The sequence below is a fragment of the Ovis canadensis genome, chromosome 6 (genome assembly GCF_042477335.2).
Source record: "Ovis canadensis isolate MfBH-ARS-UI-01 breed Bighorn chromosome 6, ARS-UI_OviCan_v2, whole genome shotgun sequence".
NCBI classification, from domain to species: Eukaryota; Metazoa; Chordata; class Mammalia; order Artiodactyla; family Bovidae; genus Ovis; species Ovis canadensis.
The window spans coordinates 64,100,885-64,245,063 of NC_091250.1; positions in this window are offsets into that span (position 1 = coordinate 64,100,885).

Genomic DNA, 144,179 nt, shown 5'->3' on the forward strand with positions numbered 1-144,179 from the left:
CAAAATATCAACTTAGAAATGCACTAAAAATCAACTTCTGAATCTTTATTTTTTAATTTTTTAAACTAACATCAAACCCACATAATGTGTCTGGCATTCTTGATTACTTTCCTTAAAAAGTTACTTTTCCACTCAGCTTACCTTGAAATATTCTTGCCAATCTCAATATCATTTTTATTTATTTATTTATTTATTTTTTGTGTGTGTACACTGTGGGACTTGTGGAATCTTAGCTTCCCGACCAGGGTTTGAACCCAGGCGGGTGGCAGTGAAAGTGTAGAATCTTAACCACTGGCCCCTCAGGAAATTCCCTCATTATAATTTTTAAAGTGAAGCAACAAAGGACCCAACATTTAAATACTTTTAACATTGAACAATAGAATTCAAACCCAGAAAGTTGGAACACATGATAAGAATTTTCATACTATATCATGCTTATATCTTTTTTTTTCAAATATTTACTTTCAACAGACCACCATATTGAAGCAAGAATTTTGTTGTTTCTTTTAAATTTTAGTTATATATATACATATATATTAAATGTCAGAATAAGAAAAAAATGTCCATGTGGATATCATAAGTGATGACAGGATATGGAACTTAGAATGGCTTGACACCTGATTTTAAAGAATTTGGGTTGTGTGTGACTCATTCTGAAAGTGTACCAAGTAGAAGGTAGAAAACTATAGTGAAAATTGTTATAAAAGATCTATAACTGGGTTTCCCTGGTGACTCAGTGGTAAAGAATCCACCTGCTAATGCAGGAGACACAGGTTTGATCCCTGATCCAGGAAGATCCCACATGCCCCAGAACAACTAAACCCACATGCTACAACTACTGAGCCTGTGCTCTGGAACCAGGGAGCTATGAATACTGAAACCCATGTGCCTAGAACCCATGCTTTGCAACAAGAGAAGCCATGGCAATGAGAAGCCCTGGCACCCCACCTGGAGAGAGGCCCCCACTCATCACAACTAGAGAAAAGCCCACAAAGACCAGGCACAGGCAAAAAACAAAAACTACTACCATTAGAGGGTTTGTTGTGGGTGCTATCTTGCAAGTTAAGGGTGTCAGGACAAATTCTGGTTTAGGGTAAGAAATATTTATTTGCTTATCTGTTTAGCAATTGGTTAATTAAATCAAACTTTCTTGGCTATCTTAATTTAGAAAGATCAATGACACTTTTTAAAAAATTATCTTGTTTATATTTTATAATTTTTAATTAATGTGATGAGTGGTTGCATGTTTAATGTATATCTTTTTAAGCATTTCTAGACATTATAATTATATTTTGCTAAAATAATAAACCAAGTTATCCTTTGCATGATATAGAGGATTATTGTGAATGTATTTATAAATTTTTAAAAATTGTCCCTTAGGGGGTCAGTGTAACTGCAATTAGAAGGATGTACCTTATTTTCAGAGCAAAATGCTACAGAAATTTTTTCAAACTATAATTTAATGTGTCCATTGAGCTGATCTTGACATAGACTCTAATCTCTGTCTCTTCTTTTGAGATAGATGGAATAGTTTAAGATAAGATAGACAGGAGAGGACAGGTAGAATGTGACAGGGCAGACTAAACTGGGATAAAATAGAGTAAAAACAGAGTAGAAGGTATTATAATGACGGCTAGTATTATTTTGTGAAAGAGTCATTTAAGTTGTGTATTCATGGCTTATACATCAGAAGGAATTCTGTCCCAGGACGTAGAATCTGGGGCAAATTTCAGTGTGTAGGAGGATGTTTACAAGGGAATGCCTTTGGGGGAGCAGTGTGAGAGACACTTGGCAAAGGGAAGAAATATACATGGTAGTTGGAAAGATCAAGATGTACAACGACTTCAGTAGAAACCTAGGTTGACCCTGCACAGAGAGATGAAGATATGAAGTGCCTTGTGAGCTATATTGAGTATACTGTGTCTTTAGTGAACTCCAGGAGTTGGTGATGAACAGGGAGGCCTGGTGTGCTGTGATTCATGGGGTCGCAAAGAGTCGGACATGACTGAGTGACTGAACTGAACTGAACTGAACTTAACCCTTCTCCCTGTGTTAATCAGCCATTGGATGCAATCTACTTAGGGATTGTTGGGGGGAAGCGACTGTTTTCAGCTGAAGTGGTTTCTGGATATTAGTTTTACTATATTTGAAGATTATCTGCCAGCACCACACCCAGTAGGCCCTTCATTCATGAAGGGAGATCGTAGTGGCATATTACAAAATCTAACAAATCTTGTAACAGTTCTAAAATATTCACCTTTTGGATTAACACATGCAGTGTTCCCTCCCAATTCATGTCCACCTGTGATCTCAGAATATGAACTTATTTAGAAACAGTCTTTGCAGATGTAATAAAGGTAAAGGTTGAGATTAAATTATACTGGCTTATTGTGAGTCTTAAATCCAGCTTTATGAAAGACAAAAAAGAACACACGGAGACAGAAGGAAGGAAGCCATGTGATGATGGGGACAGAGATTAGAGTTAAGTAGTCACAAGATAAGGAAATGCCTGCAGAGATCAGAATTTCGAAGAGGTAAAGAAGATTTCTTATCTATATCTTTTAGAGGAAGTATGGACATTCTGAAAACTTGATTTTGGACTTCTGGTCTCTTGATTACAGAGAGGATAAATTTGGTTGTTTTAAGCCCCCAAGTTTGTGGCTAATTTGATATGGCAGCAATAGGAAACTAACAAACATATATATATCATTTTTTTTTGGTTTCCCTGTTCCTAAACCCTAGCTAATTATCCCTAACTCTAAACCCAAAATTTGTGTGTAATCTATTGAATATGGTCATAAAAAAGTAACATTAGTTTCTCACTATTAAACTAAGTAGGTTAAATTTTAAAATCTCATATAATTTATATATTTTAATTTTTAAAGGTATGTTTATTAAGAAAATACAAACTAGTAGCTGTAAATTAATATTTTGACCTTGATCTTGAGACAAATGAATTAAATTTTACGTGAAGGAAACTATCGAGTACAAATCCTTGGCAGAGACAAATCTTCATTCTTGCACCATAAATACTCAACAACAGCAGCATAATAAATTTTTTCTAGAGTGTTCTTCACATACCACTACTTAAATGTTTGTTGAATGAAAGAAGGAAGGGAAGAAGGAAAAAGTAAGTAAAAAATGACGGAAAGAATAAAAGCTAAAAAGAAGAAAGGATGTATTTTACAGTCCATAAAAATTTGTTGTTGTTCAGTAGCTAGTACTCTTGCCTGGAAAATCCCATGGATGGAGGAGCCTGGTAGGTTGTGAAGAGTCGGACATGACTGAGTGATTTCACTTTCACTCTTCACTTTCATGCATTGGAGAAGGAAATGGCAACCCACTCCAGTGCTCTTGCCTTGAGAATCCCAGGGATGGGGGAGCCTGATGGGGTTGCACAGAGTCGGGCATGACTGAAGCGACTTCGCAGCAGCAGCAGCTCAAGAGTGTCTGACTCTTTGCAACCCCACGGACTGCAGCATGCCAGGTTTCCTTGTCCTTCACCATCTCTGAGGGCTTGCCCAAACAAATGTACATTCAGACAGTGATGCATCCAACCATCTCTTCTTTGTTGTCCCCTTTTCCTTCTACCTTCAATCTCCCTGAGTGTCAGGGTCTTTTCTAATGAGTTGGCTCTTGGCATCAGGTGGCCAAAGTACTGGAGCTTCAGCATCAGTCCTTCTAATGAACATCCAGGACTGATTTCTTTTAGGATGGACTAGTTGGATCTCCTTGCAGTCCAAGGGACTCTCAAGAGTCTTCTCCAACACCACAGTTCAAAAGCATCAATTCTATGGTGCTCAGCTCTCTTTATAGTCCAACTCTCACATCCATACATACTAGAAAAACCATAGCTTTGACTATATGGATCTTTGTCGGTAAAAAGAAGAAAAGAGGTATTTTACAATCTATAAAAATACTTAGTGCATTTCACCCTTATAGGAAAATGATGCTGGGAGCTGGACAAAGAAAAAATGTAAAACATATGGGGAGATTCTGCAGAGACCTTTTCCTGATTCTTTACCTTCTTAATTATTTTTGTCTCACTAGTGGGTCACAAAGAGATACCAGGGAAGGTAATCATTTTTTTTTGTTGTTCCTGGGTGGACAATACTCTCAGTAGGAAAATATTTCTGAGAGAGGCAAATATATATATTGCAGATTGAAATTGAAATATTTAATTAATAATAATATAGTTGTACAGACATTCATAATATCTTTAGTGACTTTATTGCCATACACACATGAAATAGCCTACGTAAAAATTTAGCACAATCTATCTGCTCAGGTGGCACTTACTCAGTATCCTTTATTGCATTTTTCATGCCATTTCATTTCCTATTTTTGAAAGATGCTAGGGTGTGATTTTCTGCCTTTACACTGTATTTCACTGAACTAACTCATGTGACTTTAACATGACTGAAGTCACAGGAACTAAGGCTCTGCAGATAACACAAATTTTTGTTTGCATGTAAGAAATTTGCTCCCCTGGGACAAAATCACAGATTCACAAATGCCCAGAGCACTCCAGCTTCTCCCAGGAGGTCTGGCTTACACCTCCAGAAGACATTTCTCGTAGTGAAGGGCTTTTTAAAGAATGCTTTTAACCTTTGCTTTTGCTCACAATGCAGCTCTAAGCTCCAACTTTTCTCTTCCTATTGTAGACACTACTTGGCTGACCACAGCCAGGTAAGCAATACTCCTATGAGTGTTTGAATAATTCTAAATCCTATTTATCTAAGAAGGTAATAGGGAAAATCAAACTGTTGTCATTGTCTAAGTGGACTGTTGTCTCCTGGTAGGCAACAGGAAAATCTCCATTCTCTGCTAGCCAGATCACACTCACTAATTCACGTAATCCTTTTTTTTTTTTTAATTTAAATTACTCCCTCAACTCCTTGTTTTAACTACATATTTATGTACTAAAGAATACTTGATACGGGTACTTCTCTTCACTCTTTTGTTAAGGAAGGCAATACAGAGGCTATGAATGCTGGTGAGATTCATATGATTTTGCACGTGCGTGCACACACACACACACACACACACACAACCAGGATGCAGAAACTACTCCATGCCAGTAACGAGAAACTACAGGAAGGAGTGAGTTTTGTGGATTAAACCAAAACAGTTATCAAAATACCAAGAGTCTAGCACTGTGATTTCCACTGGGAATAAACGACTTGCCTTCTTGCCCCTACCAAATGCATCAGAGACTTTGAATATTCATCTGAAGTTGTTGTTCCTAAAACACTTTGCCAAGTCCAGGAATCTTTTCAATTGACAGAGATATTTTCCTCTACAAAGCAGAGTAAGTATGGCTGACTATTCCACCATTTTGTCAGGTTCATTGTGGTGATATATTTCTTCCTTTTATAGCTGAAGTTAGTGCTCCTCTTCAGAAAGCCACTGAATTTCTACTAGAGTATAATATCCATGACTCCATGAGACTAGATAAGTGGTCTATTTTGTTTACTGCTGTAGTCCCAGAACTTAGAACAGCATCTGGCATATAATAGGAATTTAATACATGTATGTCAGATGAATAACTTGTTAGGGCTAAGGTGTACTTATACAAAATCTGCTCTAAACTTTGGTGAATCAATACTTATGCTAAAATACACACTTGACTCACCCTTTAGAACAGACTATAGAACATTCACAATGCAATCTGAATAAAGGAAATGCTCTCATATTAATCATTTTATCCATGATTCAAAAAGTAGTTATTTTTTTCATGGTTCTTATTTGCTGAGCAATGTCTACGGTGCTATGATGCCTGAAATTGAAATATTAAACTTGCTGTGTGCAGTATGTAGCCTATATTTCAATTGCAAATATAAGAATGGAAATTTAAAAATACTGATATAAATAAATACTTTTAAGTAAGTGCCTAATATCAGGCATACATGTAAGTAAGCATTACTCACTCTAGTTGTGCCTGACTCTTTGTAACCCCATGGGCTATAGCCTGCCAGGCTCCTCTATCCATGAGATTCTCCAGGCAAGAATACTGGAGTAGGTTGCCATTTCCTTCTCCAGGGGACCAGTTCAATCCAGGGATTGAACCTGGGTCTCCTGTATTGCAAGCAGACTCTTTACCATGTGAGCCACCAGGGAAGCCCAATGTAAGACATAGATCAGTACAATAGATGTGGGTGGACAATTATAGATTTTCTGTCAAGAAAGGATTTGTCCTGCCTCCAGCTGTTGGCTCCTTCAGCCTACCCGAGGATTTGCCTCAAGTGCAGAGAGACACCTCACTGGAGGTTACTCTATGGCTTTGACAGCCCATATCTAGTAGACTGGATGAGTTAAGCATATAAATATTTGGAATTTTGGCACAACAAAAATGAGCCCCACTCCAGATGCACATAGGAGATTGACCAAAGTTTATTAAGCCTGTGTTGCAATTCAATTTCTCTTGTCCAATTTTTCTTCTCTCCCCTTCCTATCACAAGTTTGGATCCCTAACAAATATTAATCTCCATCTCAGTGTCTCCTGAGAGAAAACATAACCTGTGACCTTTAGAATGGCTCAAGGATATAATAAGAGGTAAATAAACAAGCAAAAAGGAGAAAAAACCTGGGAGAATAAAAGGCCAGTAGATTTGGAACTGGGAGCATCACTGGGGAAGCGACATACAGAAAACAACAGTAAAAGCTATACTACTGAAATAAGATTCTGTGCCTTGCACTATGCTGAATGGTATATACAGTTTATACATACTGTTATACATATTATTCATTTAATATCCAAAGCAACACAATGTCAGGCATTAATAGCCATATTTTATTGACGAGAAAAGTTATGCATAGAGAAGACAACTTATTTTCCTATATTAATGAGTGTCAGAGTTGCTTTTAAAACCATTTTGCTGAATTCAGAATTAGTTCATTTAACTAGTTTTAAAGTTCAAGTTGGAATTAGTGACAAGAGAATTTAAATGGTAATCATTATTTATAGGATTTATAGAAAAAAGATTTAACAGAATACTCTCAAATGCAGGCTTGTCATTTTTCTTATCCTTATTTCTCATATCCAGGACCTTAGAGCATAGGGTCTTTTTATTGGGTTAGCATTTTTACTGGATACTTCCTTTCCAGTTCTAGACTGCTTTTTGCAAAAAATCTTTTGAAAATTACATCTCCTAATGATATCAATTCCATCCCATCCTCACCATTTCTCCCTCATACATTTTGGCACTTGAATCATAAGTTAGCTCCAACACTTTGCTTTAATGATTGGTAACATTAAGACATATGCAAAGGAACCATTTGAGAATATAGGTTTTCTTAATCTTTTCTTTTCACCCACTTCTACTCTTTTCCACTTAAACAATTTATTCTTAGGATAACATCCTAAACAATCTTACTATCTGAATATGTAATATCTTTCATATCTTAAAATCTAATATTCCTCTGACTGATTCTAAATCACTACTCTTTAAAGTCCCCACCTTTCTCCCTCTAAAGTTGGTGTTCAGCTTAACCTTACCAAAATCACACTTTAATTTCCCATTTTTAACTCATAAAAATCCATCTGGCTTCATGTTTCCTTCTAATTTAACCTAGAAACTTTGCTTAGAATTTCAAGGATATTCTCACTAATATCTATTATTCTTATATTTTTAAATGTAGGCATTTCTTACGTGTAGCCTATAAATTGTCAGTGCTATGCCATCCAAACACAATTGTTTTCTGTGATGCAAGGATGAGGCATGTCTAGAAATAACTCTAATGCTTCCTCTAGGTTTATTGGATGACTGGGCTATCAAGACTCCTTCTCCAAGCAAAACAGCTGCACTCAAGCTAGATTTTCCATGGAGTCAATGTTTTTCCTTTCTTCACAGATGATGGGAGAATTTTACAGGTGTCCTGGTCTCTAAATAGTAGATTCCTGACTTCCTCAGACCAAATCCTGGAAATACCTGCTCCAAAGCTCAGATTGCTTGTCACTTCAATGATCGTTTTATTTTTGAGCTTGACCTGAAAATAGAAAAAGCAATAACACATAGATGTTACATCATGTTTCTAATAACCATATTTATTCCTCTTTATTTTGAGAGTAGACCCGAGTTTTCGGGCACTGAGGGAGATTATTACTGTTACAACAATAACCACACTGATTCCTTGTAGGCTCAATTTTTCTCTCTTCTAGAGCAATGTGATGAAAGCTAGATATCCTCCTCATATACTAGGGTCTGTATTATAGAAGAGAAACCCTGAAAATATGAATCTTGCATATTAATTGTATCTTATCTCCTTCACCTCTTGAAAGAAGGAGAGAGCTTTTCTCTCTCTACTGACAACAAATTTTCCTGGGGAAGAGAAGGGTAAAGACTCTGGGTTCTCAGCCTTTGGAATGGAATCAATGTCTCCAGAGGGGAAATAGCACAAGCCTGCAGGTTTACAACCCCTGAAATTTCTCCATGACTCCTGTGGAGAGATAAGTTTTGTTACCTTTTGTACAAGAGTAGGTGGCTCTAGATCTATCATGCTTGAAAATACGAAAAGCAAATAAATCTGGGGTAAAGAGGTATTCTTCAATATATCAATTCAAGTTGCTCAAGAAGCCAAAATGCAGAAAAAAAATATCTTTAAAAATCTCTAGAGTTCCATAGTACTTGGTAACATAAATACATTCTAAGGGTTCAAATGCACCTGGTTCCACTCACATAATGAAAGAGCAGCAGACTTTTAATCCCTCTTGTTTATCTTAAACTTCTATGATTCTCTGATGAAATTGGATCTGTACCCCATTCCAGGTGATATGATGGAGATTGGCCAGGGACTGGTACCCTCAATGTGGTGACTAAAGAATCAGGCTTGCACAGATACTTTCCTGGGTTTCCTGCTCCTGTATGCTGATATTTTCCACCAGGTAGTCTCTCAACATTGTTCTGCAAATATTTTGCTCAGTTTTAACCAACTGCATTACTGACTCCCTATAATGTCTGCTTTGCAGGTTTTAAATCTTCTACATTTCAACACTATTTCAGACTTAATAAGTCCCTTCCATTTTTTATTACATACACACACATACACAGTTATCAATAAATATTCTTAACCTTCCATCCCTTCATCATTACTTAGCTCCAACACTGAGCCTTCCACAGGCCCCTTGATCCTAACTCCGTCTATCAGGCACATGAGCATTTTAATAAAGACTTTTATTTTTTGGTCTAACAAAATTTCATTTAAATAACTTTTTACAATGTGTTAGCTATGTGATCTTGGTCATATAATAAATGTTTCAGTTTCCTCTTTGGAAAGCTGAAAGTATTAATAACTACTCTCTGGAGAAGGAAATGGAAACCCACTCCAGTACTCTTGCCTGGAAAACCCCATGGATGGAGGAGCCTGGTAGACTACAGTCCATGGGATTGCAAAGAGTTGGACACGATTCAGTGACTCCACTTTCTTTCTTTCTGGGGGAAGATTACAAGAGATAAAATATATAAAGTACATGTCCTTCACTTACCTTAACCCCATTAAAAAAAAAAAGAAGAAGAAGAAAGTCTTATTCTTAATAGATAATTCTTTGGCTCACACCACTCTCCAATTGCATGACTCCTTTTCTGTTTTTTCTTTCATTGCGAAACTCCTGAAATCTTCGTATTTATTTACTCATTGTGCTCACTGCACTCATGGCTCCATCTTCAATTGCTTTCTCCTTTCCTGATTGTTTCGCGTTCAGTCACTACTTTCTAATGACTAAATTCACATGACCTCATCTCAGTTCACATTTCTGTCACTATTCTGTCACTATTCTGTAACATTTACAAGGACTGACCACGCTGTTTTAAACTTGTCTTTTCCCAAATTTTCTAAGCATTTTGTCTTCTAACGCTTCATCTACTTCACTGAGCCCTCATTGGTATTCTCTCATGTTAGCTACTTTCTGTTGAGTATGTGTGTCCCCTGGAAGCATTATCTTCCTTGTTTGTCCCTTGCTATAGTCAGTACCTGTGAGCTGATCACTAAGGACAAGGCTTCTCTTTCCTTGATTTGAAAATGTCCCTGCACATACTTTGTTTTGTTTGTTTGGTTTGCCCATCTTGTAAACTATTGGCTTTTCAATCATTTTCAACCTTAACTAGATAACCCCAAATCAAATGTATAACCTAAGATAATAGAACTCTTTTATCAAAGGATTTCTTGTGTAACCCAATTGGGCAAAGAAATAAAAAAAGGAGAAAAAAAATTAGAGAAGAAAACAGCATAATTCTATAGTCTATCCTCTGAATTGCTGTGTATGTTTGTTTTGTAAAATTAAGAGAAAAAAAGTGGTACTCTTTAAGATGTTCATACTGTCTTAAATCTTTTATCCTCACAAATCCTTCCGAAAATGCTCTGTGAGTTCTTAAGATGTTAAAATAACACTCTGCTATTCACTAGAAGAGCAAAATGATTACATAGAAAAGATAGAAAGGACATTTTTTTAAAATTTGATTTTTCCCAGGGTGGGGGTGGGGAATAGTCTCTAAAACGTCACAAGCACAAAAATGCATGTATCCATGACTCTGAAGAGGTCTTATTCATTGTTCCCACAATTTGCATCTATTTGACTAGTTTCATGAATCCTTAATTAAGCCTTTATTCACAGAAAAATAATATTTGGTGAATCTAATTATTTCTTGATTTGATATCATTAAAAAAAAAAATTCTTGCCTCTATTTTCTCTCGCCTACTTTTCCTCCCACATGAGCTTCCATCTTCCTACCACACAACCAACATTGCCTAAAAGCTACCTCTTCTACTAAAGCTGGCTTTTCCCACATTAGCCTCACTTCCAGCATTTTACCTGGTACTCTGCTCCCTGGTTCTTCTGTGACCCTGGCCTGCCTCTCCAACAGCTTCTACTGGGTAGCCCATAGCTTCTCCCTCCTCCCAAAAGCTGCCTCCTGGCAAAATCTTCTTTCAATTATTCAGAGCTGCTGTTTAGAAACAGACATGTACACAAGTGAATAAAGACTACAGTACAAATTTTACAGCCATGAAATATAAGATAGATCAGATATTCAAATGCAACAGTATTAATTTTTTTTAAGCCCTAAGAAAAGATAAAATTTTCATCTTTAGCTAAGAATCAGACAAAGGAAAATATCACATTTGGGATGGCTTTACTACAGCTCTTTTTTTTAAATTGAAAATGGGTTCTGGCTGCCCACTGCTCAAAAGCCAATAAAGGTACAAGGTTTGTGGAAAGTAAAGCTTGCTTTATTTTGAAGGCTGGCAATGGGGGAGGGGTAGCAAAGTAGATTCGTGTCCAAAGATCTATCCTCTGCACTGACAATCTGTGGGCAAGAGATTTTGTAGACCAAGGGAAGTGGCTACATGCAGAAACAACAGTCAGCTCTGACTATAATCTTGAAATTGGTCATGCAGTGGTCTGGCCAGTGTCATCTTGATTAAGTTAATCTTCAATTTCAGAGTCAGTTTGTTCCAATTTCCCTGAGGACAGTTCTTGGAATTATGGCAGCTTATGTCATAGCTATAGTCTGGTCATCATGTAGGTAACTTTTACACCTGGTGGGGGTTTCAATATCTACAAGACGGCTCACAGGATATGGCTCAAAATATTATCTACAGCCCTAATGTGGAACTAAAAGGTCCTTGACTTTGTTTAATGATTATTACTATTGGTCTTACTTAACTATTTTTCTTTGCTTCAGTATTTCTCACTTCTCTGATTAAACTTTTTGTTTGGCTAAAGTTTCTCTATAAGACAAATGGCAAGTAGAGGACATGGGGTGGGAAGAGGACCATAATGTCCTGCTTCATTTTATTTTTTCTGCTTGGAATGATTTTTACTGAGATATCTATTTGGTTCATGCCTTCATTTCCTTCACATATTTGCTCAAATCTCAACTTGTCAATGAGATCCACTCAGACCACTCAATTTAGTATTTAACCCTGTTTCAGCTGCCTCTTCTGGCATTCTGGATTATCTTCACTTTTTCTAATTTTACTTATTTTCCCCAAAGGAAAATCTGATAATATGTTAGATCATTAATTTACTACATTTTCATTTTTATTTTAAATTCTCCACTATAAAACTTAGCTCAGCCTTCAGAATGGGAGAAAATAATAGCAAATGAAGCAACTGACAAACAGTAATCTCAAAAACATACAAGCAACTCCAGCAGCTCAATTCCAGAAAAATAAATGACCCAATCAAAAAATGGGCCAAAGAACTAAATAGACATTTCTCCAGAGAAGACATACAGATGGCTAATAAACACATGAAAAGATGCTCAACATCACTCATCATCAGAGAAATGCAAATCAAAACCACAATGAGGTACCATTTCACTCCAGTCAGAATGGTTGCGATCCAAAAGTCTACAAGCAATAAATGCTGGAGAGGGTGTGGAGAAAAGGGAACCCTCTTACACTGTTGGTGGGAATGCAAACTAGTACAGCCACTATGGAGAACAGTGTGGAGATTCCTTATAAAACTGGAAATAGAACTGCCTTATGACCCAGCAATCCCACTGCTGGGCATACACACTGAGGAAACCAGAATTGAAAGAGACACGTGTACCCCAATGTTCATCGCAGCACTGTTTATAATAGCCAGGACATGGAAACAACCTAGATGTCCATCAGCAGACGAATGGATAAGAAAGCTGTGGTACATACACACAATGGAGTATTACTCAGCCATTAAAAAGAATACATTTGAATCAGTTCTAATGAGGTGGATGAAACTGGAGCCGATTATACAGAGTGAAGTTAGCCAGAAAGAAAAACACCAATACAGTATACTAACACATATATATGGAATTTAGAAAGATGGTAATGATAACCCTGTATGCGAGATAGTAAAAGAGACACAGATGTTTAGAACAGTCTTTTGGACTCTGTGGGAGAGGGAGAGGGTGGGATGATTTGGGAGAACAGCACTGAAACATGTATAATATCATATAAGAAATGAATCGCCAGTCCAGGTTCGATGCAGGATACAGGATGCTTGGGGCTGGTGCACTGGGATGACCCAGAGGGCTAGTACAGGGATGGAGGTGGGAGGGGAGTTCAGGATGGGGAACACGTGCACACCCATGGCGGATTCATGTTGATGTATGGCAAAACCAATACAATATTGTAAAATAAATAATAATAATAATAAATAAATGATAAATGGTTAAAAAAAAAAAAAGAAAAAAGAACTTAGCTCCAGTAGGGCAGAGACTTTGCTTTGTTGGATCCCAAACACAAAAGCCTGGAAATACTAGACAGTTAAAAAATGCTCTAACAGTGAATGTAAAGAAGAAAGGGGGGAGAAAGAAACCAGGGAGAGATGGAAGGATAGAAGGAAAAATGAATGAAGGCTAGCAATTATAAGCCAAATAAATGAGACATTTTCTTCTTTCTGCAACTTCAATACATATTTATTTCAGTTCATTTCATCAAATGTTTGCTAAATTCCATCATAATTTAGATATTTCTGAGTGTTACAATACATAGATAAAGGATATATTTGTGTTAAGTTTAAGGAGCTTGTAATGATTTGGGAGTACAACCATCTGTTTATAGTGCAGTAAAGTATTACAGAGGGCTTTCCTGGTGGCTCAGATTGTAAAGAATCTAACTGCAATGTAGAAGATCTGGTTCAATCCCTGGGTAAGGGAGATCCCCTAGAAGAGGAAATAGCAACCCACTCCAATATTCTTGCCTGGGAAATCTCATGGGCAAAGGAGTCTGGTGGGCTATAGTCCACGGGGTCACAGAGAGTTAGACAGGACTTTGTGACTAACACACAAAGTATTATAGATGTTGGAATATTAGGTAATGAAAATGTTATGATACATTTGTACTTTAATACATCCAAGTTGATTCTAGATAATATGGTGGCTGGGATGGGGGTGCTATGTGAAATGCAACAATAGAGGCAGGGAGACAAGTTAGGAGACTCAGGAAACAGCCAAGTTAAGAAAGATGTGTATCTGAACTAGAAAATTAGTAATAGTGACAGGAACAGGTTTCTGAAGTATTTAGGAGATAAAATCAGAGGAACAGGGTGAATGATTAAGGATGAGAGATTTGCTGGTAGTGTGGCATGGATTTAAGAATAAGCAAATTAAATCAATTCATCATTGTGGCAACCATGATTTAATACTGCTACATGAGAATAGAGAGATAAACACAACCCAGTGATCAGAGCAAAAGCATCAGGAGAACACGATACAGAGAAAACCCAATTTGAAATGTTTGTAGTGTTTCTGCTGCTGCGGCTGCTAAGTCGCATCAGTCGTGTCGGACTCTGTGCGACCCCAGAGATGGCAGCCCACCAGGCTCCGCTGTCCCTAGGATTCTCCAGGCAAGAACACTGGAGTGGGTTGCCATTTCCTTCTCCAATGCATGAAAGTGAAAAGTGAAATGGAAGTCGCTCAGTCGTGTCCGACTGTTAGCGACCCCATGGACCGCAGCCCATCAGGCTCCTCCGTCCATGGGATTCTCCAGGCAAGAGTCCTGGAGTGGGGTGCCGTTGCCTTCTCCTGTAGTGTTTCTAGTCACTGAAATTTAACTGATGCTATCAAAACCAGGCAATGGGAAGTAATCAAGGGAAATGTCAGCTCAAAATATCAACATTTATTCAGTTTCATCTTATGTGTTTATGTATTTTGTTTACTCTAGGAAAGAGTACTAATATATACTTTTTAAAATTCCCTGAATAATAAGAAAGGAGGATATGTCAATCCAGGCCATTTTCCCTGAGACCAAAGACCATGAGAAATAAGTTGAAAAAGATGCATGAAAATTATGGCATTTATTTAAAACAAGAATGCCATTAAAAGATTCAACACATTAACTTATGTGATTTCAGAAATATCTATTAGTTACATATTTTCAATGCATTCCATGAGAATGGACATGTCACCAGTTTTCTTCTCTGGTTCTGGTGTCTAGTTCAGGTCTTGGTGAGTAATAGAATCTCAACAAATATTTTTCTGATGGCTGAATAAAAGAACGGGTAGAAAGATGATCAACAATGTGGATTTTGGAATTAGAAATATTTTAATTCCTAGAACTGCCACTTACTAGTTGAGAAAGCTACTTTATTTTCTGAGCTCAGTGTCCTCATACATAAATGGAAAAAGAATAATAACTCTGCTTCACAGAGTTCCTGACATTTAAAAATAATAATCAGTTATTATTTAAAACACTTAGCATAGTGACTAGCATGTAGTCTGTGTTCAATAAATGTTCATAATTACTATAATGGTTCTGTATCTATGCCAGGTAGACCTTTAAGCCACAAATAAATTTGAATTTTTCAAGGCAGCCTTCAAAAATGTTACCATTGTGTAGTTAGTAAGCCAGAGGCCAAATCATTTTGTTGGCGTCTCCATGAGGAAAACACACCTTCAACTCCTTTCCTATAATTTCTCAGTTGCATTATTTCACCATTTTTTTCTCTTGTGACTGCTCTTATTAAGAGATATGTCATATAATGAAATGTTCAAAAATGAAATTATTTACTTTATGGGTGAAAAGTGCTTGAGAAGTGACTAGACATTTTTTAATATATTTTATTCTCTTTGAAAATGTGGTTGAATTATATTTCTGCAAGAGATGTATTTAATGGCTTCTACAAACTTAGAGATGTCTTGGGAGTGTAATGCAAGTTTCACTGTACTCCCTGGAAACTGATGGGATCCTATATAGTTAACAATGTGGGTTTTAATAATCTTTAGTTATGTTCCACAATCACAATAAACCTAAAACACATTCTAACTGTTAATGGGATGGGTAAAAACTGCATGACCAGGTACAATTTTGCTTTTAAAAAGTCATATCATTTACTAACAAGGCAAGTGTGGAGAGAATGTAAGAGAAACTAGTGTTAGACTCAGTGACCACACGGTGGATCAAGTGAACAAGATCTAGACTAAGAAACATAAGGGGAACTAAAGAGTTCTGGTAAAGGAAATGAAAACTAGCAGCCAAAATGGACTCATAAGAATGAGTCATATTTGTGTTTTTCATACATTCATTCAGGCACTTGGATATTTGGTCAGTTATGCCACCCATATAACTAAATGCCAAATAAATGTCAGATCTTTTGCTAGCTACTGTCAAAGGTAGGTGATGGCTATGGAGAAGTCTTCTATCCAACTAATGAATTAATGCAGTCATCCGGTTAACTTGACTCTTCTGTGAAACTAGTAATAATCAGAGCTACCTGATTGCTAGTGCTACCTACATGACTAAATTCTGAATTCTGATAAACAATAATCAGTTCTGTTTTTGCCCCCCACCCTCAAGAAATGGTATACTGGGAACAGATACTCAAGAAGCAGAGAATTCCCTCTGAATGTTATAAGGTATTAGAAATAAATAAATAAGACAAAGTTTAGAAATAATTTATGTTTATGAGGTGCTGCCTAAAGGCAAGAAAACTTCCCTAAAAGACTTTCCTTATAATTCCTTTTGTTACTAAGGATTATTGATAGTATTTTGATATATATATTGATATTTGAAAACTTGACATTATGCTTGTAGAGTACTTTTTTTAAGGTAGTGGTTTGCCAAGAATTCTAAGGAAGATTACTAAGGCCACCTATGCATATAGCAACAATTTGATATTTATAATTGTCCCTCGGGCTTCACTGTATGTAAAAAAAACATTCTTATCTATCAGATTTATTATTCTGTTTTTCACTGCTCAACATGGGGTGCAGAATTAGAATTCTTCTCAACCTATCAAAATTAAAGATAAATCCTATTTGTCTCCCTTATTTCAATAAATAGAAAAGCTGACTAGGAATCTGGAAAGTTTATGTCATTGATATACTCTATCACTTCCCTAGTGGTTCAGATGGTAAAGAACCTGCTTACAATGCAGGAGACCTGGTTTGATCCTGGGTCAGGAAGATCCACTGAAGAAGGAAGTGGCAACCCACTCCAGTATTCTTGCCTGAAGAATTCCACGGACGGAGGAGCCTGGTGGGCTATATTCCATGGGGTCACAAAGAGTGAAACATGACTGAATGACTTTCACTTCACCCACTCATTAATGTAAATAAACCTATATATTTAGTATGCTGCTAAGTCACTTCAGTTGTGTCTGACTCTGTGACACCCCATAGACGGCAGCCCACCAGGCTCCTCTGTCCCTGGGATTCTTCAGGCAAGAACACTGGAGTGGGTTGCCATTTCCTTCTCTAATGCATGAAAGTGAAAAGTGAAAGTGAAGTCACTCAGTCGAGTCCGACTCTTCACGACCCCATGGACTGCAGCCTACCAGGCTCCTCCGTCCTTGGGATTTTCCAGGCGAGAGTATTGGAGTAGGGTGCCATCGCCTTCTCCAACATATTTAGTATAGAGAACTACATAAAGCTCATTGTTCAATGCTTTAAAATTAATACTAAATGCAATTTTTGGTTGATTGAATATGTCAACAGTCTGTTACAATGTATGTGTGTGTGTGTGTGTGTGTATTTAATGTTAGAATGAATGTCAGAAGCAATGAATTTACTAAAGTGTTTGCGATTTTTTATGTAATCTAAAACTCTATGATTATTTGAAAAACATAAGAAAAATGACTTAGATGATATAGGCAAATTTACTTTCCATTTCTGAAGGAAAGATAAAATGTAAAGCTTGGAATTAATTCTTTCAAGCATAATGTTTCCTAAATAACTAGCTTTTTAGTGTTAAAATATATTTACTTCTATAAAGCATACTTATCTAAATAAAAGAAAAACTTTAAAACATAAATCAAATACCAAACTTCTGTGATTAACATTCAGCATTTTCTAAGATAAATTTTGACTAATCAGGTGGACAATATCATAAAATAAATCTATTGTATAGTTTTACTCTTGAAACCAGGGAAATATTAGGAATTCAAGTGAAAAATAAATTTAAACACTACATTGAATTAGTTGTATTTCAGACTGGGGGTGGAACAGGCACTGCACATATTTATACTCAATCATGTGTACATATATGATTGACTGATATGTATGATTGATGCACATGTTACATAATCAATGTGCATGTTACATGTGTTCTATGGTTTGTTTGTCAAAATGGAGGCCAAAAACTGCCTAAACCAATGGCAAAAACTTGTAATGAAGGGTCAGATTCCTCTATTTCATTCTCAGGTAGGTGACCTTAGAAGAAACAATATCCATAAAGTACTTATGTATGATATATAGTTTTGTTCTTCCTTAACCAATTACTTTCAATTAGTAACTATATTTTTAATTACATTTACTATAAACTCTAGACACCTCAAAAACATGTAGAGAGGTTACCAGCTAGTGGGAAAAATTATAATAAAAGCTTGGAAGAAACTGATTGTTTTGAGGTTCAGGGTTTTTAAGTCTCTGTAAGCTTAGATACACATTAAAGTAGAAGAATATGCGTATTAGATATAGGGAAAACTAGTTTAATTAGCAATTCCAGGTGGAAGTGCCTGGTAATCTATATCTTTTATGTATATCTGATGCAATATTGATGAATAATCAACCCTGAGGAGACTTGAGGTGACAAGACTTAGATAAGATCTAGCCACTGAACAGAATGCTATTAACATCATGGTTTACCATGTGTAACCATTGGACAAAAGCTACTCTTAACTGTTGCGGTCCTTAGCTTATCTATTAAAAAAGGTATTGGACTAAAAATAATCTTCAAATATCTCTCAATACTTAATTAGGATATGAAAACAATTTTGTGTACTGTGACAAATATTTTTTGTTGTTGTTGTTGTTGTTCTTTATTTTTTAAATTTTAAAATCTTTAATTCTTACATGCATTCCCAAACATGAACCCCCCTCCCACCTCCCTCCCCGTAACATCTCTCTGGGTCATCCCCATGCACCAGCCCCAAGCATGCTGCATCCTGTGTCAGACATCGACTGGCGATTCAATTCTTACATGATAGTATACATGTTAGAATGTGTGACAAATATTTTTAAGACTAACATAGAGTAGACTAGAAGAGAAAACACCATAGGAGCGTCACACATACTAAAGGTTAATACTGCATCACGAAACTTTATTTTTGGTTAAGTGTATATAAATATACTGAAATATGATTTTGTTGACAGTGAGTTATGGTCAAAAATTTCAAAATACTTAATCATTTCTAAATTCTTTTCCTTTGAAAGTATTAAAAATATGTTGATATTTTTTCCCTGATCTAAGGACTTCAAGTGCAGAATCACCAGCATTTAAAGAGGAAAATCAATTTACATATCATTTCTGTATCTGATATGTATTTTAATACATCAGGCAAAAAACTGCAAAAACTTTTTTAAAATTGCCCAATTCCAGATCAATATATTTCTCTATTATAAGAGTAATGAATTAAAAAAATAGGGAATAAATAGTATCTACTTTAATGGTAAATGAAATATGAACATTGATGAATATATAACACATTTATAGATTCTATTTAAATTAACTGTTTTAAAAAGAAAATAAATACAATATGAAAATACTTAGAAAAACATAAAAATGCCTGTTTCAAATTATATTCAAACATTAAAGAATTAACAGTAATTCAAATAATATACCAGAAAAGAAATCAGTAGAACAGAAAGTCAAGAAATAAACATGTAACACTTACGTAAATATACACATACATATGTGTGCTGTGTGCTAAGTCACTTCAATTGTGTCTGACCCTTTGGGACCCTATGGACTGTAGTCCAAGAAGCTCCTCTGTCCAAGAAGCTCCTCCATCCTTGGGATTCTCCAGGCAAGAATACTAGAGTGGCTTGCCATGCCCTCTTCCAGGGGATCTTCCTGACCCAGGAATTGAACCTGCATCTCCTGTGACTCCTGCATTGCAGGTGGATATTTCAGTGCTGAGTCACTGGGAAGCCCACACAAACATATACATGCTTTAATAAATATATAATACCGCTCTGAAACAGTGATTCTCAGCTTTAGCTGCACATTGTAATCACCTGGGGAGCTTTAAAAAGTACTGCTAACTAGATGCCAACCCCAGAGATGCCAATTTAATTGCTCTGGGGTGTGGTTTGAGCACTGGGATTTTTAAAGCTCCCCAACTAATTATACATAATATTCAACCAAAGTTGAGAAATATTGCTTAAGGGAATTGACGCCTTTATTTACAACCACACATCAAAATTTGAACTTTGACAACAAACCCCCCAGGTGCATAAAATGAACTAGATTACATATTCTAATTCAACTTGATTGTCATCTTCATGGATTTTTCTCTCCCCAGTTGTCATTGTCAATTGTTACTTTGATATATAAGGAAGTAGAACAAAAACAGTTTTTATAAAATATTTATAAAATAGTTTTTATAAAATATAAAAATATATATTCCAAGGAGAAAATTTTAAATCACCTGTATTTAATTTGCAACTAAAGCCCCTAGAAGTGAAGTTGCTCAGTCATGTGAGACTTTTTGCGACCCCATGGACTGTAGCTTACCAGGCTCCTCCATCCATGGAAGTTTTCCAGTTAAGAGTACTGGAGTGGGTTGCCATTTCCTTCTCCAGGGGATCTTCCCAACCCGGGGATTGAATTGCCCGCATTGCAGGCAGACGCTTTACCTTCTGCACCACCAGGAAAACCTCCCCAAGAAAAGTCCTCCCAAAAGCCTTGGGGGCTTTTCGGTCTTGGTCTTATTTCATTCTTTATTTCCCATATTTCTCTGACATTTGACAGTTTTTAATTAAGGCCAAGGGAATATATATTTTTGCCCACTATGGGTCTTTTTACTTTGCTCATTTTTTTCATTTCTCCTAATAGTCATTCATCTTTTCAGGTGAATCAAACATATCAATGGAGATATTTTTATATATTAAACATGTTTTTCCTCATTATAAGGTCAGTAGTATAGTATCATGACAATACATTTCTTATAAACACACACACTTGGATTTTCAAAAACTAAATATAAAAATAGCTTAGAATGCTTTCAAAATGAGAGAGGTTAAGAAAAACTAGTTTTCCATAAAAACCATTTAAAATTTTAAGAAAATGAAGCTAATAAACGTTAGTATTGGTTACTAGAGATCAGTGAGGAAGGAATTCAGACATGATTCCTACTGCTCACCAAAATAAGTTATAATGATATTAAAATTGAGTGAAAGAAACAACAGAAATATCAAATATTAAACTAAGGGAAGTTACAGAGGACTTCAAGTTAATAATCAACTGACCTTAAGATAGGGAGATAAAGGAAATAAACTGTATTATACAAATTAACCAGTGTAGTCACTTGAGCCCTTACAAATAGAAAAGATGGCAGAGCTATGTAAAAAAGATGAGGCAGAGAGGTCTGAGAAGTGCGAGAAGTAACTGACCAGCCGTTGCTGGCTCTCAAAGGGGCCATGAGTCAAGGGATATGGTTGAGACTCTAGAACCTGAGAATGACCCCTAACTGGCAACCAACCAGGAAGCAGGGACTTCAGTCTACCACTATGGAAGTGAATTCTGCCATTACCTTGAAGAAACTGGAATCACGAAAGGAACACAGTTCTGCTAACGCTGGATTCCAGCTTTGTGACCTCTAAGCACACAACCAACTGGACCACACTGTGAACAGACTTCTGACTCATGTAAATTATGAGATAATGAATAGATGTTAAGTTGCTAAATGTGTGGCAATTTGTAATGGCAGCAACATAAAAATAATACCTCTCTTCCCCTCATTCTATATCAAGAGGTTACTGATAACTGAAGTATATGCAATGACTCCCAGTTGTTCCCAGCATGAGGACCTAGTTCCTCATGTGAATTATAAAGCATTTCAAGATTCGATTCTCTCTTAACTTTACTTTTTACCAACTGAGCCATGAGGGAAGCCCGTTTTTTATTCCTTATCATCTCCCAATGTCCAATTCCCAGTGTATTGTTTCTTTATATGGCTTATAAATCTTTCTCCAAATTTCTCAATGCTTTCTCAATTTCCCAGCCTTGATTAGTCAGTTCTGCTTATCTTTTATATCCTTGTTTATACACTCTGTAGAAACAGGGAGTAGGTTAGGTTTAACATTTTTATTAACTGTTATATAATCTGTACATATACCATCATAGTACTTTTCAAAATTATAAATGTTTGTTTGCTTATTTATAGTTCCTGTAGACCTATTTCTAATTCCTACAAATTGAAATCTTACTAACATCTGCTACTGCTAAGTCGCCTCAGTCGTGTCCAACTCTGCGACCCCATAGACGGCAGCCCACCAAGCTCCCCCATCCCTGGGATTCTCCAGGCAAGAACACTAGAGTGGGTTGCCATTTCCTTCTCCAATGCATGAAAGTGAAAAGTGAAAGTGAAGTCACTCAGTCGTGTCTGACTCTTCACAACCCCATGGACTGCAGCCTACCAGGCTCCTCCATCCATGGGATCTTCCAGGCAAGAGTACCTGAGTGGGTTGCCATTGCCTTCTCCAGTGCATGAAAGTGAAAAGTGAAAGTGAAGTCGTTCATTCGTGTCCGACTCTGTGTGACCCCAGAGACGGCAGCCCACCAGGCTCCCCTGTCCCTGGGATTCTCCAGGCAAGAACACTGGAGTGGGTTGCCATTTCCTTCTCCAATGCATTCACCCATTTATACTGTTCAACAAACTTACAAGGTATTCCAGTTGATAATATTCTGGAAGGTAAGGAACTAAGAAAATGGAGTTACCAGAGATGATTTTTCTGTGGAAATGATATTTAAGAGAAAATTTAAAGTATTGGAAAGGACTAGCCATTAAAATCATTGTGGAAATGAGGACAGGCAAAAGGAATGGTAAATAACCTACATAGGTTGGAGGCAAAAATATCTGAGATTAAATTTGAGTTCCTTTTGACTTCTAGAACAGAATTTGTATTTCATCCTCATTTTAATGAAAGTTTTTAAAGCTAGTAGTGGGCTTTATAGAGAGTGGATTGGTGAAACGTGATAGGAGAGTTTGAATTTATTTCCTTAATCTTAGAGGGGATTCACTAACAAGTGAATAAGTCTGTCAGCCATGGACAAAGGAAAAATAATTTGGATTAAATCAAATAAATTTATTGATTATTTTAATGTATGTGTAATGGAGAAAAGTAGATCATTTCAGGCTTACTATTCACTGTTATATACCTAACAAATAGCATAATGCTTACCACATAGTAGGCATATAATAAATAATTATTGAATAAATGAATGGGGGAAACATAACAAAATTCTTATAAGACTAAAAAGTGATCTCTTAGAGGAAAGGAAATATATGTCATCAAAATTTACACAAAGTAGTGTCCCTATCATTTATTTGTTGTTATCATTTAGTCACCAAGTTGCATCCAACTCTTTTGCAACTCCATGAACTGTAACCTTCTAGCCTCCTCTGTCCATGAGAGTTTTCCAGACAAGAATACTGGAGTGGGTTTCCACTTCCTTCTCCAGTCACATATTTGATGGTCAATAAATGTCTATGAGAAGAATACATACACTTTCTGCAGAGTTAAATGTTACTTCAATTCCAAATACTCACTTTCTATGCTTACATCTTTTGTCAAACGAGTCATGAAGTGAAAGTATGCATATATAGTATGTATACATATATATTTAACATAATGGGTATTTAATAAAGTGATACAAAGCTGAGTAATTTTAATGAAATGCCATTTTCTTTCTGATGTCTATTATGTTAATTTTCTCATTTGCTCTTTTAAAGTGTGAAAGGTGAATAACAATGCACATTTTAATCATAACTTTTGTTTTCAATTTTTGAAGTCAAAGACAGAATTCTAAATAAGCAATTGAGCAATATTTTAATATTGCAATGATTCAAAAATATTCATAGTTGAAGTCTTAACCTAATTTATGATTATTACAATGTTAATATTTCTAAAGAGATTGGGAACCATTTGTTCTATAATTAAGTAACATCTTTAAAAGCTATTTTATTTCTTTTTTTACTTAAATGGACTTAAATTTTTCTTGGTTTAAGATTAACAATGCCTAATATTTGTTTCTCAGATGGTAAAGAATCTGCCTGCAATCCTGGAGACCTGGGTTTGATCCCTGGGTTGGGAAAATCCCCAGGAGAAGGAATGGCAACCCACTCTAGTATTCTTGCCTGGAGAATTCCATGGACAGACCATAGGGTGCAAGCAGTAGGACATAACCGGGCAACTAACACGTTCATCTGTTAATTTGTAGGCTATAAATTCTATTTATACGTATAAAATATCTAGCTAGCTGTGTTGTCACTTGAATGTGGTTTGAATAACATTCTTTACTTTTCCTCTTTCATTAATTATGATATATGTAAAATTATTTTTCTCACAATGTTAATGTAATGAATATTAAGTATGCTTTATAATTTCCTTTGAGCCATATAATGGATATTTTACATAAAGTATTAAAAAAGAATTATTACATGAAATCAGGCATATCAAATGGAGCTAAAAATAAATGTTTCATTACACGAAATTTTATGCTTCTGTGTAGGAAAAAGCAAGTGCTTTATAAGACTCCATCTAGGTCAAGCTTTACTTCTATTTCCAATAGGCAACCTGACAGTTTCTAATTCCCAGTGTAAATCCTCCATTTTTGAGTATTTGTAAAGGAGAAGGACTGACCTGGGCCCTTTTCAGAATATAACTTTAATAAGGTATTCCAAAAAGGTTATTCTCAAGACATGGGAGTAGCATAACAGATACTAATCATCTTTCAATGTGTCAATGAACTTCTTTCACTGTCTATCCATCCCTTATTTTCTTCAATAATCAGTTTATTTGTCCAACATACATTGAATGTTGACAATGTCATTGGCACTTGGACTTATAAGTACTGCTCAAAATGATACATATGGTATTTGCTCTCATAAGCTTATCATCTAACCTGGGGCACAAACAAAAACATATAAACACAAATTAGAAATTATAAAAGATGAAAAAATCTAATAAATTAATTTTTATGGAACTCCTTTACCTCTGATTTCATATCTACAATTAATACAGAATGTAATGTAAAAATATGATACTTTAGGCATTAGTAAGTCACCAAACCATTAATTGTAGCTCCTCCCCTACCACCTAAAAAAAATGCATCCACCTGGAATCTATATTTCTGACTTTATTTGGGAAGAGAATCTTCACAGATATAATTACATTAAATGTTTCAAGATAAAGATATCCTTGAATTAGGATGGTCCCAAAACATATCAACAGATACCTTTATAAGAAATGGGCAAAGGGGAATTTGAGATGCACAGGGAGAAAGCCATTCCCTTCTAAAGGGGTCTTCCTGACCCAGGGATCAAACCTGGGTCTCTTGTATTGGCAAGCAGATTCTTTACTATCTGATCCACTATGGAAGTCTCATAATAACTGAGGATGAAAGCAATGCCCTACCACTCCCTTTTGAGGATAACACCAATGTTCCGTGACTCTTCTCTGTTTCCATCCTTTAAGACAATAAATATTTATAAAGGTGGAAGTACAAAGCACATTTTTAAAGTCAAACTGATGGGGGAAGGGTTCAAACTTGAAGGAAACATCATCAATAAGAGCATCTAGATTCAATTTTTTAGATCCAGTTTCTCTCTCTGTCTCTGATAATTTGAATAGTGAGCTGTGTCCTAGGTTATAAAAAGACAGTCTCTTGAAAGGATTTTAAAATGTTATTTTAAAAAAAAAGGAGGAAATGTTCATTCTATTTTGTGTGGTAATAAAGTGTTATTTAATTTAATGAAGTTTCATGAATTCCTATCAGGTATAAACGGTCATCCCTGGTGGCTCAGCTGGTAAAGAATCTGCCTGAAATGTGGGAGACCTGGGTCAATCCCTGGGTTTGGAAGATCCCCTGGAGAAAAGAATGGCTACCCACTCCAGTGTTCTGGCCTGGAGAATTCCATGGACTGTATATTTCATGGAGTCACAAAGAGTCAAACACGACTGAGTGACTCTCACTGCTACTACTATCAGCTATAAATAGCCTTTTAAATTGTGAGGTACAAAGATGATGAATATTCTTAACTTTCAGTAGCACAAATCTGAGTCACAAAAAATAGCTAATGGATTTTAATTATCAGACTATAATAGAACATAAGAAAGAGATTTAAATAATTTTATTTCAGAAATTATGTACGCTTGCTGGGCAAAGGATGGTGCTAATTATGACCATTGGGGGCTGGGAAGCCTTCTTACAGAAAGCTGATTTTGTAGAAAATGCTTGGGATTGTGGAGAACTGGGAGCAGGATCACAGCATCTTTTGATGAAGGAATCTCAGAATGACAAGGTGATTGTCCTGAGTATCAGAAACAAATTTTTGAACATGCTGGTGGAATCAAAAATTTTGTCTTCTCATAAAGTCATGCTCTTGATAGTACTTAAAAACCTGCTAGCATGGGGATGCTGGAATAAGTTGTCCTGCTTCATAGCTTCCTTCACATTTGCTAACGCAGCCTTTTACCTTTCTCTTTACCTATGTCTTAATTATAATTCATTTGTTTATTCATCAGATTGAAGGGTTTTGCTGCAAGTTACTATCATCAGAAATTTAAATAATATAAGGTGAATTTTTTGGATTATATTACTAAAACATTCAGAGGGTAAGAAGGCTTCAGACTCTGTTGAATCTCATTGTTCAAACCATACTAACCTTTCTTTTTTTTGTGAATTTCTTAACTCATTTCCCTTAACGTGAATCCTAATCTCATACAATTATTCATGTCTCAGATAGTTACCTGAGGTCTCAGCTGTAGAGAGTCCCACAGTCAATGTTTGTTCCTGCATATCATATATTCTATCAATAGAAATTCATTTCCCCTGATTATCCAAAAAGAACAACAACAACAACAAAAACCTCCAATTTTTGGTCTGATTTGATCAATTTGGATCAAGTGCTCTTCCCTGAACAAATTCCTGGGATTAGAAATGTTAACATTAAACCTGTACAATATCTGTACCCTTTTCAATATCTGTACTACTGACATTTCAGCCAGATAATTCTTTCATGAGGAGATGGACTATCCTCTGCATTGGAGATATGTGATAACTTCCCCGGCCTCTACCTGCTCGATGACAGTAGCAACCAATGCCACTACCTCCCCTTCCTGAAAAAAAGGTCTCCAGATATTTCTGAAGATCCCTAGAAACAAACATGCTCCTAGTTGAGGACTACTAAATTAGGTTAATGAAGTTAACCTTGACTCTAAGCCAAGAGTAGAGAGGGATTTCCCTGAAGCTAGGTCCTGGAAAGATAATGGTGTAGAAAGTCTGTACTTTTTATTCGACAATAATTAAGAGAAAGGGGGAAAATGCTAACAGCCAAATTATTCACTAAAATAATGTTCTCATTCATTTACTGAATAGATATGAACTGCAAACCTGACATGGATGTGATAATATAGGAAAAGTGAAAAAAGAGATAAGTCTGGCATCTATGCCTAATGGCAGAACAATCTACAATCAGTCTTTATTCCAAGTCACAGAACTTTTGGAATTAACAAACAATCCCACAAACTTTTGTCCCTATAGCTTTCTGAGCATAAATCTGGCATAATTCTGATTATACTTTTTAATCAAAGATTTATCTCTTATTTTGTACCTGAATACACTGTAATCTCCTCAAAAGGAGATATTATTTATCCCTGCTACATATCATCAGTGCCTAGAACAAAATAGGCTCTCATTAAATTTTATGAAAGAAGGAAGCTCTTTTTATGCAATGATTATCATTCTCATTAATGCCAAGAATTCTTGAACAGAATATCCATATCTTCATAATCATTGCTTTGTTGCAAAAACTGATGATTAATAGTAACAGACCCTATCTTAAATTTTTGTTTACAGTTTGATTTTACATAAACTGTAATAAAATATGGAGGAGCAAGAATTATGAGCTCCCACACAGCTGCCGTAACCTGATCTAAGAGATATTACTCCAAAGCTTCATCTGACAGGGACATAATTTATATTAGCCAACTATAATAACTTTTATATCACTTGTACATATTAAGACCTGCCTTTGAAAAAAAATATATATATATGTTTTCTTATATGTAACTTCAGTTCAGTTCAGTTCAGTCACTCAGTCGTGTCCGACTCTTTGCAACCCCATGAATCGCAGCACGCCAGGCCTCCCTGTCCATCACGACTCCCGGAGTTCACTTAGACTCACGTCCATCGAGTCCGTGATGCCACCCAGCCATCTCATCCTCTGTCATCCCCTTCTCCTCCGTCCCCAATCCCTCCCAGCATCAGAGTCTTTTCCAATGAGTCAACTCTTCGCATGAGGTGGCCAAAGTACTGGAGTTTCAGCCTCAGCATCATTCCTTTAAAAGAAATCCCAGGGCTGATCTCCTTTAGAATGGACTGGTTGGATCTCCTTGCAGTCCAAAGGACTCTCAAGAGTCTTCTCCAACACCACAGTTCAAAAGCATCAATTCTTCAGTGCTCAGTCTTCTTCACAGTCCAACTCTCACATCCATACATGACTACTGGAAAAACCATAGCCTTGACTAGATGGACCTTAGTTGGCAAAGTAATGTCTCTGCTTTTGAATATGCTATCTAGGTTGGTCATAACTTTTCTTACAAGGAGTAAGCATCTTTTAATTTCATGGCTGCAATCACCATCTTCAGTGATGTTGGATCCCCCCAAAATAAAGTCTGACACTATTTCCACTGTTTCCCCATCTATTTCCCATGAAGCAAAGGGACAAGATGCCATGATCTTCGTTTTCTGAATGTTGAGCTTTAAGCCAACTTTTCCACTCTCCACTTTCACTTTCATCAAGAGGCTTTTTAGTTCCTCTTCACTTTCTGCCATAAGGGTGGTGTCATCTGCATATCTGAGGTTATTGATGTTTCTCCCAGCAATCTTGATCCCAGCTTGTATTTCTTCCAGTCCAGCATTTCTCATGATGTACTCTGCATATAAGTTAAATAAGCAGGGTGACAATATACAGCCTTGATGTACTCCTTTTCCTATTTGGAACCAGTCTATTGTTCCATGTCCAGTTCTAACTCTTGCTTCCTGACCTGCATAGATTTCTGAAGAGGCAGGTCAGGTGGTCTGGTATTCCCATCTCTTTCAGAATTTTCCACGCTTTATTGCGATCCATACAGTCAAAGACTTTGGCATAGTCAATAAAGCAGAAATAGATGTTTTTCTGGAACTCTCTTGTTTTTATGATGATCCAGCGGATGTTGGCAATTTGATCTCTGGTTCCTCTGCCTTTTCTAAAACCAGCTTGAACATCAGGAAGTTCACGGTTCACGTATAGTCTCTAAAATAAAGTATCACATAGATGTTGTAAAATTTCTATTGGCAGATTTATTCATTAAGAATAGCAGGTGATAGATAAGAATAAAAAAAGTACTAGGGAGTTTGGCAATATAGAGAAAAAGAAGTAGTTTATTCCAAGAACATCAGGTTGAACTGGAGAGAAGCAGCATACCTTGAATGCAACTAAACTAGCAATACAAAGTCCATGTATCAATGAAGATAATGTTGATCCTGTTCCTATGCCTTATAATTGGGTCAGCCCTTACCTAACAAGCTAGCAGCATCCAATAAACAGAAACTGCAAGCTTTCAAAATTAAAATTGGTCCCTGATAACAAAATCTAAACAATCATTTCTCATTTCTGTCTTGTTCCTTTTATGGATTATTTTACTTTGAATCTCTTATTTTCTGATTTGGGCTCCATGCTTGTCCCTTAGACCTGAGAATAAGTCTTTTTTTTTTTTTAATAGCTACCAAGTATCAAGTGGTATATGCTAATCAAGATTTTAAAAATCAGTACTTTTTACCCTTAATCCTCACAACTTTTTGAGACTGTTGCTCACCCATCATGTGGCTGGCAGAATTCTGAAATGGTACCCAAGATTCTCTATTCCTTGTGTAGATGTTCTGCAAACCACCTGGGACTATAAATAGGGAGTATTTTATTCCTGTGATCAGCTTATGATCTGTTATATTTATGTGACTTTCAAGAAGGAAGATTATCCAGGTGAGTTTAATTTAATCATATGACTGCAAGTCAGTTTTCCCTCAAACCTGTTGGCTTTCTGATCTATGTACTTATTCCTACTGAATTAATTCAGCCGTCCTCCAACACTCCCTTTGGAAGAGAGTCTTGCATGTTTGTCCTCAGGCTGCATGGGCTTCTCAGTTCAGTGGTAACTAACTTCTCCAATTGCGGAGAGGACATCTCAGAAATTGAGAGGAGCCCTACACTGAAAAACATTAAAAATCCAAGTCCTTTCCATAAATTCTCATGTCTTTAAGGCTCTAGATCAGATCGCTAACAAAGCAAGTAGTCCCTGGAAACTGCCTCTCAAAAATACAGCGCAGGTTCTCTGTTTTCTATATTTTTCTGCTGGGACTCTGCGGAAAGTTGCTATTATGTGTTACTGACCTTTTCTCTTTACCTTACTTGCTGATCTTCACCTGCCTTTAGGAAGTGTTAGCAATTAGAACCTTATCCCCAGCTATAAACAGTGCCCACAACACGGGGGAGCTTAACAGATCAGCGAACAGTTAAAAGCAGCCACAATTCCATAACCAGTCCTGACCTGCAGCCATTCAGGAGAAATATTTTATTTACTCATTCAAAACCATTTAAAACCCTTTGCCATGGTAAATGAAGCCCTGAAGGTGCGGTGAAACTTTTAGAAAAGAGCATGATTAAATAATTCATGGTTTTACGGCCTCATAAACCAAAAAGAGTAACTCTGAGATGGAAATTGGGACCCTACCAGCATATTTTCTCCCCAGCTTAAAAACTCCAGTGATGAAAATGTGGACAGACTGATTGGGTTAGAAAGATAATTGTCTGCTACAAAAGTAATTGTAAAAGTTAACGAATTTAGAGTGTTCTAGTGGAGGAGAAATCGCTGCAGGCTTCAATAAACAGAAAGAAAGAAAGAAACTGGCTTCTGCAAGTTCTATTTCATACAAATAATTATTTCAGGAAACAAATAAAGTCTTATTATTGGCAGCTGGACATGGATCCTTGGTGATTGCTGGTGAAAAAGAAAACTGTGAAATTAATCTGTACTAAGCACAACAGCACTCAATCTAGTGAAGCTGTCCTTTGAATTTCAGTTAGTATTTAGACAAGTTATTATCACCTCAGGTTATTTGAACACTGTAGCCATGCTCAATGTTTTCACCACAGTTGTCCAGTTTGATATTTCATTTTTACCATGCATTGATCTACAACATATGAAAAGAGTTATTACCTGTGATGTGTAATAATGAGACTATAAGCCAAGAGGCAAATATTTAAAAATTACTTAATCTCATATCAATGTTATCAAATGAATTTATTTCATGTCTCAAGAATAAACTCATCCATTGGGACCTTTCACTTATTTATTGTTATTTGTTCTGGAAGGTCCTAGAAAAGAATAAAGGATAAAAACAATAGAAAACCACCATTAAGCATGCAAACCATGCCTTCACAGACATAAAACAAAATGTAAAATATCAACTTATTCTAGCTTAAAGACACAAACATATTTTCTTTTTCTTATCAAATGCCTTCTTTTAGAATTGTGTATAGTAGTATAAAAACATCATTGTATAAACATTTTGAAAATGACTTAAGGGGTGATGGTGAAGGAAACCCTTGATTATAATATTTGTTTATTTCTTTGCTCTAAAAAACACCCATCATGGGCAGTTTCAAGCTACCAACATGACATCATGGGAAGAAGTGTTGGGAAGAGATGCCCACCATCAGCTCACCTGAGCCTGTAGAAACTGGCTCCAACCCACTACTAGTTGTATATCCTTCTGCTATCCTAAGAGTTCAAGAGCAAATGGTCCAAGAAAAATGACTCAAACATTCCCTATTGTACATGGTACTTCCTTTGATTTATGATGTTATTATTATTTTTGTCTTCTGGTCTGCATTTCTCACTATAATGAAAGATTTTTTTGTTAGTTTACTCATAATCATAGTAGTTAGTGGAATCATTAGACATAATAAATACTCAGAAAACATTGTTCAAAATTCCCTGAATTGCCTCATTGTATTGCCTCCCAAGACTCTCAGATGGAAGTTAGCATTGAGCTTAATGCAAAGATTTTTTTCAGTGGTTTGTTGTTATTTTTGTTCAGTTGTTAAGTCATGTCAGATTCTTTGCAATTCCATGGACTGCAGCACTCTGCACTCCGCTCTCCTCCACTGTCTTGCAGAGTTTGCTCAAACGCATATCCATCGAGTTGGTAGTGCTGTCTAACCACCTCATCATCTGGTGCCCTCTTATTTGCTTTCAATATTTCCCATCATCAGGGTCTTTTCCAATAAGTTGGCTCTTGGCAACAGGTAGCCAAGTTATTGGAACTTCAGCATCAGTACTTCCAATGAACATTCAGGATTAATTTCCTTTAGCATTGACTGGTTTGATTTCCTTGCAGTCCAAAGGACTCTCAGGAGTCCCGTTTTTTAGGTTCTTTTCTTTAAGCGCCCTTTTTTTTTTTTTTTCCAGGTGCTTCAGGTCAGTGCAGTTTAGTCGCTCAGTCATGTGCAACTCTTTATGACCCCATGAATCACAGCACACCAGGCCTCCCTGTCCATCATCAACTCCCGGAGTTTACTCAAACTAATGTCCATCGAGTCGGTGATGCCATCCAGCCATCTCATCCTCTGTCATCCCCTTTTCCTCCTGCCCTTAATCCCTCCCAGCATCAGAATCCTTTCCAATGAGTCAACTCTCCGCATCAGGTGGCCAAAGTATTGGAGTTTCAGTTTCAACATCAGTCCTTCCAATGAACACCCAGAACTGATCTCTTTTAGGATGGACTGGTTGGAACTCCTTGCAGTTCAAGGGACTCTCAAGAGTCTTCTCCAACACCACAGTTCAAAAGCATCAGTTCTTCAGTGCTCAACCTTCTTCACAGTCCAACTCTCACATCCATACACGACTACTGGAAAAACCATAGCCTTGACTAGATGGACCTTAGTCGGCAAAGTAATGTCTCTGCTTTTCAATATGCTATCTAGGTTGGTCATAACTTTCCTTCCAAGGAGTAAGCGTCTTTTAATTTCATGACTGCAGTCACCATCTGCAGTGATTTTGAAGCTCCCCAAAATAAAGTTTGACACTGTTTCCACTGTTTTTCCGTCTATTTGCCATGAAGTGTTGGGACCAGATACCATGATCTTAGTTTTCTAAATGTTGAGCTTTAAGCCAACTTTTTTCACTCTCCACTTTCACTTTCATCAAGAGGCTTTTTAGTTCCTCTTCACTTTCTGCTATAAAGGTGGTGTCATTTGCATATCTGAGGTTATTGATATTTCACTTGGCAATCTTGATTCCAGCTTGTGTTTCTTCCATCCCAGCATTTCTCAAGATGTACTCTGCATAGAAGTTAAATAAGCAGGGTGACAGTATACAGCCTTGACCTATTCCTTTTCCTATTTGGAACCAGTCTGTTGTTCCATGTCTAGTTCTAACTCTTGCTTCCTGACGTGCATATAGGTTTCTTAAGAGGCAGGTCAGGTGGTCTGGTATTCTCATCTTCTTTCAGAATTTTCCACAGTTTATTGTGATCCACACAGTCAAAGGCTTTGGCATAGTCAATAAAGCAGAAATAGATGTTTTTTTGGAACTCTCTTGCTTTTTCCATGATCCAGAGGATGTTGGCAATTTGATCTCTGGTTCCTCTGCCTTTTATAAAACCAGCTTGAACATCTGGAAGTTCACAGTTCACATATTGCTGAAGCCTGGCTTGGAGAATTTTGAGCATTACTCAAAATTAATCTAGTAATAGCTAGTAATAGCATGTGAGATGAGTGCAATTGTGCTTAGTGTTGGTTAATACTCTAAGGAAAATCTCAAACCTATATAGATCCTTCTCTCCTTTAATCCCAGACTGCCCTTATGCTTTATTGAATATTGAACACAAAACAGTTATTCTCAAACATATGTAGAATTATACTGAAGTCAATAATAATATTTTGCATGGTGATTAGGATATATTTATCACCTTTCATCTTCAAAACATCTCAGAGAGTCATATATCCTTTCACCTTCAACAAGGAATTATTTTCTTGAGGTCCTGAAGTTAGTTGACAAAGAACCTGAAAGTGAAAGAAAGAGTGTTCTGTGTCTAAGTTTTTGTTTTTCCCCTTGTACTATATTTTTATCATTTTATTTTTTAACAGGATTATCAATCACATTTAGTTCTGCTATCAAATTTTCAACTGTCCTGTGCTAAATGTTGAGACCACAAGCATGTAGATAAGCTTCTATTTTAATTCTTCAGATGTGAGCCAAAGATAGATGCATGTGACCAAATAGTATACACTGTTATTTGTGTTACAACTGAGTTATTAACGTATTTTTATGAAACTAAGAACAGTGGGTGATTAATTTTACCTTGTGAATGAGGTGTCACAAAGTAATTCTGTTCAGTGATGCATAGAATGAAAACATCTAGTTTTAAATTGATTTGGAATATGGCTTGAAATTACTAGTGTCATTAAATCATATCTTCATATTTTGGTTGAACACTTCAATTCTTTAAATATTTGCATCAAATATTGTCTATTCCCTGTTTGTGATCTTTGGTGAAGCTGTTATCTTTTCCTGTCCCAATCTTTTTCTTTTTAAAAAATTATTTTATTGAAGTATAGTTGATTTACAATGTTGTGTTTATTCCTACTGTCCAGCAAAGTGATTCATGGGTTTTACAAAAAAAGTTATTTTATTGAAGTTTAGCTGACTTACAGTGGTGTGTTTTTACTTTATTTGTCCAAATTCTAATAAAAGTTAAGTGGTCAAGAAAAAGATGGTCAATTAATTTGTAAAGAACTTCATAAATGAAGTAAACAGTTTAACAATTTACATTTAAGTACAAGATGTTTTTATAAGCTTTTTTATTTTTTTAATATTTTGTGTGGCACTTTATAATTAAATGCTCTCATAGATATACAGGCATGTGTATTATAAAATGTTCTGTGAAAATCTCACAGAACACTGAGTGAAAATTCATTAAAGTGATTCAGTATTTATTGAATTCATTTTTTGTGCCATAGTCAATGATTCATTTCAAGAAGTTTGTGGAGAGTCAGTATATCTCATAATGACATGTAACAAATCTAAAAGCAGAATTTTCCCTATTCCTCTTGCTACTTGTGAGACCTGTCGCCCAGGACTCCCTGTGCTTACATACTCCTGAGTAATAACCCATGTGATTACCTGAGATCCTGTCACTGGTGTGATGTTTTTTAGAACTGACACCTTTAAGGAGGAGAGAGTGGCAGACTTTGGCAGCAGTCAGAGGTAGGACTAGCAGGAACCATGAACCTTGAGGGAAAGCATGAAATAAGCAGTTGGAGTTTATTCATTCTGACAGAGGCACCCAAGGGATCCTCTTAAGTACACCTTGTTACCATGACTGCCAGGTTTCTCTCATCTTTGCACTTTTTTCCATATATATAATTTCATTTATTTATTTTTGGCTGTGCTGAGTCTTCGTTGCTGTGCAGACTTTTCTTCAGTTGTGGCAAGCGGAGACTGCTCTCTAGTTGCGGTGCATGGGCTTCTCATTGAGATGGCTTCTCTTGCTGCAGAGCATGGGCTCTAGGGCTCACAGGCTTCAGCAGCTGTGGCACGTGGCTCAGTAGTTTCAGCTTCCAGGTTCTAGCGCACAGGCCCAATAGTTGTGGTGTACTGGCTTAGCTGTTCTGCAGCGTTTGGTATCTCCCTGGATCAAACCATGTCTCCTGCATTGGCAGGTGGATTTTTACCACTAAGCCACCTGAGAATCCCCTACCCCTGGTTCTTTGCCCTTTCATTTAATGGATTTAGTTAGACTAATTTATCTTTGGGAAAAAATGAAACAAAAGCAGATTAGAGTTATTTCTGAATACCTACCCTCACACACACACACACACACACACATGCACAAACACCCCTTAACAGCTGGGCCAAGCCAAAGGATGTTTCTACTAATCCACAAAGCTTCATCCAATTTATTCATTACCTCTTCATCGACTCAACAGAAATAAGTTTGAGTAAACTCCAGGAGATCTTGAAGGACAGGGAAGCTTGGCATGCTGCAGTCCATGGGGTCACAGTCAGACATGACTGAGTGACTGAAAAATCTGTGGCTACACTTATTTCTACTTTTATTCAAGAGAAATTTTCTTAAAAATAAAGAGAGAGAGAGAGAAAAAATTTTTCCCTCCTTTTAGCTCTGAATACAATCCTGCATTTAGACTTTGTTTTAAGGACAATAGTAAAAATAATTGATATTTATCAGATACTCTATACCAGACACTTTTCTAAGAATGCTTATGACTCTTAAAGTTTTGCTCCGATTTCTTCACCCGGGAAGGCATTATTACTATTATTCCATTATCTAAATGAGGGAACCAAGTTGAAAGTAAGTAATTTGCCCAGAGTTTCACATCCAGCATGGCAAAAACAGAACTTGATGTGAGCATCACTCACTTATCATTTCCCTATGTGGCATATGAGTGAGTGAGTGAAGTCGCTCAGTCGTGTCGACTCTTTGCCACCCCATGGACTGTAGTCTATCAGGCTCCTCCATCCACAGGATTTTCCAGGCAGTAGTACTGGAGTGGGTTGCCATTTCCTTCTCCAGGGTATCTTCCTGACCCAGGGATCGAACCTGGATCTCCCTCATTGTAGACAGACACTTTACCGTCTAAGCCACCAGGGAAGTCCTTATATGGCATATAACTTGTATTTTTACTCTTTTTTGTGTGTGTGATGCTCTCAACCTGTCTGGAGTGGACCCAGAGAGCATGTCCTGAATATTATATGTGCCTAGTACCCAGCAGAGTATTTAACACATTTTAAGAAATGTGTAAATATCTGTCAAATAATTTTCTTGTAGAGTTCAAAAGAGATAAATATTTCACTCTTCAATGAGCCATTCTGACATAATTTCAACATAGACCAAGGTTTTTTCAATGCAGGCGATAATTTTAGTTAGCAATTGCCCAAGAAAAATCCTGGGAAAAAAAATAGACACTGCAGCTCTAACAAGCATTCAGTGACTATATTACATAAACTTATAAGTGAAGGAGCTTAAATCTGCATGAAAGAGAAAAGGGCAAAGGGATTTGAAGATTATCAGTTGATAATCCAAGACAGGACCACTCTAGGGAGGGTATTATTGAAAAATATCAACCATCAACAAAGTATGCCCCAAAGTGCCTGTATAAGACAGAGATAATTGTTCCATGTCAATTAGCAGCTAAGGGAATGTAATCTAGGATTCCAACTCAACCCTTCAGACTTTATATACTTCTGGGGAAGTTGAAGTTCTGTTGCTTAATATAGCATGACACTATGGAAATTTTTCTTAAAAAATAAATTGTATCTCAATGGTAGCAAAAGAATGTTGATGGTAAAATAGACTTGTTATCATAGAAAAGCAAACTGCCCCTCTAGGTACAACACAGCACCGCAGGCTGCAAGAGACAGGAGATGTGAACAGGGAGAGATTGGAAATGTGATAGGCAGAGCTGATTTTAGGCACTCGGGTTGCTAAGGAAGCTAGTGTGTAAGGGAAGCTCCCCAAGGATCGTTTTAAGTCACTCACTTAGCATAACCTGGGGTCGAAGTGTGATGTATATCAACAAAATCCCAGCCATGTACCCATGGAAAATTGCTCATTTCTCTCTCACCCAAACCAGCGGGGCGCCATGAGCTCACACAGAGTCCTCAAAGAGCCAAAAAAGAAGTAAGGAGTGATGGAGACAATTAAGCAGTAATAATGTGACTTACATCTGTCACAGTCCAGATACCAGGAACTATTTATATTTAAATATCTAGACACAGATTTGGGTTACTTACCTATGGATAATGAGACTTCATGCTTTGGAGCCATTTTCACTCTCCACATGATATGCATTCCAGGCTTTGAGGGGGTTGCAATATATTTAGGCTAACTCATAACTGCAAAATCAGAAAGGAAGATGAAATGTTCAGAATAAGTAAGTTTATTAAATCTACGAATAAATCAGTGAAAGTTGACTTGAAAGGAAATATGTTTTATATTTATAAATGTATAAAGAGTGAAAATATGCCACATTAACTCATAACACCTTTAACAAGTTGCTTGTGTATATATAGATGGATCTAAATGATGAGTGCGAGTAAAGTTGTAATAGACAACAAACCCGTGTACCCCCACCCCCCCCAAAAAAGTGCTTTCCTCTCTTGATATCCACTTTAAGACTCTCTTCAGATTTGTCTTTTCTATTATCAAACTCAAATGACTGAGCAGATGCTGACCTTCATCCCACAGGCATTTATTAACAGAACAGTTTCTGCCTTGCTCGGGAATATATTCTTATTTGCAACTGGCATAGAAGATACTGGGAGTTGTGAGACAGAAAGTAAAACCTTAGCTTTGCGTGTGTGTGCATGTTGCCTTGTTTAGCGGTGGCACAGCTGACCCAACCCCCACCCCCATTGTTTCAGCTCCGTTTCATTACAGTTGAGTAGCAATGCTCTCTCCCTCTTCCTCCCCCTCAATTCTTTAGCCTGCCGGTAGTACCGCAACCTGAAGCTTAAGTACGATTTATGAGAGAAAGACACTTGTGTATTTCCATCTTCTTCAGTCACTGTAATTTTGAATCTGTCTACGGCATCATCTACTTTTCACCTTTGATAAAATAGTTGTTAGCTGAAGGGATGGTCAAGATAAAATATGTCACCACACTTTCAGAAATGGAAGTCAAGGTGCTCTATGCACTCACTTCCTCTCAGGGAATCTGGGTTTTCTACCCTTTGTCCTTTGGGCTTTTTTTCACTTGTTTGTGTGTGTGGTTAGGATTCGGGGGAGGGTGGTGGTGACGCTGGGGTTGCAGGCACACAGAAGTTACTGAAAGGCAGGGCATCCTTGTTCTGAGGCAGCTCATCCCTGAAGATTTTGCTGCGCTCCTTGTTCTGCAATGAGGGGACCCAGCTCTCTTCTGATCCCAAATCATTCTCCCTCTTTATCTATTTTTAGTTACCAATTGACCTTCTCACTGCTCCTATCCAGACCCACTTTTGTTGGTCTCCCTAAGGGAAAAGTCACACTGCAATCAATTAATATATGGAAAATACAACTCTGTAACAAGCTAGTTTGAAGTATTTTTTTATCTGACCATGTTTAGTTCACTAAACATAGTAAAATATGGTAAAACTCTGTTTGTGTGACTGCTCATTGTTTTGCTGGCTAACGCTATATAAATAGGAGATTTTAATTTGAATTTGCCTAATACATGAGTTTCATGGTCTCCAGTTAGGTGACTTGGCATATCAGAATCAACCTAAAAGCCATAGCATAAATGAAGTCCAAGTTGAGCTTGACACTGAAAAAAAAAAATAGTGAAGAGAACTGTGAAGCAAGAGGCAGTACACACAATCCAAAAATAGGGCAAACATTCAAGGAGATTTCATATGAGAGATTGAACACAGAAAAATGTATTTATTTGAGGTCTAGATTATCAGCAGTCTAAGGAGACTTAGAAATGTTCATCCTATGATAGATTTGCATGAGGTTTTTTTTTTCTTTTTTTTTGCTTTTTTAATGCTATTGATACATATTCCATATTTGGTACAAATCTAGGCCACGAGTTCAGGCAGGCGTGAAGTGTGACTTTAGAACTGTGTGACAAAATCATTTCTATTTTAAACTCAGTTCTGACAAATGATGAAAAGTAAAATCAGTCACACTGAAATTTATCTCTAGCAATTGTTGTAGGAACATATGGCCATTATTGGTCATATATTCATTCTGGTCCTTTGAGGTATACCTTGTCCTTCCCCATCCTTTGTTAAATGAAGGTTGTGCTTATGTTATACCTTCTTCCCAAATATGAACTTTTCTAAATCCAGCTCTAGCAAAGCTCACAAGCTTTTGGGGACCATGCTAATACCTTTAGAAGCTCTCTGGTGGAGCTTAGGCCATCTCTATCTAAAGACATCAACCTTAATTTCTAGCACTACTTTCCATGTGTTTCTGGGCTGCTGCTGCTAAGTCGCTTCAGTCGTGTCTGACTCTGTGCGATCCCATAGATGGCAGCCCACCAGGCTCCGCCATCCCTGGGATTCTCCAGACAAGAACACTGGAGTGGGTTGCCATTTCCTTCGCCAATGCATGAAAGTAAAAAGTGAAAGTGAAGTCACTGAGTCGTGTCCAACTCTCAGCAACCCCACGAACTGCAGCCCACCAGGCTCCTCCATCCATAGGATTTTCCAGGCAAGATTACTGGACTGGGGTGCCATTGCCTTCTCAGGATTTTAATATCCCTGGAATATGTTTCTGAAGTTTCAGATCCCACAAAACCTATCTGAAGTTTCTCTTCTCTTTCTAGTCCCTTGAGTTTGGGACTGAAATTCTTGGTTCATGTACTGCTAAAGCTTAGCTTGAAGGATTTTGAGCATTACCTTGCTAGCATTTGAAATGAGCACAATTACTTAGTAGTCCTAATATATATATATACATATGGCATAAACAAACAAATTGCATGGTTAACTTGTAGGATAGTCATTGTGTCAGAGTATGTAAAGAATATCTAAACTTGGAGATAGCCTCATTATATTTATCTGAAGTGTCTTGAGGCCAGTGGGTTCTCTCACAATTGTTCATTATATCCATTTATGGTGTTTGAGGCTTGGATATTATTTATCACCATAACATGTTAACAAATCCAAAAAACAGTGAATATTCAACTCTACCAAAATGCATCTCATCCTGTTCTATGCACCCTTAGGCAATAGTTTCCCAACTTTGCTTTATATTAGAATTACATATGGAGATTTATATTTTCAGAAATTCTGATTTAATTGGTCTAGGTTGGAACCCAGGATTGAACTAGTATGAATTAGCACGTCTAAGTTGTTTTAAAGTGCAGTTGTGTGATGAAAATCACTGCCTTAAAAAAATGTCCATGTGTTACTCATCATTTGCTTATGTTGAACTTGAACTTCCATCAGGATGCACAACAGAAAGATATTGCATTACGTTCCTGATGAATCTATCTGATCTCTCTCTGTCTCTCTCTGTCTTTCTGTCTCTCTTGGTCATCCTGTCTGTCTCTGTCTGTCTTTCTCTCTCCTCTCTCCTTCCCTCCATCAGTATCTCTGGTAGGAAAAACAACTGGTCTGCCCCCTCCAACTGGTTTGCTGAGCCTTAACTTCTTGATCACATTCTGAGTTCCACTATCACTCTGATTCCTTTCTCATGTTCTAGTGGAGCACCTATAAGGAGTGGGTAAGATGGAGGCTACCAAAAAATGAAATAAACATCATTCTAACTCAATTTTCCTTTCAGAACTTAAGACATTCTGTCCCTGCTCCAAACTCATGGACTAAAGCTGACCAATACCTTTTTAATCTCCTGAGTGATAATTGTTTTTGTTGTTCAGTTGTTAAGTTGTGTTTGACTCTTTGTAACTCTATCAACTACAGCTCACCAGGCTTCCCTGTCCTTCCCTGTTCTGTATCTCCCAGAGTTTGCTCAGACTTTTGTCCATTGTGTTGATGATATCATCTAATTATCTCATCCTCTGGTGCCCCCTTGTCTTCTTGCCCTCAATCTTTCTCAGCATCAGGATCTTTTCCAATGAGTTGACTCTTTGCATCAGGTGGCTAAAGTGCTGGAGCTTCAATTTCAGCATCAGTCCTTGCAATGAATATTCAGGGTTGATTTCCTTTAAGATTAGCTGATTTGATCTCCTTGGGGTCCAAGGGACTCTCAAGAGTCTTCTCCAGCACCACAATTCAAAAGCATCAATTCTTCGGCACTCAGCCTTCTTTATGGTCTAACTCTCACAGCCATGCATGACTACTGGAAAAGCCATAGCTTTGACTATATGGACCTTTTCAACAAAGTGATGTCTCTACCTTTTAATACACTGTCTATGTTTGGCATAGCTGCATTCCAAGGAGCAAGCATCTTTTAATTCTGTGGCTGCAGTCACTGTCCTCAGTGATTTTGGAGCCCAAGAAAACAAAATCTACCACTGTTTCTACTTTTTCCCCATCTATTTGCCGTGAAGTGATGGGACCATGTACCATTATCTTGATTTCTTGAATGTTAAGGTTTAAGTTAGATTTTCCATTTTCCTCTTTTACCCTCATCAAGAGGCTCTTTGGTTCCTCTTTGCTTTTTGCCATTAGAGGGATATCATCTGCATATTTTCAGTTTTTTATATTTCTCCTGGCGATCTTGATTTTATCATGTGATTCATCCAGCATGGCATTTCCCATGATGTACTCTGCATATAACTTACATAGGCAGGGTGACAATATATAGCCTTGGTGAACTCTTTTCACAATTTTGAACCAGTCTATAGTTTCACCTCCTATTCTATTGCTTCTTATTATGGATACAGGTTTCTCAGGATGATCTAGTATTCCCAACACTGATAATTTTCCACAGATCTTTGTGATCCACACAGTCAAAGGCTTTAACATAATCAATGAAGCAGAAATAGATATTCTGCTAGAATTCGTTTGCTTTCTCTATGATCCAATAGCAATTTTATCTCTGGTCCCTCTGCCTTTTCTAAATCCAGCTTGTACATCTGGAAATTATGGGTTCATGAACTGCTAAAGCTTAGCTTGAAGGATTTTGAGCATTACCTTGCTGGCATTTGAAATGAGCACAATTACATGGTAGTTCAAACATTCTTTAGCATTGCCCTTCTTTGGGAATGGAATGAAAACATATTTTCCAGTCCTGAGCCCTACTGAATTTTGCAAATTTGATGAGTGTAAAACTTTAATAGTATTATTTTTAAGGATTTTAGATAGCTCAACTGGAATTCTATCACTTCCTCTAGCTTTGTTCATAGTAATACTGCTTAAGGCCTACTTGACTTCACACTCCAGGATATCTGGCTCTAGGTGAGTGACCACACCATCATGGTTTTCCAGGTCATTAAGACAGTTTTAGTACAGTTCTTCTGTGTGTTCTTACCACCTCTTCTTAATCTCTCCTGCTTCTATTAGGTCCTTACCTTTTCTATCCTTTATTGAGCCCATCTTTGCATGAAATGTTCCCTTAGTATCTCTAATTTTCTTGAAGAGATCTCTAGTCTTTCCCATTCTATGGATTTTCTCCATCTCTTTGTATTGTTCACTTAGGAAAGGTTTATTTAATCTCTCCTTGCTATTCTCTGGAACTCTTCATTCAGTTGTGTTTATCCTTCCCTTATTCCTTTAACTTCTGCTTCTTTTCCTTGCAGCTATTTGTAAGACCTCATCACACAAACACTTTGTCTTCTTGCATTTGTTTTTCTTGGAGATGGTTTTGGTCACTACTTCCTGGACAACGTTATGAACTGCCACCCATAGTTCTGCAGGAAGTCTGTCTACCAAAGTTAATCCCTTAAATCTATTCATCACTTCCACTGTGTTCAGTTCAGTTCAGTTCAGTCACTCAGTCATGTCCGACTCTTTGCGACCCCATGAATAGCAGCACGCCAGGCCTCCCTGTCCATCACCATCTCCTGGATTTCACTCAGACTCATGTCCATCGAGTCACTGATGCCACCCAGCCATCTCATCCTCTGTCGTCTCCTTCTCCTCCTGCGCCCAATCCCTCCCAGCATCAGAGTCTTTTCCAATGAGTCACTTCTTCCCATGAGGTGGCCAAAGAACAGGAGCTTCAGCTTTAGCATCATTCCTTTCAAAGAAATTCCAGGGCTGATCTCCTTCAGAATGGACTAGTTGGATCTCCTTGCAGTCCAAGGGACTCTCAAGAGTCTTCTCCAACACCACAGTTCAAAAGCATCAATTCTTTGGTGCTCAGCCTTCTCCACAGTTCAGCTCTCATATCCATACATGACCACAGGAAAAACCATAGCCTTGACTAGACGGACTTAGTCGGCAAAGTAATGTCTCTGCTTTTGAATATAATATCTAGGTTGGTCATAACTTTTCTTCCGAGGAGTAAGCGTCTTTTAATTTCATGGCTGCAACCACCATCTGCAGTGATTTTGGAGCCCCCCAAAATAAAGTCTGACACTGTTTCCACTGTTTTCCCATCTATTTCCCATGAAGTGATGGGACCAGATGCCATGATCTTTGTTTTCCAAATATTGAGCTCTAAGCCAACTTTTTCACTCTCGTCTTTCACTTTCATCAAGAGGCTTTTTAGTTCCTCTTCACTTTCTGCCATAAGGGTGGTGTCATCTGCATATCTGAGGTTATTGATATTTCTCCCAGCAATCTTGGTTCCAGCTTGTGCTTCTTCCAGTCCAGCATTTCTCATGATGTACTCTGCATAGAAGTTAAATAAACAGGGTGACAATATACAGCCTTGATGTACTCCTTTTCCTATTTGGAACCAGTCTGTTGTTCCATGTCCAGTTCTAACTCTTGCTTCCTGACCTACATACAGATTTCTCAAGAGACAGGTTATGTGGGTGGTCTGGTATTCCCATCTCTTTCAGAATTTTCCACGGTTTATTGTGATCCACACAGTCAAAGGCTTTGGCATAGTCAATAAAGCAGAACTAGATGTTTTTCTGGAACTCTCTTGCTTTTTCCATGACCCAGCAAATATTGGCAATTTGATCTCTGGTTCCTCTGCCTTTTCTAAAACCAGCTTGAACATCAGGAAGTTCACAGTTCAAGTATTGCTGAAGCCCGGCTTGGAGAATTTTAAGCATTACTTTACTAGCATGTGAAATGAGTGCAATTGTGCTGTAGTTTGAGCATTCTTTGACATTGCCTTTCTTTGGAATTGTAATGAAAACTGATCTTTTCAGTCCTGTGGCCACTGCTGAGTTTTCCAAATTTGCTGGCATATTGAGTGCAACACTTAAACAGCATCATCTTTCAAGATTTGAAACAGCTCCACTGGAATTCCATCACGTCCACTAGCTTTGTTCGTAGTGATGCTTTCTAAGGCCCACTTGACTTCACACTCTAAGATGTCTAGCTCTAGATTAGTGATCACATCATCATGATTATCTGGGTTGTGAAGATCTTTTCTGTACAGTTCTTCTGTGTATTCTTCCCACCTCTTCTTAATGTCTTCTGCTTCTGTTAGGTCCAGACCATTCCTGTCCTTTATGGAGCCCATCTTTGCATGAAATGTTCCCTTGGTATCTCTAATTTTCTTGAAGAGATCTCTAGTCTTTCCCATTCTGTTGTTTTCCTCTATTTCTTTGCATTGATCACTGAAGAAGGCTTTCTTGTTTCTTCTTGCTATTCTTTGGGACTCTGCATTCAGATGCTTATATCTTTCCTTTTCTCCTTTACTTTTCGCCTCTCTTCTTTTCACAGCTGTTTGTAAGGCCTCCCCAGACAGCCGTTTTGCTGTTTTGCATTTCTTTTCAATGGGGATGGTCTTGATCCCTGTCTCCTGTACAATGTCATGAATCTCATTCCATAGTTCATCAGGCACTCTAGCTATCAGATCTAGGCCCTTAAATCTATTTCTCACTTCCACTATATAATCATAAGGGATTTGATTTAGGTCATACCTGAATGGTCTAGTGGTTTACCTTACTTTCTTCAATTTGAGTCTGAATTTGGTAATAAGGAGCTCATGATCCTAGCCACAGTCAGCTCCTGGTCTTGTTTTTGTTGACTGTATAGAGCTTCTCCATCTTTGGCTTCAAAGAATATAATCAATCTGATTTTGGTGTTGACCATCTGGTGATGTCCATGTGTAGAGTCTTCTCTTGTGTTGTTGGAAGAGGGTGTTTGCTATGACTAGTGCATTTTCTTGGCAAAACTCTATTAGCCTTTGCCCTGCTTCATTCTGTATTCCAAAGCCAAATTTGCCTGTTACTCCAGGTGTTTCTTGACTTCCTACTTTTGTATTCCAGTCCCCTATAATGAAAAGGGCATCTTTTTTGGGTGTTGGTTCTAAAGGGTCTTGTAGGTCTTCTTAAAACCATTCAACTTCAGCTTCTTCAGTGTTACTGGTTGGGGCATAGACTTGGATAACTGTGATATTGAATGGTTTGCCTTGGAGACAAACAGAGATCATTTGTCATTTTTGAGACTGCATTTCGGACTCTTTTGCTGACCATGATGGCTACTCCATTTCTTCTGAGGGATTCCTGTGCACAGTAGTATATATAATGGTCATCTGAGTTAAATTCATCCATTCCAGTCCATTTTAGTTCGCTGATTCCTAGAATGTCAACGTTCACCCTTGCCATCTCTTTTTTGACCACTTCCAACTTGCCTTGATTCATGGACCTGACATTCCAGGTTCCTATGCAATGTTGCTCTTCAGAGCATTGGATCTTGCTTCTATCACCAGTTACATCCACAGCTGGGTATTGTTTTTGCTTTGGCTCCATCCCTTCATTCTTTCTGGAGTTATTTCTCTGCTGATCTCTAGTAGCATCTTGGGCACCTAATGGCCTGGGGAGTTCCTCTTTTGGTATCCTATCATTTTGCCTTTTCATATTATTCATGGGGTTCTCAAGGCAAGAATACTGAAGTGGCTTGCCATTCCCTTCTCCAGTGGACCAATTCCCTTGTGGCTCAGCTGGTAAAGAATCTCCCCACAATGCAGGAGACCTGGGTTCAATCCCTGGGTTGGGAAGATACCCTGGAGAAGAGAAAGCTACCCACTCCAGTGTTCTGGCCTGGAGAATTCCATGGACTACAGTCCATGGGATCGCAAAGAGTCAGATATGACTTGAGTGACTTTCACTTCCACTGTGTAATCATAAGTTATTTGATTTATGTCATACCTGAATTGTCCTAGTGGTTTTCCCTACTTTCTTCAATATAAGCCTGAATTTTGCTATAAGGTGATCATGATCTGGGCCACAGTTAGCTCCAGGTCTTGTTTTCCCTGATTGTATAGAGTTTGTGTATATTTGGCTGCAAAGAATATAATCAATCTGATTTCAATGTTGACTATCTGGTGATGTCCATGTGTAGAGTCGTCTCTTGTGTTGTTGGAAGAGGGTGTTTGCTATGATCAGTATGTTCTCTTGACAAAACATTATTAGTCTTTGACCTGCTTTATTTTGCACTCCAAGGCCAAACTTGCCTGTTACTCCAGGTATCTCGTGACCACCTACTTTTGCACTCCAAACACAAATGAGTGATGATATTGCTACATTTGTTGGGAAGGGGTCCAGATGAACATGTGCAAAAATGGACTTGAACATGAGAGTATATTCCTAAGCTTATGAGTTGAGTCATACTATAGACTCAGCTTTGCTCTTTCATCATTGTCAGCCCTCCAAGAGCCCAATAACCTGTGGCAGTTGAGTTATAGTGTTCTTTATGAAGGCTGCTTCAACCATAGGCCTTTTTGCTGTTTTTCTTTGAGCCTATTCCCCTCAAAGCATTTTATCATCTTGTCTGCTGAAACTCCCCCACTTCTCATATCATTTCATTTGTATGTTCCCTATGCAGCAACATCTAATGATCGTGTAATAATATGGAAGAAGAGGCAGACATGTACTTTGAGCAAGACCTTATTCTAAATAATGAAATAGCTGGTATAGAATTAGAAAAGAATTGAGCATTTCAGTTCTAGCAGTCAGAAAAAAATTTCTTACTTAGTTGAACTAATCATCTGTCTCTTCGCATGCACATGCTTTTATTGTAGATACTTGTCTCTAGACAGGCCTCCACTGTTAAATAATCAGCACAGTTACAGCCACAGTTGCGTCTTATATCTTGCTCTTCATTGTAGTACTCGGAAGCAAAACTACCTGGGTAGAGCTAAATCTGTTGTACAAATAATATTTGAAATCACACTGCACATTAGAAATATATGTGAGAATACACTATCAACACTAGAACACACTTGTGGGTGCCAGAGTGGGGATAGGGTTGGATGCACTGGGAGTTTGCGGCTAGCACATACAAACAATTATATAGAGAATGGATAAAAGACAATATCGTAGTTTATAGCACAGAGAACCATATTCAGTATTCTATGATAAACCATAGTGGAAAAGAATGTGAAAAGAAAGGTGTATATATGTTTAACTGAATCACTTTGTTTTACAGTGGAAATCAACACAGCATTGTAGATCAACTACTTCAATAAAATAAACAAACAAATAAAAAGAATATTCTGCCAACATTAAGTAAAATGGCTTGCCTTTATAAAGATTTTCTTAGGTACCAAATATGCAAAAAATAAAGTGATGAATCAAGAAACATGCTTGTTTTAGTATTTTATGGCTAATGTATTTTGACTTTTTGAGTAAGGACTCAAAGCCACATCACTCAACAGATGCTCGATTCATTATAAGCAAATATGTGATAACATGTTTACTTTCTCTCAGTTCTTGTTGTCATCAGGATGTAAGTGTCAGTCATCTCCCCCATGTCAAGTTCACTTCAGAGAAATGTAGCTGATGTGCTTAGGAGACTTTGTATATGTTTTCTTTCAGGCTCTTGTGGTTAAAAACTTAGCAATTTGCCTTTGTGAGAAAATACTTGAGATTTAACATCAGAATGAAGGATGAATTCAACAGACAAGAAGGTCAGGAGGTTTGTGGGTAGTGGGAATGTTTCAAATAATAGCCTATCAACTTTCTATGAACTAGCTAGACAAAGATGATGTTGACACTGTCTCTTTTCATAACCTTCAACTAATATGGTCTAAATCATTAAAAAAAGTAAGTTCTCATTGAAGAATTTTGAGTTTTGAGAACTATTTCACATGGAGTGGATAGACACATAATTTTATTCTCTACTAATTAATTACATGTGCTTCTAATAAACAGTGTTCACATATGCCCTTGTCCCATCAAGTAGGTAAATTGAAGGAACTACTTGTTACTTCTGGATACTATAAAGTTTCATCAGTCTACTGTGATTAATAACAATAACAAGAACATGCCAGATAAAAGGTGAAATAAATTCTTCAGTGACAACAGATTGTTTCTCACATGGTAATTTCAGGTTAAAATGCTCTAGTCTTTCTATCCTCCTTAATGAGAATTTCAAAATCCTCAGAATAGAGCAAAATAGACCAGCATGCATGAACAAAACAAATGTTGAGTGAATATACATAGAAAAAGCCTAATTAAGGCTGGATAAACAGATAGATGAACAAATAAATTCATGAAAACAAAAAATGGTGACACTGAGACATAACAATTATAAAGAAAAGTTATTTAAAATTCAGCCATTCCTGTTATTGGATCGTATTACCCACATTTGTCTGTATACGGCCACAGTTTCCAACTCAAGATCATTTAAGTAGGTTTCCCATCTTGATTACAATAAAAAGTGCTATACATATTTTCTCAATTCCAATGTTTTCTTCTTCAAAGCCATAGTTTTACATCTTTGCATGAAATTTTTCTTTCGTTGGTAACAACAGGTTTTACTTTTTCTTGACTTTCCTATTTATAGAAGCCGATACTTAGCTCTACCAATAAAAGTTTTAAGACTTCTTCAAACTCCAGTGAATTTTCACTGGGGTTGGCATTTTCTCGATGAAAGCATTCAGCCAATTTTAATAACATGTTGGTAGTGATTTTAGATTTGTTCATCCACAGTCTGTATGATCAGTGATGCTAAGGGATGTATTTAAAAAGACATGTGGGATATATATCATGTGTATGATTCTGAAACCAGCTGTTCTATAAATACTTCATTTGGTTTGTAGTTTGAATATTGCTTGGGTGCCTCCAGATGGATTTAGTGGACATTTAAAATCAATTCTCTATTTTGGTCTTTCATTGACTGGAGAGTAATTATGCAAAAGCTCACACCATCAGAATCACTCATTTAAATCAAATCTGAGAGAATATGAGCATCTTTTCCACCTGTGTTCTTAATGTTCCTTCTATGTTTACCTACTAAATCATATATCATATAACACTGGACATTTTTTGTTAACATGAATATCTTTGTTTATCTTAGAAGCAGGGACTAAGCATACCCAATTCTAAATGCATATGCAATGTACATAGACATGTGTGCATTGTTGTTATTATTGTTTTTTGGCCTCATTATTTACTTGATCTATATGTATTATAGCTGCAGGGATGCTAAAAAAGAAAAATAGAAGGATATGAGGCAGCTTTGAGTAATGTGGCTTGGTGCGTGCTAAGTAACTTCAGACTCGTCCTACTCTTTGCAACCCTATGGACTATAGCCTGCCAGGCTCCTCTGTCCATGGGATTCTCCAGGCAAGAATACTGGAGTGGGTTGCCATGCTCTCCTCCAAGGGATCTTCTCTACCAGGAAATCGAACCTGCCTCTTTTTGATATCCTACAATAGCAGGCAGGTTCCTTACCACTAGCACCACCTGATAAGTAAACTCAACACTGACCCTAAGTTCTATGTTTTGGTTTATGGGTGTGGAATAGTGCTTTAGTTAAAAACTTGCTTACCCATAAAGTAGACTTAATTAACAGTTTCATATTGATCAAATTCACAAAAGTTGGCATATGTAAGTCAAGATGCATTCCCTTAACTTGTTGTTGCCTCTATGACAATATCCTTCTTTCCATCCAAAAACCTTCTTTTGGATATCCAAAAAATGCTTCTCATCTGTGAAGCCTTCCTTGCCCTCATGTACACTCAGTATCATGGTAGATATTTGTACTTGACATTTAAAGAGCACTAGTCATACTAACTGGCATCAGTCTCTGTTTATTCTACTACTTGAGCCCTTTGAGACCTTAACTCAGCCTCCACCAAATATCATATGCAACAGAGTACCTGACCTATTATGGGTACTCCACAGATGACATTAGTACTTACATCTATTTATTTACTACATAAGTAGATTTATTAGTAGTAGATTAGAGTTACTGAGATTTAATAGTGTATTAAGTTTGATTTATCACAGAAACAGTTAAGCAACTTCTTTCTCTGTGTCTTCTCCATAAATTATTGTCAATGTACCTAAGAAGACTCCCCCAAGAACCTTGAGATGATAAGATAGATGTTCTTTTTGTGGGGGTTATATCCCTTTCCATGGATAATTCATATACAGGAAAGAGTCAATCTTTCCAGTTAAGATCAAATATATCTCTATAAACAGGTAAAGCTATGATTAGTCCAGCTTCCTTAATTATAAATGGGTTCTGCAGGGTCTATTATTATTGTGGCTATGAATACCAGGTTTTATGAGAGAGCTCCATAATTTTAACAAATTAAAGCATGAAATAAAAAGCAGATATAGAAAAATTAGATCAGAATAAACACAGGTTCCACCTGCCTCAACCATAACATAAATAAATGTACCACTTGAAACATTTTGCCCCTGCAAAAGTATTTCAAATGGATCATTGGCATGTTTTTGTCTAAGTCTTTTCACAGCTGCAGTGAAAGTGGAATTATGGAAATGATTAGCCTGAGGTCTATCGTCATTCATCTTGAGCCCAGGATGCCAGGAGTTTGCAGCTATTATTGTATCATATCCAGCAATTTACTCCAATGAAGTCTTGTGGAAATCCTATATAATGTTAGAAAGATGTGAATTTAAACTGTATAACCATGCAGAGCACAGGATGAAAGGTAGTATAAGCTGTGATCTACAATAACTGGCATCTTAACACATGAGCATGACTAGGCCTGTGTCAATGAAGAAATCCATTCAAGACTATTAGCTTCAGTTCTGGTATATGCAAGTTATCATTATCTACTGGTAATACAATTGATGAATAAATGATTCATTATAGATGCAGAGGCAATATGTATAACATTTGAAAATACTGAACTATTCATAAATGTAATATGGGCATCAAAGTAAATAGAAATTATTGCTAAATAGATAAAAGAAAATTATTGAATGGGCATCCCCCATTTGAAAGTATTTTAAACAACCCCATGGCTGACAAATTATGTATATAAGTCATAGAGATGTATTTGTCTAGCATATCAAGCGCACAAAACCCACATTTGCTGAATAAAATGGAAGAAATAGAAATGTTAGGTGCATAAACTTTATAAAATTAATGCATTAAATATTAATATAAAGCCATAGTTCCAAGAGGTTTTTCTTGAAAAAAGAAACTTTTTTTTATTTACCTAATAAGCTTGTGTGCAAGTGTTCTCAGTAAGGACAGTTAGCACTTCTGAGAGAGCATTCAATCAGCCTGGCTCTCCAAGTAATAGCAAATTGAGGGTACAGATGATAGAATCTTAGTCCTGGATGGGAGCTCAGAAATAATTTAGTCTGCATAGATGAGGGCCCTTAGGTCCAGAGCTGTTGAATGATTCACATAAGTTCACATAATTGCCTAGTGACAGAGCTGGGATTAGAACCCCTGTCAGATGACACAGAGTAGAGGGCCCTGGGCTACCCCTCCCCAGGGCAGCTAGAAAATGATTGCTAACATATCAGCGTGACCTTGATGACTTAAAATTTACTTCTCAGAATATAACGTGATTATGAAATAGTAACCCAGAAGCTGCTTTAAAGTTTATTTCTGTTAGAAATTAGGGGCTATCTGGGGCTGATTTTAGGAAAAGTGAATGTAAGAAAGCATTTGTGTCTTTTCCCAAGGCTGTTAGGTGCCTGGGAAGGGAATTCTTGGGAGAGACAGATGGCTTTTGTACTCTAACATCGTGTTCCATCACCAGTGGGAGATGTGAGAGTTCACAGGATCACTGAGCTCAGTTGGGTTACATCTGATTCCTGAAGCCACAGAAGACATTGAGGAAACACTGATGCATAATGCTCCCCAGCCCCCAGACCTACTTTCTTCAGGTAACTCCAGGGAGTTTAGATCTTTAAAAGATCAGCTCTTTCAAGTGGTTTATAAATCAGACTTACCCTAGAAAGCTCAGTGGGGCTCCCTTGTCAAGCTGCCCTCTCCAGATGTTGCTAAGAGAACAGCTGTCCTGACCGGCTGACGGAAAGACTCAAGAGACTGATGGACTGTTCAGGGAAGACAACCAACTGCTTACAGAAGCAACATCTGGATTTGGCTCATTGGAATCAGTGTCAATATGCCAACAGAAGTTTCAGATTTATCTGAGGAGATATCATGTTTCTGAAGATTTACCTCTTCCATCATCCCTATTAGGGTGTGGTTCTCATGATGTCTACTCTGTCTTGTGACTATCAAAAGGGAGGGAAGACTATAGTTTAGATTATTTACTACCTTTTTTTGTACTTCAATTCACTTTGTGCTAGAGGACATATAGGTGCAGTCTCATTAAATCATCTCAATGATCTGAGGAAGTTTCTATCAATAACTTTATTTTGAAAACAGAGAAACAGACACCCAGATATGGAAGTTAAGTTCAGTCCCTCAGCCGTGTCTGTCTCTTTGCAACTCCATGGACTGCAGCACACCAAGCCTCCCTGTCCATCACCAACTCCTTGAGTTTATTCAAACTCATGTCCATGGAGTTGGTGATGCCATCCAACCATCTCATCCTCTGTGGTCCCCTTCTCCTCCCACCTTCAGTCTTTCCCAGCATCAGGGTCTTTTCCCAAGGAGTCAGTTCTCCCCATCAGGTGGCCAATGAATGGGGGTTTCAGCTTCAGCATCAGTCCTTCCAATGAATGTTCAGGACTGATTTACTTTAGGATGGACTGGTTGGATCTCTTTGCAGTCCAAGGGACTCTCAAGAGTCTTCTTCAACACCACTTTTCAAAAGCATCAATTCTTTGGGGCTCAACCTTCTCTATGGTTCAACTCTCACATCCTTTCAAAACCACTGGAAAAACCATAACTTTGACTAGATAGACCTTTGTCAGGAAAGTAATGTCTCTACTTTTTAATATGCTGTCTAGGTTGGTCATACATTTTCTTCCAAGGAGAAAGTGTCTTTTAATTTCATGGCTGCAGTCACCATCTGCATTGATTCTGGAGCCTCCACAAAATAAAGTCTGTCATTGTTTCCATTGTTTCACCATCTATTTGCCATAAAGTGATGAGACAACATGCCATGATCTTAGTTTTCTGGATGTTGAGTTTTAAGCCAACTTTTTCACTCTCCTTCATTTCACTTTTACCAAGAGTCTCTTTAGTTCTTCTTCACTTTCTGCCATGAGTGTGGCTGTCATCTGCATATCTGAGGTTATTGATCTTTCTCCTGCAATCTTGATTCCAACTTCATCCAGTCCAGCTTTTCTCATGGGGTAATCTGAATTTAGGTTAAATAAGCAGGGTGTCAACATATAGCCTTGATGTACTCCTTTCCCAATTTGCGACCAGTGTTGTTCCATGTCCAGTTCTAACTGTTGCTTCTTGACCTGTGGACAGATTCCTCAAGAGGCAGGTCAGGTGGTCTGGTATCTCTTTAAGAATTTTCCACCGTTTACTGTGATCTACACAGTCAAAGGCTTTGGCATAGTCAATAAAGCAGAAGTAGATGTTTTTCTGGAAATCTCTTGCTTTTTGTTTGATCCATCAGATGTTGGCATTTTGATCTCTTGTTCCTGTGCTTTGTCTAAATCCACCTTGAACATCTGGATGTTCATGGCTCATATACTGTTGAAGCCTGATTTGGAGAATTTTGAGCATTGCTTTACTAGCATGTGAGATGAGTGCAAGTGTATGGTAGTTTGAGCATTCTTTGGCATTGCCTTTCTTTGGGATTGGAATGAAAACTCACCTTTTCCAGTCCTGTGGCCACTGCTGAGTTTTCCAAATTTGCTGGCATATTGAGTGCAGCACTTTCACCGCATCATCTATCAGGATTTGAAATAGCTCCACTGGAATTCCATCACCTCCATTAGCTTTGTTCGTAGTGATGCTTTCTAAGGTCCACTTGACTTCGCATTCCAGAATGTCTGCCTCTAGGTGAGTGATCACACCATTGTGATTATCTTGGTCTTGAAGATCTTTTTTGTACAGTTCTGTGTATTCTTGCCATCTCTTCTTAATATCTTCTGCTTCTGTTAGGTCCATACCATTTCTGTCCTTTATTGTGTCCATCTTTGCATGAAATATTCCCTTGATATCTCTAATTTTCTTGAAGAGATGTCTCGTCTTCCCCATTCTATTGTTTTCCTCTATTTCTTTGCATTGATCACTGAAGACTTTCTTATCTCTTCTTGCTATTCTTTGGAACTCTGCATTCAAATGGGTATATTTTTTCTTTTCTCCTTTGCCTTTTGCTTCTCTTCTTTTCACAGCTATTTGCAAGGCCTCCTCAGGCAATCTTTTTGGATTTTTTTTTCTGGGAGTTGGTCTTGATCACTGCCTCCTGTACAATGTCACCATCCTCTGTCCATTGTTCTTCAGGCACTCTATCAGATCTAATTCCTTGAATCTATTTGTCACTTCCACTGTATAATCATAAGGGATTTGATTTAGGTCATACCTGAATGGTCTAGTCTACAGATATGGAAGTGACTAACCCAAATTCTTTTTGGTATAATATGCAGGATTGAGATTAGAAACAGGTCTGTCCCACTCTAAAGTTCAGGGTCTTTCCTCTGGACCACTCATTCCTTCATATTCTCTTTTTATTTTATTCCATATCTATCTTAGAAGACTGAATTACAATTTTATAAAATGGTGGAAATGCTAACTTTGGATTTTCAGATGATATTCTTACTGAGTTATAAGAATGCAGATACAATATTCCAGATGGAGAGATTTAAAACAAGGTACAGCTGATAATGTGTTATCTTCCTACCTCTCATTGCAGTTTCACGTGCAGGAGGAATAATTAAAGGATTTTAAAATGGTAACATGACATGCTTCATTTGCTGTAGTTAGAAATCATGGAATAGCAAATAGCAGACAGGATACTTGAGCAAGACAGAATCAGGAGCATCTTGTCTTGCTCCTTTATACATGTAGGTTGCTATGTTAACAAGAGGTATTAAATCTGAGAGGGGATTGAAGAAGGTACTCTATTATTTTAGTAAGATGGAGTGAAGGTGTCTTTTACTGAGAGCAGGTGAAAGAGCAACATTATCTTATGACCTAGTGGTCACCATTTGGCTAATAAAATACTGCAAGATTAATTTTTTTCTTGGTGAAATGTTTTTTTTCCCTTTCCTTTTTCCTTTATGTTACTCTATAGTACAAAAGAACCAAAGCTGTGAAAGAGGAGGAAGTGTCCTAGTATCTGTGACAATGGTACTCTGAAGATCACAGAGATTAGAGTTGAGCTCAGTGGCCTGATTATGTCCATGAAGCACTTTCTCTACAATTTGCTGCCTCTTTTTTCTCTAAATAGAACCCATAATTAACACTACATTGGGTTCGCTAAGGTTCACTAAAGCTGAACTCTATAAATAATCTTTTGTTATTAAAGAATATACATATTTCTATACCCCATTTGGAGATAGAAGTCAGACAGCTGCTTTATTTTTTCTTCTTCCTCATATTGAAATCAAACTTTCAAATTTCATATACAGTCAGAAAAACAACAGCTCTGATGGAATAATTTTTAAAAATTAAAATTATTCTAACCACAGTTAGCATACTGATTTCAGAAAGTGGAAAAATAATGTTTGACTAATCCTTATCAATGTCCTGTCCAATTAAAAGGATTGATGCATTTATTGCAGACATAGGGCACCTGTCTATGGGAACCAACAGCTTACTGCTTTGAAAACTAAAGGGCTATAAGACACTCTGTCACAAGATAAAGTCCTTGTATGAATAGCAGAGATAGATTCACTTAATTTAAATATCATCCTGATTTGTATTTCAAAATAAATAAGGACTTTTTGAAGCATGCATCAAAATATGTGTAGGGAAAACAGCATTTTTGGGAAAAAAACCTAAATTATACCATTTCTGAAAAATAAATGGTTCATTTGCTGTAATCTGAAATGACCATTTCACTTATCTGTATATATTGTTTCATACAATATATGGCTATCAGGTTTCAACAAATTTTTAAAAGGATTTTTTAAAAGGAAAAATAATTGAAGCAAAAATGATGCTTCTAACTCCAGCTGATTTGACATCCCAATTAAAACTCATATCTGTAATGAACATTCTGGATAGATAAAATCAGAGCACATTGGGTATAAGATATTCCAGCCAAAGTATAAAGTGCGTCCTTTGGAAATCCTAGATTTGTTCCCTCTCCAATTCCAGCCCCTAGGGAATTGTTTTATCTGCCCAACATCCTCTCCTCATTTTCTTTAAAAATGGTTTCTTTTTTTTTAGCTACACAGAATGAGAAAATTAATCTAATTTATCTCTCTTTGGTCCATGCAATGGTCAAATGACCTGAAACAAACCAGCTAGACTCCTTCCCTCTGATTTTAAATTCTGCAACAGGAAGACTAGATTTTCTTTGTAGGTGAAAGGCTGTTAGAATAAAAGAACAAGACACCTAGTGCCATATTTTTGATGTTCAGAAGAAGTCCACACACATAAAGGGAACATGAAGCTGATCTGTGAAGTAAAGCAGAGAGAAGACCCAGCCCTAACTCAATCCGAGTCCTAACTCCCAGGCTACCCTTAGTGCTACTCAACTGCCAGTCATTTTATGGTTGGCTTACATGATCTAATAAATTTCCATTTTACCTTAAGTTGACCCAATTTGTTTTATTTTAATTATAGTAAGAATACTTATTGACTAATTCCCTTAATACACTGCTTACTTCTTCCAACAAGGGGATGTGAGATCAAAGAAAAATCTCTTCACCTTATCCACATCTCATTTTCTCATCTGTAAAATGAGGGTGTGGTTCTAAATAATGTCATATTCATCTAAGTTGCATAGTCTGATTCCCTCTTAACCCACAGATCTGAAAACTTGTCACACCTGAAGTTGCTGCAAGTGTGATAGATGCTGGCAAAAATTAAAAAAAAAAATGCTCTTGCATTATCCCATTTTTTTGGCAGTCTTTTTTATTCTAATATCTCTGCTTCTCAACTGTTTCTCTTGTCACTGAAGAGGTAGTTACACAAGTTTACTCAAATTGTGGAATTCAAAGCTAACCTCTGCTTTTTCCATTTCTAAGGTTGATACAAGTGTATCATGAGGGCTTATGAACAATTGTTCAAAAAAGCTAAATCCCACTCTTTTTAGGGAGTTACTGCCAAACATTTCTATAGAAATATCCGTAATAGCTAAAGAGTTAACTATATTTTCTGTAGGGTTCTAGATCTCTGTGAACCTGAAACGAACTATCACAAGGACAAAATATATTGGAGACTTGGCTCAACATAAAGAATCCAACATAAATTGTATATTCTATCGAATAAAGCGAAAGCAGTGCTTTCATTTACTTAAAATGAATTGAAATGTATTCTTCAGACAGATACATCATGTTTTACTTTTGATGACTCTAGCGATAAAGAGATCACCTGTCAATGCATGAGACTTAAGAGATGCAGGTTCCGCCCCTGGATCTGGAAGATCCCCTGGAGAAAGACATGACAAACCACTCCAGTATTCTCGCCTGGAAAATTCCATGTTCAGAGGAGCCTGGAGGGTTACAGTCCACTAGGTTGCACAGAATTGGACATGACTGAATTGACTTAGCCTGGCTCAGCATCCAGAATATACTAATGGACAGGTGATTGAGAGGCTTTTAGTATTGATGGCTCCTATTAAACACATTTCCTGAAAGTGGAATCATATAAAGCCAGTTGTACATATCAACACAACTCAAATCATCTCATCAAGTTTTCTTCATCACATTGTTAAGAAAATCAAAAGCACAGTAGAGACATTTGAAGAAACAGAGCTCAGGGAAAGTTCAAAGCAGGAAGCAAACTCAAAAGGATACATAAATACCTAGGAAACAGCTTCAAATCAGGGAGTAACTGAAGAGAAAACAGAAGTGAGAATTTCTCATGTGATGTGGGGCTGCACTCGTACCCAAAACATCTCTGCTGCTATCCCAGGGGAGGAAGAGTGGACAGTAGCTACGGTAAAAACAAGCAAATGAACAAACAAAAAAACAGGTGGGAGCATCAGGGAAGACAGAAGCTTAGAGAAACAGAGTGATCCTGAGACAAATGAGAATTCCTGGAGCTTGATTTCAGAAAAACCTGCCAATGGAGAATGAGAGCTATTGCTTACTTTCAGAAACTTGCTAATTTTTACTGATCATGTGGCATTAACAGATTGTTGCCTAACTTTGAACATTTTTAAAGTAGAGGAACTTTTCTGTCAGTTCTTATATGATAATTACAGAAAACACATCCTTTAATTGAACATCCTTTAATGGAATCACTTGGCTAGGAATCCAAATAGCAAAATGTCTATTATGCTATTCTATGTGCAATAGAAGTTATGCAACATGTTTCTTCTCAGAAAAGAGAATAAAAAGTAAAGTAAAAACCATCCCCAGGTGACCACTTTTAGCACTTTTATTTTATCAAAAGAGGTGAGGAACATGCATAAAATACACATTTTTAAATTAATCTCCATTGGGTGCTGAAAGAAAAGAGCTCCTTATTTTTCTAGTGGGCTAAATTTGATGTTATTGACACCCTCATACTATGTCAATTGCTTAGTGTATCTCCTTAGGTTGTAGTTTCACAGACTTCATTTTTTTTTGTTTTTTTTTACTTTGCAAATTTATGTTATATTCCTATGGCTGTCTATGCTCTCTTACAAACCGCTTCTGAAATAATAACTGTAATTTCAATGAAAACAATACATAGATACTCTGTCTACTACATGAACATGTCTAATTATTTGTAAGTGGACCACACCATGCATATATTAGGCAATAAATACATGAATTCAGTTTAAAAAAAAATTGAACAATTAAGCTCCATGAAGTGAGGGTAAACATTTCTTTTTTAATTCATTTTGTGTCTTCATGGACCGACTCTGTGGTTCACATCCAGCAGGTATGAAACAAATGCTTGTTAATAATGAATAAATCAATGATTATATAGATGAATCAATAAATAAATTGTTGAATGTACTAACAAAAACGTTGCTGAATACAGAATTTAATTGCTAAGTTAGATTATCTAGTTCTATCAAAATTTGACCTGGTAAACAGAAAAATGGCCCTAAAGATGTTGCAGTCTTAATCTCTAAAACCTTATGTATTTTACCTTACATAATAAATATATACCACATGTGAGTAAATTAAGGACTTGAGACATCAAGCGTATCCTATATTATCCAGGTGGACTTAATATAATCACGAGTGTCCTTCAGTTCAGTTCAGTCGTTCAGTTGTGTCCGACTCTGCGATGCCATGAATTTCAGCAGGCCTCGCATGCTGCGAGTGTCCTTAAAAGAAGGCAACTGGAGATCAAATTCAAAAAAGATCATGTGACTTTAGTAGCAGAAAGAGAAAGATTTGAAGATGTGACCCTACTAGCTTTGAAGCTGGAGAAGACAAGACAACAGGTTGTTCCTAGAGCTTCCAGAACAGAAAGAGCCCTGCTCACACCTTGACATTAGCCCAGTGAAACCTATTTTTCAGACTCTACCTCCAGAATTTGTCTTGTTTTAACAAATTTTGTGGTTAATTTGTTATAGTACACAAGGTACTGAGTAGTAGATCTTTCATGATGTCTGGAATCTGAAATTTACCAAGTACCCTCAGTATTTCTGAGGCAGTAATTATCTAGAAAACCCTGATATAGTGTATCCCACTGATTTTGTACTTGAAAAAACCAAAAAGTTAAGATCTCAACAGTATCAGTATAGACACAAGTTCCACAAGTTCAATTTGTCACGGTGCAAAAACATTTTTGGAAAAACAAACCAGAAAAAACTAAACTATTAAAAATATATTCTGTTACTATATATTGATTTTCTCCTCTTGCTTTTACAAAGAGAACAACAGCTACAGCATGCTTTCACAGAAGGTGATTTAGATAATCCCTTCTATGCATTGTTTCAAGCAGACATTCTCTTCCAGCTATCATTTCTGCTTATATTATTTCACATATCTCAAAGACGTTCACATTTCATTGCAGGGAGCCAACACTGGCCTGTGCTACATCTCTAAATGTAAACCGTGATGCTTCCTTTCCTTTTTCCTGAATATATTGTAGGTGGTTTCCTTTATCTCTTTCTTGAAGAGTATGATAAATATGTGCTATGAGCACTTTTTTCTGTTTTATTCAAATAAAATTACTAAATTGTTCTAACTGTGGTATTATTAAATACATATAATACATTCAGAGTTTTAACAATTCATTAGGTATGCTAGTACTTTTTATTTTCTAAAAATATAAAATTTAAGGATAGCATTCTAATACTATAATTAGTAACTTGGTTCAAATGTAAACTTCTCTAGAGAAGGCAGAAGTTATAATGTATGAAAGGAATCTCAGAAATGACTCTTCAAAACAATAGAATCATAAAGCAAGTATTGGGAAGTCAGTCTCTGCTACAGATTAACAACTGGAATTGACATGCTGTGTTTCCATATCAACTCTTTAGTATCATTTAATGATCAGTTTAGTTCCTACTGTTTGGTTAAGTTTGGCATCATTCCTACTTTTGCTAACATTTCCTTTGGTGCATCATTTCACATTAAATATCTCTCTTTAAAAAGGAGGTTTCTCTAGGGGGACACATTTCAGTATAGACGCCTGCTTTCCTCTTTTCAGAGTGATTATTGAACAGTAATATCCGAAACTTTGTGTTTATTATTTTCATTTTGTATTTGGAAAAATAATGGACTGAGAAATATACAGTTGTAAGGGCTTCATTTTCATCTTGCTGCTTCCCATCAAATGCTTGAAGCCTTTATTTTAGTGATTGTATTGAAAATTGAAATGCCATTCTCCAGATTTCAAGGACCTCACTATTAGACCAAGATCCTGAGCTTTGTTGCTGGCATATGTTATGGTCTGAGGCATTTAGAAACTAGACCTCTGTTGAGGACCAACTGTGCCTGCTTCACAACCTGATATAATGGATTAATAACTCTTTTTCCTCACTCCTGTTTTACTGAGTGCAGAGATTTTTCTTGCCAGATGTACATGCAGTAGCAAAAACTGAAGCCTCTCTCTCAGCTAATGAGCTTCAAAATATAAAAATTTGAGACAGTCACTATGGAAACTATTGAATATGGTGACCTACCAGTGTTGAATGAATATGAGGTGACAATTCCTCCTTGAAGGCTGATCTTTACAAATGAGAGATGGTGAGATTGTATGAGAGCCACTCCAACTATCTCTACCTCAGTTTCCATCATTGCAAAGGCATACTCATCTAATTCACAGTTATATCATCAGAATTAATGAGAAATCTGAGTTATATTAAATTTTTCAGATATAGGCATTACATAAATAGAAAGTGCTTATTAAATGGGAAAAGCTCAAGAAAGAGAGACTAAACTCAATACATAAAATGTGGTCTCAAATGTGAGTAATTGACCAGAAATCAAATCTGGAGCCAATTACTGGACATCCAATCTGTGTCATTTGAGAAAAATTGTACAGAACATCCTCTCCTCATTTTCAACATTTGCTTATTACATGAAGTAGATAATTTAACACCAAATAAGGACATAGTTATATTCCCTTCATGTATCATGTAGACTGCTAAAAAAATTTATATTAAATTGGTAGTGAAAATCTTTCCTCAAATGATGATAATTAGATCTCAGCTTCAAAGAATACCATTCAGTTGCAAAGAAATGACCAGAGGAAATATAAAGGTTCTGTGATCAGTACACAGTATTTTATATTTTCTTAAATATTATATCAAGTACATTACACAAAGGGAGAAAACTTTGATCCAAAACATATAAACGTCATTTAGCTTTAAAACGTCACTTGTTGTTTGTATTTCTATTTTTATTCATGCTATAAAGTCTCCATACAGCTGATAAGAATCCTAGTTAATTTTTTATTAACTGTCAAAATTGTTAGTCTTATGTAAGAATACCTCCATCTTAAGCATTTGTGTTTTTAGCAAAAATATTGAGCCTTTTGAGTGTCTTCTATGAACTGTGATCTAAATAAAACTATATTTAATATGCCAAAGAAATAGACTCAAATAGATGTGGACTCACATCTTCAAACTTTGTCACTGGTATTTTGGTAGGCAAACTATTAATGTAGAAATTTGTTCATAACATTGCAATCTGTTTAATGATGGAAATCTTTATCAAGTTGAGAGCTGTTAAGCCCTGAGAAATGTTTTACTGGAAATATATCTAAGAGAAGCTATATGAATTTTCCTTCAAAGAGAAAGAAAGTAAATATCACTTATCTGGGAAACAAGTTGAAGGTAAATTATAACATGATAAGATATACATAAAGAATTCAAAACAAATCAGGATAATACATGATCCCCAATAGAACTGTACATTTTTTTGGTTAGGTGTGATTCTGAAAACTGTTGTCTAAATGACTCATACTGGATTTGAGTGATTTCCTCCATAACTCCTTCATGACCACTAAGAAGTCTTGTAGACGCCAAGGGAATATAAATTAAGTGGGTTCACAAATTCCATTAAGATCTGCATGCTATCCAACATGGTTGGTATTTCCATACAAATAATTACTTGGTATAAGTTATGGACAGTTAAGCCTGGCATGCTGCAGTCCATGAGGTTGTGAAGAACACGACTAGACTTAGCAACTAAATAATGAACAACATAAATTGTGAAAGGAAAAAAAGGAACAAAATTAACATATTATTCAATAAAATCTCCACATGGTTTTGGGGAAAAATACAATCTTTAGTAATTTATTTATAGCTAAACATTTTACAAAATTTTTTTATCCAAATATATGTTTATTCCTGAATTAACACTGCATGTGCCCCTATACACTAACACACAAAGATATAAGCACACAAACACACACACACATACACACCCCAAACATTTTATATTATTCTAAATATATGCCAGGAATTGTGCTAGATATTTTACATATATATATTCACTACATTTTTATGTCTAGATATGTATCTTAGTCTATTTAGGCTGCTTTATACCATACTAAAGCACCACAGACTAGGTAGTTTATAAACAGACATTTATTTCTCCCAGTTTGGAAGGTTGGAAGTCCAAGATCATTGTGCATGGTTACGTTCTGGTCAAGGCCCTTTCCTGAGCTGGAGACTGCCTACTTCTGTGTTCTTATGCATTGGAAGGAGCTTGGGAGCTCTCTGAGGACTCTTTGAGAACACTAATTGCCTTCATGATGGCTCGACCCTCGTGACTTAATTAACTCCCAAAGCAGCACCCCCTATTACCATCCCCTTTAGGGTTAGGATGCAACATATAAATCTTGTAAGGACACAATCAGACCGTAGTAAAGGGTAAAATATTGATGTAATGTTTCCAATTAATATTGGCAAAATTTAAGTGTAATGACTAAATAGTTAAGAGTTTAAGGATGAAGGTACTAAAATACAGAGTGGCTAGCAAAATTTTTACATGTAAAATGTTTAAAAACCCTTTAGGAATGGAGTAAATATAACCAGAAGATCTTAAGGAATTTTATCTCAGAATGGAAAGTAAAAGTAATGCAGCATATCAAACTGCTCATTCTATTTAAATATCAGACCTTCCTTTGAACCTTAGAAGTGTAACTTTGCCCCTTAAATTAAAACGTAGCATTGGTTTTATTTATTGTTTCTTAAGTGTAAACATGTTCATCATTAAATGGAATTTCTAAGTTTTTTCCCTCCAAAAGCCACTTTCAGGATTTGTTTCCTTCAGCAAAGCAGTATCTTGATATAGAAGGGATCATGTACATTCAGGTGACCCTCCAGGTCATTGTATTTTAAAAGAGATTGTATTTTAAAAGTTTTTTTTTGTTTGTTTTGTGCTTAAAAAAATTCTTATTGGAGTATAGTTGATTTACAAAATGTGTTAGTATCAAGTGTACAGCAAAGTGAATTAGTTATGCATATGCATGCTAGTTAGGGCTTCCCAGGTGGTGCTAGTGGTTAAAAAAATCCACCTGCCAATGCAGGAGAGGTTAGAGTCACGGGTTCCATTCATGGGCCAGGAAGATCCCCTGGAGAAGGACATAGACAACCCACTCCAATACTCTTACCTGGAAAATTCCATGGACAGAGGAAATCCACGGGTGGATTACAGTCCATAAGGTCGCCGAGAGTCAGACGTGACTGAAGCAAATAGACACACACATACATACTAGTGGTTCAGATGGTAAAAATTCTGCCTGCAATTCAGGAAACTTGGGTTTGATCCCTGGGTCTGGAAGATGCCTGAAGAAGGGCATGGTTACCCACTGCAGTATTCTTGTGTTGAGAATTCCAAGAACACGGGAGCCTGACAGGCTATACTCTGTGGGGTCGCAAAGAGTTAGACACAACTAAGGGATCAATACTTTCACTTTTCACTTTCATGCATACACGTTCAATTTTTCTTAGATTCTTTTACCATATAAGCCATTACAGAGTATTGAGTAGAGTTCCCTATGCTATACAGTAGGTCGTTATTAGTTATCTAGTTTATATGGATTAATAGCAGTGAGTATATGTCAATCTCAATCTCTCAGTTTATCCCTTCCACTTTCCTTACCCCTAGGTGGTTTTAAGCTTGTGTTCTACATCTGTAACTCTATTTCTGTTTTGTAGATAAGTTAATTTATACCCATTTTTAGACTTCACATAGAAGTAGTATCATATATTTGTCTTTTTTTTTTAACAAATGACTATAATGTAATCATACAGAAATAATGAAGTTAATGTACTCTATATTGTAGAATTTTGGTAGAATATGCAATAGCTAAAGTCAAAGGAAGATAGAGTTGTAAAAATTATTTTATATGTCTTAATTTATACATCAGCATTTCAAAAATGTCATATCCCAAAATGGTAATGTATAGATTTATTTCGGTTCTATATATGCATACATCTAAATGTGCTAAGCTTGAGTTAAAAGTCCTCTTCTGTTTACTGCGGCTGCCTTATTCCTCTCTTTAGGAAATAGTATTTTAAGAAGAATATAAAATTATTGCTTAATATTTATTTCTGCTTGAAAGCTCATTTAAATATATAGTTATATATATTTGATGTATATTTATGTATATGTGTTATACTTACTTATTTCCAAATATATTTTCTAACAACCACAATAATTTGGAATATATCAGATAATATAAAAATTCAAAAGTAGTTATATCTCACCACAATGACTTGTCTTTTTTTTTTCTTCTTATATGAAGAAGTTACAAAGAAGCCTGTTTTCTTAGACATGTTTCTTTTTGACTTATACTCACTTGTAGTGAGAAGTAATGTAGATTTCTTTATTTAGAATCTTGACCTTGGGGGAGAGGTATATTTCAAAGTCAAAGTTTTTGTAGGGGTGAGTAGCTCAAATTTTAGATAAATATCCAGAGATCATTTCTTCCAACTTTTTTTTTTTTTCCTGTTAGGGAGAATTACAATGCAACTTCAAATTCAAGCCTTTGACCCTGATCTACTAGAACATAAATATACCCAATACAATTACATCAGCATCCAAAGAACATTTTTTATTTCCTTGGAGGTGCTTCTTTTCATTGCTTCCAAGGAATAGACAGACTTAGTGAGTGGAAGACCATTCATGTGAGAGAATAATAGCTAACACGGAAATTTCCTAGGTGGCTCAGTGGCAAAGAATCTGTCAACCAAGCAGAAGATGTGGGTCTGATCCGTGGGTTGGGAAGATCCCCTGGAGGAGGAAATGGCAATCAACTCCAGTATTCTTGCCTGGAAAATCCTATGGATAGAGGAGTCTGGTGGGTGACAGTCTATGAGGTAGCAAAGACTTGGACACAGCTTAGTGACCAAACAGCAACCATAATGGCTATTAAGCCAGGTTTTCCCCCAATTGCTATAGGAAGTTGATGGTAATGTGAAACAAGCATTTCAGAATCTGGAAAATAATAGATGTATGTATGCTGCTGCTAAGTTGCTTGTCATGTCCGACTCTGTGCGACCCCATAGACGGCAGCCCACCAGGCTCCCCTGACCCTGGGATTCTCCAGGCAAGAACACTGGAGTGTGTTGCCATTTCCTTCTCCAATGCGTGAAAGTGAAGAGTGTAAGTGAAGTCGTTCAGTCGTGTCCGACTCTTTGTGACTCCATGGACTGCAGCCTACTAGGCTCCTCCATCCGTGGGATTTTCCAGGCAAGAGTACTGAAGTGGGGTGCCATTGCCTTCTCTGAGATGTATGTATGTGTTACTAAATTACTTTGCTGTACACTGTCTGAGCCACCAGGGAATTCCTTGAAGCTAATGCAACATTGTAAATAATTTTTATACAGTCAGTCAAAAAAACAAACAACAACAACCCATTAATAAGGGACCAGTGAGAAGAATAATAAATATTAGCAAATTAATGTGTATTGCAAGTCATTGTTAAATTATGAATTATATTTTATATGTGGATATTAAGACCCTTGAACATCAAACATGATTTCTTTTATAAAACATAAGCTTACTTGTTTATCCCTTGAGATTATAACCAAAACACTCAGCAATCACATGAGAATAAAGAGATTTTCTTTGAGACCATACATTCCCTCTCGCCCTTTTTTAGAGTGCTAAACTAAGTAGAAATTCCAGTTATAATTGAGCAGATTACTTATCTGTGAGCTACTGTACCTATTCATTTGGAGAGCAAAATCAATAGGCTCTTTAGGTACAACCAGATCCGTGATGACTTTACTTGTGCGTGGTTTTACTTAACCAAGATTGTTTTTAGGAAAGTAAGCCCCAAAGTTAGCTTTCAGTGGAATCTGACTTATAAGAATGGATCAGTATTTTGGAAATGTCATGTTCTTATTTTAATGAGTTTGTAATTAAGCCAACACAGGTTATTTTCTTTACAGAATCCCACCCACAAGGATTCTATCGATTTACTGTTTCATTATATGAAATAACATGTCAGGGTGAAGGTGAAGCAGAAAACAAATTATAATCTAATCTAAGATGTAGATCTATATTGGAGTGAGACTGCTGACCTGTGAAATACATTCAAGAAGTATTTACAAAATCATTCCTATTGTCAAAATGATGAAAGGAGATCTTCTCTCGTATCGCAGTCGGGAGGGCAAAGTCAGGAAGTTTCTAAAGGTACTTTTGAACTTAAAATATGAAAATAATTTGCACATATTTGTAATAATGAGAGATATGGATGTTTTGATTGTAGAAGGAATAATTTAATAACCCTTAACATGTCTTTATGTATAGAAAAAATAGGTTTGGGTAGAACAATCTTACAAGGAGAGCAACTACTAAAATTAAATGCAAACATGTTGAAGACTATAGTTTAAATTTGTATGCATTTTCAGATGTCACTGTTGTCACTAAAATTATTTCCAGACTGTTATGCTGCCATGAACCTTGCTCACATGGCAAACTTCCTCAAGAAAGGATTCTTCATCTTTATGAAATGAAATAATATTTATCTATAGTCAAGGCATTTACACCTGTAAAGCAAGAAATTAGTTACCAAAGCCCAAGCTGGAATCAAGGTTTCTGGGAGAAATATCAATTAACTCAGATATGCAGATGACACCACCTCTGAGGCAGAAAGTGAAGAGGAACTGAAGAGCCTCTTGATGAAAGTAAAAGAGGGGAGTGAAAAAGCTGACTTAAAACTCAACGTTAAAAAGCTAAGATCATGGCATCGAGCCCAATCACTTCATGGAAACAGTGACAGAAAATTTTATTTTCTTGGACTCCAAAATCACTGCAGAGGGTGCCTGCAGCCATGAAATTAAAAGATGCTTGCTCCTTGGAAGAAAATCTATGACCAACCTAGACAGCATATTATAAAGCAGAGATATTACTTTGCTGACAAAGGTCCATCCAATCAAAGTTATGGTCTTCACAATATTCATGTATGGATGTGAGAGTTGGACTATAAAGAAAGGTGACACTGAATAACTGATGCTTTTGAACTGTGGTGTTGGAGAAGACTCTTGAGAGTCCCTTGGCCTGCAAGGAGATCCAACCAGTCCATCCTAAAGGAAATCTGTCCTGAATATTCATTGGAAGGACTGATACTGAAGCTGAAGCTCCAATACTTTGGCCACTTGATGGGAAGAACTGACTCATTTGAAAAGACCCTGATGGTGGGAAAAATTGAAGACAGGCAGAGAAGGGGATAACAGAGGATGAGATAGTTGGATGACATCACCATCTCAATGGACATGAGTTTGAAAAACCTCTGGGAGTTGGTGATGGACAGGGAAGCCTGGTGTGCTACAGTCTATGGGGCTGCAAAGAGTTGGACACAACTGCGTGACTGAACTGAACTGATTCTTTTATATCTAGTCAACACTAGATATAAAATACCTAGATATATAAAATATCTAGATATAAAATTATGTAGTCAATACTTCTGAGCATTACTTTACATCAAGGTATATATAATTCCTGATAGAAATTAGAATAAAGAAATAATGAAAATAGTCCCTACTGTATAGAAGTTCATAAAAGTTAACAATTTAAATATAATTAAAAACACAGAAAAGCAACAAGCTTAGGAGTCAAGAAAACTAGATTCTAGCATAAGTATTGTGATTAAACAATTCTAAAAACACTGATCATTTTTCTCATTTACAAATTAGTGGTTTAAAGGGCTATTTATATGATTTTGAACTTAGAATATCCTATAATTCTAGGATATAATACCTACATTATAAAATTACATTTGTTGAAATAATGTTTGAAAGTAAACTTCCATCTAATAATTGGTATTTTAGTAGACTGACAAATGCATTTTACGTTTCCAAATGAATCACTGATGTTATTTCTACTTCATTTAAAACTGCTTTAATCAGATATATATGAACACATTCTCAAGTTCTTATTTCTGAAACAAGATCTGGGATCCATCCACAAATGTATACTACTCCAAGAAGGTTCATTCTTGTCTTTGGTTGTTTGTATTTGAATTGGAACGCTGATCAATGTAGAACATATGTATTAAAGATATCTTCATAGAAAGAAAGAAGAAAAGGAAAAGGAGGGAGAAACAAAGAAGTAATGAAATCACAAATTTTGTGTAAGTTTCAACAGTTTAAAAAATATAGAGATTGCAAAAGAGATAAAGTGCTATTTTTTGACATTACTGAAATTTAAGATTTAGCCTATACTAAATCGTTTTCATGATAAATCAAATTACAAAATCTTATTTGTGATCTTCCAAGGAGATTGTAAGAAAATAAGGGAGATATAGCATACTTATGACTGAGGTAGAGTCTCATTTGAATTTTTAGAAAAAGCACTTGTATCAGGATATATTTACATCAAGCATAATTTTGAAAGATTGCTTATAGTAGATATTTTTGATAAGATATCATGAGAATTCTACTTAAGTTTTATGTCTCATTAATGCAAAGACGTGCCAAAGAGAAACCAATTATTATTGATTTTTCCTCTTGTGGAATGTTGATTATAAACTTAGTCTCAGATTAAAAACACAGAAAGAATATTATTAGTTTTGGGTAATCTGATATCTCATATGTTCACCACAGATAGTTTTCATCCATGGGTTAAATTAGCTTCACCACAGAGAATGTTAAACATGTAAATCAGTATGTATTATAAAGATAATGTGTAGTTAAAAACCTAGTTTGAAAATCACTCTTCTTTAAAAAAAAAAAAGATATTCTATTTGACACAACTTTAAAATAGAAACTTGATCTCCCTTAGTTTGAAACCATTTATTTTAATAAGGTATATCATTTACTAAGAACCTTCTAAGTGCAAAAAATAGTCATTCATTCATTCATTAGGTCATTCAAAAATAATTATGTAGTACCTATTCTGTGCTAGTTACTGTCCTAAGTAGTAAATGAAACAGTATTCTAGTTCAAGGAGAGCATATTTTAATGGGAGAAAATTAATAGTAAGTGAATAATAAATTCATATTGACTATATAAGTTTAAGTTTTATGTTGAAGAAGGAAACAGGATATAGGAAAGATGGGCATGAGGAGGGATGCTATTTTAGATGAGGACAGCATCTTGGCTTGGGCTGTCACAACAAATTAACATAGACAGGGGGTGCTTAAACAGAAAATGTCTCTTTATCACAATTCTGGGGTGGGAAGTTTAAGATCAAGTTGCCAGCATATTTGGTTCTTGGTGAGGGACAATTCCTGGCATGGAGATGGCCATTTCTTATTATGTCCTTATGAGGCAAATGGAGAGCATGCTGCTGCTGCTGCTGCTAAGTTGCTTCAGTCATGTCTGACTCTGTGTGATCCCATAGACAGCAGCCCATCAGACTCCTCTGTCCCTGAGATTCTCCAGAGAAGAATACTGGAGTGGGTTGCCATTTCCTTTTCTGCTTCTTCTTCATACTAGGACATTAATCCCATCACGGGACTCCACCTTCATGATCTAATTACTTCTCAAAGGCCCCACTTCCAAATATTATCACCATAAACCTCCTGCATATGAGTTTTGGAGGGACATAAACTTTCAGTCCATAGCAGACTGCCAAAAAATGTCTGATGGAATTACATTTGTGCAGATATATGAAAAAAATAAGAGAGTTAGACCTATAGCTAACTGGGAAAAATTATTCTGGAAAACAATCCTAAAGAATGATGCATTCAGCACATGAGAGCCATAGGGAAAAAGTCAATGAATATCGAATGGAGCAGGGGAGATTTATGGAGGGTAGTGTAGACAGGTAGTAAGTTTACAACATGTCTAAGTTTTTGTAAGCCAGGGAAAAGCCTTTGAGAAATAAGAGTTGAATTTTGATTACATATTTAACTTTAGGAAAGATAACTTTAAAGACTATGAATTGTGAGATTTGAATAGATTATATAATGTTGTCTCCAAGGTTTTGGTTGTGAAGCAACTGGTCAAATGCAGTTACCATATATGAGGCTGAGAGGGTTAGTGCATGTGTGTGTGCTAAGTTGCTTCAATGGTGTTCACCTCTTTGCAACTCTATGGACTGTAGCCTGAATTTACTGTAGATCCTAGGGGATCCTCCCTGGGAGGATAAGACAGGAAACTAATTGGGAAAGGCACTGAATTCAGTTTTGTAAATGTTGTTTTGAGATACTAATTAAAGATCCAAGTGGAAATTTCAAGAAAGTAGTTGCACATAAGAATCTTGAGTTTAGAATAAGGTCAGGAATAAAGGGTATGTCAAAGGATAAAGCCTCACAAAAATTATTAATGAAAATATTATTCTTCCTAATACACAGATGAAAAACTTAAGGGCTACATAGGATGATTTATTTTCTAAGTCCACCTAACTTGTAAAAAATAGAATTCTAAGCTGATGCAGCTCTGTTTGATGGCATGCAAAATGGGCTTTCTTTTTGAGTGTTTAGTTACAGAGATTAAATATTCAAAATAATAAACAGAGCTGGCCCAAAGAAACTTGAATTCATTCATTTAGTCAATAAGAGTAAAAATTGAGAAACGCTATATGCCAGACATTATTCTAGATAGTAATAGTCCCAAGGTGTATAAAACAGATTATATGTCTTCCTTCATGAAACTTATGTTTTATAAATACATAACTAATAGTAAATACTTTTAAGTTAAATGCTTTAATATCATGAAGAAAATAAATGAGGGTAAGCAGTCAGGGAAAAATCTCTCCTTGAGCATCTGACTAAGTATTGAGAACAGTAAACATTTCTAGATTTAGAAGTGAAGATGAGAGAGTGGTTGAGGATGAGTATAAGCAAGATATTGCAGAAATTGGGAATGGTCTGGAAGGAGGAAGGAGGACTTCTCAAGCAGATGGAAGAGCAAATGAAAAGTTCTTGAAATAGGAGTAGCTTTGTCAGCTAAAATTCACTTTTATTTCCTGCTAATTTTTTTAAATTGAGGTATAGTTACTTCCCAGTGTTGTGTCAGTGTCTGCTATACAATGATGTGAATCAGCTGTATGTATAAATATATCCCCTGCCTCTTGGGCCTCCCTCCACCCCACTCTCCATCCCACCCATCTGGGTCATCACAGAGCCTTGAGCTGAGCCCCCTGTGTAATAGACCATATTCCCACTAGATGTTTTTAACATGGCTGTGTACATATGTCAGTCCGAACCTCAATGTTCATCTTCCCCTCTTCTCCGTTCCCATGTCCACATACCCATCCTCTACAACTGCATGCCTCTTCCTACTCTGCAAATAGATTCATCTGTACCATTTTCTAGATTCCACACATATGCATTAATATATGGCATTTATTTTTCTGACTTCATTCTGTACGATAGACTTTAAATGTCCACTGACAGATGAATGGACAGTGATATGGACAAAACAGAATATTAGTCAACTATTTCCTACTAAATATATATATATTTAAGATCAGCACCATTCATCGCTTTCTGATCTATAGATTTTTTATTAAGGTTGTCTTTGATTGATTTACAAATTTCCACACTAAATCACACATGTACACATCTAAGAAATATTACCACAACTTGCAATCTTTAAAGGCATGATATTAATCTTTATTCCAGCAGGGTGAAGTGGTTGGAAATACTGAGATTTCAAGATCAGTATAAGTCATGAAAATCAGAAAACTGATAAAGCTCAACAGAAGAAGGAAACCTGAATCTTACCTCCTACTGTGTTGTATTAGGAGATAAAATGTTTTTGTGCCATATATAATCTTGGGTCAAAATGCGCTTCTTTGAAAAGATTGTGATATGTCACATTGCTCTCTGTGGAATCCCTCTGGGGAATGAGGGCAATGGAATTTTTCTAGTTCTCAGCAGCCAGACAAATGTTTGTCTTTTCTGGATTACATTAGGTACCAAAGAATGCCACAAACTTCTAGGAGAAAGAGCACTGCACTGAAAATCTTTCCATTAACTTTAGGATGCTAATCTAAATTTCTCTGCCACACAGATAGATATGGATCCAGAATCTATGCCTCTGACTACAGTGCCAATTAAAAAGGAGAGTTTGAAAAAAAAATTATAAAATAAATTGATATCGGTGGATAAAGGCATCAATATGTACAAGAAGGCACCTGATAAATCTATGGAAAATACATGTATTCTGAGTCATACAGAAGAAAATGACAAAGACATCCATTATTTTAGATATTAATGTAAATAAATACACTCAAATGGTTGTTACAGTCCATGTTGTCAATAATTTTAAAATGAGCTTGGCAAATTTTCCTCAGGTCAGAATATGATTAAATATTTCAAGTTTTATACAGAGAAGAATTAGAAATGAACTTCAAGAAACCCAAATAAATGAAATCAACACAAACAGAGAACATTCCAATTAACAATGCATGTGCTCATTTTATCTCACTGTTTCACATTAACACTGGTAACCCACTAGTCTCAATTTAAGATTCAAAGAGCATAAGCAATCTCCCAGATTTGAGAAAATAATAAATGATAGATCCAAGATGCTAGATCAGATTCTAACAAAGAAGAACTCTATATTTCATAATTTCTCCTAAATGGAAGAAAATCGCTCTTTGTTAATTGCACTCACCATGCCATTTCATCATGTTCTTTCTTTCTTTTCATGTTTGTTGAGCAGGGGGAAAATGAAAATAAGCATCATAATGTTTAATTACAGTTATCAGTTACTTCCATGATTTTTCACATAACATAGACATTCAAGTATAATTTTTAATAATTTGGGTTGTATATAGGTCAATATTTTTTCCAGTTAATCATAAAAATACTGAAATGATTGATGATGCTTTTCTTGAAGAAACTATTCTTATAGCCACATTAGGAATGCCAAGGTCCTACTCAAACATAATAACATTTCAAAGTCAAATAAATCTCAACATTTATGGAAAAGGCTATTCTCTTAGAAAAATACCTACAATTGTACAGAAAAGCATACACAAACTAGTAGAGGAACCAAATATATCTTGAATTTGAATTGGACTTTTTCACAAACTTTCCAATGGGGAAATGCGAAACAAAATCCAAAAATCTGGGAAATGAAGAACAAGTCCGAGAAAATGATTTATTTCCTATGGAAACAAATTTTCTATAAAGATTTTATACCAAATCGCATGTGGTAATGGAATAGGGGTGGGGGTGTTATTAAACTCTATCCCATTTTTCCCAAGGAAAAAGAAACACAAAACCTACCCAGGTTCTCCTTTGTAAAAAGTGGAAATTAAAAAAAGAATAGAGCTGATTGCACTTCATGGACAGGTGGAATATGAGGTGTTTTAATAGAACTGACAAGAACTGATTGCTTTTGTAGATTAGAGTAGGCTGAGTAGAAATTCTGCATAGTAAGAGCAATTCATATTCAAGTGTAACTTCTGTTAAAATTTAAGAGGAAAAAAGTTTATTAGTAATTACATATCTATGGTAATTTTTCTTAGATATATACATAGAATTAATTTTTTTCTATTAACATAAATGTGATGTTACATCTTTTGAACTTTGCTACTTATGAACATATAAGGGTGAATTATTTTTTCCCTGTGACAATACAGCTTATAACTATATTTAACATTGCATTGTCCTACTGTACCAGTTCGGTTGCCAGGTATTTTCTGGATTAGGTTATCGAAAGCTTTTCAATCACACTTTTAATTTTTTTATTTTGATTTCTTTACAGTCAACCTATTTAAAATTCAAGAGAGTAATAGTGACATCAACCAGCTTTCTAGGACTATGTCTACCCTGGCTTCAAATGGTATTCTCACAATCCAGACATTCTTTTCTTCAGGAGGCATATGACTAATGGCCTATATGATGTTAGTGAATTCTCCTGGGCCGGGATTAGGCACATGAATTCTTAACTTTCTCACCTTGGTAAATCCAGAAAAGAATAACCTATACATTACCTAAAAGAATTAAACTGAAAAATTTCTTTCTTACTCTAGCTTCCACCTTACTTTAGCCGTTAAGACAAAGCCAGCTCTTGACTGGTCCACCTTCCTGCCAGCTGTAAGCAGAGACTTCTGGGTAATCATTTTATGCCTTTGTAAAACTAAGTCAGAGGATGGGTGTCTAATTATTATATAAGCTCAATTACTTTATTTTCCTTATTGAGACAGAAGGTACCTAATACAAGAAAAAAAAATTATTGATCTATGTATAATTATGCTTGATTTTTTTCTTTTTATACTTTAAAATAAAATATACTCAATAGCTGACTCTAAATATAGCATTAATTTATTTCCTTTGACCCAACTGAAAGTAAACATAATAAAAATATATGATAAATCATGAGTAAATTGCTTGCCAGTTTTGAATTTTTTTCCATTTTCCTTCCTCAAGCTGAACTAAACACAGACATCACACAGAAGAGAACTTTTAATCTATCTGTGATCAAGGACTATTTCTTATATGCTTGTTTGCTTTTTTGATTTCCTCCTGATTATAGACCAGACCTATACTTGTGTAAATACAAAAACAAAAACAAGCAAACAAAAGGCTTAGATTTTGCTCTTATGAAAAAATAATTCTAGACATTTCTAAATATTATCTCTCACAATCTGTACTAATCACATGGCAGATCAGTAAGAGTTTGCAAACTAGAATGAGATCATGGACTATACTGTTAATTCATTGTCAGAGAGTATTGTAATGATTTGTTCTTTTGCTTCTCCCTCCTATAGGATGATGGTTATCTTGGAGCTAGTTATGGAGGTATTATGTCTTATTTATTGCATCCACAATAATAGAATAATGCTTGGAACATAGTAGGTAATTAGGAAATATTAGTTCATTACATGTATGAGTTAAATACTCAAAGTCCTTTCAAAATACTCAAGAATCTTGGGCTTCCCAAACTTGGGAAAGTCAGAAAAGTAGAATCAAACAACACGATATTTAAAAAACAAGAATAAAACTTACATACTTACTCCCTTATCCCAAATTCCATATACCTCAAGAGCACTTGATTAGTACTTGATTAGAGCAATTCAGCTCTGAAAGTGCATTTGTAGATACAGTGAGTCAACCCAGGCTATGAAATCAGAAAGGCATGGAATTGACCAAACATAGAATGGTTCTTATAAATAGTTGCATGAGGATTGCCATTGCAAAATATGACAGATGGAGTAAGTAGGGGAAATTTATTTTCTTGCAGTACTAGAGGCTGGATATCCAAGATCAAGGTGCTGGTTGGTTTTTGTTTTCCCTAGGTCCTCTTTCCTTGGCTCACAGCTGACTCCCTTCTTCCGTGTCCTCATGTGGCCTTTTCCTCTGTGTGCACACACCTACAGTGCTGCTGCTTCTTCTTAAAAGGACACCAGTCCTATTGGCTTAGGGTCCTAACTTTATGACCTTATTTAATCTTATCTGTCTCCTGAAAGGGGCTTCCCAGGTGACTTAGGTAAAAAAATCATCCTGCCAATGCAGGAGATGTGGGTTCGATCCCTTGGTTGGGAAGATCCCCTGGAGTAGAAAATGGCAACCCACTCCAGGATTCTTGCTGGGCAATCCCATGGGCAGAAGAGCATGGTTGCCTGCAGTCCATGAGGTCACAAAGAGTCAGACAGAGCTGAGTGACCAAACAACAAGAACAATCTCCGTACAGGTCCTGATTCCAAATATCAGAGGTAAGGTCTTCAATATATTAATTTTGGGGCGGGGGCACCATTCAGTCCATACTATCTTGACACATTATTGTGCAAAGTTAGAAATAATCTACTTTAATCTACAAGAATCGAGTTTGACTACATTCACCTCATAATGAACTCTCATTAAGTTATCATTATTAACAATGAAATTTTTTGTTACAATATGTGGGTTGTTCACCAATGGCAAAATCATGTTCTATGAATTTTCAAATTCCCTTAAAAGCAATACCCAATTAAATGAATGCTTTAACAAGGAGGAAACAAGGGTCACTTTTAAAAAAGAAGAAATATAGTGACTGCAAGGCTACATGAGTACTGTGATCCATTAGAAATGCACATGGATAATAATAATAATAATATAATCATAATAACAGCACTGGTTTAAACTGACAGACTTTGGAAGGGGAAAATGATGATCTAGGTCATCTGATCTCACAGTTAATGACATTGACATCTTAACCTTCCCTTTGCCTAATGCATTAGCAATCCCCACCAGGGATTTCATTTTCACTAAAGTTTTTTTTTTTTTTTTTTTCCCACAGAAACCATGATGATTACTAATCAACAATCATATTTTAATAGTGTCTTTATAGTAGTTTTCTGATGCAGCATGAATAATTGCCTACCATCTGTATCACTTGACTTTCATGACAACCCTCAGCTACTGAACTGAAAGCTAAATGTGCTAATCTATTCACTGCACTGAGTTCATGCATGAAGTGCAAGAGTGCCAGAGAAGTTATCCATTTCTTTGTGTATGTGTGCTCAGTCGTTCAGTCATGTCTGACTCTTTGCGATCCCACAAACTGTAGTTAACCAGGCTCCTTTGTCCATGGGATTTTCCTGGCAAGAATACTGGAGTGGGTTGCCATTTCCTCTTCCAGGCAATCTGCTCAACCCAGGGACTGAACCCTCATTTCCTCTGTCTCCTGCATTGCAGGTGGATTCTTTACACTAATCCACCAAGGAATCCCTATTCTTACATAGCCTTTAACTCTTTTTCCTTCTGTTCTCTTTTAAAGATTTTCAGAATGTCAATTCCACCACCAGCTACCTACATAAAAGGTGAGAATCAAGGCTCTAGCTGATCCCATTTGTGGACACTTGATATCAACTAGTTCTTAACTCATAAACAGAAGTAAAATTATTGGTTAGTCCCAAACTTTGGTCTGGAATATATGTGTTTGAATCTCTCTGGATAATTTGTATTTCTTCACTCAAAACAGGAGAGTAATTATACAGGTTGAGAACTAAGGCCAAGTATTATAGCAAAATGGTGAGTGAGCATTGAAAAATTACTTACCTATCTATAGGGGCGCTTCTTCAATTCTGAGCTATACGTTTTTCTGTATTATGAGTACTAACTTGATATAACTTTCAGATGATAGCTGTGATTTTCTCAAAAATTGTTGATTTTTACAATTTGAAATAATAAAAACTGCCTCTTTCCTGAGTACATGTTTTGGTGCATCTATAGAGTCCTCAGAAAGCAGGGAGATGATCTTCAGAGTAAACAGTGTTTATGGATCTGAAAAAAGTCTTTGAACTGTAAACTATAAAAAATAGGCAGAGTGAAGTTAGTCAGAAAGAGAAAGATAAATATCTTATTCTAACACATCCACACAGAATCTAGAAGAATGATACTGAAGAATTTATTTACAGGGCAGCAAGGGAGAAACCGATATAGAGAACAGACTTATGGACATGGGGAGAGAGGAGGAGAGGGTGAGATGTATGGAAAGAGTAACATGGAACCTTACATTACCATATGTAAAATAGACAGCCAAAGGGAATTTTCTGTATGGCTTAGAAAACTCAAACACAAGCTCTGTATCAACCTAGAAGGGTGGGGTGGGGAGGGAGATGGGAGGAAGCTTCAAAAGGGAGGGGGATATATGTATACCTACGGCTGATTCATGTTGAGGATTGATGGAAAACAACAAAATTCTGTAAAGCAATTATCCTTCAACAAAAAATAAAAAAAAATTCAAAAAGCATTATGCACACAGGTACACACAGACACACACACATACACAATAGGTATTGTGATCTAGTGATGAAAGTGTAAAGTGCAGGGCTTCACCTAGGGGATTTGGCACACAGAATCTGTTGAAGACTAAACCAAAGGGCAGAATCAAGTAGAATATTTGGCAGGGTGGGCTAATAATAGCAAACTGCCTTATGCAGCATGTCTTCTGGGAAGTTTTTTTTTCCTCACTTTACAGTTTCATCCTCTCTCTGCTTACTCCTCCCTGCTCCCTACCCTTCACTTCAATAAAGAAGCATTTCCCCATAGGAGTTTCATTCAGTGATTCAGTGTTTTTGGAGTCAATCAGGCTAAAATTATATCTCTGTCTGTAACTGTGTGGGTGACACTGGTGAGTATTTATTGTTGTTATTGCTCTTTCAAAGTTTATTTCTTAACTAGGAAAATGTTGATAATTATAACTCCTTCATATAATGATTAATAAGATGAAACAGGTTACTATATATGTACTTATGGGCATCCCTGAGAGCTCAGTTTGTAAAGGATCCACCTGCAATGAAGGAGACCCTGATTTGATTCCTGGGTCGGGAAGATCCTCTGGAGAATGCATAGGCTGGCTACCCACTCCAGTATTCTTGGGCTTCGCTTGTGGCTCAGCTGGTAAAAAATCGGCCGGCAATGCGGGAGATCTGGATATGACCCCTGGGTTGGGGAGATCCCCAGGAGAAGGGAAAGGCTATCCAGATGACCATTATAGCTACTACTACAGGCGGAAATTGCTTAGAAGAAATGGAGTAGCCATCATGGTAAACAAAAGACTCCGAAATGCAGTACTCAGATGCAATCTCAAAAACAACAGAATGATCTCTGTTTGTTTCCAAGGCAACCATTCAATATGATAGTAATCCAAGTCTATGCCCCAAGCAGTAATGCTGAAGAAGCTGATTGAACTGTTCTATGAAGATCTACAAGAACTTTTAGAACTAACACCAAAAAAAGATGGCCTTTTGATGACAGGGGACTAGAATGCAAAAGTAGGAAGTCAAGAAACACCTGGAGTAACAGGCAAATTTGGCTTTGGAATACAGAATGAAGCAGGGCAAAGGCTAATAGAGTTTTGCCAAGAGAACACACTGGTCATAGCAAACACCCATTTCCAACAACACAAGAGAAGACTCTACACATTGACATCATCAGATAGTGAACACCAAAATCAGATTGATTATATTCTTTGCAGCCTAAGATGGAGAAGCTCTATACAGTCAGCAAAAGCAAGACCAGGAGCTGACTGTGGCTCAGATCATGAGCTCCTTATTGCCAAATTCAGACTTAAATTGAAGAAAGTAAGGGAAACCACTAGACCATTCAGGTATGACCTAAATCAAATCCCTTATGATTATAAGTGGAAGTAAGAAATAGATTTAAGGGTCTAGATCTGATAGATAGAGTGCCTGATGAACTATGGAATGAGGTTCGTGACATTGTACAGGAGACAGGGATCAAGACCATCCCCATGGAAAAGAAATGCAAAACAGCAAAATGGCTTTCTGATGAGGCCTTACAAATAGTTGTGAAAAGAAGAGAAGTGAAAAGCAAAGGAGAAAAGGAAAGATATAAGCGTCTGAAGGCAGAGTTCCGAAGAATAGCAAGAAGACATAAGAAAGCCTTCCTCAGAGATCAATGCAAAGAAATAGAGGAAAACAACAGAATGGGAAAGACTATAGATCTCTTCAAGAAAATCAGAGATATTAAGGGAATATTTCATGCAAAGATGGGCTCGATAAAGGACAGAAATGCTCTGGACCCAACAGAAGCAGAAGATATTAAGAAGAGGTGGCAAGAATACACAGAAGAACTGTACAAAAAAAGATCTTCAAGACCAAGATAATCATGATGGTGTGATCACTCACCTAGAGGCAGACATCCTGGAACGTGAAGTCAAGTGGGCCTTGGAAAGCATCACTATGAACAAAGCTAGTGGAGGTGATGGAATTCCAGTGGAGCTATTTCAAATCCTGATAGATGATGCTGTGAAAGTGCTGCATTCAATATGCCAGCAAATTTGGAAAACTCAGCAGTGGCCACAGGACTGGAAAAGGTCAGTTTTCATTCCAATCCCAAAGAAAGGCAATGCCAAAGAATACTCAAACTATCACACAATTGCACTCATCTCACACGCTAGTAAAGTAATGCTCAAAATTCTCCAAGCCAGGCTTCAGCTATATGTGAATTGTGAACTTCCAGATGTTCAAGCTGGTTTTAGAAAAGGTAGAGGAACCAGAGATCAAATTGCCAACATCCACTGGATAATGGAAAAAGCAAGAGAGTTCCAGAAAAACATCTATTTCTGCTCTATTGACTATGCCAAAGCCTTTGACTGTGTGGATCATAAAAATACTGTGGAGAATCCTGAGAGAGATGGGAATACCAGACCACTTGACCTGCCTCTTGAGAAATCTGTATGCAGGTCAGGAAGCAACAGTTAGAACTGGACATGGAACAACAGACTGGTTCCAAATAGGAAAAGGAGCACATCAAGGCTGTATACTGTCACCCTGCTTATTTAACTTACATGCAGAGTGCATCATGAGAAATGCTGGACTGGAAGAAACACAAGCTGGAATCAAGATTGCAGGGAGAAATATCAATAACCTCAGATATGCAGATGACACCATCCTTATGGCAGAAAGTGAAGAGGAACTAAACAGCCCCTTGATGAAAGTGAAAGAGGAGAGTGAAAAAATTGGCTTAAAGCTCAACATTCAGAAAACAAAGATCATGGCATCTGGTCCCATCACTTCATGGGAAATAGATGTGGAAACAGTGGAAACAGTGTCAGACCTTATTTTGGGGGGGCTCCAAAATCACTGCAGATGGTGACTTCAGCCATGAAATGAAAAGACACTTACTCCTTGGAAGGAAAGTTATGACCAACCTAGATAGCATATTCAAAAGGAGAGATATTACTTTGTCAACAAAGGTTAGTCCAGTCAAGGCTATGGTTTTTCCAGTAGTCATGTATGGATGTGAGAGTTGGACTGTAAAGAAAGCTGAGCACCAAAGAATTGATGCTTTTGAACTGCGGTGTTGGAGAAGACTCTTGAGATTCACTTGGACTGCAAGGAGATCCAACCAGTCCATTCTGAAGGAGATCAGTCCTGGGATTTCTTTGGAAGGAATGATGCTAAAGCTGAAACTCCAGTACTTTGGCCACCTCATGCGAAGAGTTGACTCGTTGGAAAAGACTCTGATGCTGGGAGGGATTGGGGGCAGGAGAAGAGGACGACAGAGGATGAGATGGCTGGATGGCATCACCGACTCGATGGACGTGAATTTGAGTGAACTCTGGGAGATGGTGATGGACAGGGAGGCCTGGCGTGCTGTGATTCATGGGGTCGCAAAGAGTTGGACATGACTGAGCGACTGAAGTGAACTGACCCACTGCAGTATTCTGACCTGGAGAATTCCATGGACTGTACAGTCACTGGGGTTACAAGAGTCAGAATGCCTGAGTGGCTTTCACTTTCATGTGTACTTATGAACTGACGGGCATAAAATAGGTAGCCATACCCAATAAATAGTGTCAATAATACTTTACCTTATCTTGTGGAGAGAAAAACAGAATTGTCTATTGAAGACCTCAGTACCTCTAGGGTTTACTGGCTATAGGTTTCCTTGGTCTAGTGGCTTTGTTTCTCATGAACAGGAGTCGTGGAATATTCTATTTCTTATGGAATTAACTAGTAATATCCACATTGGTTTATAATTTCTCTGGACAACTGAAACCATGCTGTCTTTCTAATGGAAAACAAAGTCACTTTCATTAAAACAAATGGCAGAAACTCAGACAAATATCACAAGCACTTTTACAAATTTTCTGTAAAAATAGGAAAAAGAATAGGGTCTCTCTCCTGCTGAACAAGCTAAGGTGAAACCACTGTGCCTGGCTCCTGTGCATCTCTCCAAAGTTGACAGAACTGATCTAGTCACCCACAACTACAGACTGCGTCTGAGTTTACCAATGTGTACCTTTAACAGTTACACTGTTGACCTAAGACATTTGGTGACCACGTTAGTATGGTATTAAAAATGGCAAGCATTGTGAATAGAGCAAAAATATGTAGCCCTTTGTTCCTGCCTTCCAGGTGCTTATACTTCAGGTGACTATATAATGATAAGGATGAAAATGTATAACTCCAGCCCAAACCAGCTGCCTGTCATCTAACTCCAATATGTTCTTACATGTGTGCTCAGTTGTGTCCAACTCTTTGCAATCCCATGGTCTGCAGCCCACCAGAATCCTCCGTCTGTCAATGTTTCCTGGCAAGAACGCTGGAGTGGGTGGCCATTTCCTACTCCAGGGGATCTTCCCGCCCAGGGATTGAACCCACATCTCTTGTGTCTTCTGCATTGGCAGGCAGATTCTTTATCAACTGCACCACTTTGGGAAGCCCAACTCCACTATGCATTTGCCTGCACAGCAATTCCATTTGACTCCCTAAATTGTAATTCAGATTACACAGACACAAAGTCAAACTCTTAATCTTTTCCATTCCTATTCCTGTTACCTTCTTGTTTCCCATGTGAGTAAACAACCTCCTAATCCAGTTGAGTGTCCAGATCCAGGACCTTGGGCAATTCTTATTTTCACTGTCATACACATTGAAGCAATCAGAAACTGTTACTAGCTCCAATCCCAAGACATATTTTGCACCCATCTAATTCCCACTATGAGCTTTCCAGGTGGCTCAGTTGTAAAGAAACCTCCCACCAATGCAGGAGATGCAGGTTCGATCCCTGGGTTGAGAAGATCCCCTGGAGGAGGAAATGGCAACACACTCCAGTATTCTTGCTAGGAAAATCCCATGGACAGAGGAGCCTGGTGAGCTACAGTCCCTGGTGTCACAAACAGTGGGGCACAACTGAATGACTGAGCATGCACACGTACATAAAATTTCCTCTATCTCCACTACCATTGTCCTATCTGAAGTCAACATCATTTCCTGGCCACCATCTCTGTCTTCATCCTTATACCTATCTTAGGTGGGTGGGGACAGGCTTTGTGAACTAAACTCCTTGCCTTGCAGACAGAATCAATGGTCCCTTGTAAGAGCCTACAGCCAGAGAGTAGGATTTCTCAAAAGACATCTCAATTGCTTGCTCTGTGAAGCACTGACAGTTTACTGAGGACTAGTTTGGCAGCATTTTGCAACCAAAGTATATCAAGTACACCAAAGTATATCAACCAAGTATACCATCATGGACTAAGATCCAGGCTCAGTTCTCATTCTTTTGAGACACATATGATTTCATGCATTTGGATAAAGAGTTCAAAGATGACTAATATTGGACTTTACATCAAGCCTGATAATGAAAACTGAACCCAATATTTGAATAAAATAAAAATATAAAATGAAATAAAATAAAACTATTTAATTAGTTAAGTCAATAAAAATAATTATCAGTTCTGAATTTATGCCAAGCACCTCACTAAACATAAAGGTATCAATGGGGTATAATAAATAAAAACATATATAAGCTCTGTAATTATGAAATTTATAAGTTAATAACAATTTTTCAAGTCTACTTTTATCCAGTGTGACTGATCCCCCATCCAAAATTTATATTCTATATTTATTTAATCAATAATCAACTTTCTTCTATCCAATATTTTTAATAACTTACTTCAGTAACCTTTCTCAATCAATTCAAATCTGTACCTAGAATTTAAGATTCTCAATTAGCTATCTTTTAATTCCATTCCTTTTTTGTTTTACCCCATCATCATTCTAATAATGAATTGGTTGCCATGATCATTGTTTTCACTCTAGTTGAAAGTAGTTTTGTAACATGCTTTGTTAATTTATGCCCTTCATAAAATCTCACTTCAATCTGCCAACATTTATCAATCATCTACTAAGAACAATCCAATATATGAAATTCTCTGTGGTACCCAATCTTAATTTTTTCAATAATTTTTGATTTACTGGTTTCTGGAATTCAAATAAAAATGTTCAAATGGCTATTGTAGATTGTTGCAATAATGGTCCCCAACTTATCCTAGCCACCCCTTAGCTCCATCTTAGGGAAACTTTCCCACATTGATTCTAGGCTTGACAAGTGACTTTGTTTGATCAATAAAGTGTATTAGTCATTCAGCTGTGTCTCTTTGCGACCCCATGGACTGTAGGCCACCGGGCACCTCTGTCCATGGAATTTTCCAGGCAAGAACACTGCAGTGGATTGCCATTCCCTTTTCCAGGGGATCTTCCTGAGCCAGAGATTGAAACCGGGGATCTTATATTGCTGCCAGATTCTTTACTATCTGAGTCACTAGGGACAGTAGCAAAATTGATGAAAGCAGAGACTTGAAAAGAGATTTCTTACTGGTGTTGTGGACAGGCCAAACTAGATTTCTGGAAAATGAGTGACCCTGGGGAGTAAAGCTCAAGACCCTCAGTTGACTGTCAGCTAGCTCCCAGTGTAGCTGGCGCCCTTATGCAGATACAAGACTGAAGCCCAGCCAAGATCATTTGAGCCTGGCTCAAACCAGCAGAACTGCCTTGCTGAGTCCAGGCTAACTGGCTAACTTGCTATTTCTCTGAACTATGAACTAAATAGAACTGTGAATTAAATAGAACATAGATAGTATGGATGTGAGTTGGATTCTAAAGAAAGAAGACTCTTGAGAGTCCCTTGGACTGTAAGGAGATCCAACTAGTCCATCCTAAAAGAGATCAGTCCTGAATAATGACTGGAAGGGCTGTTGCTGAAGCTAAAATTCCAATTCTTTGGCCACCTGACGGGAAGAACTGACTCATTGGAAAAGACCCTGATGCTGGGAAAGACAGAAGGCAGGAGGAGAAAGGGATGACAGAGGATGAGATGGTTGAATGGCATCACCAACTCAATGGACATGAGTTTGGGCAGCTCTAGGAATTAGTGATGGATAGGGAGGGCTGGTGTGCTGCAGTCCATAGCGTTGCAAAGAGTTTTACATGACTGAGCGACTGAACTGAACTGACTGATAAACTGAATACATCTTATTTTCTTAAACCATTAAATTTTGAGGTGATTTATAATGCAAGAAAAGCCAGCTAATAGAGAAACCGATAATTTAAGAATGTAGGTAACACTATATGATATCAGCATCATAGAATTTTTATGGAAAGTAAATTATTACCAGACTTATCACTTCTAGAGCCTTGAGATTTCAAATACAATTTGATATAGTTCAGATTAAGATAAAACAGACTGAATATTTCATTGCATGAATTTTTCTTAAAATAAAGCCTAAGTAAAATTTTTATAAAATTTAATCTTTTATGGCTTTGAAATGTTTTCAGGTCTGAATGACATTTTTAGAGAGTTATTTTACATTATTTGTCCTTATACTCTTCTCTGGTAGCTAAGTTGGTAAAGAATCTGCCTACAATGCAAGATACCTGGGTTCAGTCCCAGGGTCAGGAAGATCCCCTTGAGAAGGAAATGGTAAACCACTCCAGTATTCCTGCCTGGAGAATACCATGGACAGACAAGCCTAGCAGGCTACAGTCCATTGGGTCACAAGAGTTGGACAGAACTTAGCAGCTAAACTACTACTCTAAAAATAAGATGTAAATATTACAATAATATTTAAGTAGTTTATAGTTTAGCTTCTTTAATGCTTAAGATAGATCTTTCCCACAATTTTAGATTAAAATTATGTGTGTGTGCTTTTGAATATAATTGGGAGAAGTTTGAACAAGCTTAGAAATTAATCTTAGGATGCTTTCAGCTATTATATCTTCCAAATAAGCCCCAAATACCACTAATATCTTAGAACTTTTGCTTTACTTTTCTATTTTAAATACTAAGTGAAGTTAGTATCTAAAATAATTATAGACTTTCCAAGTCTGTTGAAAAAAAAAGTAAAATTTATAGGAAACTAAAAATAACTTTACTTAATAAATCGAGAGAGAAATTTTGTATCTCATACCCTCCAGAATGGGTTTAACTCTTTCAAGTATATGCAGTTCAGTTCAGTTCAGTTGAGTCACTCAGTCGTGTCCGACTCTGCAACCCCATGAATCGCAGTACGCCAGGCCTCCCTGTCCATCACCAACTCCTGGAGTTCACTCAGACTCACGTCCATAGAGTCAGTGATGCCATCCAGCCATCTCATCCTCGGTCGTCCCCTTCTCCTCCTGCCTCCAATCCCTCCCAGCCTCAGAGTCCTTTCCAATGAGTCAACTCTTCACATGAGGTGGCCAAAGTACTGGAGCTTCAGCTTTAGCATCATTCCTTCCAAAGAAATCCCAGGGTTTATCTCCTTCAGAATGGACTGGTTGGATCTCCTTGCAGTCCAAGGGACTCTCAAGAGTCTTCTCCGAACCACAGTTCAAAAGCATCAATTCTTTGGTGCTCAGCTTTCTTCACAGTCAAACTCTCACATCCATACATGACCACAGGAAAAACCGTAGCCTTGATGAGACAGACTTTAGTCAGCAAAGTAATGTCTCTGCTTTTGAATATGCTATCTAGGTTGGTCATAACTTTCCTTCCAAGGAATAAGTGTCTTTTAATTTCATGGCTGCAGTCACCATCTGCAGTGATTTTGGAGCCCAAAAATAAAGTCTGACACTGTTTCCACTGTTTCCCCATTTATTTCCCATGAAGTGATGGGACCAGATGCCATGATCTTCATTTTCTGAATGTTGAGCTTTAAGCCAACATTTTCACTCTCCTCTTTCACTTTCATCAAGAGGCTTTTTAGTTCCTCTTCACTTTCTGCCATAAGGGTGGTGTCATCTGCATATCTGAGGTTATTGATATTTCCCCCAGCAATCTTGATTCCAACTTGTGTTTCTTCCAGTCCAGCGTTTCTCATGATGTACTCTGCATGTAAGTTAAATAAGCAGGGTGACAGTATACAGCCTTGATGTGCCCCTTTTCCTATTTAGAACCAGTCTGTTGTTCCACCTCCAGTTCTAACTGTTGCTTCCTGACCTGCATACAGATTTCTCAAGAGGCAGGTCAGGTGGTCTGGTATTCCCATCTCTTTCAGAATTTTACACAGTTTATTGTGATCCACATAGACAAAGGCTTTGGCATAGTCAATAAAGGGGGAATAGATGTATTTCTGGAACTCTCTTGCTTTTTCCATGATCCAGCGGATGTTGGCAATTTGATCTCTGGTTCCTCTGCCTTTTATAAAACCAGCTTGAACATCTGGAATTTCACAGCTCACATATTGCTGAAGCCTGGCTTGGAGAATTTTGAGCGTTACTTTACTAGCATGTGAGATGAGTGCAATTGTGCAGTAGTTTGATCATTGTTTGGCATTCCCTTTCTTTGGAATTGGAATGAAAACTGACCTTTCCCAGTCCTGTGGCCACTGCTGAGTTTTCCAAATTTGCTGGCATATTGAGTGCAGCACCTTCACAGCATTATCTTTCAGGATTTGAAAGAGCTCAACTGGAATTCCATCACCTCCACTAGCTTTGTTCATAGTGATGCTTTCTAAGGCCCACTTGACTTCACGTTCCATGATGTCTGGCTCTAGATGAGTGATTACACCATCGTGATTACCTGGGTCATGAAGATCTTTTTGTACAGTTCTTCTGTGTCTTCTTAAAACTAACTTTACTTAATAAATTGAGAGTGAAATTTTGTATCTCATACCCTCTAGAATGGGTTTTACTCTTTCAAGTATATACAAGGCATATTTAAAAATGCTGGTGCACCATAAAGGTCTGGCTATTTGTAGCCATATGCTATATTTTAAGAAAGCTTTAAAATAAAATCTTGGTTTCTTTGAGTTTCAAAATAAAATTTCTTAGGGTTATTTAGTACCGATATTCAATTATGTGTAAAAGTATTATGAGATTTTTTTCTGATAATTAATTTCAAATAATAAATGGTATATTTCACTGAAATAATAAAAATATTTCAAAACACTGCCAATTTAATGTTTAAACTAACTAGAACTCATTGTTATTGCAAACCCTTTGGCTCTCTGCCAGAATTTTTAGATTCTACACCAGTTTTCATGACACTATATGATGAAAATCTTGTCTGTTCAAGCAATTATTTTGCTCTTACTATCCTGCTTTTCTGAGACTTGTTCTTAACTTTGAATCCAGTAACAGATACATACTTAAAATATATTTATAAAAATAGCTTGAGTTCAAAACATTGAATGTGAGGTTTTAATATGACACTGGTAATGTTAAATATACAAAGTAGAGTTCTGTATTAATGTTAGGTGATATATCTTCCTTGGAAATGTACCAAAGGGTTTCTTTTACAGAATATCATATGGACAATGTTCTCTTAAACTACAGTTTCTTGGGGGAGAAAAAAGTTGGTTTTGTGTATCTGTTCACATTATAATCTATAAAAATTATTGATAAGAAATTAGTTACTAATTTCTTAGTTACAAAAAACTAAGATGATGGCATCCAGTCCCATCACTCATGGCAAATATATGAGGAAACAATGGAACTGAAAAATTTTATTTTCTTAGGCTCCAAAATCACTGCAGAGGGTGACTGCAGCCATGAAATTAAAAGACACATGCTCCTTGGAAGAAAGTCTATGACCAACCTAGACAGTGTATTAAAAAGTAGAGACATTACTTTGCTGACAAGGGTCCATCTAGTCAAAGTTATGATCTCTCCAGTAGTCACGTATGGATGTGAGAGTTAGAACATAAAGAAAGCTGAGTGCCAAAGAATTGACGTTTTTAAACTGTGGTGATGGAGAAGACTCTTGAGAGTCCCTTGAACTACATGGAGATCAAACCAGTCAATCCTAAAGGACATCAGTCCTGAGGATTCATTGGAAGGACTGATGCTGAAGTTGAAATTCCAATACTACTGATGCAAAGAACTGACTCATTTGAAAAGACCCTGATGGTGGGAAAGATTGAAGGGAGGAGGAGAGGGGGACAACAGAAGATGAGATGGTTGGTTGGCATCGGCAACTCGATAGACATGAGTTTGAGCAAACTCCAGGAGATGGTGAAGGACAGAGAAGCCCGGTGTGCTGCAGTACATGGGATAGCAAAGAGATGGACATGACTGAGTGACTGAACAACAACAAAGAAATTAGTTACAGAGATTGTGTAAGATAGGTTGTAGGAAGAGTTTAAGGTTTATCTCTGCCCTGTAGCAGTTTTCAGTTTCAGTTCAGTTCAGTGCAGTCGCTCAGTTTAGTTTTCAGTTTAGGATATATATATATATATATATATATATATATATATATATATATATAATGTATGAAATAGTAAAGATGAATATGGTAATATATTTATATGTAAAGCATTCCATTTATTGACAGCCTTTTCTATCTTTGCTCATTAAAGCAACAACTGACATTTAAGTATTATGTGCCAAGCAATGTGCTAAATGTTACCTTATAAATTGATTAAGTTAATGCTGTTGTTATTATCACTTTACATCTTGGTGCTCATGGCAACAAAGCTAGTTCTCTGGATCAGGAATTCAAACCCTCATTGTCTAACACAAGATTCCTCTTTGAATTTTGTAGAGTTGCAGTAAAATATTTATTCAAAAGCTCTCTATAGCATCAGGCCACTTGCAGTGGATTTATACTACTACAGATGTTAAACTGAATTTGACTTTAGATAATGGCAGAGACAGAAAAAAAAAAAAAAAGTCCACAAGGACATGATTTTGTCAGATGCTAAAGCTAATAATTTGTCACTCAGATAAGCATTTTTAAAAATTGTCTTCACAGAAGAATGGCTATAAGGTCTATATGATTTTAATTTCTATAAATTGTTTATCAAATCTGATAGAGTCAATCTGTCCTGTATCCAGATAGGTCATCTCCAGGCAAAACAATGCTTATTTGTTGTTATCAATTTTATAAAATAATCAAGTATGTCAAAAATAGAAAAGTACATAATTTTAGTTCATTTTGTAAGAGAAGATTAGGAGGAAAGATCCATAGGTATTTCAGGACTGAATAAGAGGGATAAGGCAGATTGTATTTCTTTACTGGTAAAGCATTTTAGATGAAACAGGAGTTTAGAAGTTTTTAGTAACATGATAGTGATGATGATTGTAAAGGAAAAGTTAGGGAAAAGAAGACATTTAGCAGATGGGGCAAAAATGATCAAATTTGGTAGATTGAAGTAAAGTATCATTTTATGTGATGCTTTGAAATTTTATATTGTTATTGAGCACAATTATTAATATAAAGAAAACTGCCCCCCCCAATGAAATACAAGCAGAAATCTTTTTTGTCTTGTCCTCATTTTCCTGTGATGATCTTAACAAATTATCTGTTATTTAAGTATAAATAAAATCTATGACACGTCTTGAGATTGTTTTGGGAGAATCCATCAAGATCCTCTAAAATCAATTTTCTATAGCCAGTTGCAGTTCAAAGAATCAGTTTTTTAGTTTGAAACATCTATGGTAATACTGTGGATTATTTTTAGTCAATTCTAACTCATGTTATTTTTGAGAACATAAAGTTTATTGTGTGATAAAATTGGAAATCACAAGATGTACATTATGTCAGGAAGTGATGAAAGATAAATGTCTGATAAAAATATCTATTATAAAGAGATATAGAACTGAGATATAATAGACAAGAGCCATTTTAAGAAAATAAATTGCATCTTATTCCACATTCTCATGTTCTTCCTCTGTGCTACGATGTTATATGCTCTTTTTTTTGTTCATAAAATGTTATTTAATGCAGTATAAAGATTCACATTTACCATTCCATATTCTTTTGCATCGTAACACAATTTTAACTGAAGACTGCCTAGTGATAGAGCATGTTCATTGAATTTTTCAAGCAATTTCATTTTCTTTCAGAGAAGAGCAAAAAGAAGACAAAGATTTAGAGACTTGTCATTAGTTCACTTGTCAATGATAAAGAATGACACTCTTCAGGAGTTATTGCAGATTATAGAACATGACCTATTTTATGATTCTAGTTTAACCTTTATGGTGAACTGGTCAACTAATCAACTAGCACCTAAAAGTCAGTTTCAAACTGATTAAACTAGTATGTTGTAATAAGAGTTTCAGAAATATAAAACTGGAAAATTCTGGCACAAATGTATAGCTAAGCATCTGGATTCAGCCCCCTATCTCTAATATTGATAGTGAATCTTACAGATTCAAATTAAAAGACATGTATATAACCATTTTGTTGTCATATCCTAATCCCTTAAGACTGATATCAGTTCAGCTCAGTCATTCAGTCATGTCTGACTCTCTGCGACTTCATGGACTGCAGTATGTCAGGCCACCCTGTCCATCACAACTCCTGGAGTATACTCAAGCTCATGTCCACTGAGTTTGGTAATGCCATCCAAGCATCTCATCCTCTCTCATCCCCTTCTTCTCTGCCTTCAATGTTTCCCAGCATCAGGGTCTTTTCAAATGAGTCAGCTTTTCTCATCAGGTGGCCATTGTATTGGTGTTTCAACTTTAGCATCAGTCCTTCCAATAAATATTCAGGACTGATTTCCTTTAGGATGGACTGGTTGGATCTCCTTGCAGTCCAGGGGACTCACAGGAGTCTTCTCCAACACCACAGTTCAAAAGCATCAATGCTTCAGCTCTCAGCTTTCTTTATAGTCCAACTCTCACATCCATCCATGACTACTGGAGAAACTATAGCTTTGACTAGAGGAACTTTGTTGGCAAAGTAATGTCTCTATTTTTTAATATGCTGTCTAAGTTAGTCATAACTTTTCATCCAAGGAACATGTGTCTTTTAAGTTTATGGCTTCAGTCACACTCTATAGTGATTTTGGAGCCTCCCCAAAATAAAGTTTCTCACTGTTTCCATTGTTTCCCCCATCTATTTGCCATGAAGTGATGGGACCAGATGCCATGATCTTCATTTTCTGAATGTTGAGTTTTAAGCCAACTTTTTCACTCTCCTGTTTCACTTTCAAGAGGCTCTTTAATTCTTCTTCTCTTTTTGTCATAAGTGTGGTGTTGTCTGCATATCTTAGATTATTGATATTTATCCCAGCAATCTTGATTCCACCTTGTGTTTCATCCAGTCCAGGATTTCTCATGGTGTACTCTACATATGAGTTAAATAAGCAGGGTGACAATATACAGGCTTAACGTACTCCTTTCCCTATTTAGAACCAGTCTGTTCCATGTTCAGTTCTAACTGTTGCTTCCTGACCTGCATACAGATTTCTCAGGAGGCAGGTCAGTGGTCTGTTATTCCCATCTCTTTCAGAATTTTCCACAGTTTGTTGTTATAGGGGCTCTAGGTGCAGTAGACCTAGGTATAGCATAAGCCCTCTTGGAGGAGGTCTCCACTGACCTCACCATGGGGCTGCCAGAACTTACACAGGACTGGGAACCAGACTCTTGGATGGCACAAACAAAACATGAGGGCTCAGGAGAAAGGAGCAGTGGCCCCACAAGAGACTGACCCAGACTTGCCTGTGAGGGTCCAGAAGTCTCTGACAGAGGTGTGGATTGGCAGTAGCCTGCTGTAGGGTTGAGGGCACTGAGTACATGAGTGTTTGCATGGGACCTTTTGAAGAAGTTCATGATCTGAGCCACAGTCAGCTCCAGGTCTTGTTTTTGTTGACTGTATAGAGCTTCTCCATCTTTGGATGCAAAGAATATAATCAATCTGATTTCGGTGTTTACCATCTGGTGATGTCTATGTATAGAGACCATTATCTTCATTACTTCCAGCATAGTTTGGCTTCAGGTTAAATAATAGGAAGGGAACACAGCCCTGCCCATCAACAGAAAATTGGATTAAAGACTTACTGATCATGGCCCCTGTGGTCCACTGGAGAAGGGAATGGTGAACCACTTCAGTATTCTTGCCTTGAGAACCCCATGAACATTATGAAAAGGCAAAATGATAGGATACTGAAAGAGGAACTCCCCAGGTCAGTAGGTGCCCAATATGCTACTGGAGATCAGTGGAGAAATAACTCCAGAAAGAATGAAGGGATGGAGCCAAGGCAAAAACAATATCCAGTTGTGGATGTGACTGGGGATAGAAGCAAGGTCCAATGCTGTTAAGAACAATATTGCATAGGAACCTGAAATGTTAGTTCCATGAATCAAGGCACATTGGAAGTGGTCAAACAAGAGATGGCAAGAGTGAACATCGACATTCTAGGAATCAGTGAACTAAAATGGACTGGAATGGGTGAATTTAACTCAGATGATCATCATATCTACTATCGTGGGCAGGAATCCCTTAGAAGAAATGGAGTAGCCATCATGGTCAACAAAAGAGTCTGAAATGCAATACTTGGACGCAATCTCAAAAATGACACAATGATCTCTGTTCGTTTTCAAGGCAAACCATTCAATATCACTGTAATCCAAGTCTATGCCCCAACCAGCAATGCTGAAGAAGCTGAAGTTGGATGGTTCTATGAAGACCTACAAGGCCTTTCAGAACTAACATCCCAAAAAGATATACTTTTCATTATAGAGGACTGGAATGCAAAAGTAGGAAGTCAAGAAACACCTGGAGTAACAGGCAAATTTGGCCTTGGAGTACAGAATGAAGCAGGGCAAAAACTAATAGAGTTTTGCCGAGAAAATGCTCTGGTCATAGCAAAAACCCTTTTCCAATAACACAAGAGAAGACTCTATACATAGACATCACCAGATGGTAAACACCGAAATCAGATTGATTATATTCTCTGCATCCAAAGATGGAGAAGCTCTATATAGTCAACAAAAACAAGACCAGGAGCTGACTGTGGCTCAGATCATGAACTCCTTATTGCCAAATTCAGACTTAAGTTGAAGAAAGTAGGGAAAACTGTGATACCATTCAGGTATGATCTAAATCAAATCCCTTATGATTTTAACTGGAAGTAAAAAATAGATTTAAGAGACTAGATCTGATAGATAGAGTACCTGATGAACTATGGACAGAGGTTCGTGACATTGTACAGGAGACAGGGATCAAGACCATCCCCATGGAAAAGAAATGCAAAACAGCAAAATGGCTTTCTGATGAGGCCTTACAAATAGCTGTGAAAAGAAGAGAAGTGAAAAGCAAAGGAGAGAAGGAAAGATATAAGCATCTGAATGCAGAGTTCCAAAGAATAGCAAGAAGAGAGAAGAAAGCCTACCTCAATGATCAATGCAAAGAAAGAGAGGAAAACAACAGAATGATAAAGACTAGAGATCTCCTCAAGAAAATTAGAGATACCAAGGGAACATTTCATGCAAATATGGGCTCGATAAAGGGCAGAAATGGTATGGACCTAACAGAAGCAGATTATTAAGAAGAGGTGGCAAGAATACACAGAACTGTACAAAAAAGATCTTCACAACCAGATAATCATGATGGTGTGATCACTCACCTAGAGCGAGATATCCTGAAATGTGAAATCAAGTGGGCCTTAGAAAGCATCACTGCAAACAAAGATAGTGGAGGTGATGGAATTCCAGTGGAGCTATTGCAAATCCTGAAAGATGATGCTGTGAAAGTGTTGCACTCAATATGCCAGCAAATTTGGAAAACTCAGCAGTGGCCACAGGACTGGAAAGGTCAGTTTTCATTCCAACCCCAAAGAAAGGCAATGCCAAAGAATGCTCAAACTACCACATAATTGCACTCATCTCACAGTCTATTAAAGTAATGCTCTAAATTCTCCAAGCCAGGCTTCAGCAATACGTGAATTGTGAACTTCCAGATGTTCAAGCTGGTTTTAGAAAAGGCAGAGGAACCAGAGATCAAATTGCCAACATCCGCTGGATCATGGAAAAAGCAAGAGAGTTCCAGAAATACATCTATTTCTGCTTTATTGACAATGCCAAAGCCTTTGACTGTGTGGATCACAATAAACTGTGTAAAATTCTGAAAGAGATGGGAATATCATACCACCTGACCTGCCTCTTGAGAAACCTATATGCAGGTTAGGAATCAACAGTTAGAACTGGACATGGAACAACAGACTGGTTCTAAATAGGAAAAGGAGTGCGTCAAGGCTGTATACTGTCGCCCTGCTTATTTAACTTACATACAGAGTACATCATGAGAAACTCTGGACTTGAAGAAACACAAGCTGGAATCAAGTTTGCTGGGAGAAATATCAATAACCTCAGATATGCAGATGATACCACCCTTACGGCAGAAAGTGAAGAGGAACTAAAAAGCCTCTTGATGAAAGTGAAAGGGGAGAGTGAAAAAGTTGGCTTAAAGTTCTACGTTCAGAAAACGAAGATCATGGCATATGGTCCCATCACTTCATGGGAAATAGATGAGGAAACAGTAGAAACAGTGTGAGACTTTATTTTTGCGGGCTCCAAAATCACTGCAGATGGTGACTTCAGCCATGAAATTAAAAGACGCTTACTCCTTGGAAGAAATGTTATGACCAACCTAGATAGCATATTGAAAAGCAGAGACATTACTTTGTCAAAAAAGTTGCATCTCATCAAGGCTATTGATTTTCCAAGGGTCATATATGCATGTGAGAATTTGACTCTGAAGAAAGCTGAGCGCCAAAGAATTGATGCTTTTGAACTGTGGTGAACATGAAGAAGAGGAATGAATCAAAATCTATTTCTTAAAATACATAAAGGAAAGGAGCAGACAGCTTTTGGTGAGATAAACCAATATTAATCAGTTGGACACATGTGTTTATGAAGGGTAAGTGTTTGGAGAAAGAAATGTGTAATGCTCTTAAATAAAAGCAGCTGTAATAAAAGATGAAATTGGTAATGGTTGATTGCTATCACAAAAATAATGATAATGATGACAGTGGTGGTGATGAAAAATAAGAAGTTTAAATAATATCTTTGATTTTAGGTTAGTAAGTTTTTCTATATTAGGATACAGAAGTTCCAAAAATGCTGTAATCCTTTAAAAAAATTGTAAACTCAACTAAGCATAAGAAATTAATTCACATTAGGAGATCTTGGAGACTAAGACTTTCATGTTTCAGACTGTTCTAAAGAGCTTTAATGCACATAGAGAGATATAGAAGATTATTTAATCTAAAAATCAGAAAGTAAAATATTTTGACAGCCTTTTAAATGTATTAAAACCTGAGGAAAACACTCTTTCTACTTATGCACACCTTTTATTAGCATACTTTTATATATCATATAATATTTTTATACAAATATATATCAATGCTGTCTTCCTCATTTGAATAAAGCAATAATTCTACAAACTGTCAAGGCCATCAACTAAATATAAACAAAGGAAAATGTACTTTGATCTTGTTACTAAGTGTGTCAAAACATACTGCTTTAATGTCATTGTGCTATCAGGAAAGGGATATAAAAGAATCAACTGACTTTCTTGCTAACTTATAGTAGATACAGACTTGTAATGACTTGGGTAATAAAAATGAAAATCAAGAAATTTTAAAATGCATGTAGAGCCTCTTAAAACACATTTTATTTCTTTTTGCATCACGTGACTGCAATCCGTTTCCTAAAAGAATTTGCATGCTAGTATGCTTTTCATATATATTTAAGGACAAAAATAAGTCATCACTAGGTCAACGCCACATAACAAACACAAACTTGCCTACGTCTTTCATCATATAACAAAACAGTTTTTTTTGACAACAAACTTTCATTGTTACTTTTTATTAAGGTTATCCACATTTAATTGAAAGAGTTATTTTTAATTTTAGATTTTTTTAAAGTAAGAGTTTGTTTCCAGTTGCATCACTTGGAATAGGAATCTTAAAGCATCATTTTCATAGTAAGATGATGGTTGTCTGGACTAGCAGCATCTTTTATTTTTCTTGACTTTCAAAACAATTTGGGTTCACAATTCTTGCAATGTCTTCAATGAAATCACCTTTTTTTTTTGAAGTAGACAAGAAAACATCTGAAGTGACCTCAATATGCTCTCATTTCTTGGAAGAAATTCTTTTACATTATGACACATTTTTCTGGGGCTAGAAACCCAATAAGGCAAAAATATAAATTGTTCTGCCTTGTGTGTGTGTGTATCTATACAGATATGAGTCAGTATGAAGCAGGGAAAAATAAGAGTTAATGGAAAAGAATGGGTAATAACACATCCTGGGTATGATTCTTAACTCCATCAATACTAGCTGTGTGATCTTAGGCAAGTTACTTATTTCTTGTGTCTCAATTTTTTTCATCAAATTAGAGTTACTATGAGCATTAGTAAATTAGTTATTATTAGATATGTTACTATTTGAAACAGTACCTGGCACATAATAAGCTCTCATAAGTCGTCACTGTTACTTTAAATATAGAAATTTTTATTATACATAATTAGTGACAGATCATTTCTACTTTTAGTGGTTAGCTGAATTTTAATACTGAATAATTATTAGTTCCTTTTCACTTTTCTACTATTCTCCTTGGCTTAACAGCAATATCAATTGAAAGTTAATGGATGTGAAATCTATTTTATAATGGCTTGTCTCACTGATGCTACTGCTTTACAACAATGCCTCAGCAATTGATCAGGCTTATAAAAATTGATTATTATTTCTGTGCTAGATTTTAAAACATTAATATTTTCAATTTGTTTACATAGACAATATGGGAGAATATAAAATAAGCAATTTGTTTATGGACTTCTGTTCAGTGGGAGTCAGTTCAGTTCAGTTCAGTCACTCAGTTGTGTCTGAATCTTTGTGACCCCATGGACTGCAGCACACCAGGACTTCCTGTCCATCACCAACTTCCAGAGCTTGCTCAAACTCATGTCCATTGATTTGGTGATGCCATCCAACCATCTCATCTTCTGTCGTCCCCTTCTTCTCCTGCCTTCAATCTTTCCTAGCTTCAGGGTCTTTTCAAATGAGTCATTTCTTCGCATCAGATGGCCAAAGTATTGGAGCTTCAGCTTCAGCATCAGTCTTTCAAGTGATTATTCAGGACTGATTTCCTTTAGGATGGACTGGTTGGATCCCCTTGCTGTCCAAGGGACTCACAAGAGTCTTCAACACCACAGTTCGAAAGCATCAATTCTTTGGTGTTCAGCTTTCTTTATGGTGCAACTCACATCCATACATGACCACTGGAAAATCATAACTTTGACTAGACAGACCTTTGTCAGCAAACTAATGTCTCTGCTTTTTAATATGTTCTCTAGCTTAGTCATAGCTTTTCTTCCAAGGAGCATGAGTCTTTTAACTTCATGGCTGCAACACCCTCTCCAGTGATTTTGGCGCCCAAGAAAATAAAGTTTGTCACAGTTTCCATTGTTTATGCATCTATTTGCCATAGGTGATGCAATAAATATTTAATTGTGAGGAATTAATTATAAAGTAAATCCAAGTTTGTAAATGTAGACATGTGTATGTAAAGCACTCTTAAGATTGTTACAAACACAGCTAAGCTGTATTAAATCATTCCTCAATGCCAAATTCCTTAGGGAGAAGAATTTTTCTGTGTAAATTGCTTTTTTTCCCATGATTTGGAGTTCCCAGAGAAGGCTTTTCTGGGTCTAGCTGGGGAAGGGCACATCCAGAAATCATGGATTTCCAACTTAAATTCTCAGATAACAACATCATCTTACTTTGGAATAAAATTGTACCAGAACTAGTGATTTTCAGCTAATATTTTCTTCAGCTTCTATAGCATACAAAACTCAGACAAGACTTAAAAAAAGCAAACCATGTGAAAATAAAAGTGAGAGATAAGTTTAAAGTGAAGAAAAGATAGGGGGAAAAGGAGATCAAATACACCTTCAATGACCCATCAAGCTACTTTCTTTTCCTTTTCTTCTATCTTTTATAGCAGTTAATATCTATAATTCTTTATTATATTGAAAATAATCTTTTAATTTTTCACTCTTTAACAATAACATCATAGGTACTGGTAGGCCTTCTGTATCTTTGGATTCCCATGCATGGATGTGGAAGTTCAAATGTACTAATCCACTTTATTTAAAAGACGTGAGTATCTGCTGATCTTAGTGTGAGGGGTTTCTGGAACTATAACAGGGAAGAATAAATCTGACCCCATATTGGGATGCTTTTGGTCACTGTCTCATGTACAGTGTTACAAACCTTTGTCCATAGTTCCTCAGGCATTCTATCTACCATGTATGGTAATCCCTTGATATATTCATCACCTCCACTGTATAATCATAAGGGATTTGATTTAGATCATACTTGAATGGCCTAGTGCCTTTCTCTATTTTCTTCATTTAAGCCTGAATTTTGCAATAAGGAGTGCTGTAGTTCACGGGGTCACAAAGAGCTGGAAATGACAAAGCAACTGAACAACAAAAGTTTGTGATCTGAGTCACAGTCAGCTCCTGGTCATGTTTTTCCTGACTGATTGCTGAAATTTGAATGTTGAAAAGGGACTCTTGGAAGAGTGAAAAAGCTAACTTGAAATTTAACACAGAATTAACTAAAATCATAGCATTCGGTTCCATTATTTCATGGCAAATAGAAGGGGAAAAAAGTGGAAATAGTGGCAGATTTAATCTTCCTGGGGTCCAAAATTACTGTGGACAGTGATTACAGATATGAAATTAAAAGACATTCTCTCCTTGAAAGGAAAGCTATGACCAATCTAGACAGCATACTAAAGAGCAAAGATATCATTTTATAGACAAAGGTCCATATAGTCAAAGCTGTGGTTTTTCCAGTAGTCATGCATAGATGTGAGAGCTGGACCATAAAGAAGACTGAGTCTCGAAGAACTGATTCTTTCATATTGTGGTGCAGACGAAGACTTTTGAGGGTCCCTTGGTCTTCAAGGAGATGAAACCAGTCCATCCTAAAGGAAATAAACCCTGAATATTCATTAGAAGGACTTATGCTGAAGCTGAAGTTCCAATACTTTGGCCACCTGATGTGAAGAGCTGACTCTGAAAAAAGATCCTGATGCTGGGAAAAATTGAGGGCAGAAGGGAAAAGGTAAGACAGAAGACAAGATGGTTGGATGGCATGACCAACTCAGTGGGCAAGTGTTTGAGCAAACTCTGGAGGATGATAAAGGACAGAGAAACCTGGCATGCTACGGTACATGTGGTCACAACGCGATTTAGCATCTGAACAACAACCTGATATATGATAAATGTTTGGCGTCATATAATTATTTCTTAATTAAATGAATGACTAATTTAAAAAGAAGAAATAAATGAATTATTCTGAAGATAGTTATCCCATTTTCTAAAACATGACATAATGGTGAGTTCATAATTCAATAGTCAATCATTTTTAAAAGGTAATGAATACTGCTGACCATGACAATATGCCCCTTCATCTTTTAAATTTGGCTGACTTTTCTCATTTCACACTATCTATCCCCTACTAATCAGATAATTTAGTTAATTTTCAAATAAATCCACTCAAACCTATCTTATTTTTCCTTTTATGCTCAGTCTTTGCCCCATTAGAAATATTTGAGGGATTTCCCCAGTGGCCCACTGGTTAAGACTCCATGTTTCCAATACATGGAACTCAGGTTCAGTCCCTGGCTGGGGAACTAAGGTCCCACATGCAATGCAGTACAGCCAAAAAAAAAGGAGAGAGAGAGAGAGAAAGAGCTAAATATTTGAAATGAATATTAAAGAAGGTATAATATAAGACCGTAAGACATGGGAAAGTTGAGACGAGTCTTATTAGACAGCTTCCTTTTAAATATCCAGTCAAATTCTACATTAAAATGTGCTTCCAACTGCTCTGGTCTGAATATGTATTTCCTTAAATTCATATATTTCCTCCTAACTCCCAACGGGGATGCTATTAGGAGGTGGAACCTTTGGGATGTGATTAGTTTATAAAGATGGAGCCCTTTTAAATAGAGTTAGTATTCTTCTCAGAGAGACCTCACAGACTTCTCTAACTCATTACATCATGTGCATACATAGGGAGAAATTGACAGTCTGCTAGACAGAAGGGGGTCCTCATCAGAAGCTGAGCATGTTAACACCCTGATTTTGAAATTCCACTGCTTCAGAACTGTAAGAACACAATCTTTGTTGTTCATGAGTTTGTTATAGCAGTGTAAAAAGACTAAGATGTCCAAATGTTATATTACCTTCACAAACATATATTTACACATCTCATACTCGCAAAGTACTATGATATGTTAGGGACATGATGATAAGACAAAGAAAATATCTGCCATTTTATCGTATAGAAGGTAAAAAAAATTGTGAAATGATTGTGAAAATACCTGAAATGAAAATATGAAGATTTAAAAGGATAAACTATGCTGAGCTTCCCAGGTAGTTCAGTGGTAAAGAATCTGCCTGCCAAGTAGGAGATACAGATTTGATCCTTGGGTAAGGAAGATCTCCTGGAGAGGGTAACTGCAAGCCACTCCAGAATTCTTGCCTAGGAAATTCCATGCACACAGGAACCTGGCAGGCTATCTTTATTGCCACTTTAATATTGTAAACACTCCTGGAGGTCAATGTTCAAGTTAATTCTCATATGTGTGTGTTTTTGTGTGTTCTTGACTTTGCTCCTATTTGCTTATTCATGTGTATGTATTTATTTTCCCTAATGAAGCAGTGGGCCTTAAATTGGGAAATGATGTAGTGTAGTTGGAAGGATAAAGAGATATTGGCCTAGACTTGAATCTATGCCAAATCATAATTTTCTGTTTCCTCTGTTCACACCCAGATCAACATAAATGAAGGGAAAATTTACAGATCCTGAATAACCAAATTACTATTATAATTATGATGGACTTTTAATCAACTAATAAAATTATGAGCTAAGAAGACTTCTGTATTTAAAATGATTGCAAAAATAATGTAACAATTCAAAGATCTGTTGTTTTTTTATTAAATACTGAATATGAAATTCTTAGCAAGGTGTCTGGCAGAGTTCAAAGATACTCTCTACTTTTGAAGTACAATATACATGTTTTGTCATAGTGGGGAAAGATGCCCCATAGCTAGACAGAGATAGGCTAAGCAATTTATTACTCCCAGACCTCAGTTTACATATCCTAATATTAAAGGATGCCCTTGAGCTCTTGGGTACTCTTTTTGAAGCTGTATTCTGCCTCTGTATCTAGACACCAAATTAATTTCCAAAGATCCCGACCTGAAAGATATAGTGATAAATTTTATAGTAATGTTCAAAGAGGGCATAATCAGCTCATCAACATACTTCTGATTGGCTGCTGGTGAGATAAGTGGGAGTCAGCATTGTCAACTAGTCTGGGGTCTAGGTGCTGGTGGGTTGCTGCTGCTGCTGCTAAGTCACTTCAGTCGTGTCCGACTCTGTTGACCCCATAGATGGCAGCCCATCAGGCTCCGCCGTCCCTGGGATTCACCAGGCAAGAACACTGGAGTGGGTTGCCATTTCCTTCTCCAATGCATGAAAGTGAAAAGTGAAAGTGAAGTCACTGAGTTGTGTCCAACTCTCAGCGACCCCATGGACTGCAGCCTACCAGGCTCCTCTGTCCATGGGATTTTCCAGGCAAGAGTATTGGAGTGGGGTGCCATCGCCTTCTCTTCTCCGGCTGGTGGGCAGTATACCCCTAATTTCTCCCACCAGGTGGGGACTTCAGTATCAGCAAAACAGCTGAAAGATATTGTTATGTATATCCCTTGAGGGGAGCCAGGACCTTGCCCTAAGGTTGCATTATTGTTTCTCTTGACTGTTCCTCCCTTGTCTCTGAGTCTCCTCCCTTCCCTAATTAGCAACTGTTTGACCCTACCTCTGGGTGAATAAAATGTATTACCAGTGGTCAAGAAATAGGGGAAAAAGAAAAGCTTTTGCTCCCAGGAGTCCCACTGGGTCATGCTCAGTATCATTTCCAAATGTCACTTTATAGCAAGAAATGGTAGACATGAGAAATAAAATAAAATTCAGGACTAGAAAAAAATAACCAGGGTTTTGACAGGTTGAGAAGTTGTATCCAGTGTGTGCTCAGTACTGTCTGACTCTTTGTGACCCTTAGGACTATAGCTTATCAGGGTCCTTTGTCCATGGGATATTTCAGCAAGAATACTGGAGTGGGTTGCCATTAACTCCTCCAGGGGATCTTCCCCACCTAGGGATGGAACCTGTATCTCCTGCATTGAAGACAGATACTTTCACCTGTTGAGAAGCTGTGTAAAACTATTTTAAACTGAGTGTATAAAAGTAAAGCCTGTTAAAACTGAAGCATATTAACATTTTTTAATTTTATTTGAGCAACTTTATTCCAACTGGACCTCTCCACACTGAAAGTGGTTAGGAAGGCTGAAGACAGGAGCTGCCTGTGGTTGGGTGGGAAGTGCAAAGAGATTTTTATAGAAAGAAGGCAGAAATAGAGTAAAAAAACTATTAATTGGCTATAGCTTAAATTCTAGTTGGCTGTTTGTTATTGGTTGCACTTAAGTTTCAAATTTGTAACCTTGAGACAACTCTCAGCTCAAATTCTGATTTTCTTCTACAGATCGCACCATGGCATTAGAACCACTTCAGCCTAACGTCCTCCTTATTTAATTGGTTTAATAAGCTTTTATTAAGGAACCATGAGAAACTTCCTTTTATAAAATAAATTATCATTTTAAAAGGAAGTATCTGCCTGTGTCACCAGGTAAATTGCAGATAACTTATAATCATAGATGATTTTAATTTTTAAATATAACCCATATTGGATAGAAATTGAGCACCTTAAAATTAAAGTTAGTTTTGCGTAATCTGTGCTCACAGGTTTGAGAGTAACTGCTCTTGTCATTAATTTTGGAAGAAATCCTGAAAGATACTTGGGATCAATAACTTGCCACCATGATGACTAGGATTGTTATTTTTACTTGTCTCATTGGCAGTAAAATGAACACACCTTTATGAATCTGAGTCAGTTGAATCGCACTGAAATGTATTTGGAAAGCTGTCCCTTAAAATTTCCCTGTCTTTTTTTTTTTTTCCTTCCTTACTTGTTAGCCTGTAGAAAGCTCTGCACATAACTATTCATGTGTAAGGACAGAAGAGATGGGATTTCATGAGAAAGGACATTGCAACTGCCTATAAGTGTTTCATTTTGCATACCTAAAATTCATTTGACGCATATCTCTCAGAGTCATCTAGAGAATAATTGAAATGTTTTAGAAACACCTACCCATTTCAAGTTACAGAGGCTTTATTACTCTGGCAAGTGATCCTTTGGCTACAGCAAATCTAAAATATGAATTGGAGAAATGTGTTACTGTTTGCAAAATCCGTCCTGCTAAATTGTTTCTTTAAATAAAACCAAAGTCAGCAAAAATGTGTTTCTGCAGCTGTTTTCATAGTGCATTCCACTACTTAACCAGATTTGAAGAATTCTAAGCTTTTAAAGGAGAATCTACCTCTGTTTTGTTATTAATTCCTTTCTTTCATAGTCACAATGGGAATAAAAGAAGCCTAGTTTTTACAAATGTTTGATTATCTTGAAAGTTGACACTGGAAAAAAAAAAGAGCAGTATTTCTGAGATATCTATAAAGTCAAGTTTCAATTTTTTGTGTGGAGTTTATGTGACTATTATATCAAGCTTTTTTAAAATGTGGTCAGCACTGTCTTGGTTTATTATAAATTGGTTTCCACATGAAATGCTTTATATAGTATAATAAATTGATTGCCGCTGTATATTGGTTTGTGTTTATAATATATTGGATTGACTGAGTAATAAATCTTTCTTTTCAGCAATTACTTTTATTGGTGTGAGTAAATTATACTGGTTTCACAGTGAGCCAAATGTTTTGCATATAAATTATACTGTTTTTGGTCAGGTGATGTTGAGTTTAACATTTAATTTAAAGATTGGGGATATTTGTATATATTGTATATATATACAAATATTACATTTCTTAGGGCTGTTATATAATTTTTTGCAGCTAACAATAGTTTGTTCTAAAGTCTCATATTTAACTTGAAAAGATTTGGTTAAGTTAGATAAACATTTTCATTTTCTCTCAGTTTGTCTTTGGTATATTTGATGGAAAACTGCACTGAATGTATTTTTTTGTTATTCTGGACTCCTATCAAGGTGTGTAGGATATGGAAAATGACATTTCAGTCCAATATAATGAAAAACATTTTAAGAATTATAGCTTTACAAAATGATAGGAGCTTCCTCAACTTTTGAAATAATGAGTCTTTGATACAAATGTCTATATTTTATAACAATATGAAATTATATTACAACTCAAATTCTTGCACCTGCACTTTAAGTCTTTTAAAATGTGAAAATTCTACCATTTCCTGTAGTTTATTTAATTCCATAATTTTTAAATATCGCTATGTATTTAATTATTTCAACCAACAGTAATTAAGCAACTGTTTTGTGCTTACTGCATTGGATATCACAGATAGAAAATATTTCTATTATAGCAGAAACTTCCATTGGACATCATTAATTAAAAACAAATAATTTTAAAAAATGATAGATTTGTTTTATTATCTTAAATTCTAAATCTGTATATTACAGATTGTTTTACCATGGAAGAATTGTTCCATGGCATGTTACACAGATAAATCTTTTGGTGATAGAATGATGGATTAAAAAAAAAAAAAGACTATGCTAGACAAAGTTAAATAATTTGATTAGGCCAGGACTCCATAAGACCCAATAAGTCTAATGTGTTTGAACACTGTGACTATTCAAGATGGGATATATTGTATAATGTTCTCTAAAAGTATTTGGCTATAAGAATGTCACAGATTTTTTTTTTTTTCTTTTAAGAGTCTTTTTAGAATGGAGCCTGTGAAATATCATGGAGAGAGTTTTTTATATTTTGGAAAATATTTGAATCAAGACATTTATATTATGCTCATTATAGGTGCCTATGATTCTATTTTATAAAGTTCTTTAATGTGTTAATAGGGATTTTTCTCTCCACTATAAGTTTGGTAGATACCTATTATGAGATTAGAAAATGAGTGGCATCAAATATATACTAACATCACAAGGTACTACTAATTCATTAAATAAATACACTATATTTCTTTTTTAAGTGAAGTATGGCTCACTTAGAGATTATATTAGTTTCAGATACACAACACAGTAATTCAACATTTTTATAGATTCTTCCATAGACTATATTCCTAATGGAATATTTATTAAAATGACATTTCAATTTAAAGAACCAATAATAAAAGAATACATTAGAAGTTGTATTTGGAGAAGATGTTCTTCTCCCAATTAATGTTTCTATCTTTCTTCCTAAATTTCCTCACAGGTTGCTGCCTCATGAAACTTAACTTTTTTTCTCAAATTCTAGTAACTATTCTGTTGCTATCAGTAGTTAATATTTACAGAAATTTTACCAAGTTTTGGACAATGCACTAGTCTTTTTATAATATCATTGCTTTGTATGTTTGTGTGTGTGTGTGTGTGGGTGGGGGGGCGGGCTCAGTCATTTCAGACTCTTTGCAACCCTTTGGACTCTACATCTTCTGTTTCTGGGATTTTTCAGGCAAGATTACTGGGGTAGGTTGCCATTTTCTCCTCCAGGGGATCATCACAACCCAGGGATCAATCCCACAACTCCTGCATTGCAGGCAGATTCTTTACCGACTTAGCCACCAAGGAAGCCACAGTTTTGAAATTTGAACCTAGATCTTTTGGACTCTTTGTACTTTCCAGCCTTATATAGTGTTTCATGTATTACAAAAGTATTGCCTTTTTTGCTGATACATTTTTACTTGTCTGGATAACATATTTCTGATTTATTCCAAAGTTTACATTATATTTTCACTACTCCTACGTATGTTTCATGCTTGGAAACTTTGTGACTCTGTTCTGAATTGTCCCCGGCAAAAGTATGACCACCATCCTCCATCTTAACACTTTTCACACTTTTTGGCCGGATGTGTGTAACTCCAAAGCCTGGTCATTACTTGCCTCATGCTCCTTTCTCTTGATCTTCAAAGCCAGCAACAGCAGGTTAAGGCCTTTTCTCATTGCATCACTTCAACCTCCACGTCTGTATCCACCCACTGGTATCTGTATCACCCACTGGTGAAGACCTTATGATTACATTGGGCTTGTGTGGATGATCCAGGATAATCTTTCCCTGGTAAAATCATCAAATTAGCAATCTTCATTCCATGAGCAATCTTAATTCTCATAACATAGTAACAGTTTCCAGCAATTTGAACATCTGCATTTTTAGGGGGCCATTATTCTGCCTAATATGGAGTGGAATATATGTGTGTGTGTTTTCTGTCTTTTTGTTCTTGAATAAAATGCCTAGACTTTGGTGTATATATTTAGTCTGCTTCATTTCCTATTGTAGTAAACACATCTGGACAACCTCAGGAAAGCCTGAACATATGCCATACATTTCTTTTTATTAGGCTTGAAGACTAGATTAGTGACAAGGAGTATACAATCCATGAGTCACTTAGTTTCTATCTGACTTTTATGTGTCCATGATGTGATTGTATAAGGAATACTCATTTAGAAATTGCATATTGCTATTTCTTACTTACATCTTAATATTAATGTACGGCAAAATGCGATATCTGTTCCCTCATTGGAGTGCTTCTATTTGACAAATTAGGTAATCTAAGTCATGAGAGTATTATCCTCAAAAGGCAAAATAACTCATTTTTATTTTGAAAGAAACATATTTTACATGCCTATTTTTTATAACAAATTCGAATTTAGCAAAATTGTATAATCTTTGCTTTCATTTTTCAAGTCTTGTGGGAAATGTGTTAAAATGTGCTAGTGTTACAGAGATAAGCTGGATTCTACATTTACGAATCCTTTTCAATGTATTTTCTTCGGTTAGAGCTGGCTAGAAGAATTGATGCAAGATTAAGGGATGGATGGAAGCAAAAAAGTAACTTTTGATTTAAGGAATTTATTTCTAGTGATTATCAAAAATAGATTGCTGCCAGGAGTTTTCAATAGTAGCTTTTGTTGTGGATGTTAAGATTGCAATATGGGTACCTCATTTTCTTTTTAACCCAAAAACCTTGCTTTAATCTGTGGGAAAAGACCTAGATAGTTGAAAGCTGAGCAGAAGCTGGGTAGGAAAGAATTTTTCAGTCCAGTTCCGCCATGTACTGTCCTTTAATAATCACTCTGAAAGTTGTCATAGGTGCTTATGCTGTTCTTGGTATTCATTGTTTTTGAAACTGGAGCATCTAAATATTATCTAATAATAAGTACCAGAATCTTTAACAGGCACTTGAGATTTATTTTTCAGTTGAGTACATCTGCCTACTTTGTATCTTAAGGACTCTTTATTTATTTTTTTGTACTTATTTAACTTTCCCCAAAAATACATGTTCTTGCTTTTTAAACTATTATTATTCTTTTATTCCACCTTTCATTTTTAGGCACTTTAAGAGAAACAAGAACTACTTTTATGTGCCGTGTCTGCTATCTTTCTAAAGTTCAATTTCAATATTTATTGACAAAATACTTTCTCTTTAAAAGTGGTTATGAGAGGAAGTAGCTTTAGTATATGAGGTGCCCCACAGCCTGCTAAGTGTCCACTGAAATTGTGATCACTTTGGGAAAGTGTCCAGCTTACTTTCTTAAGTTGACTATGTTTATCTCCAAAGTAATATATACAAATCAAAGTGAAAAAAAAAGTTTTTAATAGTGACTTTGAGATTTAACTTCATTTTGAATACTTGAGATAATCTATTTTTATTTCCTCCAGATTTTCATTGATTTGAAGAAATTTAAAACAATTAAATCCCATACACTTTAAATACCTAGCTGTATAAACTGTACCTCAAAAGAATGGAAATTGCATTGCAATTTTTTTTGATGATGATATTTTTTGCCAATGAAATATTACTTTATATTGATTTTTGGAATCTGGATCTCCTTCATAGATTGATATCTCCACATTTGGCTATAAAAATCTTATTTAGAAATTTAAATAAATCAGACTACCAGGTTCTATAACATGCTCTGCTACTGGCATTAATTATGAATATGTAGAATATGCAGAGATCAATATCAGACTCATGATCAAAATATGTCTGAGTCTTTGCAACCCTATGGACTGCAGACCTTAGGCTCCTCTGTCCATGGGATTCTCCAGGCAAGAATACTGGAGTGGGTTTCTGTTTCCTTCTCCAGGGGAACTTTCCAATCCAGGGACTGAACATGTTATCTTTTGTTTTTTGCATTGGTAGGCAGGTTTTCTATGACTAGCGCCACTTGGGAAGCCCATAATCAACTACAGACATACTAAATTAAGCTGTCATCACTATTATGCAATCTATCATCTAATTTCTGAACACTTACTATTAAAGGTAGTGGATCACTATAGACTTGAGATGGATTTTATAGAAATAAAAACCTTCCTCAGTATTCCCAGAATAGAGATGTGACTGTGTATCACTTAATGACTGAAAAGAAGCTATGACACCTTTCATCCTTTCCTTTCTTCCTTCCTTCCTTCTTTTTTTTCTTTCTTTCCTTCATTCTTTCATTTTGCTTTTTTGTTTTAGTGAAGATTATCTAGAAGTTTCCTTTCTGAATCCCTCTCAGGATACATTAGCCAAAACTGAGCCAAATACTCATTTCCAGTACATAAAAATGGAACGATGCTGATTGGCTTAAACTTGGGCTAAGAATGTTTTACCATGGGCCATGGACAGGGATTATCTTTGCTGAGTTATACATAGGCAAGCTGCTCATACAAATGAGAACTCCTGCAAGGAAGGCAGGTAGGTAGATGATGATAACAACCAACAGTGTAGGCTGTACATTTTTTGCATACTTATATCAACAATATCTGAAAGCATACAAAGCATGTTTTGGGAGGCCCATAACTTTTATTAAATATTAGTAAACCTACTCTTCTTGATTCACAAAAATTAAGTTGAAGCTTCTCTGCTACCCTGTTTTCATGCATTAGAATAGAATTCACAATCATTTTAAAAGTTAATATTTATTAAGTCAGTTCAGTTCAGTTCTGTTGTTCAGTCATGTCTGAAACTTTGTGACCCCATAGACTGCAGCATGCCAGGCTTCCCTGTCCATCACGAACACCCAGAGTTGCTCAAACTCTTTTAAATCTAATCAGTGATGCCATCCAACCATCTCATCCTTTGTCATCCCATTCTCTTCCTGCCTTCTCTTTCCCAGAATCAGGGTATTTTTCAATGAGTCAGTTCTTCACATCAGGTGGCCAAAGTATTGGAGTTTCAGCTTCAGCATCAGTCCTCCAATGAATATTCAGGACTGATTTCCTTTAGGATGGACTAGTTGGATCTCCTTGCAGTCCAAGGCATACTCAAGAGTCTTCTCCAACACCACAGTTCAAAATCTTCAGTTCTTCATCATTCGGCTTCGTTATGGTCCAACTCTCACATCCATACATGACTACTGAAAAAATCATAGCTTTGACTAGATTGACATTTGTCAGCAAAGTGATGTCTGTGCTTTTTAATATGCTGTCTAGATTGGTCATATCTTTTCTTCCAAGGAGCAAGTGTCTTTTAATTTCCTGGCTGCAATCACAATCTGCAGTGATTTTAGAGCCCCCCCAAAACAAGCTCTTTCACTGTTTCCATTGTTTCTTCATCTATTTGCCATGAAGTGATGGGACCATTGGCCAAGATCTTAGATTTTCAAAAATTGAGTTTTAAGCCAACCATTTCACTCTCCTCTTTCAGTTTCATTAAGAGGCTCTTTAGTTCTTCTTCTTCACTTTCTGCCATAAGGGTGGTGTCATCTGCATATCTGAGGTTATTGATATTTCTCCCAGCAATCTTCATTCTGGCTTCTGCTTCATCCAGCCCAGAATTTCTCATGATGTACTCTGCATATAAGTTAAATAAGCAGACAATATACAGCCTTGATGTACTCCTTTCCAATTTAGAACCAATTCATTGTTCCATGTCCTGTTCTAACTGTTGCTTCTTAACCTGTACACAGATTCCTCAGGAGGCAGGTTTCCTGAAGAATTTTCCACAGATTGTTGTGAAACACACCCAAACATTCAAAGGCTTTGCCATAGTCAATAAAGCAGAAGTAGATGTTTTTCTGGAACTCTCTTGCTTTTTCCATGATCCAATGGATGTTGGCAATTTGATCTCTGGTTCCTCTGCATTTTCTATATCCAGCTTGAATTTCTGGAATTTCATGGTTCACATACTGTTTGAAACCTGGCTTGGAGAATTTTGAGCATTACTTTTCTAGCATGTGAGATGAGTGCAATTGTGCAGTAGTTTGAACATTCTTTGACATTGCCTTTCTTTGAGATTGGAATGAAAACTTTTCCTGTCCTATGGTGTGTGCCACGTTTTCCAAATTTGCTGGCATATTGAGTGCAGCACTTTAACAACATCATCTTTTAGGATTTGAAATAGCTCAACTGTAATTCCATCACCTCCACTAGCTTTGTTCATAGTGATGCTTCCTAAGGTCCACTTGACTTTGCATTCCAGGATGTCTGGCTCTAGGTGAGTGACCACACCATTGTGGTTATGTGGGTCATGAAGACCTTCTTTGTATAGTTCTTCTGTGTATTCTTGCTCCCTCTCTTAATATCTTCTGCTTCTGCTACACTTGTACTATTTTTGTCCTTTATTATGCCCATCTTTGCATGAAATGTGCCTTTGGTATCTCTAATTTTCTTGAAGAGATCTCTAGTCTTTCCTATTATATTGTTTTCCTCTATTTTTTTTTTTTTGCACTGATCACTGAGGAAGTCTTTCCTATCTTCTTGCTATTCTTTGGAACTCTTCATTCAGATAGGTATATCTCTCCTTTTCTCCTTTACCTTTAGCTTCTCTTCTTTATTCAGCTATTTGTAAGGCCTCTTCAGACAACTATTTTGCCTATTTGCATTTATTTTCCTTGGGTATGATCTTGATCACCGCCTCCTGTACAATGTCATGAACCTCTCTCCATAGTTCTCTAGGCATTCTATCAGATCTAATCCCTTTAATCTATTTCTCACTTCCACTGTATAATCATAAGGAATTTGATTTTGGTCATATCTGAATGCTCTAGTGATTTCCCCTACTTTCTTCAATTTAAGTCTGAATTTGGAAATAAAGAGTTGATGATTAGAGCCACAGTCAGCTCTTGGTCTTGTTTTTGCTGACTGTATAAAGCTTCTCCATCTTTGGCTGTAGAAATATAATCAATTTAATTTCTGTATTGACTCTCTGGTGATGTCCATGTGTAGAGTGTTTTCTTGTGTTGTTGAAAGAGGGTATTTGCTATGACCAGTGCGTTCTCTTGACAAAATTATATTAGCCTTTGCCCTGCTTCATTTTGTACTCCAAGGCTAAATTTGCCTATTACTCCAGATATCTCTTGACTTCCTATTTTTGCATTCCAGTCCCCTATGGTGAAAAGGACATCTTTTTTTGGGTGTTAGTTCTAGAAGGTCTTGTAGGTCTTCATAGAACCTTTTAACTTCAGCTTCTTCAACATTACTGGTTGGAGCATAAACTTGGATTACTTTGATATTGAATGGTTTGCCTTGGAAATGAACAGAGATCATTCTGTGATTTTTGAGACTGCACCCAAGTACTGCATTTTGGATTCTTTTGTTGACTATGCATGCTATCATTTCTTCTAAGTGGTTCTTGCCCACAGTCATATATATAGTGGTCATTTGAATTAAATTTGCCCATTCCAGTCCATTTTAGTTCACTGATTCCTTAAATGTTGATGTTCGTTCTTGCCAGCTCCTATTTAACCACTTCTAAGACCACAAACAAGATCTAGTTTCCCCCACAGTTAGTCTCTCATCAGGAAGCTTCCATAAACCTCTTATCCTTGTCCCTCAGAGGGCAAACAGAGAGAAAGCTACAATCACAGAAATTTAATTAAACTGATCACATGGACCACAACCTTGTTTAACTCAATGAAACTATGAGCCATGCCAAGGACTGATGTTGAAGCTGAAAGTCCAATACTTTGGCCACCTGATGTGAAGAACTGACTCATTTGAAAAGACCCTGATTCAGGGAAAGATTGAGGGCAAGAAGAGAAAGGGATGACAGAGGATAGGATGGTTGGATGGCATCACCGACTCAATGGACATGGGTTTGGGTAGACTCTGGCAGTTGGTTATGGACAGGGAGGATTTGCCAAACTAGGGCCACCCAAGATGGATGGGTCATGGTGGAGAGTTCTGAGAAAATGTGGTCCACTGGAGAAGGGAATGGAAAACCCTTTCAGTATTCTTGCGTTGAGAACCCCATGAACAGTATGAAAAGGCACAAAATTAAGACACTGAAAGCTGAACTCCCCAGGTTGGTAGGTGCCCAATATACTACTGGAGAAGATTAGAGAAATAATTCCATAAAGAATTAAGAAAGGGAGCCAATGTGAAAACGGCACCCAGTTTTGGATGTGATTGAATAGAAATAAAATCTGATGCTGTAAAGAACAATATTTATTAAAGAGTGTTCAATAAAATACTGAAGGTGACTTAAAAATAAGGAAGTTGTTTCATAAATCTGCCACACTATTTGCCCAATATAGAAATACCTTCCTCAGTTCAGCCTGTTTAAGAGAAGCTCAACTGGATATACTAAAAGAATTCTGGGATACAATGAGGTGAAGGTTTATCAAAATTTTATGGTATGTACCAATGTGTTAAGCTCTTTGAAGAACGCTTAGGAATAAAAGGTCTCTTTCTTTCCCAAACTCTAACTGAATTTGCTCATAGTTTAGCAATAAGATGCCATAACAATTTCCAAGCCAAATAAAAAGAAAATTTAGTAATTTACCAATCTAGGATACAGAAGACAATTTATTCTATATATTATTGATTTCAATAATCAACAGAATAAACGTGTAACTTTTCATTCCAATTCATGTGTTCTTCAGGAAGCCAAATTTAAAAGAAAATCTATTTTCATCCAATAATTTCTTCTTATGACTCTCGACTTTGCTTTTCTATCACCTAGTGAAACAATCTGAAGCAACATCATTGACCAAAAAAAAAAAAAAAAAAAGAACTCCGAAGAACTTAAAAGCAGTTACATTTTGATGATTTTAGATCAACATATTGAATGGCAGAGGCTAACATCTTATAGACATAAACTTTCTCAGTTTTGGAGAGAAGTACATACGCATGTTTTAATTTTTATTTGTTTCACTTTATTTTGTTTTGTGTTGTTCTGTGTTGCTTTTAGGGGAGTTAGAAACAGCACAAAAATTCAGATCTTTTACATATATCTGGATTTAAATAGTAGCTTTATAATCATGGGGAATCAACTTCTCTGATGCCCAATTTCTTCATTTACAAAATGTTTTCACTAATATCCAAAGATTTTTGCAAATTACAAATAATATACATTGCATTGCCTGGAGCATAAAGTAAATTTCATAAATGATAGTTATTTGTGTTTTATTAATTATAACTTTCCTGATAACCCCATGAATCTCAGCATGCCAGTCCTCCCTGTCCATAACCAACTGCCAGAGTCTACCCAAACCCATGTCCATTGAGTCGGTGATGCCATCCAACCATTTTATCCTCTGTCATCCCTTTCTCTTCTTGCCCTCAATCTTTCCCAGAATCAGGGTCTTTTCAAATGAGTCAGTTCTTCACATCAGGTGGCCAAAGTATTGGACTTTCAGCTTCAACATCAGTCCTTCCAATAAACATCCAGGAGTGATCTCCTTTAGGATGGACTGGTGGATATCCTTGCAGTCCAAGGGACTCTCAAGAGCCTTCTCCAACACCACAGTTCAAAAGCATCAATTCTTTGGTGCTCAGTTTTCTTTATAGTCCAACTCGCACATCCATACATGACTACTGGAAAAACCATAGCCTTGACTTGATGGGCCTTTATTGGCAAACTGTTGGAGAAGACTCTTGAGAGTCCCTTGGACTGCAAGGAGATCCAACCAGTCCATTCTGAAGGAGATCAGCCCTGGGATTTCTTTGGAAGGAATGATGCTAAAGCTGAAGCTCCAGTACTTTGGCCACCTCATGCGAACAGTTGACTCATTGGAAAAGACTTTGATGCTGGGAGGGATTGGGGGCAGGAGGAGAAGGGGACGACTGAGGATGAGATGGCTGGATGGCATCACGGACTCGATGGACATGAGTCTGAGTGAACTCCAGGAGATAGTGATGGACAGGGAGGCCTGGCGTGCTGCGATTCATGGGGTCACAAAGAGTCGGACACAACTGAGTGACTGAACTGAACTGAATGTCTCTGCTTTTGAATATGCTATCATCTAGATTGGTCATAACTTTCCTTCCAAGGAGTAAGTGTCTTTTAATTTCATGGCTGCAATCACCATCTGCAGTGATTTTGGAGTCCCCCAAAATAAAGTCAGGCACTGTTTCTACTGTTTCCCCATCTATTTGCCATAAAGTGATGGGACCAGATATCATGATCTCAGTTTTCTGAATGTTGAGCTTTAGGTAAACTTTTTCACTCTCCTCTATCACTTTCATCAAGAGGCTTTTTAGTTCCTCTTCACTTTCTGCCATAAGGGTGGTGTCATCTGCATATCTGAGGTTATTGATATTTCTCCCAGCAATCTTGATTCCAGCTTGTGCTTCATCCAGTCCAGTATTTCTCATGGTGTACTCTGCATAGAAGTTAAATAAGCAGGGTGACAATATACAGCCTTGAGGTACTCCTTTTCCTATTTGGAACCAGTCTGTTGTTCCATGTCCAGTTCTAACTCTTGCTTCCTGACCTGCATATAGGTTTCTCAAGAGGCAGATCAGGTGTTCTGGTATTCCCATCTCTCTCAGAATTTTACACAGTTTATTGTGATCCACACAGTCAAAAGCTTTGGCATAGTCAATAAAGCAGAAATAGATATTTTTCTGGAACTCTCTTGCCTTTTCCATGATCCAGAAGATGTTGGCAATTTGATCTCTGGTTCCTCTGCCTTTTCTAAATCCAGCTTGAACATCAGAAAGTTCACAGTTCATGTATTGCTGAAGCCTCTCTTGGAGAATTTTGAGCATTACTTTAATAGACTGTGAGATGAGTGCAATTGTGCGGTAGTTTGAGCATTCTTTGGCATTGCCTTTCTTTGGGCTTGGAATGAAGACTGATCTTTTCCAGTCCTGTGGCCACTGCTGAGTTTTCCAAATTTGCTGGGATATTGAGTGCAGCTCTTTCGCAACATCATCTTTCAGGATTTGAAATATGTCAACTGGAATTCCATCACCTCCCCTAGCTTTGTTTGTAGTGATGCTTCCTAAGGCCCACTTGACTTCACATTCCAGGATGTCTGGCTCTAGGTGAGTGAGAGTGATCACACCATCATGATTATCTGAGTCGTGAAAATCTTTTTTGTACTGTTCTTCTGTTGTGTATTCTTGCCACCTCTTCTTAATATCTTCTGCTTCTCTGAGTTCCATACCATTTCTGTCCTTTATTGAACCCATTATTAAGGACTTATTTCGCCCTTCCTAGTGTTTGCAGTCTTGGGCAACTACTTTGTTTATATTGATTTGCCAATAGATCACATCGCAGCCTCTTCACACTAAACTCATGTTTATTTCAAAAATATTTTGTATGGCGAAATTGCAAAACCTCAACTAGAATCTCTAGTAATACCAATACTTACTTAAAGATATGCTTTGATTGTAGGGTTCCGTGAAAAGTAGAATGAACTGACATGTTCGCTGTTTAGTATTAAAGGAAAGTGAAAAGGCAAAATTACCTGTACAATTTCAAAATATTTTCTCTAATCAGTTACACTAGCATGAATTAATAGGATAGTTCTAGTTTTCTAGTTTTTCTTAAAGAATTAATTTGAGACTGCCCACCCTATGAGCTTCTGACTTAGAGGGCTGAATTCATCAACTAAATTCACAGCAGATTAATTAGCTAGTAATTTAGAAAGTTAGTCATCATTCAGTGATACTTATTAAGTGTCTTTACACTCATGAAACTTGTGTTAGAAGATTGGTTTGGAAGGGTTTAAACCTTGTATGACAAAACATTCTGTATGAGAAAACATTTACGTGGCTTGGACACCCCAGTTTCAACCTAAATAATATATATCCTTGATGCTATTCATCCTTTTCAATGCTATTTAAAGGTAGATATTGAATACAATACATATGTGTAAGAAACCTCTGATGTGTTTTAGCACCGGCATGACTTTCATGAGGGTTTGATTAAATTATATTCCATGCTAAATATCCTAAATACTTTTCAGCATTGTGTGCACAATTGACAATCTTTCTTTCCTTTCTCTGGGGAATTTTTCACATCCTGTTTCCGTTCACAGATGAAAATCAATTTCGCGATTTCTTCCTAAAAGCTAATGGAAATTTGTTCAAATCACACAGTTACTACAGAATTTGCCCAATTCAGCAGAAATTCCTGCCTTGGTTCACTCATTAAGGAAAAGGCATAATATGGAACAACAAGGGAGTTTGAGGTTATGAATGAAGTAAATCTTCAGAGTCTGTAAACTGTTTACATAAATTGTGGCCAACTCAAGTCAGCCTCTTAGTTTTTTATTTTTAATGCTGACATTTCCTTAAAGATGTATCTAACAATTACTGTAAATCTAAATATATATATATATATATATATAGTCATGTAGATGTATATACTCACTCATGAAGAAGCATTTGCACAGGTATGCTGGGATGTCTTTTGAAAATTACATAGTTTGCATTGTGAGTGAAGAGATGGGAGCCACTGCTGGCCAGCTGTGAGAACCCTCCTGGGTTTCCCTGTGTTGCATTATCTTCCTTTTCTTTCCTTTTCTATATTTGCGAAAACTGAGAAAGATGATGCACTTCAACACTTTGTTTGCCATGCTTGAGTTCTTTGCAAGTAGAAACATCTTCAGTGAGGATACTAACTATAAGATTTGTTCTTATGTGTAGAGAATTCTAGCAAAAGGTTTTCTAAAATAGCTTTCATTGGTAAAACTTTACCCACTTTCAAGAAATGTTTTGATTTTTTCCAACCTCCTTTGCCCATGGTGCAGTACAAGCAGGTTCCTTCTTACTTTGGCTTTAGTGTAACTACAGAACAGCAGGCTCAGCACCACCTTTAACCTCATGTACCCTCTTGTATAAAGTGAGTGATTACAATATATTTGCTCCTTGAGGTCATTCCATAGAAGAATCTCAGAACTGACAACTTCAGAGATATAATCTCATAGACCAGCTTCCTACAATGCTCTCAGTAGAATATTTTGTGAAATTTACAGTTATCTGATTCCCTCCTGGAGAGCTGGAGGAGTGGGAAGAGAGAGGTGCAGGCACGGTGACATGACATTTAGTACAATCTCACCAGCATCAGAGCTAAGATTTGTAACAACATTGATTAGTGCCACTGGTCAAGACAATAAACCATCCTAAAATTTATTCAAAGAAATCTACTATGCCAGTTTTACACATGTTTTAAACAGTTTCTTTGCACTTAATAAATCCTGTTAGTATTCTCCTAAAAAAATTTAATAGACTAAGATATAAGGCAACTTGAATCTTCATATAAGAGCAGAAGTCTTCTTTATAGAATCCTATATTATTATTTTAAAAAATGAGCATGCTTTCTATGCATTTTATCCCATGAGGAAAAATAAATTTTGTAAACATTTGGATAAATAATTTTTACTTCAGATACTTGCCAGATTCATACCAAAGTAAACACACAGTGTATGGTTTACTATCATTTAATAATCAAAGCTTGACAAAATATCATCTTTATAATTCATTTTTCTTTTTGAAGGATAATAAAGGATAGTTAACATATCAACATTTTGAAATAGTTATTTGTAAAGTCATTTTTAGTGAATTAAGAACAATGGATAATGCTTTGGGAATAGAGGGTAAGATGTGGGTAAGAAAGGGTTGTCCGCCAGATGTACTAAGGAACCCAAGGTTGCACACGTGTGCCATTGATCAATGACAATTGTTTGCTATTATTAAATACTAATCTACCTTAGGCTGCCTTTTTGTGAAAGTCTTTTCCTTTTGTGGCTGACCTTGGTGTTCACATTAACCTGATTTTGTCAGTTTATAAGCATCCTGTAAGGGAAAGGTTGAATTCCTGTCATGATTTGCCACTAGCCTAAACCCAAAGAGATGCCCTTGGGCGATGCACTTCCTGTGTCCACATATTTGATAGAGAATTAAAGCGAAACATAAAATTCCTTCAGTTTTATCTGGTGTGATTTACCTCTGACCATACTCCCCACTGAGGATTCAGACATGGAGTTTTACTACTTTATTTTTGACAGCCTAAGGTAAATTGAACATTTTGTAATGCATCTCCAAACTAATTCAGATTGAATTTAAAGAAAAAAACAAAAAACAAAACACAAAAAACAAAACTATTGTTGTGCATGTAAAGAAAAATGTTTTGTTTTCCAATTTCATGAATTTAATTTCATAATAGTCTTGAACCCATATCAAGTCTTTCATGTCTTTCCTAATGAAAAAATGTATCTGTATGAGCCTTAAGATTTTATTATATTCCTAGTTGTTTGATTGCCACAAGGTTTTGTAACAGGAGGAAAAGGGACAGGGCACAACTTTTGAATGAATAACATAGCCCAAGGACACAAGATAAACTGGTTAGAATCAAATTTGACCAAGATGGCAGACAAGACAAGACCTTGATCCTCAATCAGCAAGTGAAGTGACACGCCCAGAGAAACATGAGAGTTCCAAGGCACTGTTAAAAGACCAAGGAGTGGGTAGTGGCCCAAACTCTAGAAATCCCTGCTCCTTTCCAAAAATAGTTGGAATAATCCTCCCACTCAATAGCATATGAATTTACCCGGTCTATAAAAACTAGCCACACCATATTTTGCAGCCACACTCGCCCTCTGGAATGGTCCACACTCTTTTTGTGGAGTGTGCTTCTCTCTGTAAGTGAATAAATCCATTTGTTACCTATCACTTTGTCTCTCACTGAATTCTTTCTGCAATGAGACATCAAGAACCTGAGCTTCATTAGGTCCTGAAACAGGGTACCATGGGTTTAGGCTGGGGTTGAGTCCCAGCCATGTGGATTCAAGTCCCAAGCAGGGTTTTGGCTAGGTTTGAATCCCATCCACATGGGTTCGAGGCCCAAACTAGGTTTTGGCCGGGTTCAAGTCCCAGCACATGGGTTCAAGTCCCAAACTGTGGTAAACGGTTTCAGCTTCACAATAACTGAAAATACAAGTTGTTTTTTGCATATAGTTCTTTGCATCTCTGCAAGGAGATCCAACCAGTCCATCCTAAAGGAAATCAGTCCTGACTATTCATTGGATGCACTGATGCTAAAGCTGAAACTCTAATACTTGGGCCACCTGATGTGAAGAACTGACTCATTTGAAAAGACCCTGATGCTGGGAAAAATTAAAGGTGGGAGGAGAAGGGGATGACAGAGGATGAGATGGTTGGATTGCATCACCGACTCAATGGACATGAGTTTGAATAAACTCTGGGAGTTGGTTACGGACAGAGAGGCCTGGCATGCTTCAGTACATGGGGTCACAGTCGGAGACGACTGAGCGACTGAACTGAACTGAATTGAACTGAATTTGCATATAGTTTCTAGGGGCATGTGTTCGATTATTATGGAACCACCCACCCCTACCCCACCTCACCCAAAAGATCAGGCAGTATTTGTCAGTTTTAGTAAGAAGTAAAATTATGTTCAAATTTCAAAGAATTTTATATGAGAAAAATAGTTTTGCTTGGGGTACTGATACCAAAAATTCAGCCTCAGTGCACAGTGTTGAACTGAACATTGGAGACAGAATTTGGGTGAAGTAGAAAACTATAGTTTTATTTTTTTGCCAAGCAAATGGGTACACAGGACTTGTTCCCTCAAAACTGTGTGTACCAAGCTGGAAGGATTTGGTGATTGGTTATATAGCAATGGTTCAAGGAAAGGGTTGCTCATAAGAATTAGTTTGTATTCAGGGCCTGTGCTCTATTAATGAGGATTCAAGTGTTCTCTGAATGATCTTCTCTGGTTCTTGAGAAAATCAAAAATTCACCTTCTCTAAAATGAGGATTGCTTCATCAAGTACTTCATCTTCCATTTGTTGGAATTTTTCAGTTCAGTTCAGTTCAGTCACTCAGTTGTGTCTAACTATTTGCGACCCCATGAATTGCAGCACACCAGGCCTCTCTGTCCATCACCAACTCCCAGAGTCCACCAAAACTCATGTCCATTGAGTCAGTGATGCCATCCAGCCATTTCGTCCTCTGTTGTCCTTTTTCCTCCTGCCCCCAATCCCTCCCAGCATCAGAGTCTTTTCCAATGAGTCAACTCTTTGCATGAGGTGGTCAAAGTATTGGAGTTTCAGTTTTAGCATCATTCCTTCCAAAGAACACCCAGGACCGATCTCCTTTAGAATGGATTGGTTGGATGTCCTTGCAGTCCAAGGGACTCTCAAGAGTCTTCTCCAACACCACAGTTCAAAAGCATCAATTCTTCCACTCTAAGCTTTCTTTACAGTCTAACTCTCACATCCATACGTGACTACTGGAAAAACCATAGCCTTGACTAGACAGACTTTTGTTGGAAGTAATGTCTCTGCTTTTGAATATGCTGTGTAGGTTGGTCATAACTTCCCTTCCAAGGAGTAAGCATCTTTTAATTTCACAGCTGCAGTCACCATCTGCAGTGATTTTGGAGCCCCCCAAAATAAAGTCTGACACTGTTTCCACTGTTTACCCATCTATTTCCCCTGAAGTGACAAGACCAGATCCTGTGATCTTTGTTTTCTGAATGTTGAGCTTTAAGCCAACTTTTTCACTCTCCTCTTTCATTTTCATCAAGAGGCTTTTTAGTTCCTCTTCACTTTCTGCCATAAGGGTGGTGTCATCTGCATATCTGAGGGTATTGATATTTCTCCCGGCAATCTTGATTCCAGCTTGTGTTTCTTCCAGTCCAGCATTTCTCATGATGTACTCTGCATATAAATTAAATAAGCAGGGTGACAGTATACAGCCTTGACGTACACCTTTTCCTGTTTGGAACCAGTCTGTTGTTCCATGTCCAGTTCTAACTGTTGCTTCCTGACCTGCATACAGATTTCTCAAGAGGCAGGTCAGGTGGTCTGGCATTCTCATCTCTCTCAGAATTTTCCACAGTTTATTGTGATCCACACAGTCAAAGGCTTTGGCATTGTCAATAAAGCAGAAATAGATATTTTTCTGGAACTCTCTTGCTTTTTCCGTGATTCAGAAGATGTTGGCAATTTGATCTCTGGTTCCTCTGCCTTTTCTAAAACCAGCTTGAACATCTGGAAGTTCACAGCTCACGTATTGCTGAAGCCTGGCTTGGAGAATTTTGAGCATTACTTTACTAGTGTGTGCTGCTGCTGCTGCTGCTAAGTTGCTTCAGTTGTGTCTGACTCTGTGTGACCCCATAGATGGCAGCCTGCTAGGCTCCCCCATCCCTGGGATTCTCCAGGCAAGAATACTGGAGTGGGTTGCCATTTCCTTCTCCAATGCATGAAAGTGAAAAGTGAAAGTGAAGACGATTAGTCCTATCCGACTCTTAGCGACCCCATGGACTGCAGCCTACCAGGCTCCTCCGTCCATGGGATGTTCCAGGAAAGAGTACTGGAGTGGGTTGCCATTGCCTTCTCTGAGATGAGTGCAATTGTGCAGGACTTTGAGCATTCTTTGGCAATACCTTTCTTTGGGATTGGAATGAAAACTGACCTTTTCCAGTCCTGTGGCCACTGCTGAGTTTTCAAAATTTGCTGGTGTATTGAGTGCAGCACTTTCACAGCATCATCTTTCAGGATTTGAAATAGCTCCACTGGAATTCCATCACCTCCACTAGCTTTGTCTGTAGTGATGCTTTCTAAAGCCCATCTGACTTCGCATTCCAGGATGTCTGGCTAGGTGAGTGATCACACCATCGTGGTTATCCGGGTCATGAACATCTTTTTTGTACAGTTCTTCTGTGTATTCTTGCCACCTCCTCTTAATATCTTCTGCTTCTGTTCGGTCCATACCATTTCTGTCCATTATCGAGCCCATCTTTGCATGAAATGTTCCCTTGGTATCTCTAATTTTCTTGAAGAGATCTCTAGTCTTTCCCGTTCTGTTGTTTTCCTCTATTTCTTTGCATTGATCGCTGAGGAAGGCTTTCTTATCTCTGCTTGCTATTCTTTGGAACTCTGCATTCAGATGCTTATGTCTTTCCTTCTCTCCTTTGCTTTTCTCTTCTCTTCTTCTCACAGCTATTTGTAAGGCCCCCGCAGAGAGCCATTTTGCTCTTTTGCATTTCTTTTCCACGGGGATGGTCTTGATCTCTGTCTCCTATACAATGTCATGAACCTCCGTCCATAGTTCATCAGGCACTCTGTCTATCAGATCTAGACCCTTAAATCTATTTCTCATTTTCACTATATAATCATAAGGGATTTGATTCAGGTCATACCTGAATGATCTAGTGGTTTTCCCTACTTTCTTCAATTTAAATCTGAATTTGTCAATAAGGAGCTCATGATCTGAGCCACAGTCAGCTCCTGGTCTTGTTTTTGCTGACTGCATAGAGCTTCTCCGTCTTTGGCTGCAAAAATATAATCAATCTGATTTTGGTGTTGACTATCTGGTGATGTCCATGTGTAGTCTTCCTTTGTGCTATTGGAAGAGGGTGTTTGCTATAACCAGTGCGTTCTCTTGGCAAAACTCTATTAGCCTTTGCCCTGCTTCATTCTGTACTCCAAGGCCAAATTTGCTGTTACTCCAGGTGTTTCTTGACTTCTTACTTTTGCATTCCAGTCCTCTATAATGAAAAGGACATCTTTTTTGGGTGTTAGTTCTAAAAGGTCTTGTAGGTCTTCATAGAGTCACTCATCTTCAGCTTCTTCAGCATTGCTGGTTGGAGCATAGACTTGGATTACTGTGATATTGATTGGTTTGCCTTGGAAACGAACAGAGATCATTCTGCCATTTTTAAGATTGCATCCAAGTACTGGATTTTGGACTCTTTTGTTGACCATGATGGCTACTCCATTTCTTCTAAGGGATTCCTGCCCACAGTAGTAGATATAATGGTCATCTGAGTTAAATTCACCCATTCCAGTCCATTTTAGTTCACTGATTCCTAGAATGTCGACATTCACTCTTACCATCTCCTGTCTGACCACTTCCAATTTGCCTCGATCATGGACCTGACATTCCAGGTTCCTATGCAACATTGCTCTTTACAGCATCAGACTTTGCTTCTATCACTAGTCACATCCACAAATGGGTATTATTTTTTGCTTTAGTTATGTAGAAATGTTCAAAGATAGTGTTATGTGTATCCCTTGAGGTAGAAACTAGACCTCACCCCAAGTCTGCACTGTCATTTTTTGGGCTATTCCCCCTTGTCTCTGCATCTCCTCCATTTCTGATTAGCAACTGCTCATATCTGCCCTTGGGAGCTCAAGGAAGGTAATGGAAACTGGAGACTATTTCTTGCAAACAAGAAAAGTGGAACAAAGAAAGACTTCAGCATCCAGGAGACCCATATGGTCCTGCTTGGTTTCAGTATGAAAGTGAAGTCGCTCAGTCATGTCCGACTCTTTGCAACCCCATGGACCGTAGCCTACCAGGCTCCTCTGTCCATGGGATTTTCCAGGCAATAGTACTGGAGTGGATTGCCATTTCCTTCTCCAGGGGATCTTCCCAACCCAGGGATTGAACCCAGGTCTCCCTCATTGTAGAAAGACGCTTTACCGTCTGAGCCACCAGGGAACTCTTTGAAACACTGTAAGAAATTTTTTTATGGTAAATTACAGCTGCATTATTTCTTGGAAGTAAGAAAATGCCTGACAGTCCACTTTTTTTTCTTTTTTCTTTTATTTTGGTAAGGAGTGCAAATTAGTATGCCAATGAACACATGCCTATTAAATTTTTAGAGATTCCTCAATTGGTTGAAAACAGAAATTTAACTTATAGGTAATTCAGAGATAAATCATGATGTTTGAGACATTTTCCTGTCTTTGCAAATTCAAAATATCCTAATTATTTAAAAAATAAGCTTTATTAAATTAATTTCCTTCTTTCTTCCCTTCCTTTCCAGAAAACTATACTATAACTAGTTGCTTATACTTATTCTTTCCTTCAAAGACCCAAGCTCTGACCCAAGTAGTAAAGAGAAAACCTGAGTAAAGGCAAGTAAAACTCTCCTTATTTCTTCCAAGTAATTACTTCAGATTTATTCTATAAATTTATTTTTTCTTTCCCTGTCTTCTTCCCATGTTTGGTTAGTTGATTTTTCTTCTTTATCTTGAAAATACTATAGTTTGGGACTATATTCTGTAAACTAATCTTGAACTGGAGTTTTCTTAGGATGACTTGCCCTGCAAAGGCTTCTTAATTCCATGGACTACATATCTATGATCTGGATGACCTCACCTAGCCAGAAAAACACCAGACTTTTTTATTCCTTTTGGTCGAGCCAGGAAATCTAAAGATTGGGAAGAAAAATTACAGTATATAAAATAAAAAGAAAAATAATGACCAAAGGGAAGTTACATAATTCCTTTGGAATTTAGTTTACAGACTTGAAAACTGAGACAATTTATGTAAACGGACATGAGTTTGAGCAAACTCCAGGAGATAGTGAAGGACAGGTAAGCCTGGAGTGCTGCAGTCCATAGGATGGCAAAGAGTCTAACATAACTTGGCAACTGAACAACAACAAATCAAGAAATAAAGGGTAATAGATTAAAATTAACATTTGTTTACTGGTTTCCCCAACACCTTTTTTTTGTTCCTCTTAATACCTGTTTGAAATGTTATTTTATTCTCGTTTTATTGAAATGGATTATGAGAAATAGTCAATAAATTGTTCTATATAAGATAAAGACAAATTAAACAACAAAATTAGAATGTTAATTTGATGCTACCTTGAGTATTCATGTCTCCAAAATTTATATTTTTATTCCTTTTTATCTCATTATAAAAAATAAGATTGCTTGGAATCCTATACAAAAAGTAGCAGAAACAAACCGCCTCCCTTTTATGACAGAAGTGAGGAGGTTAAAAATGCAAGATTAAGATCTTAATTAGACATGGCTTTATAAACATTAACTCTGCTGAGTTTTTCCTTAACTTGCGAAGAGAGATCCAATGGTAAGATCTGGTGAAAGACAGAAGTGAATTTGATAACAGAGGAAAAGGATGAGCAGGCCCTTGTTGTTGTTCCGTTGTGTCCGACTCTGCAACCCCATGCACTGCAGCATTCCAGTCTTCCTTATCCTTCACCATCTCCAGAGTTTGCTCAAATTCATGTCCGCTGAGTGATGCTATCTATTTCATCCTCCTCCACCTTCTTCTCCTTTGGCTTCTATCTTTCCCAGCATCAGGGTTTTTTCCAATGAGTTACCTCTTCACATCAGGTAGCCAAATTAGTGGAGCTTCAGCTTCATCATGAGTCCTTCCAATGAATATTCAGAGTTGAATTCCTTCAGGAAATTTCCTAAGTAGGCCCTTAGGAGAGAACAAAGTAGAGAAAAGATGGAGACTGTGAACCAAAGATGGACCTAGTTTCCTAACTTTGGAAATTATACAGAACTCTTTTTTGAGAACTAGAATAGCTAATATTTCTGTTTTTAAATTGTAGTTAAACTGCCTTAGTCCCTATATCTTCCTGATCATTTAATAAACTTTATTATATGGATGATTTTGCTTCATTTGGAAAGTAAGGTGATTTTCTGTTTTCAATTTCTTGGTTGTTGGACTTCAATTTGCATAATAAATATACTTGGTACCAGTTTGATGGCCTTGGGTACAGTTAAGCGATTTGTGTTTTCCAGACCACTCATTTCTGTGATTAAATATAAACAATAATAGTCACAAATTGTACTTCATTGGCTCTATTTCTGACTCCTGGAGGGATTCAATTCATCATCACATTTGTATAAAAAATTTTAGATATCTGCCACTCTTCTTTGGACAATGCTGATGGAAAACCCTTAGCTATTTCTGGTACCTTCCATAGCTTTTCCTTATGTTAAAATCAAAGCTCTTGCTTTGATGCCACTGACCAATGGGGACATTGCTTCTGCTACTGCCTGTTGAGGACAACCAAGCCAAATTAGTTGCTTTCTAAAGTCTGTTGATCCTGGCTTTCTGACTGTCCATCAGCAATACTGAGCATACAAATGTCTATATTCATCGCCACTGCCACACAGATCTGTTCCATTCTTACAGGAATGTTTGACACCAAGATGATTAACACTTAACACATAGTACTCTCATTGTGGCTTCCCAGGTGGCACAGCGGTAAAGAATCCCCCTGCCAGTGAAGGAGAGGCAAGAGATGCAAGTTTGATCCCTGGGTGGGAATATCCCTGGAGTAGGAAATGGCAATGCGGTCCAATGTATTTGCCTGAAAAATTCCATGGACAGAGCAACCTTGCAGGCTACAGTCCATGAGGTCACAAACAGTCAGACAGAACTGAGCACACACAAGCATGAGCAGGCACTCTCATAATACCAAAAGTTCTATAGCAAAACGTAATTGTTTCCAATTAAAAGTTTCCTACATTATCATCTCAGGACTCAGTCATGGATTTTGTGCATAAGGACAATCGGAATCAAACCCGCCCTACTGTTCTCAAATTATTTAGCAGACAGTCCTAATCAACTTGGCCTATTGTTTTCCAACAAAATGCTTTGCAACTCAAAAGCAATGCATAATTTTCCCAGAAAATCATTAATTATATTTGTAAATAAGACTCATGGTGAATGTATGTAGTTATAAATTCCCAGAAAGTACTGAATTCTGTGGATAACCCAAAGTTTCAGCAAAATTAAAAAAAAAAAAAAAGCAGCAGTTTATGTCAAGGGGAAACCACAATGTCAAAATCCTCTAAAACATCTTCATGTTGGAGGTGAGGTGATGAGGTGAACAATTAGAGGCGGACATTCTCTAATTGTAAAACACACTGCCTTTTCCATTACTCACTCACAGTTGCTTTACTGTTTTGATTCAAATCCATTATGTTATTTTGATTTAAATGAAACTCATTTAGATATAATGAGTTGCAATGATATGAAATATAACCATATTGAATTGCACATTTTATGAATTGTTCCTTAGAATTAATAAATTATGTGAGGTCAAGTGAACTGAAAAGACTGGAATCTAAGATCACATTACTTTGGGTATGTTCTTGAAAAATTTGTTGAATGAGCTATTGCAATTTTATATGTATCAAATAAAATGATTAAGTACTCTTTTATAGGTTAATTAAGTAAAATAAGATTATTTTGCAGGAACATGGACACCAGAGCCATGACTACAGACTTAGGGAGGGAGAGAGGTTGAATTTCTTGCCTCTTCTTTCAGATTATATGTGTCATTTTGGAAAGTACATTGTTTTTGTATTACCACTTATTAAAAATTTTCATTCCAAATATAGCAGGAGGATACTCAAAAATGAGTTTAATGAGTAATAGCCAGGAAAATATTGAATGTGTATTAAACATTAGGCACCAATATCATATCTGGTGAATTATTAACTCAATGTAGAAAATTACTAATTATTGAGCCCCAGAATGTTTTGTCACAGTATCTTTGTAATCATGTTTGTATCAAAACTCCATATTAAAGAAGAGGAAGCAGAGGCTCAGAGAGTTACTAGGAGAGCTGGTACTTGGATGCAGCACAATCTGACCCTAAATTTTGTTAATACTGCCACATCGCAGGATTTCCTTGTTGGTTCAGTGGTTAGGAATATACCTGCCAATTTAGGTCACATGGGTTCGATTCCTGATATGGGAATATCCCACATTCTTGCTGTGGAACAACTAAGTCCATGTGCCACAACTACTGAAGCCCCAGCTCTAGAGTCTGCATGCCTCAATGAAGAATAGCCCCCACTCCAGGCAACTAGAAAAAGCCCACATGCAGCAATGAAGACCCAACACAGTCAAAAATAAATAAGTAATTGATTTAAAAATAAATTACCACATTGCTCCAGAGCTGCACGAAGATCATTTGCTATGTGACCTGAGATAAGTTACCTGAAATCTGGGCCTTAATTTTCTTTTCTATAAAAGTGCAAATAAAAACACTATCTCATAGAAAACTTCTGAAGAGAAACTTGAATTTATATGTATAAAAAGCTTAATGTATGATACTTTGAAAGCATTCAGTATCAGCTATTATTATCTTACATGTTATAAGTGACAATGCAGCTTTAGCAAGTATTTATAAAATAGCCTTAATTTACCTCCCTCACTTCCTTTTTTCCTTCTTTTCCAGTGATCTATTTTTTTCAAATATAGATATTTTATTGATAATGACTACATCTCCATTCCACATACTGGATTGTTACTTTTTATATTTTGTGTATTTTTTCCCCTCATAAAAATCTCATGTGGCAAGTGTGCTTTGGAGACACTGCTTTCAAATTTATTATTATTATCCGAAACAGCTGATGTTATTTTTTGTTTTTTTCACAGAAAAAAGGCTCGATAATGCTAAAGACTATATCCAAAGTTATACAATTTATAAGTGATAGACCCAAGATTACTAAGAGAGAAAACCAAGTTAAATAAGCCAAGTAAATACCCCCTTGTATGTTTCAAAGATAGATCTTGCTTGCTTGCTTAGATTGTAAATATATTGAAATTCAGGACTATTGTCTGTGTCTTTAGAGTTGAAACACAATAGAAAGAAAGAAAAGAAAGAGAGAAAGTGACGTCTCTCAGCTGCATATGACTCTGCAACCCCATGGACTGTAGCATATGAAGCTCCTCCATCCATGGAGTTTTCCAGGCAAGCGTATTGGAGTGGATTTGTCATCAAATGGAATAAAATATGCTTTATAGGATTATATACATTCTTATGTATACTTATAATAATATTTGACATGTATTATAATATCTAGACATATACCTTTATATGTTTTATATAAATCAGTAATATAGATAGATAGACATGTTTGTGTGCATCCAGTAGGTATAAACCATGTTAATAAGTAATAGTCATTTAAAAAAATCACAAGTCAATGTCTCTGATCAAAACTTTCCAATCTCAATTAGAACTTCTTATCAGACTTAGACGGAGAAGGCACCCCATTCCAGTACTCTTGCCTGGCAAATCCCATGGACAGAGGAGCCTAATAGGCTGCAGTCCATGGGGTCGCTAAGAGTCGGACACGACTGAGCGACTTCACTTTCACTTTTCACTTTCATGCATTGGAGAAGGAAATGGCAACCCACTCCAGTGTTCTTGCCTGGAGAATCCCAGGGATGGGGGAGCCTGGTGGGCTGCCGTCTATGGGGTCGCACAGAGTCGGACACGACTGAAGTGACTTAGCAGCAGCAGCAGCATGAGACTTAGAACAAAACTCAAACTCTACTGTGGACTAAAATTTGTGCATCATCTGGCCCCTGAATAACTCCAAATGTAATCATTACTTCCCTATCTCTAAATCTGCCCCAGCCATACCCTTCCTCATCCTGTTACTTTAAAATGCCAAGTGTCCTTCTGCCTCAGTGCTTTTGCACTTACAGTTTTCTCTGCCTTAAGCTCTGTACCCAATTTTCCATGTAGCTCACTTCCACAGTTCATTTTGTCTTCACATTTATTAAGTATGTACGAGGTAATCTCCTAAACGATTTAAGTGAGTTATTTGAAACAAGTTATTATTCAGTGATCTGGGTTAAGAATAACGAGAAAGAAAAACACTGCATGGTATCACTTATATGTGGAATCTAAAAAGGGCTTCTCTGATGACTCAGTGGGTAAAGAATTCACCTGTAACACAGAAAACACAGGAGACAGGTTCAGTCCCTGGTTTGGGAAGATCCCCTGCAGGAGGAAGTGGCAACCGCTCCAGGAGTCTTGCCTGAAAAAACTCCCAACTACAAAAGGAGCCTGGAGAACTACAGTCCACGGGGTTGCAAAGAGTTGGACATGACTTAGGGACTGAGCAACAACACTATATCATATATTTGAAATTTGCCAAGAGAGTAGATATTCTCATCATAAAAAAAGAAAGCAAAGTAGTGGTAGTGTTTAAGAATACAAGTACAAAATGCAGATCTCATCCAGTGCTGACAGTATCAAAGCAACTAATGAACTGGGTTAAAAACACAAATTTAGATGTGTTATTTAGTTAGCATCTCATCATTTTATGTACATGCACACCTCAAGCTGTATTATCTGAATAAATATTTATTGACTCTTAGAACAAAATGACAAAGACACCTCAAGGTCAGACTCTCTCAATAGGAAAGGCAGTTCTAGGGAATAGAAATCAATTATATAAACTACCAGTTGAATATGAATCCAAAGTAAATGTTGGTTCTATTATATACCTCAGAAATGGACGCTAAGATACAAGATAACAGCACAGTGGCTGGCCAAGTTCTCATCAGTTCAGTTCAGCTCAGTTGCTCGGTCTTGTCCGACTCTCTGTGACCCCATGAATCACAGCACGCCAGGCCTCTCTGTCCATTACCAACTCCCAGAGTTCACTCAGACTCACGTCCATCCAGTCAGTGATGCCATCCAGCCATCTCAACCTCTGTCGTCCCCTTCTCCTCCTGCCCCCAATCCCTCCCAGCATCAGAATCTTTTCCAATGAGTCAACTCTTCACATGAGGTGGCCAAAGTACTGGAGTTTCAGCTTTAGCATCATTCCTTCCAAAGAAATCCCAGGGCTGATCTCCTTCAGAATGGACTGGTTGGATCTCCTTGCAGTCCAAGGGACTCTCAAGAGTCTTCTCCAACACCACAGTTCATAAGCATAAACTCTGATAAAACAAATGCCCATATTAGTGTGCAACAAAATGAGCCATATAACAGTGAAATCGGGCATTTGTTTTGAATAACCAAAGAAAGTGAAGTTGCTCACTTGTGCCTGACTCTTTGAGACCCTATGGACTGTAGCTTAACAGGCTCCTCCGTTCATGGAATTTTCCAGGCAAGATTACTGGAGTGGGTTGCCATTTCCTTCTCCAGGGGATCTTCCTGACCCAGGGGTAGAACGCAGGTCTCCCGCATTGCAGGCAGATGTCTTATCATCTGAGCCACCAGGGAAGCAAAATCCTCATTAATTTGGAAGCATGTATGTGTATCTAAGATGGACTATTAAACTACAGTAGAACTTTTCATTTTTCAACATTACCTTCCATGCAATGTTCCCAGCTTCTTTGAACACATCAGGGAAATTTGGGGCAAGACAGAGTGTCTTGGAGGAATTCATTGGAATTACGGCTCAGCTTAAAGCCAGTCCATTCTGTGTTGGGAGCCTTTGTTTTAGCTATTTATAATTGAGGAGACAAAGCACTCTGGGCATTTTAACTTTATATGCTGTGTTAACTTATTCCCATCTGCATAACATTCAAAATATTTTTTTTAAATGAGCTCTGCACAAGTTTTTTAACCAGACAAACATGGGTTGGAATCCTGACATTGCAGTGTTATCAGAAAGTTGTCACATTTCCTGGTTTACTCCTCTCAAAACTGAAAACGATAACTACTTCATGAAGACAATTAAGACAATCCCACAATTAAGTGGGATAGTTATGAAAAACATTATCACAGGTCATGGCAGAGTAGATATTTAATGTATTAATTTCCTTATCTTTCTTCCTTCATGCAAGAATATCAAGTGGTCACATACCACTAGATAATCATATAGAATATGCCAGCCAATTATTATACAACATTCTTCAATATGTACATTTCCTACATAGTGATTATGTCAAAATATTTATTATGGGAACTTCCAAGTACTTTCTTGATTCTTAATGAGCCAAGTGCAGAGGAAGCTGCATTACTTTCTGCTCTTACTCGTTGATTCCACTAGTCCCAGGATTTTCAGCCCATTTCTGTTGAAAGCTTCTCTCTGTGTCCCCAGCCTTGTTCTAACCCTTCAGGTAAAAACTTAACCTGAACATCTAATTGAGCTGTTAGATAGTATTTCTGACATTACCTGGCCTAGAAAGACTATTGATCGATCTGCACACCCCACACCTAACATCCCTTTGCAAACCTATCCATTTCGTAACTGACACAATTTCTGCCCAGTTGCTTAGCCTAAAGCTGAGCAGGCTGCATGATCTCTTTGGATTCACTGCTTTCCAATGGTAAGTTCAACCTTAAAAACTGTATCCCCAAACAACTATTTCTTCTCATTTTCTATGTTAAAGCTACTATCATCTCTCATTTAGACTAACATAATAATCTTCTAATAAGTTTCCTTGCCTTGACTCTTAAGCCCTCTTAAAGTACATTATTTATCCAGAGATTTTGAGAGAGTCTCTCTTCTTGACCAAATTAGACGGTCTCCTCTGACTCTTCTTTTGGACTAGGTCTTATCCTTGGACCCTGTCCTTGGCCTACCGAAGCAAGTTTTAGCAAGGAATCGAGATAAGTCAGCTTGGTACCCTTGATATCTGATATCTAATCAAGTTCATTATCCCTCACCTTGATGTATAAGACCATAACCTGACTTTAGCAAGAATCTTCTTAAATCAGTTCAGGAAGAATCTCCCTGTTCTTCATGTCTCCTCTTGCATTCATGCCTGCTAAGTCGCTTTACTCATGGCTATCTCTGAGCGACGCTATGGACTGTAGCCCGCCAGGCTCCTCTGTCTAGGGGAGTTTCCAGGCAAAAATACTGGAGTGGGTTGCCATGCCCTCCGCCAGGGCATCTTCCCAGTCCAGGGACTGAACCCACATTGCTTATGTCCCCTGCAGGTCGGTCCTTTACCATTAACACCACCTGGGAAGCCCATGTCTCCTCTTCAATTCAGTTCAGTTCAGTCACTCAGTCGTGTCTGACTCTTTGCCATCCCATGAATTGCAGCACGCCAGGCCTCCCTGTCCATCACCAACTCCCGGAGTTCACTCAGACTCACGTCCATCGAGTCCATGATGCCATCCAGCCATCTCATCCTCTGTTGTCCCCTTCTCCTCCTGCCCCCAATCTCTCGCAGCATCAGCGTCTTTTCCAATGAGTCAACTTTTCGTGTGAGGTGGCCAGAGTACTGGAGTTTCAGCTTCAGCATCATTCCTTCCAAAGAAATCCCAGGGCTGACCTCCTTCAGAATGGAGCAGTTGGATCTCCATTCACTGACTTTCTCATTTGGCTTGTTGGCTCTCAGTCCTCAACTGTCTTTCCTAAGTTGGAGGTCAACTTAGTTTTCTTACTGCAGAAGTCTCCTTCTTCAACTGCAAAGCTTACTGAATCAGATCTGGTCTTTATTGCTTTTACTGGTGTCTAGTTGTGTTTCTCTTAAAGATTATTCACCTTCCTTTAGAAAGTAGTCACACTTTCTAAAATACGACTCCCCTCTTTGTTAATGCCTTTTATTATTTCCCAATGAAATCCCGTATTTTTTGCCAGTCTTTAAGATTAATGTATACTTTGAACCTCTTTGATTTTTCTTTTACTTTTTTCCCTTTTTGTTTTCCTCTTAGAATTTTATATGGTTACCTCTTTTTCATCAGTTAAAACATTATCCAAATGTCAGTTTTCTCAGAAAGCCTTCAGTGAATTCTCTACCCAAAGTTATGCCCCCTCAATCTCATCACTATTATTTTCATTATATTTATTTTCTTTTTTGCCATTCCCAGTGTGTTAAATATTCTTCTTATTAATTTATGTGATTGTTGCCGAGTCATTCCAGTGATATGCCAGGATTTAGTGGGTACTGAATAAGCATTTTTTCATTAACTTATTTGCTTGTTTTCCTATAGAACCAGGAGATAAAAATCATAAAGGCAAAATAACATAAAGAAATGAAGAAAGAAAACACTCAAAATACTAGAAAAAATAGTATTTTGTTCTTCAATAATGAAAAAAATTTTCAAAAATTTCCGTCAGGAATTGTCCCATTAGAAATGAATAAATAATAAATAGAGTAACATTCACATATTCTCAATTCAAGGACAGATTTTAGTTCAAAAGTTTGACTAACCTCTTAAAATCCTTAATGTTCTAGATGAAAAGTCACTTCAGGGGGCAATTAGAGGATATACTCATTAAGCCAACTGTACAAAGGCCATCCAGCATGGGTGTAAGAGGTTAGGCAGTACCATTAAGAAGTAACCTGGAAAACCAGTCATTTGAACGACTTTGCCTTTGAGGTTACCTCACAGCAAGCAGACAGGAAGCAGCTGCATTTGCTTTTAGATTCAGAGTTACAGAGTACAAAGGATGTGGGAACTCTGCCCTCCCTTCTTATTTAGCTAGTTCTAATTTGAACCTCAATATGGAAGTTGAGTGACAAAGAAGTATGCTAACGACTACGAAATCCATAATGTTATTGAAATTGCATATGGTTTTAAAAGCAAGTAAGTAGCTTAAGAGCAAAGGTAAGAACTCCTCCACCTCTCCCATCAATAACATCTGAAAGTGAACAAAAAATTGGTATTTAGACTTTCAACAAAAAATTGGTATTTAGTGGCTAAAACTGAGCCCCTAAGTTATAAAATTGACATCTCCTTTTATATAATTGTGTATTGTACACCTGGAGAAGAAAAATCAGACTTAAGAAACTTTGCTAGACTTAGACATGGCAGGCAACTGCAATGGAGACATAAAATGATTTATCTTTTTATCTTGTGAATAAGGTCTATGGCAAAGTAGAGATCCAAAACCTTATACAAAGCAATCATGGAGATATATCAGACAAAGTCAGAAGAAAAATGATCATTTTCCCGTGCCTTTCTAACCTCTGCTACCAGTTTCAGAATTAAATTGCTCTCTTTCTCTCTCACTTTTTTTTTTTTGAGTTAGTAATTTGTCTCTTTGATTTCTCAGTTATCGAAAAAACAACAAAATATCATGTCTCTGAAATAGGCAGAACTTCTTTCTTTTCTGAAGGGAAGGAGATACCTTCGTGGGACAAGTCCTGCAGACAGACCTGAGAAATAACACATTTAGTAATTCTCTGGGGCTAGATGACCCAATCAATAGAACTGATAGTTTTTCCACTTATAAGCTTGAATTTTCCCACCTAGGATCTAATAAATCTATGGTATAGGGTCTGTTTTGAACAAGGCTTCAATTGACAATTGTAAGAGTAAGTGGGATAGAGACAAATCGTGATTCTCTTCTTTCAAAATTATTTCTTGACACACCAAGTGTAAGATTTCAACTCTGTGTGTGTGTATTTAACAGCTGCGGCTGGTTAATATTTAGAATCTTTGAGAAGACAATATTGTTTAAGGAGAATGAGATAGCAGCAGGAGTTATATCGCTAGACAAGTTTTTAAATCTCCAGAGTATGACCTTGAGCATTCCTAGTGACTGATGAGTCACTGCATTGACTAGCCAATGCAGTTCACATCATTGAAGTGAAGTGAAGTCACTCAGTCGTGTCCGATTCTTTGTGACCCTGTGGACTGTAGCCTGCCAGGCTCCTCTGTCCATGGGATTCTCCAGGCAAGAATACTGGAGTGGGTTACCATTTCTTTCTCCAGGGGATCTTCCCGATCCAGGGATCAAACCTGGGTCTCCCGCACTGGAGGCATACGCTTTAACCTCTGAGCCTGGAGTCAATGTAAATGGGAACTCCTGAGGTTATGCGGTCTGGGCTCTACATACCTAACCAAGTGGGCCTGGTCATATTCCTCAATATCTATGAGAGTCACTGATAAAGTGAGGGTTGGGAACACTTCAATTTCCAAAACCCAGACTGGTTCTAAAATTATGGGGTTCTTCATGCTTTCTCAGCAATTTACCACATTATCAAGATCTCTCAGCAAAAAGGTTGGAGAAGGCAATGGCACCCCACTTCAGTACTCTTGCCTGGAAAATGCTATGGATGGAGGAGCCTCGTAGGCTGCAGTCCATGGGGTCGCTAAGAGTCTGATACAACTGAGCAACTTCCCTTTCACTTTTCACTTTCATGCATTGGAGAAGGAAATGGCAACCCACTCCAGTGTTCTTGCCTGAAGAATCCCAGGGACAGGGGAACCTGGTGGGCTGCCATCTATGGGGTCACACAGAGTCGGACACGACTGAAGTGACTTAGCAGCAGCAACAGCAAAAAGGTAGGCATTTCTAACAACAGATTCCAGATTTTTAAGGATTTGTTCTTTTAATTTTGGAAAACACTCAGTCACTGTCCCTTTGAATATTATCTCCTCATCATGGTGTTTTCTTTCTTTTAAAACTCTGGTTTGTTTGCTGTTTTAGTCTCTAAGTTGTGCCCAACTCTTTTGCAACCGTACGGACTACAGCTTGTCAGGCTCCTCTGTCCAAGAGATTTCCCAGGCAAGAATACTGGAGTGGGTTGCCATTTCCTTCTCCAGTTACTTTTAGATTAAAACTTTTTAGGGTCCTGTTAAATTTTAGCCCTTTGATGACTATTGATCCAAAAGACACCACCAGGCCAAAGAACAGGAAAAGGAAGGATTTATTACTTGCAGAAAGTAAGAAGAACACCAGGGATCTTTCTCAAAACAATGTTTCCCAATAGCAATACTGGGGAAGTTTGAAGTTAAAGGTGCATTCATATTCATGAGGAGGCATCAGTGGTTTCATTGACTTTGGGCAAAGGTTGACAGAATCCAAGCTTTAGTAGGCTGTAGTTACTGGGTTCAGGAAAGGTCAATGTCATCATTCTTTAGGTTCTAATTGATCTGGTGGTTGAGTGCTTCAGGCAAATCTTTACCACTGAAATAGAACAAAGCATCTTCACAAATGATATATTATCTTACTATTGTTATTTCTCTTGCCTAACAACATTCATTTGTTCCTGCATTTTTTTGTACCCTTAAGATCATCAGTTACTGAGACCTGTTCAAGGATAAGTACTATGGCCAGGCTTAGATCATTAAATGCCTTAGGTCAAAAATGGCTTCTCTCAAGTCAAGAAAGCCATGCCTGGTTCACTTTCTCCAAGAGCCCTCTACCTATCTGCTTACAGAACAAAAGAATGAAAAAATACATTGTAGTACGTTCAAAAAATTGAAATTTAAGTGTTTAGAATGAAGGAACTGCAGCTACACACATACAGATGACTATTAGAAGATGAATGAGTTAAAAAAGAAAGTCACAAGAAAACAAACAGAAATTATACATACATATTTAATATAAACATATTGAATATATATATATTTAAAAGTCTGGTAAAAATGTTAAAAAAAAGCAGGAGAATGATTTAGAAACTAAGTATAAATTAGTATTCAATGTTGTCTTTACAGAACAGTTACAATTCAATGATTCATAAATTAGGCAACATTCCATTTAGCAAATAGAAATGAGCTCCAAGAAACTTACAAAGTGAGAGTTTTTTTATGTAAAAGGAGACAGGACAAGGAAGTTACTACCAAAGAGTAGATTATTTTAGGGGAAGGTATCCCTTGTAGCTCAGTTGGTAAAAAATTTGCCAGCAGTACAGGAGACCTGGGTTAGATCCCTGGGTTGGGAAGATCACCAGAGAAGGATATGCCAACCCACTCCAGTATCCTTGCCTGGAAAATCTCATGGACAGAGGAACCTGGTGGACTGCAGTCCATGGGGTCGCGAAGAGTCAGGCACAACTGAGCGACTAACACACACATAGGACTATCAGGCAGATTAGCTAACTAGTACTAAGTAGGTAATTCTGGATTGACTAGTTTAAGGTTCTACTCCTAGGAATGGTTGAAATTGTAATTAATTTAGGTATTAATTCTTGCTTTGATGATTTGCACTAAGAATAAATGACTCCATTTTGAGCCCATTTACTTTTTTTTTTTTAAACACATGGAGCTTTGTTACATTATAGTTTTTAGGTTTAATTTTAGATTAATATACACTAGTCCATTAAGTTAATTCTAAAGCTGGGGCTTGTTACATTATAAAGGGCTTTCATATGCTCTATATTATTAATCACCTTAACTTTTGCTCATATATGTATTATTTGATAATTGATAATATTTTCCAATAAACAAATCTCTTATTTATCATTCCAATATGCAACCATATCCATATCTCCTTCTCTCCTTGCTGTAAGCAGTCTCAATAATTTCTTTCTTTTCTTATAATTTTAAACTAAGTATTGTGGACTCCTTTGGATATGTAGCTTCATGTAGGTCAACTTTCGCTAAGGATGCATATTAACTGTCTGCCTCATCCTCTCTGACTGTATTTCTACTTTTGTGTTCAAGAAATACATGAATTATCCATTTTCATCTTCAAATTATTTGTTTGCTTTGTACAACACCTAAACTTTCTAGTGTTATTCTTAAATATCAAATAACACTAAACTGGGAATCCTATTTTAGACTGCAGAAAAGGAGGTGCTTAGAAGATCAAGAGTTCCACAGTAAGGTGACTTGAGAGTGTATTGTCTAATGCAACAATTCCTTAAAGAAACAAGGATTGGAAGAGCCATCTACACTATCTGTACTTTGAAAGTGTATTTAAATTTATCTATGACATTAATTTCCAGACTTTCCCTCAAACCAATTCCACACTCACATTTCAAATATTTCTTCTTTGAATATGTTATATAAGAAAGTGTCCCCAACTGTTAGGAGGCAAATCAGACACATTGTTCCTTTAGATGTTCCAAGACAAAGTAAAGCATAATGCGAGCATTTTTTTTCTTCAATCAAAAAGATGCTAGGATTTTTCTGGAAAACACCAGAAGATTGTCATAAGAATGGATCCTCCATATTTCTGCAAACTTATTTAGTTACAATGCTGTTTCAAGTACCTAATACTTTAGCTTAAATAAAACGCATTTTTTTCTTAAGGTACAGTTTTAAAAAAAATTGCTATATCAAAGTGTCCAATAAATAAGCCAGACTCTTTAATTACTGAAGTCTAGTTATGAAAGGAGAATGATCAGAGGAAAGGAGGTTGTAGTTGGCTTTCTCTGGTCTTTTGTTATCTTCTCCTCTGTTTCCTACTGCGATATAAATGATTCCCTCTAGCTTGCTGACAGTAGCATTTGCTTTGGGCAAAAATAAAAAAGTATTCCTCAGAGCACTGGCTAGAAAAATGAATGTTTGCTGTCTCAACAAATTGCAACATCTCCAAAATTCAACATTTGTCATTATCCCTCAGTTCTAATAATATGAAAAGTATAGCCTTACTCTCACTTATGGAATATCCTTAATTTTCAGCTTCTGGAATGAAGTCAAAGATGCATTAGGAAAAGCACTTAGACTTCTATGGTAGTCCAGTTTTGATTCCATGTCCCCAAAGCAGAGGGCATGAGTTCCCCATCCCTGGTTGGGGAACTAAGATCCTGCATGCTGCAAGGCACCAAAAAAGAATATCATGTTTACAAAGTTTGAAATGATTACATTAACTGAGGTTAAGGTGAAACACATAATACAATAAAATTACTCTTCATTTTTGAAGTCATTTAGCAACCCCTGGATCACTTATTCTTTGAAAATGTATACCTTGGCTTAATGTCACTGTCCCTGACACTGCTTCGGTCAAAATTCTGGCTTTTTTCAATGCCCAGTGAAAGTCGTTCATTTGTCTGACTCTGTGACCACATGTACTATGCCATGGACAGAGGAGAATTCTCTGGGCATGAATACTGGATAGGGTAGCTGTTCCCTTCTCCAGAGTATCTTCCCAATCCAGGGACGGAACCCAGGTTTCCTGCATTGCAGGCAGATTCTTTACTGTCTGAGCTACCAGGGAAGCCCTTCAATGCCTAGATTTATCCTCATTTTTAAAGTCTTGTCTCTCTGATTTTCTTATCAACCACTCTACCTCAATTTAAGTAACACTAAAGTTGTGATCTAAACCTTATCATTACAAATAATTGCACCTCTCCATAATTTAAATTTTAACCGCCACCATCTCCTCTCTCACCAGATGTTCTGTCTCTGAAATCTAACTCCTCCAATGCTTTGACTCTATCTCACTTGATTCTATTACCATTCACTCTCCCTCACTGATGTCCTTACTTCCCTCTTTTCATAGCTTGAATTTCATAATCATTATGTATTCCCATCATGCACTCTTAGCAATATTATCATACTTGCTTTCCTGCAGTCTTAGCAAGCCTCCAAATTTTGTCTAAAACTAAATTCTTATTGTTTATTTAATTGTTAGCTAGGGTCAAGGACAAATTGTTTGCTCAAAGAAACCTCCAAAATATAAAGACCTAAATAAAATAAAAATTTATTTTTTTCTCAACTGAAGATATCAAAACAAGCAGCCCAGTTTAGCAGGGAGCCTGGACTCCATGCTGGGACTTAGACTTCCCTTCTCCTTCCCCATTGTTACAGCATTATCTTCACATTCCTGATTAGAGTTAGGTAATAGGTACGACCACAGCTCAATTCATACTATCTGGATAGACAGAATGTGTAGTTTAACAATGATCTTCTAAACAAGTGAAGCAGGAGTTTCCCATATAATTTTGCTTGTACTCCAGGTAAAATTTAGCCACATTTTCACACTTAGGTAAAAAGGAATCTGTGAAAAAGTCTCTAGGAAGGATAGACATTTGCATAAGTAAATTGATTATTATAAAAGGAATTTTGGTGAAAAGTTAACAGTCCTTTTATTTGAGCATAGCTGGAGGAAAGCATATAACCATGTTAACAATTATTGCATTAAATTCAGTAGGAAATATGTATGAATTCTCTGTGATTGTAACCCAAACTCATGAATGACTACATTAGATCTGTACTCTCTAATTTCACTTGTCTAAGACCATCTTGTTAGGAATTTTCCCTTTCTTTTTTTTTACATTATCAATTCCCTCTTTTTATTGGATCATCCACCTTACCATAAGCATATATTTATGCTGTATATATATGCTGTATATTTATGGTATATGATATGGTATATTTATATACATCACCTTTAAAATAAAAGAATACCTCTTGATTTCATATACACTAGTTGTGCTATTTATATTCCTAATTACTGTAAAGCATTCTTGAAAGAGTGGTCAATAAATGTCTTTATTTCTTTCCTCTCTTGATATTCATAATATTTTTACTTGCCTTCAACATTCCACCAAAGTTACTATTCTAGGATTATAAATGGAAGACACCTTGCTAAATCTAATGGCCAATTTTATTTTCAGTGCTCATTTTATGTGTCATTTTGCCATCATTTAACACAATCACTCTACCTAAGAACGTTATATTAGATATGCATTGTATCACAATTCTCGTTTACCTTCTATTTCACTAGCTTTACTTTCTCACTTTCATTCATATTTCCTCCTTCTCTCTCTGCTGCTGAAGATTGGATGCACCCTAGGACTTCCTAGTTTTTTTGATTCATGCTGCTTCCTGTAGGAACTGCATCCAGTTTCATGGCTTTAAGTGTTATCTATATGCTAAAGAATCCAGACTTATGTATCTTACAATCAACTTAAAGTTCTCACTTAGAAGTTTAATAGGCATCTGAAATATAACATGTTTAAAAGTAAACTCAGTTTCATCTCTAGATCTTGTCCTCCATCTCAATGGCATATCTGTTCTCTTAGTTGGGATAGAAAACAGAGTTATCTTTGAAAACACTACATCATATCATATATTCATTCTTTCAGCAAATACAATTGGCTTTAATTTCACAATATATACAGATTCTAAAGTATTTTTTCCACCATGATCATTCCTCTTATCTAAGCTACCACAACTGCTCACTTTTATTACTACAAGTGCTCCCTAAATTTCTCCCTGATTCTGCCCTTTTCCTCACAGTCATTCTTAATGAGATAGAAAGAGTGATCCTTTCAAGGCTAATTATGACACTCCTCAAAATATTTAAGTGGCGGCTTATCTCAAATTAAATTCTTACATGTTTATTATCACCTACTTTGCCTCATCTTTGTATTCCCATCTCATACCATGCAGTGGTTCAGTGCATGGGTTCAGGAGACTTACTTCCTAGGTTCAGGAGACTGACTTCTCACTTTCCAGATGTTTAATCCTTGTACTCCTCAATGTTCTCTTCTGTACAGTGGAGACAAGAATATCTACATCACTGGGGTTTTTCTAGGCTTGAATTAGTTACATGTAAAGTACCTGGAATATTCCTGACATAATCACTGTGCAGTCAGGCTTAGATTCTACTGCTTTCTTCTCTCAGTCTCCTCTACCCAGTGAACTTCTTATTGCTCCTTAAATATGTGGAGTGCATCGTTACCTCAAAACTCTCAGATTTGTTTTCCTTTGCCTGAGTTTCACACCCCCATATAATCTCATAACTTCTATTCAT